Raw genomic sequence first — 144,179 nt, 5'->3', positions numbered from 1 at the left:
GTGGTATAGTGGTTAAGAGTGGTAGACTCTAGTGTGGAGAACTGGGTTTGTTTCCCCACTCCTTCACATGAAGCTTGCTGGGTGACCTTGGGCTAGTCACAGTTCTTTTCAAATTCTCTCAGCCTCCCCACCTCACAAAGTGCCTGTTGTGGGGGGAAGGAGGGAAGGCGATTGTAAGCTGCTTTGAGACTCCTTATGGTAGAGAAAAAGTGGGGTATAAAAACCAACTCTTCTTTTCTCCCAGTATATCCCCCAGAGAGAAGTACATTCTCAGGGAAACAACCTCCTGATGGCCCCTAAAAAGGTAAAGGTCCCCTGTGCAAGCACCGGGTCATTCCTGACCCATGGGGTGACGTCACATCCCGACGTTTCCAAGTCTTTAGTCCCAGAGTTATCCAGTTGTCCTCGGCCAGGGCTTTTTCAGCTGTGGCCCCGGCCTGGTGGAACTCTGTTTAGTGAGACCTGGGCCCTGCGGGCCCTGGCTCAGTTCCACAGGGCCTGTAAGATGGAGATGTTCTGCCAGGCCTATGGCTGAGGTCAACAAGGGTATTACATATTAGCTGACTTTCCTCCTTTCTTCCACTCCCCTGAGGCTTTCCACTTTTAAACCCCCACCACCACATCTGACTACAATCATTGGGGGTGCCAAAGAGATAATGGAATAGAATGTTTAAAATGGGAAGAGTTTTATCTATTAAGAAGAAATTTTATTATGAGTGTATGATGCCTGGTTTTGAATTTTATTATTACGTGATTGCTGTTGGAAGCCACCCTGAGCCTGACTTGTGCTGGGGGAGGGAGAGGTGTAAATTGAATAAATTAAAATTAAAAATAAATTATTCCTTCTTCTTCTTCTTGCAGGATAGGGTGTCGTTCGAAGAGGTGGCTGTGTATTTCACCCATGGGGAGTGGACGCTGCTGTCCCCAGCCCAAAGAGCTCTGTACAAGGAAGTCATGCTGGAGAATTTTGGGAATGTGGCCTCTCTGGGTGAGGATCCTTTTCCCCTGGGCTGTCTCCTTCATTCTTTGAGGGATGCCTGTAAGGAAGTCCCTGATGCCAGTTCTCAACTGGCATTCCAATATGATCTGGTGTCACAGATATGGCCAGGAGGACAAGGGAACACTTGCTGGACGGGACCAAAAAGGTCATGGAGGATGTTTTTGCCAGAAACCGAGCTGGCCTAGCCTCCATGCTAAACATGCCAGAAAGGGAGTCTAGCAACCCAGAATAGTAAAGCCAGGGGCAAGAAACAATGATTAACAAAAGAACACAGTCTCTTGTAGAACAGAAGATATCTAACCCATATCAATGGATATTATGTGTTGATGTCCAGGTGTAAAAGTAACTGAAAAGGACAGAATGTGTCCCTCTTCACAGAAATGGGTTCAATTCAAAGATGGGGTGCATTGGTTAAGGGCCAAAAGATACTCTCATGTATGAGAAACGTGTAATCACTATTGTAAAACAGACTTTCTTATATTGTCGAAGGCTTTCACGGTCAGAGTTCATCGGTTCTTGTAGGTTATCCGGGTTGTGTGACCGTGGTGTTGGTATTTTCTTTCCTGATTTTTCGCCCACAGCTGTGGCAGGCATCTTCAGAGGAGTAACACTGAAGGACAGTGTCTCTCAGTGTCAAGACTTTCTTATGATAAAAACTAGCAAGGATGAACTAGCAATTTTTCCATCCTTCAAGCATAGGAAACTTTGTGTGATGTTGGAAGTTATAAGATAATTAGACAAGAATGTGCACCTTTATCAAGTGGGAGAGCTAGCTCTTGTTAGGAGATAATTTTAAACACGTATAAATGCGGGAAGCTGAATTGACTGGGAGCTTCTTCAGAGCAGAGGCTCCTTGTTACTTGCTTACCTTTGGGTAAGATATTTTTATGGACTCATATTTATTTGTTTGTATCCCGCCTTTCTCTCCAATGGGGCCCCAAAGCAGCCAACACCATTCTCCCAGGTTCAATCCCCGGCATCGCCAGTTAAAGGGACCAGGCAAGTAGGTGATGCGAAAGCCCTCTGCCTGAGACCCTGGAGAGCCGCTGCCAGTCTGAGTAGACAATACTGACTTTGATGGACCAAGGGTCTGATTCAGTATAAGGCAGCTTCATGTGTGTTCATGTGTGTCCTCTTGTTTTCGGCCCTGGCCTGGTGGAACTCTTTTTCAAATGACACCAGGGCCCTGTGGCAATTAATGCAGTTCCTCAGGGCCTGCAACAGTGAGTTGTTCCTCCAGGCCTATTGTTGAGGACAGTGATGGTTTTCCATCTTGTCTGGCCTCCCCTTCCTTTTCTTTTCCATCTTCCTGCCTCTTTAGTTATTTTAACAGTCATGCCTTTCCTAACCTTGATCCCTTCCTTGTTGAGATCATTCTTACCACTACTCAGCTGGCACCTGCCACTGGAACAATTACGGGTTCCATGAGAAATTTTAAGATGTTTAAGAATTTTAACAGGACTGATATGTTTTAACTGGAATGATATGTTTATGTACCATGTTGTTGTGAGCTGCCCTGAGCCTGGTATTGCTCGGGAGGGGTAGGATATAAAATAAATAAATTTGTTTCAACCTCACAACAACCTTGTGAGGTAGTTTAGTCTGAGAGTGTGTGACTGGCCTAAGGTTACCTAGCAAACTTTCATGGCAGAGTGGGGATTCAAACGTAGACTTCCCAGAACCTAGTCCGACACTTTCACCACTTTAATTATCTATGCAGCTGTAATTGATGGTATAGTTATCTTTAAAGTTATGTCAAAGGTCTTGATGTTGCAATAAAGGATAAAATGGTGTTACTTAGGTACTATATACATAACAAAAAAGACGGGTAGTTAAGGTGTTCTTCTTGCCAGGAATTAAATGATCAGATACAGGAAAGCTAACTAGATCAGATACAGGAAGGCCTAGGGTTTCTTAACTGCATTCCTGTATCTGAATCAGGCTTCACCAGAGGCAACCAGAACACAGGGAAAGGAGCAGGCACAGAACTGCAAATGCCAGATGGATAATTCTAGGCCCCATGCTGTACTACATTCACACTTTCCTGTTGTGTATTTGTTGCTTGGAATTGTTAGATACCTGGCACACAGAAGAATTATGGTTTTCTGTTTTTTTTCCCCCTCTGACAAAAAGGATATCAGATTGACAAACCTGAGCTTATATCCTGGCTGGAGGAAGAGGAGGAACTGTTTGTCTGGGACTGTGATGAACTGGAAGAATTGACAGGTAGATGTTTAGATCTGTCACGGGAGTATGTGTTGCTTGTGCTTCCTTCAGGGGATTTCTGTGGTTTTGGTTATCCTTACGTTTTGAGCTTCTCCTCAAAAGACCTTGGCTGAATTGTGAATGCTGAAATGGTAGATCTTGAACATACGAAAACAGGCAACTTCCTTCTGCAAAGTTACATTATGTATTTCAAGCCGAGGCAAGTATTGTCCTTTCTGAGAGGGAGTGGCTCTCTGGAAAGGCTGTGTCCCAGCCCTGTTCCTCCGGAGATCACTTTAGGAGATGCTGGGCACTGATTCTGGAACCTTGAGCATGCAAAGCACAGCATGTGCTTTACCATAGAAGAATGAGTCAATAAAATTCCAGAAAGCATTTGCACAAACACATTTTATGTCCTTTCCCCCATTCACAGAGCCGTGTTATAATGGTACAGCATACCAATTCAGCACCTTGCAGAGGAAATCCTTGCTTCCCTGGTATAATTTAAACCTTAACCAGGATTTATGTCTTCCCACTAAAAGCGGATTTCCTGTTGTCTGCAGCACAGAATCAAGAAGCTGGTTTAGTACCCCAAGAAATGTGCAGAAGGAATCTTAGCAGAGAGAGGGCTCCCCAGCAAATCCTCAGGCAGTGAGAGAGAGAGGGAGCAATTGCTGGTGAAGTTGGAGGGGCAGCCAGGTTGGCCTAGAGCTCACTCTTGATATAGCAGATGCTGGGAGAATATCTGCCTTGTTCCTGCTGGTGGCGGAACTCGAGATGAATTGAAAGTGAAGCAGTTCTCTCGGCTGGGTTCTCTTTTTGAATGTACACCTGACCCTTTGTTTTTCTCCATTCCTACTTTCTTCCCATGTTTAATTGCTGGAAAAAAATGCTGATGAAAGTAAATTCTGTGGATCTAACCTGGCACCTTTAACACATAGGAAGGGTGGGGGGGATGTTGGATGTTTCCGAATTTTGGGGTGCCCTTATGAGGATAGGAGGACAGGTCATTCCAGTTACTGGGGGGCGCTTTTGTGGGTCAAACAACACAGGCAGAAAATCCACACTGCATCACTACATTTTCATCATCCCCCACTGACCTGGGAAGAGTAATATTTGCTTGCATTACTACCTGAGGACAAGGTCACTCATCTGTGGCTACATTTTGGGGCAGCTCTTCTGACTTGCAGTTTGGGTCAGAGAAGGATCTCTATGCCAGTGTGCCTCAGTAAAATGCTGTTCCCCATTTAACTGCCACAAACTACAGATTGGTCAATATCATCTAGGATGTCACAGACAAGATTCCCAACCAAGACTTTTGAAAGGATGCCTAGACACCATGGCTTGCTGCTCATGCATTTGGTGAAGCAGTTGATTTAGTTCATTCCCTTAAAGCAGGCTCTGATTTTCTTGTGTGTGTTCATGCCAGGTGTCTCTTTCTTTCAGCAGGAGGTGTGCGGGAGTCAGGGAATGAAACAAAGGTGCATCCGGTGATGGAGAAAGAAGATGCATATCCAGATGTGAAAGAGAATTATGAATATTGTGATGACCTGAGGAAAGTGGACAGAAAGCACCCACCTAAATGGAAGAGTAATTGCAGTCTTATAAATGGTGTTGACTCTCTTGAAATTCCACTCATTCCAAAAATATACGAAGGAGAGATTAGAAATGGGAGAACTGTAAGTGGGGAAAGATTTTCTGAAATATCAGACATCAGTATGCAATGGAATGCCTATCAAAGAGAGAAAATATTTACATGCCTTAAGTGTGGAAAAACATTTGGATGGAAGAACTGTTTTATTTCCCATCAAACAATTCACACAGGGGAGAAACCATATAAATGTCTGGAGTGTGGGAAACGGTTTGGGCGGAAGTATAGCCTTACTATCCATCAAAGAATCCACACAGGGGAGAAACCATATAAATGCCTGGAGTGTGGGAAAAGCTTCAGTCAGAATGGAAAACTTACTATCCATCAAAGGATTCACACAGGGGAGAAGCCATATACATGCCTGGAGTGTGGAAAAACTTTCTATCACAAAGGAAAGCTTACCTACCATCAAAGAATTCATACAGGGGAGAAGCCCTATAAATGCCTAGAGTGTGGAAAAACCTTCAATCACAGTGGAAGCCTTACTTACCATGAAAGAATTCACACAGGAGAGATGAAATATAAATGCCAGGAGTGTGGAAAAAGCTTCAATCACTGTGGAAGCCTTATTTCCCATCAAAGAATTCATACAGGGGAGAAACCATATAAATGCCTGGAGTGTGGAAAATGCTTCCGTAGGACTGGAAATCTTACTACCCATAAAAGAATTCACACAGGGAAGAAACCATATAAATGCCTGGAATGTGGAAAAAGCTTCACTCATAGTGGAAACCTTACTTCCCATCAAAGAATTCACACAGGGGAGAAAAAATACCAATGCCTAGAATGTGGGAAAAGGTTCAGTCAAAGTGGAAGCCTTACCTCCCATCAAAGAATTCACACAGGGGAGAAACCATATCAATGCCAGGATTGTGGGAAAACCTTTAGTAAGAGTGGAAACCTTACTTCCCATCTAAAAATCCATACAGGGGAGAAACCATATAAATGCCTGGAGTGTGGGAAGAACTTCAGTAAGAATGGAGACCTCAATCTACATCAAAAAGTACACACAAGGAAAAGAGCTGAAGCAGGAGACAGCCAGAGACAGGGCTTTTTCAGTGGTGGCATGTTGCCTAAGAAATGCCCTTCCCATTGAAGCTCACCAGTTGCCTATTCTACTTTCTTTTAGTTGACAGGCAATGTTCTTCTGTTTACCCAGACTTTTAAGGAAGGGGATGATCTTTTTTCATTTTATTATTTCATAATCAGAATGTCAGATAAATTTAACATAACCATATCCATACAGCGGGAAGAAATGTTTAACATATAAATAAGCAAAAAGCATATGAAACACTTGATGAATGAACCTTATTTGGAAAAAGAAAAGGCTGAACAGATCAGATCCTCAGACCCCAGAGGACATAATTTTATTTATTTCCCCAGAGATCATACTTTGCAAACAGAAACCGTATTTAACTTAAAGAGGGAAAGTCAACACCAATAAAGGTAAAATGTAAAGCTGTTGGTTTGTAACTGGTTCATGGTGTTTTCAAGGCACCTGATGAGCAGAGGTGGTTTGCCATTGCCTTCCTCTGCATAGCAGGCCCAGTTTTCCTTGGTAGTCTCCTATTCAAGTACTGACTGTGGCCAACCCTACTTAGCTCCCAAGCTCTGACGAGATTGGGCTGGGCTAATACAGCTGCTTCAACACCAACACAAGATAAACTTTCCCTTCATATATAAGATCACCAAAAAGTCACAATTCAGTACTATATCTACCCATAGTATATTTCACCATCGTTATTCTATATCTAGAAAAGAGCAAGAGTCCAGTAGCACCTTAAAGACTAACAAAAATATTTTCTGGCAGGGTATGAGCTTTCGTGAGCCACAGCTCACTTCTTCAGATACAGCTAGAATGTAATATTTTTGTTAGTCTTTAAGGTGCTACTGGACTCTTGCTCTTTTCTACTACTGCAGACAGACTAACACGGCTACCCACTGTGAATTATTCCATATCTACTCAGTCATTTTTTAAATCACTGGTATTTTATTCAGATTTTCTCTTCAGTCTGTGGATATAATGTCGAGAAGTCTTTTGGACCAAATCAAGTTCCAGCCTTCCACTGAGATCCCAAATCTCTGTTCCATTTATGCTGATAATTATATGATTCCTCCCAATGTCCTTTTGTAATAATTCCCACCAAAAACCATTCAACGTTAGATTTGTTCCTTAGATGATAGTATTTCCATCATAGCACATATACAAGACTCCTGATTTGAAAATACTGAAACCATCCATTTCCTCTGCTATTTTTGCATAGAACAGCATCTGATTATTATAATGTACATCATTAAAGGATGATAAAGAACCATGGCTCCAAAGTTCAATGTTCCCTGGGTGATCGACGTTATATCATTATTGTAGAGTATAGAAATCAGTGGAGAAACCCCAGGTGCTAATCTCTGCTACTTTTGGACAAAGAACATCTGGTTTGGACCAGACCACCTATTTATCATAGATGTTCAGTGCCACTACCAGATGCTTGATGGAGTTTGGACTATATTCTGTATGGCTCTGATTAGTAACAGTAACCTCTGACATCAGAGATGGGGCTTTGCATGCCATTCACTACATCGGCGGATCATTGTTAGAAGGCTAGCTTAGGTCCAATTCCATTGATAATAAATATCTGGACATTTGGGATATTCCTTTGTCTTCCATCTTCAGTGGAAACTGCATTCACATGAGGTTGGGTCAAGGTTAATGACTCCTGCAAAATCTTGTTACCACAAGGAACTTTCAACACGTTCTGAGGAACCTTCTACAGTCTAGGACAGGTAATGTGTATTTAGCTTAGTTAGTTTAACTGTGTTGCTTTTTATTTGTACATATCTGTGCTATTTTTGCCTTTTCCCCGAATTTTGTTTTTGCCCTATTCCTACTATTTTTAAAATCTAACCACCCTTTTCCTCCCCTCCCCTTTCTTTTATAATAAACCTCTTTATAGACTTTTTGGGCTTCATTTAGTACAGTTTATTTCTCTGGATCTCTACCGCACGTGCTAGAATGCACAAGTGCTACATCATTTGTTATAAGGTATTTTCTAGGGTTTCCACCCTGTCAATGTATCATTATGCTAGTACTCTGCTTAAAGGATATGGACTCAGTGGGTTAGTCTAGATGGTCTCAGGAGTTTTTGAGTGGTGGTGGCAGGTTACCAGGGTGTTTTCCAGGGAACCCTTGGTCTAAGGGAGTTTCCTAGCAAGAAAAGATACCATCCCCCCTTCCTACTATAACAGAACTAAGATATTGTACAGACACCAAATATACCCCTAATTGCAACTCCATCCCTTTTACATTGCTAAATTTGTTGCGCTGTAATACTGGCAAGTGTTTGGTACAGCAAGTCCCCTTTATTCCCTTCATTTATCCAATACTTTTACAGCTACCCTAGGGCATTTGTTATTCCATATCAAACCAGACTTATTTTTGTGGAGTGTCTAGTTGGGAACTGCTAATCACAAACACTAAGTTTATAACAAAATAGCGTTTTTGCTAATACCGGTATATCCCTCTTAATCGATGCAGTCCTCCGAAGAGGAGATCAGTCTTTTTAACAATAGCATGTCATCTCTGCCCCAAGCCACACATACCCATGCCCTAAAAATTGCCTGCCTCTGCATAGCAACCCTGGACTTTCTTGGTGGTCTCCCATCCAAATACTATCCAGAGCCAACCTTGCTTAGCTTCTGAGATCAGCCTGGCCTTAATATGATACACTATGACATCCTCTGTCATAGTAGATTCTGTCAAGGGATTAGTAGTTAATATCAGTCGGAGAGAAATAGCATTTCCCTGTTACATTGTCACTAGAGAGGCACTTCTCTAATATGAACTGGAAGTCATAATTACAGCCACAAGGTGTATAAGAAAGTGAGTGGGTAAAATAGATCAATTGATTAACCTACCAAGGACAGCCAAATCAGCCACAGCAGAACTATGGCAATCCTCAAAAGGATGCTCTTCCTGGGGGGGCTTCAACTCACGAAGCCTCCTGCTTTCCAAATATTCTTGGCCCTTCCTGTGCTTCCATCCTCACAGATTGCTGAAATAACCCACATCCTCTCCTTTCCCTTAAGATTAAGGAGCAGGGTATTTGGGTGGTGTGAGTGCCTCTCACTTTGGAAGATAAAACACGACTATCTAGGAATGTGGGATCTCTCAGTTTAACTCTAAACATCACCAGTAACTAAGGGGAGACATACTTCTTATGTTTGGCCTTGCATGAGAGAAAACAGCATGTGTCAAGATGTTTACAATTTAGATTCGCAGTATTGGGGGGGGGTGGGGGGGGACCAAACCTCAATTTTAAAAATTACCCATATTAGATGGCACAACAAATTCAAGTCTTTGGACAGACAAAAGAACATACTTCTCACACAAATGCTTAATTCACCTGTGGAACTCACTGCTACATGATACAATGAAGACTCTGTTCTGAGAAGCTTTGAAAAGGCCTTGGACAAATGAATGGAGGATAGGTCTATTATGCATGGTGGCGAAACAGAACCTCCATGTTCGGAGGCAGTACACTAGAACCAGGAGGGCCAATAACCATTGCTGGGGCTTAAGCCAGATGAAACAAAAAGTCTTCACCTGCTGGTAAAAGATACCAATAGAGGAAGAAAAGGCAAATCTCCCTGGGGAGGGAGTTCCAAAGTTTTGGTGCTACAATGGAGAAGGCCCTTTTTGAGGTTGTCACCTGTCTAGCATCTGATGGCAGGGGCAACCAAACCAAGGATGACCAGAGTAAGCGGATAGGTTTGTATGGGAGATGGTCCTTGAGGCATGTTGGTCCCAGGCCTTACCATAAATTGATCCCGGAAGCAAATTGGAAGCCAGTGTAGATGGAACAAGACTAGATAGATATGGACCCTACACCCCACTGGTGGTGACCTGGGAGAGTTTGGGACAAACCTCGGTCTAGTTTTTTTGGCCCAGGTTGCTCTCATTTTAAGTAGAAAGTAAAATGAGTGTGAGAGAGAGGCAGCATGGTGTAGTGGTTTAGACTAGAGCAGCAGACTCTAATCTGGAGAACTGGGTTCGATTCCCCACTTCTCCACATGAAGCCTGCTAGGTGCCCTTGGGCCTGGTGAATGACATCTGTTGCCTTGAAACCCCTACGGGGTTACCATAAGTCAGCTGTGACTTGATGGCACTTTACACACACAAAACGAGAGGGAGGGCAATGCATGGAATCCTCCCCCCGCCAATAAATTGTCCCACCATTTCAATTGAGAGAAGCTCTCTAAACCAACTGCCGTCCCCCTGTTCCACCAGTTCTGAACCCACCAGATCCTGAGCTAGTTCAATTGACATAGATTTCTGTTGTCAAAGGCTCAGCAGCCTTATCGGAAGAAAGGAAATGTGGGCATGCCTATTTTATTTATTTTATTATTTCCATTTGTTACCCCGCTCTTCCTGGCCAAAGCCAGGCTCAGAGCGGCTTACAGAATATAAAAGTCATATTAATCAATAAAAGCATTAAAACATTTTAAAATAGCCCTATAAAATCATAATCATTATACTAATTTACCTAGGCACTTCTAACATACGAGTCACAATACAACAACCCAGCTAGGTGAGCAAATGGAAAGCACCAGGTGGAATAGAAGGTGTTAACCACAATGGGAAGGTCAGGGAGGCCAGTCTTTATATACAGGAACCGTAGCTGGCCTCAACCATAAGCCTGGCAGAATAGCTCTGTTTTACAGGTCCTGTGGGACTCTTTGAGGTCCCGCAGAGCCCTGGTCTCGCTAGCGAGGCTATTCCACCAGGCAGGGGCCAGAGCAGAGAAAGCCCTGGCCTTGGTCCCCCTCGGGCTGGGGACCACCAAAAGATTGTTATTAGCTGATAAAAGAAAAATTTGGAGGATCAATGGAAATTTACTGAGAAGGAAAGAATGCAGAGAAAAAATACAATCAGCTATAAAGGAATATTTATTTAATAATTTAGAAAAAGGTACACCAGACACAGTGATCTGGGATGCTGGAAAGGCAGTAATAAGAGGGGTTCTGATTCAACAAAATTCGATATGGTATAAAAATAAGGAGAAGTGTAGAAAATCTATTCTAGAGGAGATAAGGCAGAAAGAAAAGCTCCTTGTAAGGAGCAAGGACAAAATTAGTAAACAAAATATACAAAATGAGCTAAGGGCATTACAAAAACAGTATGCACTTTTGATTACAACAGAGATAGAAAAAAAGATCCAGTTTAATAAACAGAGATACTTTGAACATGCTAACAAAACAGGCAAATTACTTGCCTGGCAAATTAAAAAAATAAATAAAAAGGAGTCTATTTTAAAAATTAAAAGAGGGGGGTGGTAACGACAGATCCTAAATATATTAAAAAAAACATTTATAGAACTTTATACCAGGTTATATGAAATAAAAATTATAGATGAGCAACAAATGGATACATATCTTAAAGAAAGAAATTCTACTGAGATTAATCAGACATTAAAGAATATGATGGAAGAGCCTATATCTCAGGAAGAATTAACTAAGGCAATTAATAAAAGTAAACTTAACAAATCACCTGGTCCAGATGGATTCACAGCAATATATTATAAATGTTTCAAAGATCTTCTTAGCCTTCTCCTATTGAAGGTCATGAATACGAGTTTGGAGACAGGAGAAATACCTCAAACCTGGAGGCAAGCTAATATCACCTTAATACCAAAACAAGATACAGACCATTTAGAAGTTAAAAATTATAGACATATCTCACGGTTGAATAATGATTATAAATTGTTTGCTGACATTCTAGCAGACAGGTTGAAGAAGGTACTTAATGAGATAATTCATGAGGACCAGGCAGGTTTTCTACCTGGAAGACAAATTAGTCATAATATCAGAGTGGTGCTGGATTAAACACCTGATTTGCAATTAGCTCTGTTTTTTCTAGATGCTGAAAAAGCGTTTGATAATGTCCACTGGAGCTTCATGAAGAAGGTATTGCAAAAGATGAATTTTGGACCCAATTTCAGAAGGGCTATAGATAGTATATACAATACTCAAGTAGCTACATTACTTATAAATGGGGAAGAGTCACGTAAGTTAGAGATTCAAAAGGGTACTAGACAGGGCTGTCCTCTTTCTCCACTTTTATTCATTTTAGTGTTAGAAATATTGAATTAAAAAATTAGAGATGATAGATCATTAGTAGGGGTTAGAGTAGGTAAATATGAATATAAGGTAAGAGCTTACGCAGATGATATGGTTTGTAATCTTACCGATCCTATAGAAAAGGCGGAAAAGTGGATGGAAACACTTAAGGTATATGGAAATTTTCAGATTTTACTCTAGAAGTCAGTCAGTCAGTCAGTCTTCATTATGGCCCACAAGCCACACTGAAGCAGAAAAACTAGTCATTGTATTCATTACCTACATAAAATCTCTACATACTGCATTCAACCTAGTATAACAGTTTAAGGGTTCGAAACTGAGTAATTATACACAGGATATACCAAGTTGTGCTCTTTTGGGGTAAAAGGAGAATCTGGCAGGCTCTGATTGTACACAAAATGTACTGCAAAATGTACTGAGGTAATTACCATTGTAAGAGAAAAACGGCCAAACCAACGCTTCGGGGTCAGCCAGCTGAGCATGCAAGGACTGAGTCCCTATAAAATAATATTATCAGTACAGTGAATTTGGGTTTGGCAAGTGACGCAAGCAGCTGTGAGCCTTGGGTATATTTATAAATCAGCTGGGATTGGGAGTGAAGGCTGAAGTAGCAAAGTTTGTGGGTGAAGTCCAATTGTTCAATACGGTGAAAATACCAAGGGGATTCTGAGGAGCTCCCAAACTGGTTGAATGGGCAACCAGAGGAGATGAAATCCACTGCCAGTAAATGCAAAGTGATGCATGTTGGGGTAGGACATCCAAATGAGCCAACTGTTAGGAGCGGTGGACTCTAATCTGGAGAACTGGGTTTGATTCCCCACTCCTTCACATGAGCAGTGGACTCTAATCAGGTAAACCAGGTTGGTTTCCCCACTCCTACCCTTGAATCCTGCTGGGTGACCTTGGGCTAGTCACAGTTCTCTATGAACTCTCTCAGCCTCACCTACCTCACAGGGTGTCTGTTAAGGAGATTGTAAGCCAGTTTGATTCTCCTCAAAAGGTAGAGAAAGTCAGCATATAAAAACCAACACTTCTTCAAGTGGATTCGGGTGGGCTGGCAGCCACCTCCCTCGCCTTGGGCAGGGGTCAGATGGGCCAAACAGGGTGCCACCTCCATTGCCTTGAGCAGGGTTCAGGGGGACTGATTCAGGCACCTCCATTGCCTTGCCTCACATGAGCCAGATGCCACTGCCTCCCCTGCCTTGCACGGACCAAGCTAAGCACACCAACCTCTTGCCTTGCCCTGGGCTCAGGCTGGCTGGGCCCTGCCTCAACCACCTCACCTCAGGTGAGCTGGGCACTGCCTTCGCCACCTAGCATGGGCCTCCCCGATGTCCAATCTTCTATATGAATTAAACTGTGTGCTCTGACTGAAGCGCTATTCACTCCCAGGCATTTATATTCTTTTCTCCTTTGTGTAAATTCTTTTATAGGAGGTGAGGATATTCTTCAGCACAAAATGTTCCCACTCTTCTGGCATTCCTGTTTCCTGTTTCACCTTGGCAAAACTAATAAGCAACAGCCCCACGAACAATTAACCTCAGGGAGATTTTTTAACATTTGCCTGTCAAATTCTGAGGGCACAAAATAGAAACGTTACCGTAAAAAAGTAACATGCCTATCATTACCGTGCCTATCATTACCACTCATCTGGCATTTCTATGGTATCTCTCTTGTGTGAATTCTTTGATGGATAGTAAGGCTTCCTCTGTAACTGTAGCTTTTCCCACATTCCATACATTTGTATGGCTGCTCCCATGTGTGAACTCTCTGATGAGTGTTAAGATGGGCACTCTGCCTGAAGCCTTTACCACATTCCCGGCATTTATATTTTCTCTCTCCTGTGTGGATTCTTTGATGGCGAACAAGACTTGCAGTGCAAATGAAGCTTTTACTGCACTCAAGACAATTATATGGTTTTTCCCCTGTGTGAGTTCTTTCATGGTAAGTGAGGCTTTCGCTGCGAGTGAAACTTTTTCCACACTCCAGGCATTTATATGGTTTATCTCCTGTATGAATTCTTTGGTGGGCAGTAAGGCTTGTCCTGTGACTGAAACTTTTCCCACAGTTCAGGCATTTATACACTTTCTCACCTGTGTGGACGCTTTGATGGGAGGTAAGGCTTGCTGCCTGACGAAAGCTTTTCCCACACTCCAGGCATTGATACAATTTCTCACCTGTGTGAATGCTGTGATGGGAATTAAGGCTTCCAGCCTGACGGAAGCTTTTTCCACACTCCTGGCATTTATATGGTTTCTCCCCAGTGTGAACCCTCTGATGGGAAGTGAGGTGTGAACTCCGACTGAAGTTTTTCCCACACTCCAGGCATTGATATATTTTCTTCCTTGTTAGGCATTTATATGGTTTCTTCCCTGCGTGAATTCTTTGGTGGGCAGTAAGGCTTGCCCTGTGACTGAAACTTTTCCCACAGTTCAGGCATTGATATAGTTTCTTGCCTGTGTGAATGCTTTCATGGGAGGTAAGGCTTGCTGCCAGACGGAAGCTTTTTCCACATTCCAGGCACTGATACAGTTTCTCACCTGTGTGAGTGCTTTGATGATAAGTAAGGCTTCCCAACTGACTGAAGCTTTTTCCACACTCCTGGCATTTATATGGTTTCTCCCCGGTGTGAATCCTCTGATGGGAAGTGAGGTGTGAACTGCGACTGAAGTTTTTTCCACACTCAAGGCATTGATATATTTTCTTCCTTGTTTTAATTACAGGATGAGAGGTGAGGTCATTTTTCTGTCCAAAGGTGTTTCCATACTTCAGGGATTTATATGTTTTTTCCCTGTTAGGTGTGTTGCAATGCATAGTCACATCTGACTTCTCAATTACATTTTCACAGGTTACAGTGAACTCATTCCTATTGTCTTCTGAATGGATTTTTTGATGTAGTGGAATTTCATGAGCATTATCGCCCTGTAAAAGATGAGAATGATTCCTCCCTTTATGTTTTCCCTTCTTCCTCAGGTTATCAATGTTCTCTTTCACATCTGGATACATATCTTCTTTGTCCAGTACTGGTTGCTCTTTTGTTTCATTCACTGACTCCCACATACCTCCTGCAGAAAAAGAGAAGCACAAAATTAGGAAATGAACTGAATTAAATGCAGTTGAAAATGAACTAAGTGAACTAAATTAAATGCAGTTGAAAATGCAAGAATTCAAAGGCTTGGTGCCTGGACAGGTTTTCAGAAGTCTTTGCTGGGAACCTCATCCATGACACGCTATTGTACTGACTGATCTGTAGTCTGTTTAAACAGAAAATAGCATTTTGCTGGAGCAGTTATTGGCTCAGAGATTCTTCTCTGACTTGAACAGCAAGCCAGAAGAGGTTCCCCAAAATGTAGCCACAAGCCACTGAGTCTGCACTTCAGGCAGTGACTCAAGCCAAAGTCTGTTTGATTATTTGCTCTTCCCAGGTTAGTAGGGGATGATGGAATTGGCACTGTTAAAAAGGTAGAGTTTTTTTGCCCTCAAGTCACAGCTGTCTTATGGTGACCCATAGGGTTCTTGAGGCAAGAGATGTTCAGAGGTGGTTGGCCATTGCCTGCCTCTGCGTCATGCCCTTGGTATTCCTTGGCGGTCTCCCATCCAAATACCTGCCAGGGTCGGGGCTGAAATTGTGTGACTGGCCTACGGTCACCCAGCAAATTTCCATGGCAGAGTGGGGATTCGAACCTGGGTTTCCCAGATCCTAGTCAGACACCTTAACCACTACACCATGCTGGCTCTCTGGAAAAAAATGGTAATAGGGTAGGGATTTTTTGGACTGTGGAATTCACCACTCCTCCACACGAAGCCTGCTGGGTGACCTTGGGCCAGTCACAGTTCTTTTAGAACTCTCTAAGCCTCACCTACTCCACAAGGCACCTTGTGGGCGGGGGGAAGGGGAGGCGATTGTAAGCCGCTTTGAGACTCCTTAAAGGTAGAGAAAAACAGGTTATAAAAACCAACTCTTCTTCTCGTTCAACATATTCAAGAAGGCCTTTCTGCACAGGTAAGAGGGCTGCACTGTACCAAACAGTTCACAAACTTACTGGGATAAACAATTAGGAACTGTAGTCTATACAGCTGTGTCTAGAATGGCGATTGCTGGGTCTCCTCCTCCACTGGGATATCCTGTTGTGCAGACCTTCTCTGCTAAAATCACTTTTGCACCTTGCTTGGGGTACTCATTCAGCTTCCGGCTGCTCCAATCAATTCTCTATAGTAACCAGATCACATGAAGTTTTACTCTGATCTGGTTAGACCTCACCTAGAGTATTGTGCTCAGTTTTGGGCATCTCAATTTAAGAAGGATGTAGGCAAGCTGGAACATGTCCAGAGGAGGGCAACCAAGATGGTGTGGGGTCTGGGGACCAAATCCTATGAGGAAAGGTTGAAGGAGCCTGGAGAGGAGAAGACTGAGAGGTGATATGATAATCATCTTCAAGTACTTGAAGGGCTGTCATATAGAGGATGGTGCTCAGAACATGCTGAGTTGTTTTCTATTGCGCCAGAAGGTTGGACCAGAACCAACGGGTTGAGAGCTGAGAGAACTGTGACCGGCTTCATGTGTAGGTGTGGGGAAACAAACCTGGTTCACCAGATTAGAGTTCATTGCTCATTTGGAGGAGTGGGAATCAAACCCAGTTCTCCAGATTAGAGTCCACTGCTCTTAACCTGTATGCCATGCTGGCTCTCTTCTGAGAAGCAACTGCAAAGATAAACTAGACAACACAGATCCATCAGCCCTCGGAAGGAAGCACAAGGAACACACCGTCCCATGACGGACCTAAGCAGCTCCCTGCCAATCCCTCCCCTTCCTCCAGCCAGGATATGGGATCAGGTTTGGCAATCTGGGGTCTTCTTTATCAGAAACACACTCAAAATCATAACTCTTTTGAGGGCACACAATTCAGCAGTTCCAAGCCAGGGTGACTGCCCCTCCAGAAATACACAATAGGCAACTAATGGGGTGGGGATGGAGTAGAGTATGGGGTCAAGAATCATCCATCTTCCCACGTCAGAGGAAGGATCATGGAGGGTGGCCGAGATCAGTCATCGGCCCAGGGCAGACAAGCCTGATCACAACCTTCCTCATTAAGGATCTCATTTCAGTCACACCTCAGTCCTCTCAGTCACAACATTGAGAAGCAAATTAAGAAAAAAGGATCCTCACCCAAAGAGACCACATTCCCTAAATTCTCCAGCATGACTTCCTTGCACAGAGCTCTTTGGGCTGGGTGCAGCAGGGTCCACTCCTCCTTGGTGAAATACACAGCCACCTCTTCAAAGGACACCTAACGAAGGAAGGAAGGAAGGAAGGAAGGAAGGAAGGAAGGAAGGAAGGAAGGAAGGAAGGAAGGAAGGAAGGAAGGAAGGAAGGAAGGAAGGAAGGAAGGAAGGAAGGAAGGAAGGAAGGAATTATTTTTATCAGTGGAAAAGTGATCCATTATGGGGGGAAATCCAAACATGGATATTAAAAAAATACTTGAATGCCAGCAGCCAGGCAAGGATCAGAACCTTGTGGTGATACCAGCATGTCCCCTCTCAATCATCCTTTGCAGCATATTGGGGCTGGCATAGCTGTCATTGGTAGCCAGTGCACACAGATTTGTGCTATTTACAGTACCATCAAATGTACAAGTCATCATAATATGAATGTGCTTTCTTTTCTTGATATGGAGGTGGTCAGAGGTAGTGATAATAAATTGTCCATCTGGGCGTATGCAAAGTCCACGGACAGAAATTCAATATTCAGATTCAAAGCCCCACAGATAGAAACTCATTTTAAACCACTTTATCCACCTCATTTACAACAATCTCCCATATGGACAACTCCTGGGATTAAAACATAGTTCCACAATTCAGCAAAGTTTCTATAACCAGTACTGCAAATATTTTCCGATAATTTTATACATTTTCTTACTATTGTCAGTTTTTTTGCCATTTACCTTTTGGCCACAATTTGTAATTCCTAAAATGTTTTCATCTGTTTGTCATCTGGCATTATGAGAACTATGGGGAAGGAACCAATCTTTTAAACCTTGCAATTTAGAAGGAAGCATGTCTGTATGCTGCTTGGCTTCCCCTACCTGAGCTGCCTGCACGGTGTCTCTTTTCCCTTCATCACAGGGAGGAGATGGCAGAGAAGGCATCAAGGGTGTATTTCCACTGCTGCCTGAGAGGGTAAGAAAGAACAAGGGTGAGAAATCAATTTTTTTGCTAGACACCTATGTTCTTTGCCAGAACCTGGAGTGAATCTCTCTCTGGATTTGCTTCAGGCCACAATTCAAGATTCTGGACGATCTAGGGAAGGCCACACCACCATATTCCTCCCTTCTTACAGAAACCAATACCTTCCTGGCTGCTCCACACAGCTAGGAGAATGTGCTGGGAATTAGTTTTAAACACAGACAAATAATCCTAAATGCAGTCTGAGTGACTTCATCTTCAGTCCACTTCTGGAAAAAGGTAGGGTAGAAGTGCCCTAAATAGAGCATCGGCTGCTGGGCCAGGACAGCCTGCGGCAACAGCAAACACCAGAAGCAGCTCCCGGGCTGCACTACTGCAGCAGATGCCTCAAGCTGCTCCAGGCTTTTAGGTAAGTGGTGGTGGTGGGGAGATGGGATTCCCCAGCCCTCCTCTCTCACCAGCTCGCGAGGGGGCGGGGGACGCCTAGAGCCACAATGAGGAAGGGGGAGATGGGATTCTCCCTGCATGGGTTTCGCGGGTCTCCACTTGAGAATATATTATTCTTGATACGCATTTTATATTTCAGCTTCTTGCTCTCCAAAATGAATATTGGCGACAGAAACTTCTGCTTTCAATGTACAAAGCCTTAAACTTTTGAAAAGAATCACCTTTCGAACAAACAAAGCTGCCCTATAAAGAATCAGACTGTTGGCCCACCAAAGTCACCATTGTCTACTCTGGCAGTGGCTTTCCAAGGTCTCAGGAGAAGAGTCTCCTCCTTGATCCTTTTAACTGAAGATGCTAGGGGGTGAACCAGAGACCTTCTGCATGAAAAGAGGATGCTTTGTCACCTAGTGATAGCCTATTCTGTGCTGTAACCAAGAAGCAGCATGGAGAAAGAATGTTTTCAAGAAGATGAATCACTGCCATGTGAAAACAGCACAGGTTTACTTAAGAGAAGGAGACCAAATGGAAACCTGCTTACCCAGAGAGGTAGCCCCTCCGTCATGTTCTTGTGTGATCCCCCAGATAAGCAATCTCTGCCTGGGGTCTAACGGAGCCTTCTCTGCCTGCGGGAATTCAGCAGCCCCTTCGGACAGCCCCTGAAACTGTAGAAGAAGAATGGGGAGATGGATTAAACCAACAGTTGTTAGGCAGTTGAAAAGGGGCAGGTTCAGGTTAGTCAATTTCTGCTCTTTGGAGGTCCCTGGATGAAACTCTCTCATCCGCTCATCCTTGTTTTTAGCATCTTCCTGGCTCAGGAGGAAGCCTTCTGCCAGGGCCACCGCCTGGGAACTGGTCTCTGGTCTGCATTCCCTGACCCAGCTCTGCATCTCCGGGGGCAGGACGGCCAGGAACTGCTCCAGGATCACCAGGTCCAGCATCTCTTTCTTGCTGTGCCTTTCTGGCTTCAGCCACTGATGGCAAAGATGGTGGAGTCGGCTGCAAACCTCTCTGGGGCCCTCGGCCTCCTGGTAGGGGAACTGCCTGAAGCGCTGGCACTCTGTATCTGAGCTGGATGTGTCCCCACTCAGGATCTTTGGGGCAGATCTTTCCCAGAATTCCTCATTCTTCCTAGTGTGAATGGTATGAGATTCTTCTCCTGCATTCAGGCCAGATGAGTTTTGCTTTTCCATGCCTGCTGCGTCCTTCAACCAGGCTGACGTATAACCTTAATCAGATTCCTCTCTATAGGCCAGGACTGGCAAAGTTGGCAGAGCTCCTAAGTCCTGCAAAGGAAATGTGGTCTTTGGTGAGCAAATGCGACACTCTCCAGAGAGAACAGCACAAACAAAGAAACAAGTGAACAACAAATGAAGCTGCTTTATATTGATCCTTAGTCCATCAAGGTCAATATTGTGTACCCAGACTGGCAGCTGTTTTCCAGGATCCCTGGTAGAGGTTTTCCCTATCCCCTATGTCAAGGAAAGAGATGGGGCTGGCCAGGGTTTGCCACAGACAGGACTCCCCTTCCAAAGATGCCTCCCTCCCCAAACACCCCTCCAGCCCTGGACCAGGCAAAAGCCCCAGTTGGCTTCCAACACTGGTTTTGGGGCTGAGGAGGGGTCAAAGCACCCTTCCTACCTCCCTCTGACAGCTTCCTCTTCAATCAAGGCATGCCCTGCTGTATGCCTGAATCTGAGGTGTGAGGGACTCAGAGAGGGTGAATGAGAAACAGTTTATTAAATACTGTAACTGTTAAGTCACTGCCTCCCTGGTCCAAATCCTGAAGAAGCCCAATGGCTTTTCTATTAATGCTTCCTGAGGATCGAATATTCAAGTTGCTGTCTCTGATGCAGGAGAGGGGAATCTGGTGGCAGAGGGGGCACTTTCCCCCCTCTGCTGACCCCTCCTATTTCTCTGCTTTGGGTCTTGCATCGCAACCCCTCCCCACACACACACACACACACACATCGCCCTGCTCCCCAGCTCCTTTGAGCTTACCAGATTCCTCCAACCACTCAAGAAGCAACCTGGAGGGGAGGGGAAAGGAAATGACTTTCCTGCATGCCCCCATCCACGTCTCGCTCTAGGAACAGGGACTTGCCCACTTTAACCCTTGGAGAAGGTCTCACACATTAAAAAGGGACCTGGGAGAGATAAATGAAAGGGAGCATCGGAAGAAACATCTGGGATAAGCAACGACTCCAGAGCCTCATTTGCAGCCTGAGGTGGGGAGCATGGAGAGGGAGGAGGTTGGGCCAGCTGATGGTTTGGCTTTTTGCAGTTCCGGGGGCTGGGGGGTGGGGAAGAGTGTTAGGCAGACCTGACCTGAAGGGTCGTTGTCCAGGTCCTACCTGCTTATTTAGGTGGGCACCCATGTGGTTATCGTCACAGAACCCACCCTCCAAAGCATCCCTTTCTCCAGGGGAGCTGATCTCTGTAGTCTGGATGAGCTGTAGTCTGGAGATGAGCTGTAATTCCAGGGGGTGCCCAGGTCCCACCTGGAGGATGGCATCCCTTATCATAGGAGCATCATTTGCTGCTGATGCCTGATTGGTGGGTGCTGCCAGGGCTCCTGCACACTACACCACATTCGCTATGCTGACTGTGGTTGTGGAAATGTGTGTGGTTATTTCCCCTGCAGAATGTCCATAGGGAATGGACCAGCTGCACCACTTGTTCGTCGGTGGCTGGCCCTCAGGATTGCACTACAAGTTAGACTACATTCTACATATCTGAGGATGAGCCCACATATTCACTCCTGCAGCACCAGGGATGCCGGAGAGTGAAAGAGGCCATTTATGCACGGGAGGCTTTGCCTTGGATTTGCCGCTCTCTAGATGCACATTTTCCCCAACCAAATTCTCAAAACTCAAAAATAAGCCCCCATGTAGAGTTTTGAGAATTTGGATGGGGAAAATGTGCATCTAGAGAGTAGCCAGCTCAAGGTTGACTCAGCCTTCCATCCTTCCGAGGTTGATAAAATGCGCACCCAGCTTGCTGGGGGTAGAAGATGACTGGGGAAGGCACTGGCAAACCACCCCACAAAGTCTGCCTAGTAAACGTCGGGATATGACGTCACCCCATGGGTCAGGAATGACCCGGTGCTTGCACAGGGGACCTTTACCTAGACAGCCCTTAAGGTATTGTGACCCCAGACTACATTGTGCTTTAAAGGTCAATTTGAATCGGGCCCAGAATCAAATTGTAAAGTTATACAATGTAGTTCTCCGGGGATTACAACTGATCTCCAGCCGACAGTGATCAGTTCACCTGGAGAAAATGGAAGGTGGATTCCATGGCATTATACCCTATTGAAGTCCCTCCCTGCAAACCTTGCCCTCCTCAGGCTCCAACCCTCCAGGAATTTCCCAACCCAGAGCTGGCAACCCTACTTCACATGCTCCTTCCTCCCCGCCTGCCCCTGACCACTCCAGAGGCTTCAGCTACTGCTGGCCACTTCCAGGATTCCCCAGACCTGACTTCCTCCCATGCATAGCTGGGGTGGGTGAAGCCCCAGCAAATCAAGGCAGAGGACCCAGCACAACGATAACAACAAAAGCCTCCTCTTGGGAGGAAGCAACACAGCTGATGCCTGGGAAAAACTCTACATCACTGGTTCCCAACCGGGGGTCCGTGGACCCCCAGGGGTCCACGAGAACTAAATTAAGGTCCGCGAAACAAAGTAATAAACCCATAATAAATTAATATTTTCAATTAAAAGTTCTCTATTATAAAAATATATATATTCAAATATTATTCTAAGTTTAATGTTTAACTAACAGTTATGATTAAAGTTTATTTTCGAATTCTCTGAATTTTTATTTTGACCCTTGGGGTCCCTGCACCGAACAAAAAAGTCCTAGCGGTCCCTGGTCAAAAAAAGGTTGGGAACCACTGCTCTTCATAGATGGCTCCAGCCAGTGAGCCTGGCCAGAAGCTTCTCCGCATCCTCAAGGCATTTCTTAAGGGTCACAGAATGGTATTTCCCAACGTATACAAAAGGATTCCTTTGCATCCAGTGATTTTGCATTGGCTGCTTCCCTCCCTCGCATTCTGGACTTCCATTATATCCCTCCTTAGAGTCTTGGCCTTAAGGGCTGCAATGAGCTTAACCTGGAATGAGGAAAGGGGGGGCTGAGCCTGTCTTCAGTTTGCAGTGCTTTTGCACCCTCTGGCAGGGCAAAGCAAAGAGTGGATCCTTTGGGCTCTCTGCAGCCCATCAGGGGTTAAATGGAAGGATGCTCAGATCCCAGAGAGGCTGCAACCGAGGAGAGCGCGTGACTTCCCACAGCCTTTTTCCAGTTCCAGTTTGTTGATAATGCCTTTGGGTAAAAGGAAGCAAGGTAGCGTTGGATAATTTTTTTTAAAAAATCGGTAAGCAGTGAATATTGTCTTTGCAAAATATCTCCCTGCTTTCCCACTGGGATAGTCCAGAGCGGCAGCAGCGTTTGGGTTATTCTCAAGATTTCTGCAGTCTTGACCCACCAAGAGTCTATAGTTCAGCAGTGGATCATTAACTTGGTTGACCAGAAGACTCAATTTTTAAAGTGCTTTCCCACTTGTTCCCTAGTCCGCTCCTCTTCCCTGGAGGTAGACCTGAGTTCTCCCTGTAACCTGGTATATGTGCATTCTGCTATTTTTCCTCCCGTGCATTCTGCCGCTGTCTGCAAACTCTCTCAAAATGGGGGTTTCAATAAGTATGGCATTACTGTTGTGCAGGCATGGTCCTAAAAGGCCTGGAAAAGGTTTCTTTTTCTTGCTGTTCTGGAAGAGCAAACTTGGTTTTTTTGGGGAGGATTCCCTTCTCCACTCTCCTGTGGCTTCCTGAAGAAACTATTCTGTCTACAGGCTAAGCACTACTTTTTCCTGCCAGCAAATCTGCTCTTTTCTGCATAACTTCTGCAGTTTGTCACACTTCAGTGGCCCCGGCTAATGTGAAGTCTTTTGTTTATCATAGGGTTGGAAGGGATCACCAGGATCATCTAGTCCAACCCCCTGCACAATGCAGGAAACTCACAACTACCTCCCCCGCACAACCCCAGTGAGCCTTACTCCATGCCCAGAAGATTGCCAAGATGCCCTCCCTCCCATGAACTGCCCAGGTCATAGAATCAGCATTGCTGACAGATGGCCATCTAGCCTCCGCTTAAAAACCTCCAGGGAAGGAGCACTTACCACCTCTCAAGGAAGTCTATTCCGCTGAGAAACCGCTCTAACTGTTAATTTTGTAATCAACAAAACAATAATAAAAAACATAGAATTATAGAGTTTGAAGGGGCCATACATGCCATCTAGTCCAACCTACTAAGTATAGGATCAAACTTTTTTTTTTCCTACTTAAGAGACACACACAGCCTCCTAAGATTTTTGGGATCTAGGTTTGTTTGGAACTATAAACCTTCCCTTCAGTTTTCAGGTGTTCTACAGGTATTGTGTATAGGCTTTGGGTTCGCAGCTGTGAAGTAAGTTTTGTGGTGCACAAAGAAGTTATTGAGATCACTGAGGATGGATTAATGTATAAACAACCAAGAAGATTTATTTATCGGTTGGTTTTAGAGGAACAAACCAGCAGCACAAGTCTCCACGTAGACAAAGTAGAAACCGGGCCAAGGCACAAAAATTTAAACTGGTTATGACTTCAGAGAGTAGGCATTTCTACAATGCGTTCAGGCACAAACAGGCTTTTATTGACCAGCCTCTAGGTTGGATCCTCTCTGGCTGTTACCGCACTAGGTATTCCCAGCGATGTATCAAGAGTTTGGAAATGTTATAAAAAACATCGCTTTAAAAGGGTTTCTGGATGCCACGGCTAAAAAATGGTTGGAAGACGTCTTCACAGCTAAAGGGGCCAAACAAAGTGCGAACAGTATTTTTATAACAGTTTCAAACTCTTAATACGTCGGTGGGAATACATAGAAAGTGCGAACAGTATTTTTTATAACAGTTTCAAACTCTTAATACATCGCTGGGAATACCTAGTGTGGTAACAGCCTCTCTCACACAGGATTCCTCCCACACCAGCCTGCCCTCTCCCCAGAGTCATGGTACACGGTCTGCTCATCACCAGAGACAGGCTTAACAATTGAGCACTCTCTTCCATCCCAGAGACAGAGCTAAACTGCTCTGCCACACTGTCAGGCAGAGCTACCCTTCATTCTGTCTGCTCTTTTTCCTGAGCCAGATCTGAGCTGTCACTGCTCTTCTCCTGTGTTCCCTCCAACATCTCATCCCCCTTCTCATTGGGTATGGGCTTATCTGAGTGGCTGATTTTCCCTTCAGAGGTGGGACAACCTTCTGTCTGTCGCGTGATCCCCTTTCGGAAACTCATTGCTCCGTCCACCTTCTTATTTACTTAGACCCGTGATTCCACCATGAGCTTTCATGAATCAGAGCTCACTCAATTAGATGCAGATGTGTGTATACATATACCCGCACACAAATGCATGGATATAAGTATATCAGTCCAAAAAATCAGGCTTAGATTTGCAGGAGGTCATAGATCTGGTACTTGCCTTTATAGAAGATTCTGGCAAAGGAGAAAGACGATCCACTGTTTGGAGAGGAAGAGGGGAGAGCCAGACTCATCTGTCTGAATCAAGAGAAGTCCTTGATGCCACTGATGCTAGAACCAGAATGGAGCTGTGGAAAGGAGCCGTGGAGAAGAGCCTGGGAGACAACATCCTCTCTTCAGATGTGTGGCGACACCAATTCAGGTGCTTCCACTACCAGGAGACTGAGGGCCCCCGAGAGGTCTGCAGCCGACTCCACAAACTTTGCAACCGCTGGCTGAAGCCAGAAAGACACAACAAGAAGGAGATGCTGGATCTGGTGATCCTGGAGCAGTTCCTGGCTGTCCTACCCCCGGAGATGGAGAACTGGGTCAGGGAATGCGGGCCGGAGACCAGTTCCCAGGCGGTGGCCCTGGCAGAAGGCTTCCTCTTGAGCCAGGCAGAGGACAACCATCAGGCCAAACAGGTGAGAGGGATTCATCTAGGTAGTGTCTGGGGTGCAGGGTGTGAATATGAGCACCCTAAAAATCCACAGGGATGGCCCCAATGTTTTAAGAACCTTCTATCCTGTGTCTGGTTTTGTTTCTTATCAGTCTCCCCTTTCTGGGGTCCCCATTTCTATTTCAGGTGCAGGAAGGGATTGCACTGAAGCATTACCCCGTGGCAGCTTTTCCAGGTAAGGCTGAAAGGGGTGCTGTTCCCACCGGAGTGTTCTTTGGCTGAAAATAGGCTTTTTTATCCCTCCTTCCCCCCAGCCCTGTGTGGGAAAGATGCTCCATCCCTGGTTCTTAGCATAGAAATCACCATTTCGGGAAGTGAAAACCTAGAATTGATTTAAAATTAGCACCAGATAATTGCAAGCATAGTGGCTTAGGCATTTCCCATCTACAATTATATCCTATGACTGCAAGGGTCACTTGGTTAACCGACTGGTTAACTGTGAGGCCCTACACATGGTAATATTGTATTTACTAAAAGTATGGGAGAAAATATTTATTTATACTTATTTTATTTGATTTATACCCTGCCCTTTCCCCGTAGAACCAGGCTCAGGGCGGCTCACTAGAACACACAATAATCAATAATTAGATTTGTTAATATGAGATTAAAATGCATGATTAAAACACATAATTAAAACTCTAAATCCTAGTCTAATGCAATACAAGATGGCGCCCTAAACTACGCTCCCCCTCATGCAGGGGAGTTGTCACTGACCTGGTGATGTTGGACCAAGAGATAACAATAAGGGGGAGACCACCTAGATTGGCGGAGATCTATCAGGTCCAGAAGGAAAGGAAGAAGAGAACAGAAGGCGAGGGAAAACAAGGAAGGAAGAAAAAAAGGGGAAGGGAAACCAACTAATATGTAAAACTGGTGGAGCATCTCCATCTTACAGGTCCTGCAGAACTGAGCCAGGTCTCTCAGGGCACGGGTCTCACTAGACAGAGAGTTCCACCAGGCTGGGGCCAGAGCTGAAAAGGCCCTGGTTGAGAACAGCTGGATGATTCTGGGGCCAGGGATCACCAAATATGACATTACATTTCTGCCTCACCTTACCTGCGGTGCCAGCAATAAGGGGATTTGCCTGCTAACTGAGATAATGATGATGAACCTCATTTATAGATTCTGGGGTTTGGTAACTATGGTTCTATTCCTTTGTTTAGAACTGCTTGTTCCATGCAGTTAAGAGTTCTTCCCTCTTAACACTCTGAATTCTGTACCATCAGACAAACAGGCCACAGTTTTTTTAAATGACCGCCATAGCAAAATTGGATTTGGCATACCTTTGGAAGCAAATAATAATCCGCAATAAGGACGCAAGGAGAGTTGTGACCATGAGCCAAGAGAGGGAGGATATTTTTCTCACACAAGGAACTGAAATGCTGAACATGTGGAAATGTATGACTATCTTCCAATTGTCTTTTCATCCTTCTCAGGCAGTGCTGTAAAACTGACAGTACATTCTTTGCCATCTCTTTGTGGCGGAAAGAAAGTGGCTTCCATGCAGCAGGATTGTGTAAGTGTGGAACTGCGGGTCACGCCCCTGGGTGCCTTCCCCCACCCCTCCCAAGGCCTGACAGAATCTCTCTCCCTTTCCCTTGCGATCTATGCTGCTCACTAGATAGAAAATGAAAATATCCCAAGGAGGTTTGACTTCTGAAAGCAAACATCTAATTATAGACCTTGTGGGTTGCCCTTAGAAGGGGAGAGATTCTTGCGTTATCTGTAAAGATAGTGGGATTTGTTCTCTTTTCAGGGCCAGGTGACCTTTGAGGAGGTGTCTGTTCATTTCACTGAAGAGGAATGGGCTCTGCTGGATCTGGACCAAAGAAGACTTCACAAGGAAGTCATGGAGGACAATTGTCAGACTGTGGCCTCTCTGGGTAAGGCTCTCCTTTCTCTTGATTCACCAATGCTGAAGGTAGAAATGGGTCTTTCTAAGGAGAACTCTTCATGTCATGGAAAGTGCCGTCAAGTCACAGATGACTTACGGTGACCCCATAGGGTTTTCAAGGCAAAAGATGTTTGGAGGTAGTTTGCCATCACCTGCGTCTGTGTGGGCTGATAGAGTTCTGAGAGACCTGTGACTGGCCCAAGGTCACCCAGAAGGCTTCATGTGGAGGAGTGCAGAAATTGAACCCGGTTCTTCAGATTAGAGTCCCATCGTTCTTAAACCCTACGCCACGCTGGCTGTCAAGGACTCCTGTAGGGCTCTTGAAATAGAAACTCTCAGTAGGGAGTGGGTCCACATGCAGGTAAGGGAGGAACGTCTGAATACATAGTTTGTAAGCTAAAATGTTAGCTTGTAAACTAAAAAGAATACAGCCCATCCCACAATTGCCTGTTGAGGATTGTAGGCTTATCATTCTTCGGAGGCACAAAATGTTTTTTTAGAATAATTTTTTTATTGATTTTTTAAAATGTGGGATACAAAAATTAAAGAAGCAATATTGGGGGGAGGCAAGAAAAAATCATAAATATAAGCAAGGTAAAACAACCACCTGAAGCATTATTATTAGAATCCCTGCTATATTTACCACTAGGATATTTTCTATCAATGTTTAAAATTATTACTAAACAAAAATATAAATTCCACCATTTTATACTAGTTACTGTATTAGTTTAAACTTTAGATACAATATCATGTTGTTGTTATTTTTTTTAACAGTTCTACCTTTCAGCATCAGTAAATTGATTGTTTCCAGTCTGAGGGCCATTGATTCCTACGTGGCAGAATTTGTCTCCCCTTCAAACGATTTCTGTTGAAGTGTTATCAAGAGCAGTTAATGGCTTTCTTTCATTGTTTCTGCTTTCTGTTTATTTCAGAGGATGATGTTCCCCAGAACATGTCTGAGGGAGAACCACAACGGCTTCCATTGGAAGGCAAAGAGCAGAGAAGAAACACTGGAAGAACAGACCTTATTGTCCACCAATAAATCCATACGGGGAGAAACCATATAAATGTTTTGAGTGTGGAAAGAGTTTTGTTCAGAAGTCACATCTTAAAGTACACCAAAAAATTCACACGGGGGAGAAACCATATAGATGCTTGGAGTGTGGGAAGAGCTTTGTTCGGAATGGACACCTTACTATACATCAACGAATCCACACAGGGGAGAAGCCATATAAATGCTTGGAGTGTGGCAAGAGCTTTGCTCAGAGTGGCACCCTTAGCGGTCATCAGCGTATCCATACCAGGGAGAAACCTTATAAATGCTTGGAGTGTGGGAAGAGCTTTGTTTCAAGTTCAGCCCTTACTGCCCATCGGCATATACACGCTGGGGAGAAACCTTATAAATGCTTGGAGTGTGGAAAGAACTTTATTCAGAAGGCACATTTTAATGTACACCAAAAAATTCACACAGGGCAGAAACCTCATAAATGTTTGCAGTGTGGGAAGAGCTTTGTTTGGAGATCGGGCCTTACTGTTCATCAACGAATCCACACTGGGGAGAAACCATATAGATGCTCAGATTGTGGGAAGAGCTTTGCTCAGAGTGGCACCCTTAGCGGTCATCAGCGTATCCATACCAGGGAGACACCTCATAAATTCTTGGAGTGTGGAAAGAGTTTTGCTCACAGTGGCACCCTTAGCATTCATCAATGAATCCACACAGGAGAAATCATATAAAGTTTGGAAAGAGCTTTTCTCAGAGTTGCAACTTTACTGCTCATCAACATATTCACACGGGAGAAAACATATAAATGCTAAGTGTGGAAAAAACTTTCATCCAAAAAGCACCCTGTTTCACATCAAAGAGTTCACATGGGAGAGAAACTTTAGTAATTCTTCAAGTGCGGGAAGAGCTTTGCTTGGCATTCAACCATTACTGCTCACTGAAAGTTAGTGTGGGAACACCAACCAACCGAAAAGGATCCATCCACTGTTGGAGAAAAACAGATAGGGGGAGACAGAAAAATCTTCCTGCGGAGAGAGTTCCAAAATTTGAGCACTTGATTTGCCACCTGTCTAGTCTCAGATGGTATGAGATACTCAGGTCCTTCAAAGATGCTTGGAGTTGTTGGGTAGTTCCATATGGGAATGTGTTTGTTAAGTGCTGTCAAGTAACTTCTGACTTATGGTGACTCTATGAATTAATGTCCAAAATATCATATCGCTAACAGCCTTGCTCAGGTCTTGCGGACTGAGGGCTGTGGCCTCCTTTACAGAGTCAATCCATCTCATGTTGGGTCTTCCTGCTGCTTTCAACTTTTCTGGGCATTTTTTCTTTTCCAGTGACTCTTGTCTTCTCATAATGTGACCAAAGTAATGTGACTTAAAATACAAATTTAAAAATAGTACACTTGATCTTAGCCAAAAGGCTGATAAATGAGGCAGAGTATTTAGCTTAGCTTTTAGCAGTACCCAATGCAGAGCACGTCAAGTTTGCTACACTGCCGCAATGGGACCCCCCCTGCCAGAAGTATATTTTAATCTTTTAACCTCCCAAAATCAAAGGCGTGGTTTTACTCTAGAGAGGCTGAATGCTTTTCCCACACAGGTGTTAAACGGTCGCTTTTTAGTGACTGCCTGTGTGACTGTGGAGCTAGAGAGAACTCACTGGATTTTACCCATTCTAGCCAAATATGATCTTCTCTTAGAACCTTGGATTATGCCCATAGGTTCTTGTAGGTTATCCGGGCTGTGTGACTGTGGCATTTTCTTTCCTGACGTTTCGCCAGCAGCTGTGGCCGGCATCTTCAGAGGAGTAACACTGAAGGACAGTGTCTCTCAGTGTCAAGTGTGTAGGAAGAGTAATATATAGTCAGAAGGGGTTGGGTTTGAGCTGAGTCATTGTCTGCAAAGTATTAAAGGTAATGGGCTAATCATTGTCCTGTAAGTATCAAGATAATGTGCTAATGAGGGTGTGGTATGTTAATGTGGAACCATTGTATCCTGAAGTGATCTGTTAACATGTGGAATCCAAAGCTAATCTGCATGGCTATTGTGGACTGTAGTCTTTGTTAGTCTGGAGGTTTTCAGGACAGGAAGACAAGCCTTATTCATTCTTAAACTCTCTTCTGTTAAAGTTGTGCTGATGTTTATGAATTTCAATGGCTTCTCTGTGCAATCTGACAAATTGGTAGAATTGTCCAGTCTTTCAGTGTTTTGGAATAAGACCCTGTGTCCTGTTTGTGTCAGTCCATGTTCAGCCACTGCTGATTTCTCAGGTTGGCCAAGTCTGCAGTATCTTTCGTGTTCTTTTATCCTTGTTTGTATGCTGCCTGTCTTTGTAAAACTGTTCTCCTTGTACAACGTAAATGCTTAAGACTATGTCAGTGAGCAATAAAGGTTGATGATGACATTTAAAAATATAGGCCTTGAATTTAGCCTTTAGATTGAAAACTGCTGTGCCAAATAGTCCTCAGTATACACTATACAATGCAAATGAAGTTGATAGTCCACAAACCCAGCCATAGCAAACAAGACCAAATGCCTTTGGGACCTATGGGCCTCTTTAAGTGTTCTCAAATACATACCTATACCCCAAGAAGTGTTGATATAATTAGCCAGTCCAGTTAACAACTGATTCCTGACAAATAAAAACACAGTTTAAAAAATCAAAAGAAGCAAAAGTTTTTTTTAAAAAAAACAAACTAGGAGGAAATGTAAATAATTACTCACTTGCAAATTTCATTCCATGTGGTCAAACACAGACATTATTAAGATAATGGCTCTTGTTCCATGATTCTCATGCTCAGGCGAAGCAAATGTTTAAATATTATATCTTTAAAAACCCAAAATATAGAATAGCAGCAATATTATTATGTGTACAAATATTTAGGTGGTATTATCAAAATGATCTTAATGAAAAATATAATGAATAAATTCTTACCAACTAATTTTGGCAGTTAATTTTCCTCATAGTGTGTATGTATACATCAGCCAGCAATCGGACAAAATACTAAAACTGATGAACCCAGACATAATATAGGGGTAAAAATGGTAGCTGCTACAATAACTGGTTTGCCAAATGTTTTTCTCAAATGGCAATGGTTCTTTTAGCATTTGGAAGCAATCAGGACCCAAAACAGGGTTTCTTGGAATCTAAAGGGTTTATTAACACTCCAGCTGACAGACATGCTGCTTTCACGACCTCGTGAGTGACAAAATTCTCTGATTTGCTTCCCTGGTTCTCTCTTCTCTAGCTCCCTAGGCTGAGGTGCTCTCAGACTTATATATAGGGTTGCCAACCTCCAGATGGCACCTGAAGATCTCCTGCTATTACGATTGGTCTCCAGGTGTCCTTGGAGAAAATGGCTGCTTTGTAAGGTGGACCCTATGGCATTATACCCTGCCAATCCAATCCTGCCCTTTTTCCTTCCCGCACATCTGCTGTGGGGAACAACCCCACAGACACCTCAGATGACTCAAAGAAGTGAGCCAAGTTGCAGATGTCTCAATACTAGGCTTGCCAACTCTGGCATGGGAAATTCTTGGACATTTGAGATGGTGGGGAGGGTGGATTTTAGGGGAAGGGAGGGAACCCAGAGGGAATACAGTCCATCATCCAAAGCTGCCATTTCTTCCAGAAGAACTGATCCCAATAGTCTGGAAATCAGTTGTAATTCCTGGAAAACTCCAGGCCCTGCGTGGGGCATGGCAACCGCACTCTAAAACACACACTTCAGAAATCAGGGGCAGGTTTGAGGTATAGTTTTCAAATTCCATACAGCATTATGTGTATTTCAGTGTATATATTTTTCTCATATTTAAGTCACCTCTCGAGAGAACTGCTGAAGCCAGCTCAGAACATTACAAAAACTTAACACCCATTAAAAACTAGCCAATTTTTCTCCAAGCCAGATTGGCCAGAGATCCTGGAGGGTTTGGGGGTTTTATTTATTTGTTTGTTTTGCCATCTTCTGGGCATGGAGTAGGGGTCACTGGGAGTGGGGGTGGGTAGTTCTGAACTTCCTGCATTGTGCAGGGGGTTGGACTAGATGGCCCTGGACGTCCCGTCCAACTCTGTGATTCTACGATTCAATAAAAACCAGAAGCAAAAAAAACAAAAAAAACAAATAAAAGCCCTAAAGCGTAAAACATCTGACAATATAGCTATTGCAGCTACAGGCTCACTCTTCTGATCTGATAATTCACAGTGGGTAGCCGTGTTCGTCTGTCTGCAGCAGTAGAAAAGGGCAAGAGTCCAGTAGCACCTTAAAGACTCACAAGAATATTTTCTGGCAGGGGATGAGCTTTCGTGAGCCACAGCTCACTTCTTCAGATACTGCTAGAATGTGAATCCATCTGTCTTTAATTCACAGTGGGTCGCCGTGTTAGTCTGTCTGCAGTAGTAGAAAAGGGCAAGAGTCCAGTAGCACCTTAAAGACTAACAAGAATATTTTCTGGCAGGGGATGAGCTTTCGTGAGCCACAGCTCACTTCTTCAGATACAGCTAGAATGGGAATCCATCTGTCTTTAATTCACAGTGGGTATCCGTGTTAGTCTGCAGCAGTAGAAAAGGGCAAGAGTCCAGTAGCACCTTAAAGACTAACAAAACTATTTTCTGGCAGGGTATGAGCTTTCGTGAGCCACAGCTCACTTCTTCAGATAGAGTATCTGAAGAAGTGAGCTGTGGCCCACGAAAGCTCCTACCCTACCAGAACATATTCTTGTGAGTCTTTAAGGTGCTACTGGACTCTGGCCCTTTTCTTCTTCTGATCTGAGCAATACGCGCACACACAAAGGATCTTTCCCCCCTTGAAATTCCTAGGCAAGGTGCATCATTTTTTATTATTATTTATTATTATCTAAAAGGCCCTCTGGAAAAAATCTGGCCGGAGCTGGAGGCGCAGCCTGCTGGGAAGTCCCGGGGTTCCAACGTTCCACCAGGTACCGGTGTGTATGAGCTCAGCAGCTCCTCTCCCCTAGGGGTTAATACGAAAGAGTCGGGCTTCCTAGAGGGGCATGGAGGAAACCGGAACTGAAGGGGGAAGTAGTTATTTGAAGGCGGAAGTAGTTATTTTGAAGGGGGGAGGGCGCTCTCTTTCCTGCCCCGCCCCCCTCCCGTGGGAAAGGAGCCCTTCTGTTGTTTTTTCTCACGTGCAGCAGCTGGTCTCTGGTGAGCTGGAGGCGCATTTTGGGTGAAGAGGGGGTAGACGGGGGATTTGGGGGCGGGGAAGGCAGGGACGGGGGGGGGGGTTGTGCTTGGATCCGCCTGCACGCGAGGAGGACTGGGGGAAGGCAAGGGGGTGCAATGACGGGGATGGGAACCACTGGAAGGCCCGTTGGGTAGAATGGGAACCAGAAACTCCCATTGGCTTGAATGGGCTCCATGGAGGCGTATTGGATTAGCACAGAGGGGCCGATAAAGCCAGGAACGGATCGAGAGAGATGAGGGGAGTGGATCAAGCAAAGTGTGCGGGTGGGGTGGGGGTTCCAACAAGTCACAGCTATGGCAACCCTGTAGGGTTTTAAAGGCAAGAGATGAGCAGAGGTGGTTTGCCACTGCCTGCTTCTGTGTCACCCTGGGCATCCTCCCATCCAAATACTAGCCATGGCCTTAGGGACTGGCATTGCAGACCTAAAGGACTTCCGTGAAGATAATTCACAGTGGGTCGCCGTGTTAGTCTGTTTGCAGTAGTCAAAAAGGGCCAGAGTCCAGTAGCACCTTAAAGACTAACAAAAATATTAATATTTTTGTTAGTCTTTAAGGTGCTACTGGACTCTTGCCCTTTTTGACTAAAGGACTTGTTCCGCTTCCAGGGCTGTCACTTCCAAACTCAGAGCGCTCATCCTCCATCCCGTGATGTGTGGGAGCCGCTCCTGGTTTTATTTGCACCTCTGCAGAATTGCAAGGGAGACCTCCCAAGTCAATCAGCGTTCCTGACTCCCCATTGTTTCCCAGTTGTCATTCTTTGTTTTCTTTTTTTTTTGCAGTAGGTTGGCAGTCTTATTTATAAATGTTTTGTTAGAATTTTCAAAATATCACAAACATGCAATTACATTTATCTTCACACACAGTTTATACTCCTTCGGAGAGTCTGATTCATCCTCGTCTCTGTAGAGCTTTTTGCTTGGCTAGATTGAATGCTAACCCTTCTATGGTAATGCAGGGCAGAATTCTGAATATACCATACTCAGATAGGATCCGCCCTTGCTCTTCTGGCTCTATTGACTCATTAGCCTTTTGGAAGGCCGCTTTTACGAGGAACTTCGATCGCACTATATTTCCCCCCTTTTAATATACAAATCCAATGCCTCTGTGACTGACATAATGCCTTTTTTACTAAGCGATAGGGACCCCAAGGCTACATTGTCAGTGGCAAGATTTGTTTCAATCCTTATATCCCTCCAACACTAGATATATGCTGCTCAAGATCAATTGATCAAGAAGCTTCTAAGGGATAAAAGGAAAGGATTCATCATACATCTCAAAAATCTCCTGCATTAACATTATAATCTAAATAATAAATTCCATCTGTTCTAACCGGTAAATTTATTTTGTATTTTAAATTTTGTTTCTAACAATCTGTCCCTTTTGTTTAACATAATCCAAATACCCTTCCCATTTTCGTTGAAATTCTTCAGTCGTCTTCTCTTTCATTAGATTAGTGAGTCTAGCCATCACTACAAATTCATCCAATTTCTGTTGCCACCTTTCTACCTCTGAAATGTCACCTTGTTTCCATAGCATTGCCAATACTTATTTGGCCACCGTTGTCATATAGCTAAATAGATCTCCCATATTTCTGTCCAAGTTGTCATTCTTAACGCACGTTTTATGACATCCCAGCACAGATAATATGCATTTGGAGGAGGGGGGTGGGAACAGGAATCGAACACGTGGGGGGACAAATGATTGGATTCCAGAGTGTAGATTAAAAAAGGCACATTTATTTATTTACTCTGTTCCTCCTTTTGATGAAAGGCAGGATTATTATTTTTATTTAGCTTAATTATAGCCTGCTTTTCTCACTGAGACTTGAGGTGGATTTCAGAGCACACAAAGGAGACAAAAGTCATACAGTATAAGACAGCCAATGAATAGTGCAACAACAACAACTATAATGTATTATTCTACTCTGTCCAAAGGAGTCAGGCTAAGATTGGCTTACAATGTTGTTGCGCAATTAAAACCAATACCATATATAAATTAAGCTAAAACCAATTAAAATCAACAATGCCCTTTGTTTATAACATCCCAGCAATATAGGAAGAAGAGGAGGAATGAAGAGAAGGGAGGGCCAGCAGGATAGAAACCCTTGCTGTCCTCAACCATACACCTGGTGGAACAATTCTGTTTTGCAGGCCATGCGGAGTTGATTTAAGTCCCGCAGGGCCCAGATCTCATTTGGGTGAGTGTTCCACCAGGCTTGGGCCAGAGCCAAAAAGGCCCTGGCCCTGACTGAGGCCAGCCGGACATCTTTTGGGCCAGGGATCCTATTCAGGCTAGGAATACAGAAATAATGATGATGTGAACAGCAAACTGCCCAGTTGGCATAGCGCTACAGCAGTTAAGAGGTACAAGGCAATGCAGTACCCACCGCCATATGAAGGCACCCTTCTGGACTGTTATGTCCCACTACAGTTCTAAGCCTGTTAACTCTGTAGGTCCTAGGCCAGGAGTGGGGAGCCTTTTTTCCACCAAGGGCCATTTGGATATTTATAACATCATTTGTGGGCCATACAAAATTATCAACTTAAAAATTAGCTGACCAAGCCCCAAGCAGGCAGCTGCCCCAGATGACCCCCCCCCCACGTGGGCAAGCAGGCAGGCATCCAACCAGTGGTGCACTCGCCCACCTGGTGGCACAGGATGGTCTGTTGCACCAGCCAGGCATAGCCATCCAGCCACATGCCAGAGTTGCTCCTGCTCCACATGGTTGGGGCCAGATTCTACAGCCGGCTCCTGCTACTTCCGCCTGCAGGGATGAAATGAGGACACACTGGCTAAAACCTCGCCCCCTCCCTGCACATTCTGGCCCTGCCCCCTTTAACCCCTCCATTGTCATCACTTCCGCCCCCAGCCCTCTTGTAGTTCAGAGGGAATACTTTTCTCCATGGCCTGGGTGGGAAATGGTTCACACCGTTTCTTGGGCTGTCCTAGCAGCTCCGTAGCTAAGGACTCTTCTGGAAGGTGGAAAAAAGGTTCATTTTCTCGGCATAACAAACTCACATCCACCTTGAATAGAGGCTATTCCTGTCCGCGGGAGAGGGCGGATCACCAATCTTAGATCCTTCTGAGCTAGAGATCTGCCAGGACCCATAAAGGGCCAATGATTTCGCGGGCCTTAAACGGCCCCCGGTCTGACGCTCCCCATCCCTGTCCTAGGCCATATAGGGCTTTGTAAGTTTGACCTGTATCTTGAATTGAGCCTGGTAAACTGATTAATAGCCAATCTAGCAAATACAGGATGGGTCTGATATGCATGTTCTGCCTCACATCCGCTAATAATCAGGCTGCCTAATTTCTGTACCAACTGGAGTTTCCGAGCTGACTTCAAGGGAAGACCTGTGAGCAGTGCATTACAGTAGTCTAGCCTTGAGGTAACCATGGCATGAATGCATGTGGCCAGATTGGCTGAGTCAAGATACGGGGCCAACTTCCATGCTAAATTAAACTCACAGAAAACGTATTTATTTAAAACATTTTGACTCCCTTTTGCAGAAAGGGTATGTCCTTGTGGGACTCCCACGTTTTAATCAACTGTCCCCTTATGCTAGAGGTCGTTTTCAATTAATAGACCCAATCTTCCCAGACAAAGAATGGCTACCTGTAAGCACTAAGGCCTCCATCCTTATGAACGCGCAAGATCCACTAATAATTGATGTGGTGGCAAGATTTTTACTGAGGGCAATTAAAGTGCATGAAAGCTTGTGCAACTCATGAGGTAATTTTAGGGCTGTGAAGTGAGTAACTTCTAATGTATCTAAACCTGTTTTAGTGTCAATTTTATGGAGATGATTCTAAATTGTTTTTATCACGTTTATATAGATGTTGTATAACTAATGCCAATAAAGGCTTCGTATTCGTAAAACATTTTGATGCTGCCTTTCCATCTATTTCAGGGTCCTGAAGGCTGTGAACATTAAAACATTTCAAACATTAAAATGGTGTTTAAAATACAATTATATTTTAATATATATAACATATATGTAAATATAAAATATATAAACACATGTAGGGAGGAGGGCTAATAGGAGTTACAATTCCATAACTACTAGGTAACAAACTGGCAGGCTTTTTAAATTATATTTTATTCTGGCATAGATTTGAATAGCCCTGACCTGGATGGCCCAGGCTAGCCTGATCTCGTCAGATCTCAGAAGCTAAGCAGGGTCAGCCCTGGTTAGTATTTGGATGGGAGACCACCAGGGAATACCAGGCTTGCTGTGCAGAGGAAGGCACTGGCAAACAACCCCTGTTAGTCTCTTGCCATGAAAACCCCAAAAGGGGTCGCCATAAGTTGGCTGCGACTTGACGGTACTTTACACACACACATAGATTTGAATGAGTTGGAATGCTTGCTGGCGCCAGGATCCCACACTGCAGCAAGTTATCAAATTTGTTTATTTCTGTTCCCTTGGTGAAGTGCTGATAGGGTTGCCAACTTCCTGGAGGAAAACAAAAATCCTGTCCGTTTAATAGAGACAGTTTCAGGAGGGTAGCTGTGTTGGTTTGCTGTAGAAGAGCAAGATTAGAGTCCGGTAACACCTCAGAGACGACCAAGTGTTGCGGAGTTGTCTTCTGTTGCCCCAGAAAGTCAAATAAGAACCAATGGGGTGAAATTAAATCAAAGGAGTTTTCAGCTAAACATTAGGAAGAACTTCCTGACAGAGCGGTTCTTCAGTAGAATAGGTTTCCTCAGGAGGTGGTGGGCTCTCCTTTGGAGGTTTTTAAGCAGAGGCTAGATGGCCATCTGACAGCAATGCAGATTCTGTGAACTTAGGCAGATCATGATATAAGGGCTCGCGTGTCTCCATTCCCACTTGTGTCTGACAAAGGGATAAGAGGAGCATGCCTATTATATTAGGTGCTTTGAAACACAAGCAGGATGGTGCTGCTGCAGTTGTCTTGTTTGTGAGCTTCCTAGAGACACCTGGTTGGCCACTATGTGTGAACAGACTGCTGGACTTGAACACATGAAGCTGCCTTATACTGAATCAGACCCTGGGTCCGTCAAAGTCAGTATTGTCTACTCAGACCAGCAGCGGTTCTCCAGGGTCTCAGGCAGAGGTCTTTCACATCACCTACATGCCTAGTCCCTTTTACTGGCGGTGCCGGGGTATGAATCTGGGACCTTCTGCATGCCAAGCGGATGCTCTACCACTGAGCCACAGCCCCTCTCTTGATGGACCTTGGTCTGATCCAGCATGGCTTTTCTTATGATCTTATGTTCTAATGAGAGATTCGACTGCCGAAAGTATATACCCCCCCCAAATCTTGTTGGTCTCCAAGGTGCTACTAGACTAGAATCTCTCTCCTTTAACAGAGATGTAATTTACCATGTGGTTTTATTTATCTCCATGCCCTGGAAAGCTTCATCTGCCCACATCCATACATGAAGTGTCTATTAAAGGGACAGAAAATTTTCTTCTCCAGTTCTCTGAGTAATTCCAAGAGCTACCCATTCAGACCACATTGGGATCTACATGTTGTGGTAAACAAGATTGTCTGCTGTACCTGGCAGATTCCTGTTTCTCTCTGGTCTGTGGACCAGTCTTGGGGGGTGGAGTTATAGGGCAACAGACAAGTTGGAGTGGAGCAGACACATCATGTAGTTCTCCAACAGGTGAAGATTGGGGCCCTCTGGGAAAGTAGCGCCTCCCCCCCCCAAGGGCCTTCTTACTTTTCCATAAATCTTAGCATTTGTCCTGTGTTTCCTTTGGATACAAGCCCCAGATGCTAGCTGAATTCATCCATCATGGCTTATAAAATGCCTGCCAGGCTTGAGAAGTAATAATTAGCATGTAACACAGTGTATTGGCTTTGCAGGACCTAGGAACACCTGGCCCACTGGGGCATTTCTGCCTTTAAGAAAGGAAGTGACTGGCTGAGCACGGGAGATTTTTTTTTTTGGCTTCATCTGAAAACTGCTGGAGCACCGATCGGACATGGAAGAGCAAGATTCAACTGAGCCTGGATCAGGAAGAGTTCCTGATGCCAGCACGGCAGGAAACAGTAGGGAATTCTGGGAGAGATGTGTAAAGAAGAACCTGGGTGGGGACTTCAGGGGGCCGGAATTGCAGCGCCAGCACTTCAGGCAGTTCCTCTACTGGGAAGCTGAAGGACCCCGCGAGGTTTGCAGCCTACTCCATGGTCTTTGTCGTCGGTGGCTGAAGCCAGAGAGGAACACCAAGAAGCAAATGCTGGACATGGTGATCCTGGAGCAGTTTCTGGCCATCCTGCCCCTGGAGATGGAGAGCTGGGTCAGGGAATGTGGGCCGGAGACCAGTTCCCAGGCGGTAGCCCTGGCAGAAGGCTTCCTCTTGAGTCAGGTGGAGAACATCAAGCAGGAAAAGCAGGTGAAATATGTCATCCTGGGAACTCCAAATGGGTTTGAGTATACACAGAATACTGGAGAATATGAGGGTGGGGTGTGGCTTGGTGGTAGAGCCTCTGTTTAGCATGCAGAGGGTCCCAAGTTCAGTCCCTGGCATGGGTGATGTCAAAGACGTGAGACCCTGGAGATCTGCTGCCAGTCTGAGTAACGAATACAGACACTGAGGGCCAATGGTGTAATTCAGTGTAAGCCAACTTCCTCATGTCCATGAACGGATATGCTTACCCCCCCACACACCCAAAATAGTCCAACTTATTCTTGACTCCCCAGACAGTGCTCCCCAGAGGAGACATCCAAACCATTGTGATTATTATCTTCCCTGTTCCTTTCCTAATCCTTCTCTCCATTCCTGCCTGTTATTCTTTTCTATGTTTCCAGGTGCAGGAGCTGTCAGAAGTGGCTGCTGCTTTCCCCAAGGTAAACAGAACTGGAAGGGACACCCAACTGAGCCCTGTTCTCGAGGGAATTGCCCGGGAGGCTTCTTCAGTGGGTAAGAATGAATGGGTTGCATTTCGAGTCACAAGTGTGCTCGGAGCCTGTGGGCTCGGCCCCCTTGAGCCTGTATGTTGGAGGCCCTATAGTCTCCAGCTATGGGGTTCAAACCAGATCTTTAATTTGTAGCGACTGAGCCCCTTAAAGACCTGCATATCACAGCCCAATGCAACTGAAGAGGTACATAGAGGAACAAGCAGGCAGACTCATTCTATATGGGTCACATTATTGTTATAGCTAGTACCCTCCCCTGATGAACCGGGCTCAGGCTAATGACATATCAAAATTCATAGTATAAGTACAGTTGAAACAATCTAAAAACAACCTAAGCATACTAATTACTAGATCCTCTACAGATGGCACCCAGACTACTCCATCCTAGGGAGGATGTTACAGAAGGCAACTCTGCCTTTGTGCCTTTCTTGATATCATTCAGCCTATGGGGGGGGAGGGGATAGAGACGGACAAACAAGTAGGAAAACACACTCAGGAAAAATGGCGGGAAAGTGGGTTAAAAGGGAGCAGAAAGAAGGGGACAGGAGGCCAGGCTCTGGAATGATATAACACTGTCGCTACCCTCAGCCATTAGCCTGGCGGAACATCTCTGTTTTACTGGCTCCGCAGAATTGGGCTAAATCTCATAGGGTCTCATTAGACAGAGAGTTCCACCAGGCTGGGGCCATGGCCAAAAAAGCCCCAGCTCTGGTTGAGGACAGCTGGTAGTTTTGGGGCCAGGGATCACCAGAAGTTTGCTTCCAACAGAGCGTTAATCCTCTTAGGTCTTGTTGTGCATCATATGACCACCTCAGCTGTGAAGAGAAAGCAGTCCTTTTCTGTGCTGGCTCCTTACTTCCGGCATGCCCTTCTTCCAGGGAGGATTGTGTTTCTCTTTTTTGCTTTCATTCACAGCCACAGAGTCCTCACTGTTGAAGACTATTGTCTCATTATCTCTTTTCCAGGACCAATTTTTCCTTGATTAAGGATGATTCCCTCTCTGACCTGCTAATCAGGATTAAAGTGAGGGTATCACTACTAGGGCGCCATTTTTAATTGTTAAGGTTGTTATTATTATAAATATTAATTATTATACGATATATTTTTATGCTGATGTTTTATTGTACTGTTGTTAGCTGCCCTGAGCCCAGCCCTGTCTGGGAAAGGGGGGGAATAGAAAATAAATAAATAAATAAATAAATAAAATAAGGCTTTTGATCTCCTGCTTGGACTAAGGTAGTTGGCTGTTCTGCTTCTTCCTGCTGTTAAAGTATCCGTGGCTGCTAGTTTGTGTTGATTTTTTCCTAGCCACAGTACATGGTTGGGGTCTTCACCGGATGACCTTGATGACTTAGGAAGGTACAGAAAAGAGTGAGCTTGCCCTGGAGTATGCCGGTTCCAGGCGGCTCAGGGCTTTTAAGAACTAGAGTCTTCCATTGGGCCAGGCAGCTAGCTTAATAACTCACATTCTCCTCTGCTTTGTCTCCCTTCCAGATGAGGGAATAACTCCAATGATTTATTCTGGACCTTCTCTTCTTTGCAGTGGAATGGAAGGAGCTTCTGTGCAGCCAGATCAGGTAGGAGAAGAACTGTGGGAAAGATGGCTGAGTACCCCTTTCCCATGCAGCACCTGCTTGACCTGAAAGAATCTGTCTATTCCCTTAGGCTTCTCTCCAAGATGACTATTAGGAAGGCCTTGAATGCCACGACCTACAAGGAGGGGCTGTGGCTGAGTGGAAGAGCTTGTGCTTTGCATGCAGAAGGTCCCAAGTTCTATCCCTGACATATCCAGTTAAAGGGATCAGATTGTAGGTGATGCAAAAGACCTCCACCTGAGACCCTGAAGAGCTGCTGCCAGTCTGGGTCGACAAGACCAACCTCGACGGACCAAGGGTTTGATTCAGTATAAGGTAGCTTTGTGTGTGTTCAAAATGTTTCCTTTTTTGTAATTTTCAGGATGTGGTGACCTTTGAGGACGTGGCTGTGGATTTCTCAGAGGAGGAGTGGGCTCTGCTGGATCCAGGCCAAAGAGCTCTGTACCAGGAAGTCACAGAGGAGAACTGCAGGAATCTGGCCTCTCTGGGTATGGCTTCCTGGCTTGGAACCACCAGAGCATTTCTGAGGATGGAAGGCTTTCTGCCCGTGGGGCACAACTTTCTCCCCTACCCCCTCGCATGATGCCCCACAAAATGTTGCTCTGGGGGAGAGCAGCATTCTGGAGCACAGAGTGGGAGGGCAGAGGCAAGAAAGTCACACTCTTCAGAGGGAAATCCATCCACAGGTGGATCCAATCCCCTCTTTCCTTTGGTTGATAGTTTTTGAAAGCAGGCATCAGTGCAGTATAGGGATGGTCACTGAGGCCACCCATAGCTAGCCCATGCTCATTTGGATGTGTGTGTGTGTTAAGTGCTATCAAGTCACTTCTGACTTATGGCAACCCTATAAATTAATGTCCTCCAAAACAGCCTGTCGTTAACAGCCTTGCTCAAGTCTTGCAAACTGAGGGCTGTGGCTTCCTTGATTGAGTCAATCCATTTCACAGAATCAGAGTTGGAAGGGGACATAAAGGCCATCTAGTTCAACCACTTGCTCAATGCAGGCTCAGCCTAGAGCATCCCCGACAAGTGCTTGTCCAGCCACTGCTTGAAGACTGCCAGAGAGGGGGAGCTCACCACCTCCCTAGGTAGCCAATTCCACTGTTGAACAACACTGTAAAAAAAAATCCCTGATGTCAAGCTAGTGCCTTTCTGCCCGTAATTTATATCTGTTATTGCGGGTCCTATCCTATGCTGCCAACAGGAACAGTTCCCTGCTCTCCTCTAAGTGACAGCCTTTCAAATTCTTAAAGAGACCAAACATCTCCCCCTCAAACTCCTCCAGACTGACTAAACATTCCCAACTCCCTCAGCCTTTCCTCATAGGGCTTAGTCTCCAGACCCTTGATCATCCTCATCACTCACCTCTGCACCCTCTCCATTCTGTCCACATCCTTATTGAAGTGAGGCCTCCAGAGCTGCACATAGTACTCCAGGTCCAGCCTGACCAAGGCAGTGTACGGCAGGCCTATGACATCTTGTGATTTGGATGTTATGCCTCTGTTGATACATCCCCAGATTACATTAGCATTTTTTGTTGCTGCAACACACTGGCTGCTCATATTTAACTTATGGTGCATGCATACCCCAAGAACTTGTTCACACATACTGCTACCCAAAAGTGAATCCCCCATTCAGTACATGTTCCTCATTTTTGTTACCCAGGTGTAGAACTCTGCAGTTATTTCATATTGGGTCTTCCTCTTTTCCTGCTGCCTTCAACTTTTCCTATCATTATTGTTTTTTTCCAGTGACTCTTGTCTTCTCATAGCCTCAGTTTAGTTATTTTAGCTTCTAGAGACAGTTTAGACTTGATTTGATCTATAACCCACTTATTTGTGTTTTTGGCAGTCCACGGTATCTTCCAACATACTTCCAAGCATAAACATAACAATAGCTTGGCCACATCTTCAGTAACTGTCTAAGTTGGTGGAAAGTGCTGTCAAGTCACAGCTGATTTATGGCAACCCTGTAGGGTTTTCAAGGCAAGAGATTTTCGGAGGTGGTTTGCCACTGCCTGCCTCCGCGATGGCTGAGAGAGTTCTGAGAGAACTGTGACTGGCCCAAGGTCGCCCAGCAGGCTTCATATGGAGGAGTGGGGAAATGAACCAGTTTCTCCAGATTGGAGTCCACCACTCTTAACCACTACATCATTCTGGCTCTCCACAGCACCAACAAATATTACACTTCCTTCTCCTTTCCATGGGTTTGGAGTGAAAGGACATTCTCAAGAGCCAGCGTGGTGTAGTGGTTAAGAGTGGCAGACTCTAATCTGGAGAACCAGGTTCGTTTCCCCACTCCAATCTCTCCTTGATTAAGAACGATTCCCTCTCTAATCTGCTAATCAGAATTAAAATGAAGGAATCACTATTAGGGTGCCTTTTAAAAAATTTTAATTGTTAAGGTTATTATCCTAAAAAATAATTATTATTCTAATCTGGAGAACCGAGTTTGATTCCCCACTCCTCCACATGAAGCCGCTGGGTGACCTTGGGACAGTTACAGTTCTCTTTGAACTCTCTCAGATTCATCTACCTCACAAGGTGCTTGTTGTGGGGTGGGGGAGGAGGCAATTGTAAGCCGCTCTGAGACTCCCTAAGGTAGAGAACAGCAAGATATAAAACCAACTCTTCTTCTTCAAAATGAAACACTTCCTTTGAGTCCCTTTCTTGTAGCCACACTACATTGTGTCATTAGGAAGTAGTAAGGTCTAAGAGGGAGATTCCTTTGCAGCAGAGCCTCCCTTCTGCTTTATGCTTCAGGCTCCTGCTCCACAACTGTTTGGCATGCAGAAGGCCCCAGGTTCAATACCTACTATCTCCAGTTAAAAGGACTGGAGCTTTGATGATGTGAAAGACCTCTGCCCGAGACTCCAGAAACCTATTGGTAGTCAGAATGGACAGCGCTCACCGTGACAGACCATGTTGTTATGTTGTTTCTCCACTGGGCCTGTGCTGTCTCTGTACCAGTTTATCTGATCATTCTCCGATGTGTATGGACTGCATGGTGGTGCACATTGTTTTTTATCTGTTTACTTCAAGGGTCCCCAACGTGGTGCCTGCGGGCACCATGACAACCACCAAGACCTTTTCTGGCACCTGTCAAGTGTTTTTAGGGAGTGGGTGGGGTCAGGTAGGGCTTTTGCCCAGCAAGGCTTCTGATTGACTATTGAAGATTTGATTGACTGCAGATTTTTAAAAATGTTGCTTTGGCGGTAGCTACCACCACAGCACAAGGATCAGCACTGTGTTCCTGAAGTTAAGCTGTAGCAATCATTTTATGGCTGGTTCTGCCTCCTGCAGCAGCCATTTTGTTGCTGCACCCACCATGCCGTGTCAGAATTCCAAATGTGCCTGGAGGCTCAAAAAGGTTGGGGACCCCTGGTTTATTCATTTAAAACATTTCTGTGCCTGCTTTCCACCCAAATAGGGTCCCCAAGGCAGCAAACATTAAAACATATCAACATTAAAACAGCATTTAAAATAAAAAAAATATATAAAATAGTTTTTTTAAAAAAATATTTTTTAAAAAAATATGAACACACAAACACATAAAAACACCAGAAGGGAGCAGACCAATAACAGTTACTGGGGGGTACGCCAAACAAAACAAAAAAGTTTTTGCCCATCAGCAGAAGACAATGACAGAGGGAGACAAACAAATCTCTGTGGAGAGGAAGTTCCAAATTTTTGGTGCCATGACCAAGAATGCCCTTTTTCAGGATTCCACCTGTCTAGCCTCAGATGGCTGGAGCACCTGAGCAGGGCTTTTTCTCCCTTTCTGGCAGTCTTCAAGCAGGACTGGATGGACACATCAGGGATGCTTCAGGCTGATCCTGCATTGAACAAGGGTTGGACTAGATGGCCTGTATGGCCCCTTCCAACTCTATGATTCTAAGATGAACTGAGTGGACAGGTAGGTTCTTACAGGACAAAACAGTCCTCAGAATGAAGTGACAAATGTTAGAGAAATGGGTGATGAATTAACTGGGGATGATACCTAATTGGATGCTCAGTTTCACGTTTTAGATTCCTAACATGATTTTCTCCTTTATTTTCCCTCGCAGCAAGCGATTGGCAAAGCAGAGAGAATTCCAAGGAACAGTACATGGTTTCATTGCCTAGAAACGAGCATTCAGTGTGGGAAGAGGCCCTTGCTGGAAATCATCTTGTCAGCCCAAGGAAGGAGGAACACCAGGTTAAGGAGAAACCATATAAATGTCTGGAGTGTGGAAAGTGCTTTTCCGTGAAATCAAGCCACAAGAGACATCAAGATGTTCATATCACAGACAAACCGCATAAATGTTCAGAGTGTGGAAAGAGCTTTAGAAAGAAGGACCAACTTACTTCCCATCAAAGAGTGCACACAGGAGAGAAACCACATAAATGTTTAGACTGTGGAAAAAGCTACAGTCGGAAGATAAGCCTTACTTTTCACAGAAGTATTCACACAGGGGAGAAACCATATGAGTGCTCCGAGTGTGGAAAAAGCTTTGGTCACAGCAGACAACTTACTTCCCATGAAAGAATCCACAAGGGGGAGAAACCATATAAATGCTTGGTGTGTGGAAAGTGCTTTACCGCAAGTTCAACCCTTAATTCCCATCAAAGAATCCACACAGGGGAGAGACCATATAAATGCGCTGAATGTGGCAAAAGCTTTAATCGGAAGGGAAACTTTGTGTGTCATCAGACAGTCCACACTGGGGAGAAACCATATAAATGCTCCGAGTGTGGAAAGGGTTTCAGTTACAGCAGAAGACTTATTACCCATCAAAGAATCCATACAGGGGAGAAACCTTTTAAATGCTCCGAGTGTGAAATGGGCTTCAGGAACTACTCGTGCCTTACTTACCATCAAAGAACCCACACAGGGGAGAAACCATATAAGTGCTTGGAGTGTGGAAAAGGCTTCAGTCGGAATTACTCTCTGGTTTTGCATAACACAGTCCACACAGGGGAGAAGCTGCACAAATGCTTCCAGTGTGGCAAGAGCTTCAGCCGCAAACCTGACCTTACCCGGCATCATGAAGTCCACACAGGCGAGCAACCTTGCTTCCCATCAAAGGAACCAGAAGATGGGGAAGCCGTAGAGATGTTCACTCAGTGGCTGGAGTTTTTGTACTAAACCAGGCCCCAATTATACTGCTGTTAAATTGGTTCTGGTTAAGACATATTCAGTTCTCAGATCAAACCATTCGAATTCAGTTTGTTATAAAATGTGGGTGACTTACCTCTTTTCCGTATGTTATGAAGGGGATTCTACACATTCATAGTGTGATTTGAAAGTGAAAATCTTGTAGTTCCGAGATTCATCCTCTCTTTGGCCAAATCATTCTCTCCTAGTATGTTTTCTCCACTTTCTTGGCACTCTGGACAGCCCTTAATATTATTATAGCCATGAGTTTAATTGACTTTACATGGGGATTAGGAGAATGCATGAAGGATTGCCATTGTGGCTAATAACCTTTGAAGAGCCTAGTGGAACCTCCATGTTCAGAGGCAGTAACTATCTAAATCTCTGTGCTTGGCTTTTAGGCATTCTGGGGGGAGGAATCTGGCTGTCTACTTTGTGAAACAGGATGCTGGACTGGATGGACCATGGGTCTGATCCTGTACAGCTGTTCTTCTGTTTTAGAAATATGTATCTAAATCAGGTAGGTAGTGAAGTTAGTCTGTAGTAGCAAATAAAGCAGCAGCCCAGTGGCATTTTGGAGCCTAACCAAAATTTATTCCAGGATGAAAATATATGGTGGAATAAATTCTGTTGGTTTCTTAATTCTCACTGGACTGCTATATATCTAACCCATTTTCTCCTTGTTATCAGAAGTCTTTTATTTTACTAAAGTGTTGACTTTTTTCTTTCCTGTGTTAGTGAAAACCTGTCAGTTTGCTTTCAAACTTGTGTACATTTTTTTTTTCTTTCTCCATTCCTGGGAGTTAAACCCCAATGAATAGACTAGAGTAGAATTCTGAGTAGACCTGGTTAGGATTGCTCTGTTTGTTGTTAAACTGTGTTATCAGGAAGTGCAATAGGATCCAGCATGACTTTAAATCATAGAAAACATTGCATATGATCTTGCATGATTTCAAATAAAAGTTACTGTGTACAAATTTGTTTTGGGTTGGCATCAAATATATGTGCCCAAGAGATCAGCTTAGCCAATTATTTCAATATTTTTCTGACTCTTCCCCTACTTCCAATCTGCTCCCCTCATCCCTTCTCTCTGTTCCTGCCCACAAGTTTCACTGTTCCACCTTTTCCTTCCATCGTCAATCTCCTGGCCTTCACTAATCACCTTACTCAGTCATACACTGATTTCCCCATGTTAGGAAATTATTCATCAGGTTACTTAGAGAATTTATGCTCCACTTGTCTGTCTCAAGTGAAAGCAGGATAGTATCCATCCCACCAGCAGAAGGGATGTGGCTCAGTGATAGATCACCTGCTGTGGACAGTGTGATGGGGCCACCATAACCTTCAGATAATCCATGTTTATTTTCAGGCAGCTGCTGTGCTTCAGGGCAGAACTCTGCAATGTCCTCCTGGATTGCTGTCAATATACACTGGGTGAGTGATTTCAATCCCAATAGACTCTCAGCTGATCCAGAAGGTTGCTGACCCTACTACAGAGCAAAGATGCCATGAACTTCACGTAAATACTTTCAGTAGCTATAAATGCCTTGCGACAGCTGTGATCCTCTATGAGCCGAAGATGGATACCATCGCTGCCCTCAATCATAGGACTAGCGGAAACATCTCTGTCTTGCAGGCCCTGTGTAACTGGGCCAAGTTCCGCAGGGCACGGGTCTTATTAGGCAGAGAGTTCCTTAACTTAAACACCAAATGGTAAGGCTTTCAACAAACAAGAGTGTTTACTTATAATCATTGCCTGATAGATACCCTCACTACTTACATTCAATGGTGTGTATCCTGATCTTCCTCAACCTCCTGCCCAGCCTACTAGGTTATGAGCCTCTGAGAAGCTGGGGGATCCATGCACAGGCAAGGGGTCTTGATCCTTCTTTTAGGAAAACCATAGATTCCCTGCACTTTTACACTGATTTCTTCCTGGATGGCCCAGGCTAGCCTGATGTCAAGCTAAGCAGGGTCGGCCATGGCTAGTATTTGGATGGGAGACCACCAAAGATGCCCAGGGTGACACAGAAGCAGGCAGTGACAAACCACCTCTGCTCATCTCTTGCCTTTAAAATCCTACAGGGTTGCCATAGCTGTGACTTGTTGGAACCCCCCCTCCCCAATTTCTGCCATGATTAAGACTGCATGCATCCCTTTCTCCCTTTCACTGGTCTGATTCACCAAAAATGGAGTGGGTGCATGCACAAGCATGAATGGTTGCTATTCCTCTAGCTTAGCCAGGTGTTCGATCTCTGTGTGGGTGAATGGCTAGGCCTGTGGAATGAGCAGTTCAGTCACAGCTGAGATATTTAAAGGAGGGGGAGAATATGTAAGCTAGAGAACATTCATCATATAAGAACACTAAAAAGGCAGAGCAAGGCTACAGCTGTTGGAGAGACTAAGAAAAGAGAGGCTGTGGCTCAGTGGTACAGCATCTGCTTGGCATGCAGAAGGTTCCAGGTTCATTCCCCAGCATTTCCAGTTAAAAGGGCCAGGCAGTAGTTTATGTGAAAGACCTCAGCCTGAGACCCTGGAGAGCAGCTGCCAGTCTGAGTAGGCAGTACTGGTCTCGATGGACCAAGGGTCTGATTCAGAATAAGGCAGCTTCAAAAGAACCAAAATCAAGCACAAACTAGAACTTTCTGGTCGCTGGTTTTTAGCTTGGCATTTCTCTCTGACAGATGGGTGCAAGACAGCTTGAAATTATAAAAACAATAGTCCTTTGTAGACTTACCTCAGCTTTTCCTGCTAGTTCCTGGAACCTCAGCTTGCATTACTAACACACAGAGGACTACTACACCTCTGCATGGTTACAGAATACCTGGTTTTCTATACCTACTATCTGGTAACTCCTGGGAGTTGTAAGTTTCTGTTGAAAAATATACAAGCTGCATGTGCTTCAAATTCAGAAAGGAAACCAATGGTAAAGATAAAAGCCTTTCATCTTCCTGAGGATTAAAAAAAAGATGTGGGCAGGGAAGAAAAGGACTTAGCCACCCCCCTTCTGTGCCACAGCAATCCTTAGAGGCAAGAGTAAGTATAACCAGAAATAGAGATGGGTGTAGAGCCCTCCCTTTGCTTCCCCACAGTTTGCAGTTACTCCAGAGTAATGAAACTAACATGACCCGTGCGGTACTAAAGACTTCAGCATGCATTCTCGTGGAGGGGGGAGCAAGGAACAGGTCCTTTTCGTTTCCTGGAGAGATTCCTTTCAAGGGTTAAATGGTATGGGGTAATTTTGAATGATGTATAAGTGCTCTTTTTGTATTGTTTATGTTATTGTTTTCTTTGTTTTTTATAATTAGTTTTGTTTTTTCTTATTATAAAAATAATTTAAAAAATTATAAATTAAAAAAAGGGTTAAATGGAAGGAGTCACCATTCCTAGAGAGGGCTCAAGAAAGAAGGCCATGTGACTTGATTTAGTCACTTCCTGTTGTGACTGATTCCCTGGGAAAAGTTAAGCCGTAGGGGGTGAGTTGCAAGTGTAATTTGCTGAAGGGGAGGAAAGGCAGCAACAGGGTAGTTGCAGAGGATTCCCCCCCCCCAAACACACACACACACACAAGCAATAATGAGATAATATTTCCCTTGTAAAAAATCTCCTTAATTTAACAGCCTTGCCTCTACAGGAGGTCCTAGATCCAGCACTGCCTTTACAGAAGATTTTGATAACAGAGGAAGCTCTTTGGAGAGAAAGGGGAGGATGAGGGGAGAGCCGGACTCAGCTGTCCCTGAATCAAGAAAAGGCCTCGATGCCACCGAGGAGGCTGGAAGCGGAAGGGAGCCGCGGGAAGGAACCGTGCAGAAGAGCCTGGCAGACAACGTCCTCTCTCCAGATGTGCATCTCCAGCAATTCAGGCACTTCTGCTATGAGGATGCCCAGGGGCCTCGAGAGGTCTGCAGCCGACTCCACCGTCTTTGCCACCAGTGGCTGAAGCCGGAAAGGCTCAGCAAGAAGGAGATGCTGGACCTGGTGATCCTGGAGCAGTTCCTGGCCGTCCTGCCCCCAGAGATGCAGAGCTGGGTCAAGAAATGTGGGCCAGAGACCAGTTCCCAGGCGGTGGCCCTGGCAGAAGGCTTCCTCCTGAGCCAGGCAGAGGATGAGCATCAGAACCAGCAGGTGAGAGGGATTCATCCAGGTAGTATGTCGGGTGCAGGCTATGATCAAAGATGCCCTCAAAATCCTTACGAGTTGCCCCAACTTTTTTAGACATCCCACCAGCCGATTTCCTGTTCCTTTTCTCATCATTCCCCCTTTGTGAGATCCTCAATTCTGTTTCATGTGCAGGAGGAGATCACGCAGGAGCATGACCCTGGAGCTACTTTTCCAGGTAAGATCAAAAGGGGTGTCATTCCGACTGGATGCCTTTTTTTCAGTGTGCTTGAAAACTATAGTCAGCTTCTGGGTTAAAACATTTGTTTGATAATGCCTCTCCACATCTGAATGGGCAATTTGAGCTATGATCGTCAGCCAATATAGGGACATTCTCCCCCCAACACACACATACTCATACAATAAAGAGACCAAAGAAGACTTCCAAAGGAAGAAATGGAGGACAGTTGTCAGAATGTGGCCTCTCTGGGTAACATCCCTTTTGCCTTAATTCACAGAAGCTGCAGGCAGAAATCTCTCCACACAATAGCCCCCTTGCCTACCATGAAGTGACTGGTCTGTTTCTTTCCCCCAAAGAAGGACATCTGGTACCCACATCTGATTCCATTTCCATGCTGCAAGGAAACAGAAGTTCATTTTTCTTAGACCCAGAAGAAAGAGAGATATCAGCAGGTAGGTGCATATTTGTGTTGTATGGACTTTTTCCTGGGGTATTTTTGGCTAACCTTCAGCCTCTGGAGAACAGAGAGATTTCTGAAGAAGAAACAGCTGAAAAAAGCTAGGAAAGCTTTCTAAAATGTGATAGGTTAGAATAGAGAAAAAATGCAGGCTTAATTTAAGAACACAAGAAAAGCCATGCTGGATCAGATCAAGGCCCAACGAGTGCAGCAGTCTGTTCACACAGTGGTGCCTCTAGGAAGGCCACAAACAAGACAACTGTAGCAGCACCATCCTGCCTGTGTTCCACAGTACCTAATCTTATAGGCATGCTCCTCTGATCCTGGAAAGAATAGGTATGCATCATGACTAGTATCCATTTTACTAGTAGCCATGAATAGCCCTCTGCTCCATGAACATGTCCACTCCCCTCTTAAAGCCTTCCAAGTTGGCAGCCATCACCACATCTTGGGGCAGGGAGTTCCACAATTTAACTATGCGTTGTGTGAAAAAATACTTCTTTTTATCAGTTTTGAATCTCTCACCAGCTTCAGCAGATGACCCTGCGTTTTAGTATTATGAGAGAGGGAGAAAAGCTTCTCCCTGTCCACTCTCTCCAAACCATGCATAATTTTATAGATCTCTATCACATCTCCTCTTAGCCACCTTCTTTCCAAGCTAAACAGCTCTAAGCATTTTAATCACTCATCATAGGGCAGTTGTTTTGGTCCCCTAATCACTTTGGTTGCTCTTTTCTGCGCCTTCTCAAGTTCTGTAATATCCTTTTTTAGGTGTGATGACCAGAACTGTACAGTGTTCCAAGTTTGGTCTCACCATAGATTTGTACAAGGGCAGTATGATATCAGCAGTTTAATACTCTATTCCTCGCCTAATTATGGCCTTCATAGAATTTGCCTTTTTTACAGCAGCCGCACACTGGGTTGACATCTTCGAGTGATCCACTACCACCCCAAGATCCCTTTCTTGGTCTGTTGCTGCCAGCACAGATCCCATCAGTGTATACGTGTTGGGATTTCCCCCCCAAATATGAATCACTTTACACTTGCAAATGAATCTCATTTGCCATTTTAATGTCCATTCTTCCAGTTTGTAGAGATCCTTTTGGAGCTCTTCACAGTGCGATTTTGTTTTAACCACCCTAAACTATTTGGTGTAATCTGCAAACTTGGCTACATCACTGTTCAACCCCAACTCCAGGTCACTGATTGAAGGTTGAAAAGCACCGGTCTCAACACAGATCCCTGAGGGACCCCACAGCTCACATCCCTCCATTGGGAGAACTGAACATTGATTTCTACTCTCTGCTTCCTATTTTTCAGCCAGCTCTCAATCCATAAGAGGACTTGTCCTCTTATCCCATGACTATGAAGTTTGCTTAGCAGTCTTTGATGGGGGACTTTGTCAAAAGCCTTTTGGAAATCCAAATACACCATGCCCACAGGCTCATTCCTGTCCACATGCTTATTGACGCTTTCAAAAAACTCAAATAGGTTAGTGAGACAGGACCTACCTTTACAGAAGCCATGTTGGGTTTTACTCAGCAGGCCTTGCCCTTCTATATGCTTGACAATTCTATCTTTAATAATGCTTTCCATCAATTTACCTGTAACAGACGTTAAGCTAACTGGCCTGTAATTTCCTGGGTCCCCCCTGGAACCTTTTTTTATAAATGGGTGTTACATTGGCCATTCTCCAGTCCTCTGGTACAGAGGCTGATCGAAGGGACATATTACATATCTTTGTTAGGAGTTCAGCAATTTCCCATTTGAGTTCTTGAAGAACTCTAGGATGAATACTGTCTGGTCCCTGTGACTTGTTAGTTTGCAGTTTGTCTAGAGCAGCGGTTCCCAAACCTTTCAGGCCGCCGCCCCCTGGGTTCCACAAACTCAACCCCAGCACCCCCTACCCTATCCTATAAAAATCTTTTGACTGCAGTACTGCAGCTTAACACTCTGCCCCACGGGGCTCTTACTAATAAAACCTTAAGGACTACATAAATTATCAATATTAAAATATAAACAAGCCAGGAGCATAAATGAGGGTAAAACAGCCACTGAGATTCTTCAAAAAAACATCCAGAGAACAGTTGTCAGCAGTTAATGGGCTTCTTTCCTTGAGTCCAATTTTGCTTTAAAATCTCAGTACTTTTTTCTGTTTATACCAGAGGCTGATGATACCCAGGGCAAGTCCAAGGGACAATCACAACAGCTGCCATTGGAAGGGAAACAACAGAAAAGAAACACTGGAACAAAAAGGAAAAGCAGGAACGAATCCCCTGTTTCTCAGGGTGTTGAATCCCAGGACATCCCCCGAAACCTACTAAAGATCAATTGCCCTGTGTGTGGAAAAACATTTATTAGTAAATCAGTGTTTGATACACACTGGAGAACTCACGCAGGGGAAAAATCATATATATGTTCAGAGTGTGGAAAGGCTTTTCCTAAGAGATATCTTCTGGAACACCAAAGAATTCATACAGGGGAGAAACCTTATAAATGCTGGGAGTGTGGAAAGAACTTTGTTCAGAATTCATCGCTCACAGTCCATCGACGAATCCACACAGGGGAGAAACCCCATAAATGCTTGGAGTGCGGAAAGAGCTTTGTTTGTCGCTCACAGCTTATTTCGCACCGACGAATCCATACTGGGGAGAAACCATATAAATGCTTGGAGTGTGGAAAGAGTTTTGCTCAGAGTTCAAGGCTTACTTCACATCGACGAATCCACACTGGGGAGAAACCATATAAATGCTTGGAGTGTGGAAAGAGCTTTTCTCATAATCATAACCTTATTTCACATCGCCGAATCCACACTGGGGAGAAACCATATAAATGCTTGGAATGTGGAAAGAGCTTTTCTACTAATCGTAACCTTATTGACCATCGACGTATTCACACAGGGGAGATGCCGTATAAATGCTTGCAGTGTGGAAAGAGTTTTGCTTGGAGCACACAGTTTAATTCACATCGGCGAATCCACACTGGGTAGAAACCATATACACGTCTGGAGTGTAGTAAGAGCTTTGCTCAGAGTTCAAATCTTACTTCACATTGACAAATCCACAATGGGGAGAAACCATATAAATGTCTGGAGTGTGGTGAGAGCTTTGCTCAGGGTTCAAATCTTACTTCACATCGATAAATCCACATGGGAGATACTGTATAAATGCTTGCAATGTGGAAAGAGTTTTGCTTGGAGTTTCCAGCTTACTACCCATCAATGAGGCCACACTGGGAAGAAATGATATAAATGCTGAAAGTGTGTTGGAAAATTTATGCCTAAAAAGTTGCCTTGTTTCATAACCAAGAGTTCACAGTAGAATTCCCATACAAATACTTTCAGTGTGGCAAGATCTTCAGGCACAAGCCTGGCCTTACCAGGTATTATGAAGTTCACTCAGGGGACCAACCATGAATCTTGTTAAATGAATTAGAAGAAGGGGAAGCCACAGTAGTGGTCGTTCAGCGTCTAGAGCTTTTGAGCCAAATCAGGCTTATAAAGTACAAATGTTGAAGTGGAGTTCGTTAAAGCATTTTTTATTCTTAGCTAAAATAAATGGAATATATTTTATTATAAAATGGAATTCATTTGTCCTTCGCTTTTACCACATGTTAAACCCCTTGTAGAGAGCAACCCTGGTTTAGTGGTTGGGAACTGTGAACTCTAATCTGGAGAACTTGGTTTGATTCCCCACTCCTCCACATGCAGCCTGCTGGGTGACCTTTGGCCAGTCCCAATTCTATCCGAACTCTCTCAGCCCATGCAGAAGCAGGCAATGGCAAACCACCTCCTAATGTCTGTTGCCTTAAAAACCCTATGGGGTTTCCATAAGTCAACTGTGACTTGACGGCACTTTCCACCATCACCACTAAACCCCTTGTTTCTGTGGGACCACCTCTCTGATACACCCTCCCCGCCCCTCCGCTTTATGTTGCCTTTCTCCCTCAAGATGAAACAGTGAGGCTTGTATTAAGAACATAAGAAAGGCCCTGCTGGATCAGACCAAGGCCCATCAAGTCCAGCAGTCTGTTAACACAGTGGCCAACCAGGTGCCTTTAGGAAGCCACAAACAAGACGACTGCAGCAGCAGCATCCTGCCTGTGTTCCACCGCACCCAAAATAATAGGCATGCTCCTCTGATACTAGAGAGAATAGGTATGCAGCATGACTAGTATCCATTCTAACTAATTGTATTGTTCTCTGAGGTCTCATTTCACCACCACAACAACCACCCTGTGAGCTACTTTAGGCTGAAAGCATATGCTCTCAACATCAGCTAGCAACCATCTAGGGCAGATTAGGGTTTGAACCTAGGATTCTTAGGTCCTAGTCAGACACTCTAACCACTACACATAACAGGCTCTGATAGGTCAGAGTAAAGGTAAGGGCACCCAAAACAGGGCCTCCAAGGATGGCTGGAGTGTTCAGGTAGGTTTATATGGGACGTGCTGTCCTTAAGCTTCCCAGATATCGCCACAGCATTTGCTTTCCAGTTGTACCCTCAAAATGACATGTCAAGAAGCAGTTGTGGCTAGGAAGAACTGGATCCACAATCCATGAAACCCAACATCCTCCCATGGATGTGGGGGGTTGGCAGGGCAAGCAGGATCACCTCCTCCCCTCATCCACAATCAGGCCACAGATACCAGAACAAAGTGTCTTCCATGGAAGGAGAAAGCACAGCCTACACACAGAAAATGTCCTACATGCCAATCCAGAATGTTCTCTGCATACTCAATGCAATTCTTAGGGCATAGTGTAGGGTATGTTTTGACATATAGAGAGGAGACCCACAAAGACTTCCTAAAAGACCCCACAGCCTCTTCCCTTTTTCTGCTTCCTTCTCACCTTTCCACTCATCTGCCAACCTCCCTGTATTACTCCTCCCTGGTCTTCAGTTTTCTCTTTTTCACTCCCCCCGCCCCCTGTTATCCTCTCTGGAAAAAGTCTGCCTGAGTTGTGCAGTGTTGGCCACTGGGCTGAGCCCGATTGTACAGTGGGGAACCATCAAGGGCTTGCGAGGGGCACCTTAGTTTCTCCTATATCCCTTTCCTCATACTATTTCCTTTTCCTGTCCTCCTGGGAGCCCCCATATCCTCACCTTTACCTGCTTCCTTCTCATCCGCCCACCAACCGACCTAGCATCCAACCTTCACCTGCCCCACATCACTAGGTACACATATTATTTATTTACTTCACATACACTTTATTTATTTATTTCATTTCAGTTCCTTGCATGAGGGGAAAAAAGAGAGATTCTCTTTCCCTTTGAGAGCCAGTATGGTGTAGTGGTTAAGAACGGAGGACCCTAATCTGGAGAACTGGATTTGATTCCCCATTCCTCCACATGAAGCCTGCTGGGCGACCTTGTGCCAATCACAGTTCTCTGCAAACTCAGCCCACCCGGAGGCAGGCAATGGCAAACCACCTCCAAACTTCTCTTGCCTTGAAAACCCTATGGGTTCACCATAAGTCAGCTATGACTTCATGGCAAAATCACTCACAGAAATGCCATTAGGCAGCCTTAGGTTATTTTTCAGTTTCAGTTCTCTAAATGTTTTTTGTTCTTATTGTAAGGTTCTAGTCTCTCCTCAACGTGAGAAGCGAGAGAGACCTAGACCTCCTTTATTTTGGGCCTGTAATTTCCCAATACTCAGGCTTTTCTCCTCCAGCCTGCAGGTTCGTTCTGGGCAGGGAAGAGCCAAGCAGGGACGAGCCTCACACTTTTGCTTAAGTGATTTAACAAAGTTTATTGGTTTCAGTGAGAGCAGAAAAGAAAATAAACTCTCACACTGTTACAGGCAATTTAAAAAGGAAAATAACAAACTCAAAGCAACTAGAGAGCTACGCTACTTACAAAGCAGAGCTGGTCTTATTCATTCTCACTACCAGTCACTGTAGTACAAACCAAGAATCCTAAATCAAACCCCTCCCTCTGGAGCAACCTCCCTTTTTCACTTAACAGCTGACCTTGGCTTCCTGCCTCCTCATTAGTTCACCTGTTCTCAAAACTATCCCAGCTGTGATTCCCTGGGGGGTGAAACTCTCAAGGCCGAGTTGCTCAATGGCGTCTTCCTTACACCCTCCCTGGCAGAGAGAGAGTGGTACCCCATCTCACTTTCTGCAAAACAAACCTATATTAGGATCTGCCTGTAACATTTTCAGCTCTAATAATAAAATATTATAAATAATATTTAATTTCTTAAAATCAAATCATTGTAAAATGTGTCCAATCCAAGATATGAACCCAAACTGACCCCTGTTCCTGCCCTCACTCCACTTCTGCAAACATCTTGAAAGGGAATCAGCCAAAACATTTTCCTTTCCTCTAATACGAACAATGTTGAATGACAGATCTTGAAGAGACAGAGCCCATCTTAGGATTCTATCATTCGAGTCTTTCATTCTATGAATGAAGACAAGTGGGCTATGATCGGTTTCCAGCTGAAAATGTACACCTCTTAGGTAGGTCTTCAGTTTGTTTAGACCCCAGACCACTCCCAGCGCTTCCTGTTCGATAACATTGTACCTTTGCTCTCTAGGAAGCAGTTTATGACTCAAGCATACCACCGGGTGGAGGCACTTATCATCCCCCTTTTGCAACAGGACCACTCCCAGTCCATAGCGGCTGGCATCGGTCTGTACAATATATTTTTGGGAATAATCAGGTGGTTTAAGTATAGGAGCCTGAGCAAATCTTTCCTTAAGTATTTCAAAGGCTTTCTGACACTCAGCTGTCCAGGGTACTCTCGCCGATGCATTTTTTTTTTACACAAATTGGTAAGAGGCGCGGCATGATGTGAAAATTAGGGATGAATCTTCTATAAAATCCACATGCTCCCAAACAACTTATTACCTGCTTCTTGGTAACTGGAGCTGGCCAATTAACAACGGCCTTGACCTTTACCGCCTGTGGTGAAATTTTTCCACCACCAATCTGATGTCCTAAATATACAACTGAGTTATTAGCATTGGTTCTTGTAGGTTATCCGGGCTGTGTGACCGTGGTCTTGGTATTTTCTTTCCTGACATTTCGCCAGCAGCTGTGGCAGGCATCTTCAGAGGAGTAACACTGAAGGACAGTGTCAAGTATCAAGTGTGTAGGAAGAGTAATATATAGTCAGAAAGGGGGGGGGGGTTGAGCTGAATCATTGTCCTGCAAAAAGTATCAAAGGTAATGTGCTAATCATTGTCCTGTAAGTATCAAGATAATGTGCTAATGAGGGTGTGGTATGTTAATATGGAACCATTGTATCCTGTTAATGGGTGAAATCCAAAGCTAATCTGCATGGCTATTGTGGACTGTAGTCTTTGTTAGTCTGGAGGTTTTCAGGACAGGAAGCCAAGCCTTATTCATTCTTAAACTCTCCGCTTTTCTGTTAAAGTTGTGCTGATGTTTATGAATTTCAATGGCTTCTCTGTGCAACCTGACAAAATAGTTGGTAGAATTGTCCAGTCTTTCAGTGTCTTGGAATAAGACCCTGTGTCCTGTTTGTGTCAGTCCATGTTCAGCCACTGCTGATTTCTCAGGTTGGCCAAGTCTGCAGTATCTTTCATGTTCTTTTATCCTTGTTTGTATGCTGCGTTTTGTGGTCCCGATGTAAACTTGTCCACAACTGCAAGGTATACGATATACTCCTGCAGAGGTGAGGGGGTCTCTTTTGTCTTTTGCTGATCATGGTATCTGTTGTATTTTCTTGGTGGGTTTAAACACCGTTTGTAGGTTATGTTTTTTCAAAAGTTTCTCCCATTATTAGCAATTTGGCATTTTGAAGGTTTGATCCTGCATCCTGAATTCTTTGCAGTACCACCTTTAGATGGTTCAGGTGCTGCAGCCATGATGAACTCATTACTGCAATGTCATCTTGATAGCTACCTGCGAAGTCTAACCCTTGCAATACTTTGTCCATTAACCTCTGGAACACCTTACTAGCTGAACTGATTCCAAAGGGGAGCACATTAAAGCGAAATTGTCCCATAAAGCAAGAAAAGGATGTTCTGTCTTTCTGTCAGAGGCACCTGCCAAACTCCAGATGTAAGATCTAAAGTCGTAATGTAACAAGCATTAGCCATTCTCTCTAAAACCTCCTCTATATTTGGTTATTGATATTGGTCAGTTTTGCACAATTGATTTAATTTTCTAAAATGCACACACAATCGATACGGTGGTGGATCTCCTTTATGCAGTGTCCTTTTGGGAACAATCACTAGGTTGCTGCTCCATTCCGATGTGCTGGGCTCAGTGTCACCCATCTCAAGCATTTTTTTGTATCTCCTATTTCACCACCTCTCGCATTGGCCCTCTTACTGGGTAAGGATTGCACCTGACTGGTGGATGCTCTCCAGTATCTAAATCATGAATAACTAACTCAGTTCTCCCTGGACAGTTAGTGAACACTTCTTCAAAATCTCGTAACATCTCCAACAGCTGTGCACGCTGTTTAGCTGTTGGGCGCTCGCTAATTGGCATTTCTGCCAGTCCTTCACGCTTCCCAGCCTCTGACAGTAAGTCAGGGATATCAAAATCTTGCTCAGGCCGCACCTCCACTGGCACTGACATTTGCTGGACTTCAGCAATATCCTTAGAGGCAAGAGTAAGCAGAACCAGGAACAGAAATGGGTGCAGAGCTTCCCCACAGTTTGCAGTTTGCATTACTCCAGAGTAATGAAACTAACATGACCCGTGCGGTGCTAAAGGCTTCAGCATGCATTCTCGGGGAGGGGGAAGCAAGGAACAGGTCCTTTTCGTTTCCTGGAGAGAGTCAGCTCAATGGTTAAATGGAAGGAGACACCATTCCCAGAGAGGCCTCCAGAAAGAAGGCCACGTGACTTGATTCAGTCACTTCCTATTGTGACTTCTTCCATGGGAAAGGTTAAGCTGTAGGGGGTGAGTTGCAAGTGTAATTTGGTGAAGGGGAGGCAAGGCAGCAACAGGGTAGTTGCAGAGGATTCCCCCCCCCAAAAAAAAACCACACATAAGCAATAATAAAATAATATTTCCCTTGTAAAATACCTCCTTGCTTTAACAGCCTTGCCTCTAGATCCAGCACTTCTCTTTACAGAAGATTTTGATAACAGAGGAAGCTCTTTGGAGAGGAAGGGGAGGATGAAGGGAGAGCCGGACTCATCTGTCCCTGAATCAAGAAAAGGCCTCGATGAGGCTGGGAGCGGAAGGGAGCTGCGGGAAGAAACCGTGCAGAAGAGCCTGGCAGACAACGTCCTCTCTCCAGATGTGCATCTCCAGCAATTCAGGCACTTCTGCTATGAGGATGCCCAGGGGCCTCGAGTGGTCTGCAGCCGACTCCACCGTCTTTGCCACCAGTGGCTGAAGCCGGAAAGGCACACCAAGAAGGAGATGCTGGACCTGGTGATCCTGGAGCAGTTCCTGGCCGTCCTGCCCCCGGAGATGCAGAGCTGGGTCAGGGAATGTGGGCCGGAGACCAGTTCCCAGGCGGTGGCTCTGGCAGAAGGCTTCCTCCTGAGCCAGGCAGAGGATGAGCATCAGGGCCAGCAGGTGAGAGGGATTCATCCAGGTAGTATGTCGGGTGCAGGCTTTGATCAAGGATGCCCTCGAAATCCTTACGAGTTGCGTCAACTTTTTTAGACATCCCACCAGCCGATTTCCTGTTCCTTTTCTCATCATTCCCCCTTTGTGAGATCCTCAATTCTGTTTCGTGTGCAGGAGGAGATCACACAGGAGCATGACCCTGGAGCAACCTTGCCAGGTAAGATCAAAAGGGGTGTCATTCCGACTGGATGCCTTTTTTCAGTGTGCTTGAAAACTGTAGTCCTATATGGGAAAGACACTTCGGCCTCTGGGTTTAAAAATTGGAACATGCCTCTCCACATCTGAATGAGCAACGTCAGCCAATCTAGGGACATTCCCCTCCCTCAACGCACACGCAAGGAACAGAAATGCTAAACACATGGTAAGTATAGAACACCTTCCAAATCTTTTAATCTTTCTCAGGCAGTGTTGTGAAACCAGGAACAAATCGTTTGCCATCTCTGTGGGGCAGAGAGAAAGGAACCATTGTGCAGCCAGTTCAGGTAAGTGTGGAAATGCAGATCATGCCCCTGCGTGCCTCCCCTCACTCCTCCAGCGTGGTTCAGTGGTTATGGGCGGCAGACTTTAATCCGGAGAACCAGATTGGATTCCCCACTCCTCCAGCATGTAGCCTGCTGGGTGACCTTGGGCTAGTCACAGTTCTCTCAGAACTCTCTCAGCCCCACCTATCTCACAAAGTGCCTGTTGAGGGGGGTGGGGGAGGAACAGTGATTGTAAGCCGCCTTGAGACTCCTTCCGGTAGAGTAAAGCGGAGTATAGAAACCAGTTCTTCTTCATCTTCCCAGACTGGTGAGAATCTCTCACTCTCTCTCTCTCTCCCTCCCCCTTAGCTGCTATCTGAAGTGCTCACTAGATAGAAAATGCAAATGTCTGATGGATCTTTGAATCCTAAAAGCAAACATTTCATTATAGTCCTTTTGGATTGCCCTTAGCAGGGGAAGAATTCTTCCCTGTGAAGATAGAGGGGTTCCTTTTTCACTTTCAGGATCTGGTGGCCTTTGAGGAGGTGTGTGTCCATTTCAATGAGGAGGAGTGGGCCCTGCTGGATCTGGAACAAAGAATCCTTCACAAGGAAGTCATGGAGGACAATTATCAGAATGTGGCCTCTCTGGGTAATGCTCACCTTTACCTTGATTCACAAATGATGTTCTTAAAGGACTCAGCTAGGGCTAATAGAGACTCTGAGAGCCAAACTAAACATGTTGGCATACTAGGAATTTTAAAATGCCACGAGGCCCCGATCCAGTGTGGGTCCGCAGCCAAAATGCTAGTGTCAAAATACTGATATTTATATTTATACCCAGTGCGCCTTTTGCAAAGCTCAAGAAGACATTCCCTTGCCTAGAGAACGTTACCATAAGGGGGATAACTGTTGTTGGAGGAGGGAAAGGGGGCAGAAGGGATGAATTGGGGTCATTCTTTAATTGGGGTGTTTATTCTACTTACACCATTGTAGGGTTAGGCATGGCTCAGTCAGATGTGGGAAAATGAGGTGGCAGAGCCCTGAAGAACCAACCATGAAAAACAGGATTGTAGTAGGTGAAGTTTCGGTCTATATCATGAAGAGCTCTGCCTGCTGAATTCCTGCCTGTCAGGCTGATATTAAAGTCAAAGATGAAAGTCCTGTCAGAAAGCTTCTAGGCTGTAAGAACATACTGTTTTGAGCCCCCTCAAGGAAGGGCAGGATAAAAAACGTCATAAAAAGAAGTATCAGATGTATAAGTGTTAAAAAGAATTTTCAGATTGTTAGTAGGAGTTCAAGGTGCACTGCATACCACCTCCAGCCAGGAGACAGGATCCAGGTTTTTGACTATAAATGCCAAACCAAACGGTAGAAAGCTGCCACCCCCCTCCTGCCCGCAGACCCCATTCCAGGCAAAGGCCAGGAGACAAATCCTTGACTCCTTGAGTGTTCACAGGAACTCTTATCCCTGCAAGACTAGCCTTTAATAAAACAGGACTTTCCCAACAATGTGCCAAAAGAGGTAGAACCTTTTTTTCCTTCACAAGGAACTGAAATGCTACATCCTGGGAGAATATAGATAGCCTTTTAGTTTCCTTTTTATCCTTCCAGGTGGTGTCTTGCAACCTGTGATACATTCTTTGCCACCTATTCGTGTCAGAGAGAAAGCAGCTTCCATGCAGCCCAATCATGTAAGTGTGGAACTGTGGATCATGCCCCTGGATACCTCCCCCTACCCTCCCTAGGCTGGGGGGAATGTCTCTCTTTCCCTTGGCTACCATCTGTGCTGCTCACTAAATGGAAAATGAAAACATCTGAGATAGGTTTGAATCCTGAAAGTAAACTTCTGTAAGGAGAGAGGGTATTTTTTTTTTCTCTTTTCAGGTTCTGGAGGCCTTTGAGGAGGTGTCTGTTTGTTTCACGGTAGAGGAATCGGCTCTGCTGGATCCGGACCAAAGAAGACTTCCAAAGGAAGAAATGGAGGACAGTTGCCAGAATGTAGCCTCTCTAGGTAACGTCCCTTTTGCCTTAATTCCCCATGCTGCAGGCAGAAATTGCTCCACGCAATAGCCCCGTTGCCTACCATGAAGTGACTGTTCTGTTTCTTTTCCCCAAAGAAGGACTTCTGGTACCCACATCTGATTCCATTTCCATGCTGCAAGGAAACAGAAATTCATTTTTCTTAGACCCAGAAGAAAGAGAGAGATCAGCAGGTAGGTGCATATTTGTGTGGTATGGACTTGTTCCTAGGTATTTTTTGGCTAAACTTCAGCCTCTGGAGAACAGTGGTGGTTAATGCACTAAGAATAAACAAACGTCTTATCTTTGTCTGATCGCACCCAGAGCCTCCCCCGTGTTCCTGGAAATGTGTTGAAAGCATCAAATGTCCGTGCTTTCAACAAATGTTTATAGCATGATGTTTCCATTTCCTCCGTTTCAGGGTCATTTTCTCCTGAGGAGTGTACTCCTTTAAAACGCTGCATATTTCTCTGCCCCTCTGTAGTCAGCTGTGTAGCCCATCTTTCCTCCCCCCTCTTTTCCTCTGGCAGCTATTTGCCTTGGTTTGTTATCATTATTTTTTAAATAAAAGCACTAGGATTATCAAAGGATTGCTGGAACGTTGGAGCATTGGGCAAGACAGATAGTGTGGCTTGATCTTTCTCCCAGAGGAAAAAAAAGTGAAGAAAAACAAATGTGGAAATTGAAGGGATTTTTTAAAATCATTTTTGGGTGCCTGGAGTTTGTTTTTATTAGCATGGGGATCCAAACTCTTGGATGTTTGACTTGATTCTCTCCACTGCCTCCCTCCTCTCCTCCCAACCCCCCCCCCAAGACAGGAGTAAAGGGAGTAAAAATTCCCACACTCCTCCAGAGCTTTCCCTGGAGTTAACCCTTCGTGCTCCAAACAGCCACAACAAACCCTGTTGTTTGGTCTGGGGAATTTCACCTTTTACCCACAAGCCTGAGCTCGAGAAGAGGCTGCCTTGGAGCCCATTGAAATTGGGAAGGACTTCCCTCCCCCAGCTCAGCTAGCAGAGCAAGAGAGAGAAATCCATGGGCAAAGGAAAGTATTCATACTCTGAAGCCGATCATGCTCCTGCCTCTCTCAAGAGAAGGGGGAAGGCGGGGGAATGTCACAGTTCGAGCACAGCGATAATTTGAGGTAAGTAAAAGGTGCGTTAACAGTCAGAGAGATTTCTGAAGAAGAAACAGATGAAAATAGCTAGGAAAGCTTTCTAAAATGTGATAGAGAGGTTAGAACAGAGAGGAAAATGCAGGATTAATCTTGGAGGACATTTCAATATGCTACCCAGTTGTATTCAGCCTTTATTGATTTATATATCTCTCCAGATACTTTTTGGACACTACTCACAAATATCTACAATGCCATAAAATGAATGTGTACCATCTAGTTGCAACCAACTTATGGTAACCACAGTCACACAAAAAACCAAGGGATCGGAGTAAAATACAAACCAGAAACACCATACACCAGGGAAAAAAACCACATTAGCAATTATTTTCTAAGCCAAATATTGAACATGTAACAGACATGTTTGTTTGCCACAAGTCATTCCAAGCAGGAGAGGAAAGGAGTAGTTTTACTATTGCCTTCCTCCATTAAAACCTTAAGGACTACATAAATTATTAATATTAAAATATAAACAAGCCAGGGGCATGAAAGAAGGGGTAAAACAGCCACTGAGAAAATATCCAGGGAACAGTTGTCAGCAGTTAATGGGCTTCTTTCCTTGAGTCCAATTTTGCTTCAAATGTCAGCACTTTTTTTTTGTTTATTCCAGAAGCTGATTGTCCCCAGGGCAAGTCCAAGGGACAATCACAACAGCTACCATTGGAAGGAGAACAAAAGAAAAGAAACACTGGAACAAAAAGGAAAAGCAGGAACGAATCCACTGTTTCTCAGGGTGTTGAATCCCAGGACATCCCCCAAAACCTACTAAAGATCAATTGCCCTGTATGTGGAAAAACATTCATTAGTAAATCAGCATTTGATACACACTGGAGAAGTCACAGAGGAGAGAAATCCTATATATGTTCAGAGTGTGGAAAGGCTTTTGCTAAGGGATATCTTCTAGAACACCAAAGAATTCATACAGGGGAAAAACCTTACAAGTGCTGGGAGTGTGGAAAGAGCTTTGTTCAGAATTCACAGCTCACTGTCCATCGACTAATCCACACAGGGGAGAAACCATATAGATGCTTGGAGTGTGGAAAGAGCTTTGCTCTTCATACACGGCTTACTTTACATCGCCGAATCCACACTGGGGAGAAACCATACAAATGTCTAGACTGTGGTAAGGGCTTTGCTCGTTGTTCACAGCTTATTTCACATCGCCGAATCCACACTGGGGAGAAACCATATAAATGCTTGGAGTGTGGAAAGAGCTTTTCTCATAGTTGTAATCTTATTGAACATCGACGAAGCCACACAGGGGAGAAACCATATGAATGCTTGGAGTGTGGTAAGAGCTTTGCTAGTCGTTCACATCAACGAATCCACCCTGGGGGAAAACTATATAAATGTCTGGTGTGTAGTAAGAGCTTTGCTCAGAGTTCACAGCTTACTTCACATCAACGAATCCACACTGGGGAGAAACCATATAAATGTTGAGTGTAGTAAGAGTTTTGCTCAGAGTTCATATCTTCCCATGAACGAATCCACACAGGTGAGAAACCATATAATTGCTTGGAGTGTGGAAAGAGCTTTTCTCATCATCGTAACCTGATTGATCATTGACGTATTCACACGGGAAAACCCATATAAATGCGGAGAATGTGGAAAGAGCTTTGGTTGGGCTAAAGATTTTATTGCCCATCGACGAATCCACACAGAGGAGATACTGTATAAATGCTTGCAGTGTGGAAAGAGTTTTGCTTGGAGTTCACAGCTTTCTACCCATCAGCAAGTCGACACTGGGAAGAAATAATATAAACGCTAAAAGTGTGTTGGAAAATTTATGTCTAAAAGTTGCCTTGTTCATATGCAAGAATTCACAGTGGAAGTGCCACACTGGAAGCATTTGTATGGGAAGATCTTCAGGCACAAGCCTGGCTTTACCAGGCATGATGAAGTTCACTCAGGGGACCAACCATGAATCTTGTTAAATGACTTAGAAGAAGGGGAAGTCATAGTAATGTTCATTCAATGTCTAGAGCTTTGGGGCCAGGTCAGGCCCATAAACTGCAAATGTTGAAGTGGAGTTGGTTAAAGCATTTTTGATTCTCAACTAAAATAAATGGAATATAGTTTATTAGTCACTTCAGAGATCAGCTTAAGCATGATTTCCATTTTGTGCACCCTCTTCTCCTAATTCTAGTCTCTCATACCTCTACGAGCTCTACCTTTTCTTTCCATCTGAGAATGTCTGGTCTCTTTTAGCCATCTGTAGTCATACTCCGATTTCCCTGTTCATCTGGAAATTATTTATCTCTTTAGCAATAGAATGTATAGGCCACCTCTCCAGAGGCAGAAGGGATGGTTCAGTGGTGGATCACCTGTTGTGCACAGTGTGATGGGGCCATCGTAACCTTCAGAGCATCCAGGTTTCAGGAAATCCAGCTGTGCTGCAGCTGCTGTGCTTCAGTCCACTGAGTGATCTCAATCCCAGTAGACTCTCACCAGAGCACATAAATTCATATAAAGAGTTTTGCTTGGAGTACACAGCTTACTTTACATCGACGAATTCACACTGGGGAGAAACCATATAAATGTCTTGTGTGGTAAAAGCTTTGCTCAGAGTTAACATCTTACTTCACATCAACGAATCCACACTGGGAAGAAACCATAAATTCTTGGAGTATCGAAAGAGCTTTTCTCATAATTGTAAACTTATTGAACATTGACATATTCAAACTGGGGAGTAGCCACATAAATGCTTGGAATGTGGAAAGAGCTTTTCTCATAATTGCAACTTATTGCCCATTGATGAATATACATGGGAGATACCATGTAAATGCTTGCAGTGTGGAAAGAGTTTTGTTTGGAGTTCATAGCTTACTACCCATCAACCAGGCCACATTGGGAAGAAATCATAGGAACACTAAAAGTGTGTTGGAAATTTTATGTCTAAAAAGTTGCTTTGTTTCATATCCAAGAATTCACAGAGGAATTCCCATACAAATGCTCCCAGTGTGGCAAGATTTTCAGGCACAAGCCTGACCTTACCAGGCATCATGAAGTTCAACCATGAATCTTGTTAAATGAGTTATAGGAAGGGGAAGCCATAGTAATGTTCATTCAGCTTCTAGAGCTTTTGGGCCAAATCAGGCCCATAAAATGCAAATATTTAAATGGAGTTTGTTAAAACATTTTTATTCTCAGCTAAAATAAATGGAATATAGTTTATTATAAAGTGGAATTCATTTTCCTACCCTTTTACCACATGTTAAACTCCTTGTAGAGAGCCAGCCTGTTGAGTAGTTAAGAGCTGCAGACACTAATCTAGAGAACTGGGTTCGATTCCCCACTCCACATGCAGCCTGCTCTGTGACCTTGGGCCAGTCACAACTCTATCCGAACTGTCTCAGACCATGCAATGGCAAACCACCTCCTAATTTCTGTTGCCTTAAAAACTCTATGGGGTTGCCATAAGTCAGCTGTGACTTGACAGCACTTTCCACCATCACCACCAAACCCCTTGTATCTGTGGGACCACCTCTCTGATACACCCCCACACTTTATGTTGTCTTTCTCCCTCAAGATGAAACAGTGAGGCTTGTATTGTTCTCTGAGGTCTCATTTCATCCCCACAACAACCACCCTGTGAGCTACTTGAGGCTGAAAGCATGTGCTCTCAACATCAGCTAGCAACCGTCTTGGGCAGATTAGGGTCTGAACCTAGGATTCTTAGGTCCTAGTCAGACGCTCTAACCCCTACACATAACAGGCTCTGACAGGTCAGTGTAAAGGTAAGGGCACTCAAAGCAGGGCCTCCAAGGATGGCTGGATTGTTCAGGTAGGTTCATATGGGAGGTGCTTGTCCTTACACTTCCCAAAGATCGCCACAGCATTTGCTTTCCAGTTGTACCCTCAAAATGACATGTCAAGAAGCAGTTGTGGCTAGGAAGAACTGTATCCACAATCCATGAAACCCAACACCCTCCCATGGACATGGGGGTTGGCAGGGCTGTCCCTCATCCACAAACCAGACCAGAGAAACCAGAACAGTGATTTCACACTAGCTTCCTCCCTTCCTTTCTGAATTTCAGGTTTCCTCCTTAAAGGCAAAAAAAGAGCATACAAGGATGGAAAGGCAGTAGGGTTGCCAACCACCAAGTGATACCTGGCGATCTCCCGCTATTGTAATTGATATCCAGATGCCCAAGATAATTTCCTCCTGGAGAAAATGGCTGCTTTGGAGGGTGGGCTCCATGCCATACTCAGCTGAGAATCCCCCCCTCCCAAGCCCCACCACCACCAAAAAAGATCTCCAGGTTTTTCCCAATCCAAAGCTGGCAACTGTAAAAGGAAGCCGAGCTCTGTCTTCTGTTGCAGGGAAATCGGAGTCTGGTTTGCAGCAGTGTAAATAGGTGTACCTTCTGGCAGGGCAAACCAAGGAGAGGGATCCCTTTTGCCTTCTGGAAAGAGCCAATCTATGGGTTAAACGGAAGGCGTCTCAGTTCCAAGTCTAGTAGCCGCTAGCAATTCCTAGAGAAGACTGCAGAAAGAAGGACCGCATGACCCAAAACAGCCGCTTCCTTCTCCAGTGTCCTGCGTTGAGTGGAGAGTTGCTTGCGGTGTTGGGGGTGAAGAGGAGAAGAGGCAGCACCGAAAGACTTTCAAAAAGTCAGTAAGCAATAAAAGAATATGCCCTTTGCAAAGTATCTCCCTGTTTTTAACAGTGGGGCCGTCCAGAGGGGTAGCCGCTTCAGAGGTGTCCCCAAGATTCCTCCAGGATTAATTAAACAAGAGTCCATAGTTGAGCATTGCTTTGTGAACATTATTGATCAGTAGTAGAAAAGGACCAGAGTCCAGTAGCACCTTAAAGACTAACAAAAATATTTTCTGGTAGGGTATGAGCTTTCGTGAGCCACAGCTCACTTCTTCAGATACAGCTAGAATGTGAATCCATCTGTCTTTAAGTAGAAGACAGATGGATTCACATTCTAGCTGTATCTGAAGAAGTGAGCTGTGGCTCACGAAAGCTCATCGCCAGAAAATATTTTTGTTAGTCTTTAAGGTGCTACTGGATTCTTGCCCTTTTTTACTACTGCAGACAGACTAACACGGCTACCCGCTGTGAATTATTGATCAGAGGACTCCGCTTTTCTGCTATCTCTGGGGTAGCTCCTCTGGGATCTTCCTGGAATGCCGCATACGCATTCTGATGTATGGTCTCTGCTTTCTGCTACTACTTGCAAACTCTAGCAAAAGTGCCTCTCTTTTTGGCGTTTCTTGTCATTCTTTCCTTAAGTGTGGTATTGTTGTGGTGCAGTCATGGTCCCAAAAAGCCTGCATGTTTTTGTTTTCTTGCTGTTCTGGAAGAGCAAACTTGGATTTTCGGAGGGTTCCCCTCTCCACTCTGGTTTGCTGAATATACAGTTCTGCCTACAGACTCAGCACAACTTTTTCCCTGCCAGCAACTCGGTTCTCTTCTTGCTGGTTTCTGCAGCTTTACACATTTCAGTTGCTTTTGCTAAAATCTTTGGTTTCTAGAAATCTGCCTCTTGTCTTGCAATCAGGGACACCTGGGTCGATCCATCTGGTTAAATGACAGGAAGCAAAGAGCAGGAATAAATGGGAGAGTTCTCACAATGGAGGGAAGTAATCAGAGGGATCCCACAAGGTTTGGCATTGGGGCAGGTACTATTTAATTTGTTAATAAATGATCTGGAATTAGGGGTGAGTAGTGTAGTGGCCAAGTTTTCAGAGGAGATAAAATTATTCAGGATGATGAAAACCAAGGATAACTGTGTAGAGCTTTAGGAGGATCTCCACAAATTGGGTGAGTGGGCAACAATATGGCAAAATAAATTAAATGTTGGTAAATATAAAGTGGTACACATTGGAAGAAAAAACCTGTAGCTTCACATTTATACTAATGGGGTCTGAACTTCCTGAGGCTGAGAAGGAATGAGTAGATAGCTCAGTAGATAGCGTCAACCCAGTATGTGGCAGCATTGAAAAAGACATACTTTGTGTTGGGGATTATTAGGAAAGGGATTAAAAATAAAACAGCCAATATTATGTTGCCTCTATAGCTCTATGGTGCAGCCTCATTTGGAATACTGTAGGCAGTTCTGATCACTATCTCAAAGGACATCACAGAGCTGGAAAAAGTATAGAAGAGGGCAACCAAGATGATTAGGGGGTTGGAGTACCCTCCCTATGAGGAAAGGTGGAAGAGTCTGGGACTTTTCAGTTTAGAAAAGAGATGTCTGATTAAGAGGGGACATGATAGAGGTTTAGCAGATCATGCACAGGGTGGAGAGAGATGACAAAGAGAACTTTTTCTCCCTCTCTGAAAATACTAGAACTTGTGGCCAGCCAATGAAGCTGTTGGGCGGTACATTCAGGATGGACAGAAGTAAATACTTCGTTACACAATGAGTGATTAAAATGTGGAATTAGCTGCAAGAGGATGTAGTAATGGCCACAGACACCTTTAAAAGGAGATTAGATAGACCTAATCCTCAATGAATCTATAAGTGGCTACTGGCCATGGTGACTGAAGTGAGACTCCACATTCAGAGGCAGTCAACCTCTGAATCCCTGTACCAGGAGGCAACATCAAGGGAAGGTCTTGGCCTATGTGGCCTGTTGTTGTTCCTCCAGAGTAACTGGTTGGCCACTGTGTGAGATGGGATGATGGACTAGATGGACCTCTGGTCTGCTCCAGCAGAACTTTTCTTGTGTTCCATTATGAGTCAGCAAGCTCTCCAGAGTCTCAGATCAGCCACAAAACTCTGAAAGATCTCTGCTGTGCTTTGCTTTCCTGTACAGCGAAGATAATTATTTGTTTAATTGGTTCTTTCGACAATAATTGGTTCTTTCGACGAAAGCCTTCGACAATATTTGTTTAATGTTTATGCTTCCTCTCCAGGGAACTTTCCTGAGCAAATTGTTATAAAAACATACAACATTAAGAATTATTAAGATCCACCCTAAAACACCCAGCCAGTACATTAAAACTCAGATTCTTTCCAGACTAAAAACACCCATTAAAGGTAGTCTTTAAAAAGCCAATGCGTTGACAGCTCTTCAAATACTTAAAAGAGAGCAATCATGCTCCCCCTCACTGACAGCCCTTCAAATACTTAAAGAGAGCAATCATGCTCACCCTCAACCTCGTCTTCTCCAGACTGAACATTCCCAGGTCTCTCAGCCTTTCCTCACAGGACTTGATCATCCAGGCCCCTGATCATCCTTGTCGCTCTCCTCTGCACCCGCTTGATTCTGTCCACATCTTTTTTTACATTAGGCCTCCAGAACTGCTTTCAGAACTCCAGGTGCAGCCTGACCAATGCGGTGTACAGAGGGACATCTTGTGATTTGGTTGTTATGCCCCTGTTAATACACCCCAAGACCGCATTTGCCTTTTTTGCCGCTGCATCACACTGACTGCTCATATTCAGCTTACAGTCCACCCATACACCTAGATCTTGTTTACACACAGTGTTACGCAAAAGTGTATCCCCCATTCAGTATGCACGTTGCTTATTTTTGTTACCCAGATGTAGAACATTGCAGTTGTCCTTGTTGAACTTCATCTTGTTCACATCCTCCCACTTTTCCATTATATTTGCTGCTCTTCCCAATTTGGTGTCATCTGCAAATTTAATGAGTAGTCCCTCCACTCCCTCATCCAGATCATTTGTAAAAATATTGAAAAATTTCTGGCCCAGAACCGAGCCCTGGGGTGCCCTACTCGTCACCTCATAGATATCAGTCCAAAAAACCAGTCTTGGCTTTTCAAGAGGTCATAGATCTGGATCTTTCCTATACAGAAGAAACTGGCTGAGGAGAAGGTGATCCACTGGTCCAGCTGGAGGATGAGGGGAGAGTCAGACTCAGCTGCTCTTGAAGCAAGAAAAGGTCCTGATGCCACCAAGTCCGGGAGCAGGGTGGAACTGCGGGAAGGATCATCCATGCAAAAGAGACTGAGAGACAACATCCTCCCTCTAGACACGCATCGCCAGCAATTGAGGCAGGTCTGCCACCAGGAGCCCAAAGGGCCCCGAGAGGTCTGCAGCCAACTCCACCATCTTTGCAGTTAGTGGCTGAAGCCGGAAAGGCACAGCAAGAAGGAGATGCTGGACCTGGTGATCCTGGAGCAGTTCCTGGCTGTCCTGCCCCCGGAGTTGCAGAGCTGGGTCAGGGAATGTGAGCCAGAGACCAGTTCCCAGGCGGTGGCCCTGGCAGAAGGCTTCCTCCTGAGCCAGGCAGAGGATGAGCATCAGGACCAGCAGGTGAGAAGGATTCATCCAGGTAGTGTATGGGGCACTGGCTATGATGAAGGATACCCATGAAATCCGCACAGATTGCCCCAACTTTTTTTTAGAACTCCTACTATCCTGTTTCCTGCTCCTTTTCTCATCAGTCTCCCCTTTCTGGGATCTTCACTTCTGTTTCAGGTGCAGGATCGGATAGCGCAGCAACATAACCATGGAGCAGCTTTTCTGGGTAAGATCAAAAGGGGTGTCATTCCCACTGGATGTCCTTCTTGAGTGTAGGGGGGCTGCACTGATGCGCTCCTAGTCCTGTGTGGGAAAGATGCTCCACTCCAGCTTCTCAACTGAGACATTTCCATTTGGGGAATTAAAAAAATGAGAACCAATTTAAAGTCAGAGCAAAGTAATTGGAAGAATAGTGGCTTACATCTCCAGTTCCATTGTATGAGGGCTGGGATGACTTCGGTAACTATGAAGACTTAGTAAAAATGCCAGAATATTTGTGGTTGTGGGTTTATAGATTGCACGTGATAATATTGTAAGTGGGAATCTACTAAATGCATGGGAGAAAAAACTGTAAACTGTCCATCTCACTTCTGGCTCCAGCAGTAAGAGAGTTGAGGACATAGCTGCTTCTGAACTCAAAGAATGGTGATTAATGTCAATGTCAAAAATTGGGAAGTATTGCATTGTCTTTAATTTTTCTCCCTTTTTTATTTCCTTCAATAAACAAACCCATAAAACAAAGAAAAAAACATTTAAAAGATATACATAAAGACAAAAATGTAACAATGGCGATGGCAGTTCCACACATAAATTTCTCTAAACAATTTCCAAATGTCTAAAAATAAGTCCAGTGCATTGGCCCAATAAAAAGAGGGAAACTGTTTTCAGCTTTGAGATCTTGTGCAGTTGTAACCAAATCACAATCTTCCAATACTTGTAAGTCAAATGTTTTTCACTATCCAGTTCACGACAGGGCAAAGGATTGTCAGAGGTGACAAACCTCAAAAGGTGGCTAGTGGAAGGTGGCACATTTTGATTGGCAAAACTGTGTTCTGTGTGACTGGATATAAAGTGCCAGTATTCAAAAAGGTTTGCCAAAAAACAGTCTTTAGTCATCCTGTAAATACTCATGTTTGGCAGCATGACATCAGTGGGCTCATAATGTTCTAGCAATACGACTTTCTGTGACTACAATTAATATTGTTTTTAAATTATTTATGTATTTATTTATTATTGCTGCCATTTGTAGTCTGCCTTTCTTGAAAGCCAGCATGGAGTAGTGGTTAAGAGCAGTGGACTCGAATCTGGAGAGCTGGGTTTGATTCCCCATTCCTCTACATCAGTGGTTCCCGAAGTGGGCAGTATCAGCCCCTGGGGGACGGTGGGATTACCTAGGGGGGCAGTAAGAGGCAAGAGAGCAGCAGGGGGTGCTAGAGGTGGGCCCCTTCGACTGTGTTTTGGATAGGGTAGGGGGTGCTGGGGTTGCGTTTGTGGAACCGAGGGGGCTGTGGCCCCAAATGTTTGGGAACCACTGCTCAACATGAAGCCTACTGGGTGACCTTGGGCCAGTCACAGTTCTCTCTGAACTCTCTCAGCCCACATCTACTTAATGTGTCTGTTGTGGGGAAAGGAAGGTGATTATAAGCCTGTTTGAGACGCCTTAAAAGGTAGAGAAAATTGGGATGTAGAAACCAATTCTTCTTCTGGGACTCAAGACAGATAAGTATGATAAAAATTGTTTCCAGTGAATCAATAAGCAGATTACAACATAGCATTAGCCTATCAGCACATTACAAGATGCAATAACAATATTTGAATCCAACAGCCAAGATTCCTAGTAAGACAAAATAATACATTAGGGTTGGGATTGTAGTACAGGGAGATCCAGAACAAGGCATGCCAATATAATAAAGATGATGTTCACCATGTCACCTAGCTAGGATGTCAAGATGTTACCTGAACTGGACCCGGGGTGGGGATGGGAATCGCATGTCATTGGGTCTCCAGCCAGATTAACAAGGGATCTTTTGCCCATGTATCCGGAGGTTTTATTCCTGTACAATATTCCAAGAGAAACAGCAGCTGATTCAAAGTAAATGGAATGATTATTTAGTAGCACTCAGACACACAACTAAAGGTAGACAAAAATTAGAGGCAAACTTTAAGACCATGAATACAACTACACATGTAAAACCCAGAATAAAACCACCCTCTCCCTCCCAATAAAACACACGCACACACAGAAAAAACAGAATGGGTGGGGGGAGGGATAAGGGGCAGGAAGAGGCAAGGTAGGGAAGGAGAGTGTGTAATATAAGAACATAAGAAAGGCCATGCTGGATCAGACCAAGGTCCATAAAGTCCAGCAGTCTGTTCACACAGTGGCCAACCAGGTTCCTCTAAGAAGCCCACAAACAAGATGATTGCAGAAGCCTTCTCCTGCCTGTGTTCCAAAACACCTAACAGAATAGGCATGCTCCTGTGATCCTGGAGAGAATAGAGTATCCATTTATATACTATCATTCATTTACTATCCATTAATATACTACCTGATCCAAGGTGGGTGAGGAGCTGAGAATTGCAGGGAGTCCATAAGGCAGAAATCCAATAGAGAGGATCCTGTAAACCTGTCACAGGGGTTTTCAGATGATGGAAGACTCCTGGCACACATTTTCACAGGCCTGGGCTACTCCTTTAATGGGGGAAAATGCCATAGTTTAGCATGGGATCAGTCTTTCCCAGATTTAAGATTGGTACATGTCATGGAGTTGGGGGGGGGCATGTAAATGCCTCATCCTGCCTTGTTGATGGATTGTGCTCTGGACATGGCAGCCAGATGGACTTTCTGAACTTATGCCAAGAAATCCCCATTGCACCTTTAGGTCCTCCAAAAGGGGGGGTATACTTAGGAACAACAAAGAGGAGATTGGGGATCAAAATTGGGGTGTCTCAACTGAGAAGAGGATAGGGGTCTTACAAAGAGGGTAACTGTTGGTCCTTCACCACTAGCAATGTTGCCTCTTTCCATATGTTCTGGCCTTGCCCACATGCAAAGGAGTTATGGGATTTGGTAGCTGTGGTTCTGTCAGCTGGTTTAGAATTGTCTGTTTCTTGCATTCCAGAGTTCTTCCCTCTGAGACCCGGGAGAGCCGCTGCCGGTCAGAATAGACAATACTGATTTTGATGGACCAAGGGTCTGATTCAGTATAAGGCAGCTTCATGTGTTCATGTGTCCCTCTTAATTTTGTACCATCAGACAAACGAGCCGTAATTTTGCATATGTAGAAATATTGGATTCCGCAAAAGTGCGGACACAAAAATTATCCAAAGTAAGGATGCAAGGATGCTTGTGACCATTAGGGAGAATCTTTTTCTCATGCAAGGAACTGAAATGCTAAATAGTGGGAAAGTATAGAATGCCTTCTAATTGCCTTTTCATCCTTCGCAGGCAGTGCTATGAAACCAACAATACATTCTTTGCTATCTCTTTGGGGCAGAGAGAAAGCATCTTCTGTGCAGCCAGACCATGTAAGTGTAGTAGAACTACAGATCATGCCCCCCACATGCCTCCCCCCAACCCCTCCCAAGGCATAGTACAACCTCTATTTTTCCCTTTGCTGCTATCACTGCTGCTCACTATCATAGTCCTTTTGGATTGCTCTTAGAAGGGGAAGAATTCTTACATTATCCGTGAGGAAAGAGGGGGTTTATTCTTTTCTCATTTCAGGGTCTGGTGACCTTTGAGGAAGTGTCTGTTCATTTCACTGAGGAGGAGTGGGCCCTCCTGGATCCAGACCAAAGAAGGCTTTACAAGGAAGTCATGGAGGACAATTGGCAGAATGTGGCCTCTTTGGGTACGGCTCTCCTTTCCCTTGATACACCGAAGCTGAAGGCAGAAATCACTCCTTCTAAGACGGATTCTCATAGGGCTCTTCCAATGGTGACTCTCAGCATGGGAGTGGAGTGGATCCACATACCGGCAAGGGAGGGGCTTCTGTATCTGTAGTGGCCTCTCCAGGTATTAGTTTGTTGGCTAAAATGTTGCTTTATAAACTAAAAGGGCCACTGCCCACTGAGGACTGAGCAGGCTCATTCCTCTTCAGAGGCAGACGTCGTTTAGTGCAGGTGAAAATGCATTGAAAGTTGCTTGGGGAAATGTGTGATTGGCCTTCATAACCATTCATAGGATGTCTCCTGGAAATGTCAGTCAAACGGTAGGGAACCAAGGAGGAGGCTTTTTCATCAGGCCTCCTTCTGTGCCTTTCAGAGCAGCCATGGAAACAAACACTTAAAGGCACAGAGAGCAGGATTTAGTGCAGGGGAAGGGCCGTGGTAGAGCATCTGCTTGGTATGCAGAAGGTCCCAGGTTCAAGCCCCAGCAAGGGACCAGGCAAGTAGGTGATGTGAAAGACTGAGACCCTGGAGAACTGCTGCCAGTCTGAGTAGACAATACTGACTTTGATGGACCAAGCATCATATTCAGTATAAGGCAGCTTCATGTGTTCATGTGTTTAGGGCAGGATGTAACTTAATGGGGGCAGGATGGTATTGCAAAAGCCGGACCCTTAATCTGGCCTCATTTAGGTCCTTAAAAATAAGATCCACCACCACTGAACCTGCTCCAGTTGGTCCATCTGTACCTGTAACGTCTCTTTTGATTGGCAGTGGTTCTTTGGAAAGAGGTGATTGTACCTTGGATGTGAAGAGTCCAGGGGCAAGATTTGTGTTGGCAGGGGGCAACAGGTGCTCCCTTTATTTCTTGTCCTCTGTGACTTCTCTCTTGTCCTGCCCTTTGTTCAAGGAATGCAAGCAGCGTTTTTTGAGGTCATTCCATTTACCTGCACAGCAACCTTGTAAGGCAGAAAATGCTGGGAAAGACTGATTGTCCCAAGACCAGCTTGCTGTATAAGTGGGGAGCTCAGATTGGGTCTCTGTAGTGCCAGTGTAAAGATCTGCTCCAAACTGGTGGTTTAGTGAATGCAGGTCAGTTCTGTGTTCAAATGAAGGAAGAGATTTGACAGAGGCCATCTGGTTCAGCCTCCTGTTTCCCACAGTGGCCAGCTGGAATTCACAAGCAGAACAGCAGAGCCAAATCCTCCCTCTGTGATTGCTGACAACCAGCCTTCGGAGAGGTTTCACTGAGTCACCTTGTCTCTGATGGAATTAATCTCCAAGGGAGAATCAAAAACTAATTAATATGGGGCAGGGTTTGTCTCCCCTTCAAGTGATTTCTGTTCTGTCGTTAAAGAGCAGTTAATGCATTTCTTTCACTGATAGACTTTTCACTTTATTCCAGAGGCTGATGGTCCCCAGAACAAGTCCAAGGGGGAAGCACAATCACTCTCATTGGAAAGCAATAAGCAAAGAGGAAACACAAAAACAAAATGGAAGAGGGGAAATGAATCCCACTACATCCTGCCATACCATGGAAGAATCAGTTGTCCTGTGTGTGGAAAAATATTCCTTTATCAATCAGCATTTGATACACACTGGAGAATCCACACTGGGGAGAAACCACATAAATGTTTGGAGTGTGGAAAGACCTTTGTTCAGAAGGCACATCTTATACTACACCAAAAAATTCACACAGGGGACAAATCTCATAAATGCTTGCAGTGTGAGAAGACTTTTGCTCGGAGTGACAACCTTACTGCTCATCAACGAATCCACACTGGGGAGAAACCATATAAATGTTTAGCGTGTGAAAAGAGCTTTGCTCGAGGAACAGCCCTAACTGACCATCGGCGAATCCACACAGGGGAGAAACCATATAAATGTTCAGAGTGTGGAAAGAGTTTTGCTCAGAGAGGTAATCTTACTGCCCATCGACGTATCCACACTGCAGAGAAACCATATAAATGCTTGGAGTGTGGAAAGAGCTTTGCTCGGAATACAGAGCTTACTGCCCATCGACTTGTCCACCAAGCGGAGAAACCATATAAATGCTTGGAGTCTGGAAAGATCTTTGTTGGGAGTCCAAACCTTATTATCCATCAACGAATATACCCAGAAGAAAAATTGTATAAATGCTCTGAGTGTGGAAAGAGGTTTGCCCGGAGTTCAGGCCTTATTGTCCATCGACGAATTCACACTGGGGAGAAACCATATAAATGCCTGGAATGTGGAAAGACCTTTGTTGCAAGTCCGGGCCTTATTGTCCATCGGCGAATCCACACAGGGGAGAAGCCATATAAATGCTCGGAATGTGGGAAGTCCTTTGCTGGAAGTCCAGGCCTTATTGTTCATCAACGAATCCACACAGGAGAGAAACCATATAAAAATATGGAAAAAACTCACATCTAAAATTCATTTTCTTACACATCAAAGAATTCACATTAACGAGAAAATCCATTTGCTATTTGATGTGGAAACAATGGTACCAGGAGGTTTTAATTCCCCTCATTTTTGGCACTGCAGCTCCCGCTATTGTGCTGTAACTGGTAGCCAACTTTGAATCTTTGTCTTCCTTCTGGAAGCTTCAGTGTTTCTCCTTTTCCTTCCATGGGAGATATTCTGCAAGCCTCTGTTAATCATCTGTAGTTGTACTCTAATTTCCCCATTTGTTAGGAAATAGATTCATTTATTTAGAGAATTTATATGCCACTTCTTTATTCCTGGTGAAAGCAGGATATTATCCACTCCACAAGCAATAGGGCCATAGCTCAGGGATAGCTCACTCGCTTTGCACAGCATGACGGGGCCATCATAACTTCCAGATCACTAATATTGACATTTGAACAGTACAGCTGTGGCATTTTAGGGTTCTTGAAAACTCGGACTCTTCCTAAGTATCCAAAAATTCTTTTTAATGCCTCTAATTCTGTTCTGGCTGACTCTAGTCAGGCTTGATTCAGATATACCGGTAGACATCATCTTAAGAAGCTCTCAGCATTTAATTAACTTTCCTCTGTCCCAGGGCCCCACAACCTTTTTCAGCTTGCAGGCACATTGGAATTCTGACAGGGCATGGTGGGGGCAGCAACAAAATGGCTGCCACAGTAGGTGGAGCTAGCCACAAAACGATTGCCACAGCTTGACTTGAGTAACACAGTGTAGATCCTTCTGCTGTGATTGCAGCTGCTGCCAAAGCAACATTGAAATACATCCACACAGCCAATTGGGCAAAAGTCCTACCTGACCTCACCCACTTCCTAAAAACACTTGGTGGGTGCAATAAAAAGTGTCGGGGGTACCATGGTCCTGATGGGCACTTAGTCAGGAACCCCTGCTCTGTTCATGATCATCTCAATGGTTTTGTTTTTAGTATAATACAGAAATAAAAATATTACTAGAGAACCTTGCCTGACAGCTGTGTCCTCGCATTGAGTGAGCCTCTTAGTGATGAACTGTTATCTTCAGCATTTGATTGGTGGCTTGATGCAAGAAAGAAAAAAGTACATTTCATACTTGAATAAAAGAATAACATTTACGTTTCAGAAGAAGGCAACTTGAAACATCCTGGTGGGTGTGGGTGTGGAAAAGGCTATCAAATCGTAGCCGATTTATGGAGACCCCAGTAAGGGGCTTTCAAGGCAACTGAAAAGCAGAGGTAGTTTTCCATTGCCCTCCTCTATAGAGGCTTCTTTGTGGTTGCCCTTCCAAGTACTGACCCTGCTTAGCTTCCAAGATCTGACAAGATTGGGCTATAACATGCTGCCTTCCCCCACCCCCACCCCCCAACATCCTGCTAGCAGCCATAATATGTTTGGCTTGTTTGGCTTCCAGATTTTTCATCTCCGGTTGACTTTCAATGATGTTATTCAGTTCTTCTTGTGTAATTTTTCTGATTCATATTTTCTTGAGAGTAGACATAGACATTTCTTGTATCTTGATGTATATTATAGAATCATAGAGTTGGAAGGGACCACCAGGGTCATCTAGTCCAACCCCCTGCACAATGCAGGACATTCACAACTACCTCCCCCTCACGCCCCCAGTGACCCCTACTCCATACCCAGAAGATGGCAAAACAAAAAACCAATCCACCGTCCAGGATCCCTGGCCAATCTGGTCTGGAGGAAAATTGCTTCCTGACCCTGAAGTGGGTATATTTTTTCTATGTAACTATGTTCCAAATAGATTTTTCATATTTTTTTCCCTTGTTATTGGATAGTTGTAGTGGTTTCCTCCCTCCTTTTGTGCCTTTGCACTTTTATAAGATATCATTTTATGAAAACGTAATTGTTTACACTTTTGACATAAGACTCATGATAATGTCATCCATTTATTTGACACAGGTAATTTAAAGGAGAGCAATTATTTAAGACCATTAATATAGTTTAACAAAATTAATCTAGTTACAGGCAAGGAGTATGTTTAAAGATGATGCTCCAGATCAATTCTGTTTCCTCACGTTTGTCAGTTTTCAAAAATATTCCAACAATAGCTAGCTATCCTACCTGATAGGCCTCACAGTCTTAGAATCATAGAATAGAATCATAGAGTTGGAAGGGACCACCAGGGTCATGTAGTCCAACCCCTTGCACAATGCAAGAATTTCACAACTACCTCCCCCACATACACCCAGTGACCCCTACTCCATGCCCAGAAGATGGCCAAGATGCCCTCCCTCTCATGAACTGCCTCGTGAACTGCCTAAGGTCATAGAATCAGCATTGCTGACAGATGGCCATCTAGTCTCTGCTTAAAAACCTCCAGGGAAGGAGCACTTACCACCTCCCGAAGAAACCTGTTCCACTGAGGAACTGCTCTAACTGCTAGAAATTTCTTCATAATGTCAGATGGAAACTCTTGATTTAATTTCAATCCGTTGATTCTGGTCTGACCTTCTGGGGCAACAGAAAACAACTCGGTGCCATCCTCTATATGACAGCCTTTCAAGTACTTGGAGATGGTTATCATGTCCCCTCTGTCTTCTCCTCCTCAGGCAAAACATACCAAGCTCCTTCAACCTTTCCTCATAGGACTTGGTCTCCAGACCCCTCACCATCTTTGTTGCATTCCTCTGAACATGTCCCAGCTTATCTACCTCTTTCTGAAATTGTGGTGCCCAAAACTGAACACAGTACTCTAGGTGAGGTCTAACCAGAGCAGAGTAAAGCAACACCATCACTTCACGTGATCTGGACACTATACTTCTGTTGATGCAGCCCAAGATTGCATTTGCCTTTTTAGCTACCGCATCACACAGCTAACTCATGTTCAGTGCTTGGTCTACTAAGTCCCCAAGATTCTTTTCACACACACTACTGCTGAGACAAGTCTCCCCCATTCTATAATTATGCATTTGATTTTCCTACCTAAATGCAGAACTTTACATTTATCTCTGTTGAAATGCATTTTATTGGTTTTAGCCCAATTCTCTGCACTTGGTAAGCAGCAGACCTCTCAAGACAACAAGTCTGGTCAGCATTTAGACTCTACCCCTCTCAGTAGGGAATCCCCAATTACCAGAACACGCCTCTTCCTAAATTGTGGAGTGGAAGATCGAGTCCTCTTATGCGCAGGAACCTGAGAAATTTTTTTCATGCTTTTGGGGGGTAGCCCTTGTTCCAGTGGTCCAGAATCAGTATCTATGGGGAGATCCTGGAACCGATTGCTGAGCAACAGAGGATCAGAATGAGTCCTGATTTTCCTGCTCCTGTGGGTCACATTCTTCCATGCACCCTCCTCCTGTGTTGCTTGTGCCTCCATTTGTTCAGATTCCTTACTCTCCTCCTCCTGTTGCTCGCTAAAGAGTGATTCATGAGTTCTGTCCTGCAAACTCTCAGCCCAGGTGCCTCAGGTTCTGTCTCTGGCAAGAGGAGCCTTCTAATGTTTTAGTATTGACTAACTGATCAATATTTCTGATTTTCAATGTGGCCAAAACTGGGTACTGAGACTGGTGCCATGAACAGGGAACACAGATTGGTACAGTCATGAGAAAAGCCCCGGGTTTCCTAAAAAATATATAAACTATAAAAAATAAAACGGGTGTGGGGGTGGGGTTGGCCTTTGAAAATGACTTATTGGGACCAGACCGAGCAGGGACCAGGTAAACTGTTACCACAAGACTGTCATGACTCACCCAGACTTAGATGCTTGTTACTGTTCAACAACAGCCATCCTACAAAAGCCAGGGTGGTGTGGTTAGAGTTTCAGACTATGACCTGGGAGATCCAGGTTCAAATCCCCACTATGCCATGGAAGCTTGCTGGGTGAACATGGGCCAGCATATGTGAGTGTGTTAAGTGCCATCAAGTCGCTTCTGACTTATGGGGACCCTATGTCTCTCCAGTATCAGAGGAACATGCCTATTATATTAGGTACTGTGGAACATAGGCAAGATGCTTGCCTGTTTGTGGGCTTCCTAGAGGCACCTGGTTGGCCACTGTGTGAACAGACTGCTGGACCTGATAGACCTTGGTCTGATTCAGTGTGGCTTCTCTTATAGTCTTATGAACATGTTACATAGTAAAGCTGGTAATTAAGGCATGAGGTCAATTGATCAAATCATGGTTCTGAGCAACATCGTATCAGGGAGCAAAGATGATGGAGGGAAAGGTAAGCCAACTTCTGGATGCTCAAACTTTAAGGAAAAGCTAGCCAAGAGCAGGTGCCACTTGGTATCCAATCACCGGGGTGTCTGGCTGGAACTTTCTGGGTGCAAGTGCGCCTGCCCATCTCCTTAAGACGTTTGTCATGCGCTAATTAGATTGGTTCTGGGAATGGAACGTAGAACAAGCCTACAGATAACACCTGCAACTAGTTACAAAGCGCTAAGCTTGCTGATGTAAAAGTACATGTTGACCAGCTATAGAGAACAAAATGGATGTTAAAGAGCCAAGATGGCTTTTGGTCTTGACAGGGCTGTCGCTTCCTTTATATCAGGGGTGGGGAACGTCAGGCCCGGGGGCCATATAAGGCCCGCGAAACCATTTGGTCAGGCCCTTCGTGGGTCCTGGCAGATCTCTAGCTCAGAAGGATCTAAGACTGATGATCTGCCCCCTCCCGCTGACAGGAACAGCCTCTATTCAAGGCGGATGTGAGTTTGTTTTGCCGAGAAAAGAAACCTTTTTCTCCCCTTGCAGAAGAGTCGTTCACTATGGAACTGCTAGGACCGCCCAAGAAACTGTGCTAACCCTTTCCGACCTGGGCCATGGAGAAATTATTCCCTCTGTACTACAAGAGGGCTGGGACGGAATTGGTGACAATGGAGGGGTTAAAGGAGGCAGGGCCAGAATGGGGTGAGTTTTTAGCCAGTGTGTCCTCATTTCACCCCTGCAGGCAGAGGTAGCAGGAGCCTGCTGTAGAATCCGGCCCCAACCATGCAGAGCAGGAACAACTCTGGCGTGCGGCTGGATGGCTATGCCTGGCAGGTGCAACAGACCATCCTGTGCCACCAGGTGGGCGAGTCCACCACCGGTTGGACTCCTCCCTGCTTGCCCATGCCAGGGGGGGTCATCTGGGGCAGCTGCCTGCTTGGGGCTTGGTTGGCTAATTTTTAAGTTGATAATTTTGTGTGGCCCGTGCATGATGTTATAAATATCCAAATGGCCCTTGGCTGAAAAAAGGTTCCCCACCCGTGCTTTATATGGTCAATCCATCTCCGGTTGGGTCTTCCTCTTTTCCTGCTGCCTTCAACTTTTCCTAGCATTATTGTCTTTTCCAGTGACTCTTACCTTCTCAAAGTGACCAAAGAACGATATCCTCATTTTAGTTTCCAGGGACAGTTCAGGCTTGAGGTGATCTAGAACTCTTAATATCTAGAATTTTTTTAAAATTGCACCCTTCCTTGAAAAAGCCCAAACAGCATTTTCTTCCATCCTAAAATGAACTCCTTTTGGATAGCACTTGTTTCTCTTATATTAAGAGAGCACGAAATATTAGTATTGTTATGTTTTTATTATTATTTGCAATCCTAGTTCCTGTTGCTGCTTTGTCAAAATGACTTCTCCTTGGCGGTCTCCCCTGGGCCCTTGATTTCGAGGAGACATCTCATAAATTGTTCTGGAGTCCCTATGCCCTTCCCTGCATTCAATGGACTTTCACCTGCACTCAGCATCATGTGCCTCTGAAGAACAATGAGCCCACTCAGTCCTCAGTGGGTCGGGGGAGATATGCTTCTTTTGAGCAATCCAAATGGATTATGACTTTCAGGATTCAAATCTCCATCAGAAGTCTTCACTATCCTAGAACAGTCTGATCCTTCATGTATGTTTTAGAAATCTTTAAATAGAATACAATGTACTCCAAGTAGCATTTGAGAGACAAACTAAGTATTCTTGTAGGATTAAAACGCTAAATTATTTGTTTATTAATTTTTTAGTTGCCACTCATCCAAGGGGTCTTGTGGTGACTTACAACATTAAAATGGTATAAGTCAGTTAAAACAACATAAAAGCAGCTAACAAACATAAAACATTAACATTAAAACGTTTTAACTATTAACATAGCTTTCACCATTCCACTAATAAAACACCCCGAATTGTGGAACTCCCTGCCCCAGGATGTGGTGATGGCTGCCAACCTACCTGAACAATCAAGCCATCCTTAGAGGCCCTGCTTTGAGTGCCCTTACCTTTACACTGACCTATCAGAGCCTGTTATGTGTAGTGGTTAGAGTGTCTGACTAGGACCTAAGAATCCTAGATACAAACTCTAATCTGTCCCAGACAGTTGCTGGCTGACGTTGACAGCACATGCTCTCAGCCTCAAGTAGCTCACAGTGTGGTTGTTGTGGTGATGAAATGAGACATCAGAGAACAATACAAAGTGTGGGGGATGTATCAGAGAGGTGGTCCCACAGATACAAGGGTGGTGATAGTGGAAAGTGCTGTCAAGTCACAGCTGACTTATGGCAACCCCATAGGGTGTTTAAGGCAACAGACATTAGGAGGTGGTTTGCCATTGCCTGCTTCTGCATGGGCTGAGAGAGTTCAGATAGAATTGGGACTGGCCCAAGGTCACCCATCAGGCTGCATGTGGAGGAATGGGGAATCAAACCCAGTTCTCCAGATTAGAGTCTGCAGCTCTTAACCACTAAACCAGGCTGGCTCTCTAAAAGGGGTTTAACATGTGGTAAAAGGGTAGGACAAATGAATTCCACTTTATAATAAACTATATTCCATTTATTTTAGCTGAAAATAAAAGATGCATTTGGCCCAAAAGCTCTAGACGCCGAATGAACATTACTATGGCTTCCCCTTCTTCTAACTCATTTAACAAGATTCATGGTTGGTCCCCTGAGTGAACTTCATGACGCCCGGTAAGGCCAGGCTTGTGCCTGAAGATCTTGCCACACTGGAAGCATTTGTATGGGAATTCCACTGTGAATTATTGGATATGAAACAAGGTAACTTTTTAGACATAAATTTTTCCAATACACTTTTAGCGTTTATATGATTTCTTCCCAGTGCGGACTTGTTGATGGGTAGCAGTAAGCTGTGTACTCCAAGCAAAACTCTTTCCACACTGCAAGCATTTATACAGTATCTCCCCTCCATGGTTTCATCGATGGGCAATACAATTTTCAGCCCGACCAAAGCTCTTTCCACATTCCCCGCATTTATATGGTTTTTCCCGTGTAAATATGTCGATGTTCAAAGAGGTTACAATCATGAGAAAAGCTCTTTCCATACTCCAAGCATTAACATGGTTTCTCCCCAGTGTGAATACGTCGATGTTCAGTAAGATTACAATTATGAGAAAAGCTCTTTCCACACTCCAAGCATTTATATGGTTTCTCCCCAGTGTGGATTCGCTGATGTGAAGTAAGATGTGAACGACGAACAAAGCTCTTACCACACTCCAGACATTGATATGGTTTCTCCCCAGTGTGGATTCGTCGATGGGTAGTAAGCAGTGAATGCTGAGCAAAGCTCTTTCCACAGTCCAAGCATCTATATGGTTTCTCCCCTGTGTGGATTCGTCGATGGACAGTGAGCGGTGAATTCTGAGCAAAGCTCTTTCCACACTCCCAGCACTTATAAGGTTTTTCCCCTGTATGAATTCTTTGGTGTTCCAGAAGATATCTCTTAGGAAAAGCCTTTCCACACTCTGAACATATATACGATTTCTCCCCTGCGTGGGTTCTCCAGTGTGTATCAAACATTGATTTACAAGTGAATGTTTTTCCACACACAGGGCAATTGATGTTTAGTAGGTTTTGGGGGATGTCCTGGGATTCAACATCCTGCGAAACAGGGGATTCGTTGCTGTTTTTCCTTTCCGTTTCAGTGTTTCTTTTCTGTTGTTCTCCTTCCAATCGTAGCTGTTGTGATTGTCCCTTGGACTTGCCCTGGGGACCATCAACTTCTGAAATAAACAGAAAAAAGTGCTGAGATTTTAAAGCAAAAGTGGACTAGTGGAAAAAAGATTCTCAGTGGCTGTTTTACCCTCATTTCATGCCCCTGGCTTGTTTATATTATAATATTGATAATTTATGTAGTCCTTAAGGTTTTATTGGAGGAAGGCAACAGTAAAACTACTCCTTTCCTCTCCTGCTTGGAATGTCTTGTGGCAAACAAACATCTGTTTGTTACATGGTCAATATTTGGCTTAATAAATAATGGCTAATGTGTTTTTTTCATGGTGTATGGTGTTTCTGGTTTGTATTCGACTCTGATCCCATAGTTTTTGTGTGACTGTGGTTGCCATAAGTCGGTTGCAACTGGATGGTACATTTTTCTTATTCTCAAAATTTTATGGCATTGTAGATATTTGTGAGTAGTGTCCAAAAAGTATCTGGAGAGGCATATAAATCAATAAAGTTTGACTACAACTGGGTAGCATATTGAAATGTTCTCCAAGATGGAGCTTGCATTTTTCTCTGTTGTAACCTCTCTATCACATTTTGGAAAGCTTTCCTACCTGTTTTTCAGCTGTCTCTTCTTCAGAAATCTCTCTGCTCTTTAGAGGCTGAAGGTTAGGCAAAAAATGCCCCAGGAAAAAGGCCATACCACACAAATATGCACCTACCTGCTGATCTCTCTTTTTCTTCTGGGTCTGGGGAAAACGAATTTCTGTTTCCTTGCAGAATGGAAATGGAATCAGATGTGGGAACCAGAAGTTCTTCTTTGGGGGAAAGAAACAGACCAGTCACTTCATGGGAGGCAAGGGGGCTATTTCGTGGAGCGATTTCTGCCTGCAGCATCTGTGAATTAAGGCAAAAGGGACGTTACCCAGAGAGGCTACATTCTGACAACTGTCCTCCATTTCTTCCTTTGGAAATCTTCTTTGGTCCGGATCCAGCAGAGCTGATTCCTCTGCCGTGAAATAAACAGACACCTCCTCAAAGACCTCCAGACCCTGAAGAAAAAAAACTACCCTCTCTCCTCACAGATGTTTACTTTCAGGATTCAAACCTATCTCAGATGTTTTCATTTTCCATTTAGTGAGCAGCACAGATGGTAGCCAAGGAAAAGAGAGACATTCTCCCCAGCCTAGGGAGGGTGGGGAGAGGTATCCAGGGGCATGATACGCAGTTCCCCACTTACATGATCTGGCTGTATGGAAGCTGCTTCCTCTCTGACACAAATAGATGGCAAAGAATGTTTCCCTGGTTTCAGGACACCACCTGGAAGGATAAAAAGGAAACTGAAAGGCCATCTATATTCTCCGGAACTGTGTAGGGAAAAAAAGGCTCTGCTTCTTTCAGCTCATGGTCTCAACTACCCTTGCATCCTTCTTTCAAATCATTTTTTGCTTCTATACATTTGCCAAATTACAGAAGACAACAAACAAAGGAACACAACAAACCAATCTCAGAATTTCAGGTCAGAGTGATAAGCTGCAGTACTGCAGTCCAAGCTCTGCTCACGACCTAAGTTCCATCCCGATGGAAGTTGGTTTCAGGTAGCCGGCTCAAGGTTGACTCAGCCTTCCATCCTTCCGAGGTTGGTAAAATGGGTCAGGAATGACCCAGTGCTTGAACAGGGGACCTTTACCTTTTACCTTTTTCAATTATATAGTTGAAAATTAAGAATAAAATAAAATTAAAATAGAAGAAGAAAGATCGAGACAATACATGTTTTACAATAAATATGTTCTTAGATATGAAGATATATTGACAACATAGAGTAATGTAACTCAAAAGACCTGAACTACTAAAAGGTAAATTTAAAAAGTAAGGTTCACATAAATTGTAATACAGGTTGAGTATCCCTTATCCAAAATGCTTGGGACCAGAAGTGTTCCGTATCTCAGATTTTTCTATATTTTGGAATATTTGCATATACATAATGGGATATGTTGGGGATGGGTCCCAAGTCTATACATGAAATTCATTTATGTTTTTGATACACCTTATACACATAGCCTGAGGGTATTTTTATACAATAGCTGTAATAATTTTGTGCATGTGGGACATCGTGGGGAACTTGCCATTGGTACGACTGGCCTGCATATGTACCACTTTATTACCCTTTGTGGCTCTCAAAACGTTTTGGATTTTGGAGCCTTTTGGATATCAGAATTCCAGGTCAACTTATAATATGGTTGTTTATGTTCATATGTTTCTTTGGGTATTGAAATAAAACTTTTAAATTGCTTAAAAAAATAAAGGGATGATGTGTTGTCTCCTAAGAGATCTCCTGCCCTGGTTTCATCAGCCGCTCCGAGCCCGGTTTTGGCCGGAGAGAGCGGGGTACTGAATTTAAATAATAAATAAATAAATCACATTCCAGGCGCATCCCCTCTCTCCAAAGTACCACTGCCAATTACAAGAGACATTACAGGTACAGATGGACAAACTGAGGCAGCTTTAGTGATAGTGGTCCCTACTTTTAAGGCCCTAAATGGGGCCAGATTGAGGGCTCACCTTCCTGCCTCCCATTACCACCACCCCCAAGTTTTGTGCCTCTATGTACAGAGGGAGGTGGTCACAAGAGATGGGGCATTTTCATATGATGGATTTTTGTTTATGGAATGCCTTAGGGCAATCCTGTAATGGTTAAATATACTCCCATAATTAATACTAATAAGCAATGGTTCTAACTTAGTAAAGTGTAGAAGAATAAATAGTAGAGTGTAGCAGAACAAATAAGGTTAGAAGAGATTAAAACTTTGACATTGTTATAAATCATATTTCCATGCTGTGAAAACTGTACTGATGTGTCTCGATCATACAGCACGAAACGTTTGTGTACATATACAATCTCTTCCCCCCTTGAATTGTTCTATTTTTGATTGTTTTCCCCCTACCCCCTTCCCCTTCTTATTAAAAATAAATTAAAAAGTTAATTAAATAAAGAGGTCTATCTAGACACACCAGAAAAGATCTGCAACACACAAATAGGTACATACCAGCTGATTTTTCTTTTTCTTCTACATCCTGGAAAAATGGATTTCTATTTCCTTGCGGGGTGGAAGTAGAATCAGGCCTGGGAACCATAAGTCCTTCTGTGGAGGAAAGAAACAGACCAGTTACTTGATAGAAGGCTAGATGGCTCTTGCTTGGATCCAGAAGTATCCATCTGCTGATCCTGCTGGTGGCCCAAGTTAAAGAAAAAGGGAGCAGGGAACTTCTGCACAGGGAAGGGAAGGAGAGGGAAGGCCCAGCCCAGAAAGAGCCACCAGGATGCAGTATCCTATCTCTTCTAAAGGCAAGCAGGATCTGACATCCCAATCTGACACCATCTAATGTGGCTCTGACGAAGGGCCACTGTCTAAGGGCTCTTCTCCCTTTGAAGAGACTCCCCCCCAATCCTCCCAGGATGAGAAAAGGCCATGATAGAGCCAGAAAACCTTGTGTAAAGAATTAATGTTTAATTCTTTTGTTTTAATAACCATGAATTGCCGTTTAGGATTTTGGGTCCTTTTAGGAATTTTGTGCCTTATTGGGTGGGTGTGCTAACTGATTAACTAATTGAGGTTGTTAACTGCTTTGCTTGGGTGATGCCTAGCTGCAGATAGATATCCCCTGGAGTAGATTGGAGTGACATTTTTGGATGGTGTTTGATTTTAGCAGTGGGTAGTTAACTACTGAAGTTATTTTTGCTTCCTAATCAGGCTTCCTAATCCTGATGCGGTGTTGGAGGAGAGTGTTACGGATACCGTGGACTGCCAAAAAAACCAAATCAGTGGGTTATAAAACAAATCAAGCCTGAACTGACCCTAGAAGCAAAAATGACTAAACTGAGGCTGTCGTATTTTGGTTACATTATGAGAAGGCAAGAGTCACTAGAAAAGACAATCATGCTAGGAAAAGGTGAGGGCAGCAGAAAAAGAGGAAGACCCAACAAGAGATGGATTGACTCTATAAAGGAAGCCACAGCCCTCTATTTGCAAGACTTGAGCAAGGCTGTCAAAGATAGGACATTCTGGAGGACGTTGATTCATAGGGATGCCATGAGTCAGAAGCGACTTGACGACACTTAACACCCACAATCAGGTACTGGATACACCTGATGGAAATTAAGTGTATAAGATCTGCTTTTCCATTCTAGAAATCAGCAGCCCCTTTTGGGTGGTCTGAAGAGGGGCTCTGCTCAGTTTTGTATGTTTCTTGTAGGAGGAATATTGAAGCCAGAATTTTGTTTTGCAACCTGAACCTATGGTCTTTGTTAACAGATCTCTAGATTTTGTAAAACCTTGCCAATGTCTCTTTGGTTAAATGTATGAGTTCGCCTTTTGACTAGCTTTCCTTGTTTTGTGAATCTCTCCACTTTGCCAAGGTATTATTTTTTGCCTTTGTTAAGACTCCAAGCCTGGATCCGAGGTGCCTTCCCTTGGCCTGCTACTTACCCAATTAATTAGTATTTTGACACTAGTATTTTGGTTGTGGGCCCACACTGGATCGGGGCCTCGTGGCATTTTAAAATTGCTAATATACCAACATGTTTACTTTGGCTCTGAGAGTCTGTATTAGAAGAGCTCTAGCTGAGTCCTTTTAGAACAAGTGGTTTCTGCCTTCATCATCTGTGAATCGAGGTAAAGGTGAGCGTTACCCAGAGAGGCCACATTCTGACGACTGTCCTCCATGACTTCCTTGTGAAGGATTCTTTGGTCCAGATCCAGCAGAGCCCACTCCTCCTCAGTGAAATGGACAGACACCTCCTCAAAGGCCAACAGATCCTGAAAAGTGAAAAAGGAACCCCTCTATCATCACAGGCAATGGAAGAATTCTTCCCCTGCTAAGGGCAATCCAAAAGGACTAAAATGAGATTTTTGCTGTTAAGATTCAAAGATACATCAGACATTTGCATTTTCTATCTAGTGAGCACCACATATAGCAGCTGTGGGGGAGGGGGAGATTCTCACCAGTCTAGGATGAAGAAAAGCTGGTTTCTATACTCTGCTTTACTCTACCGGAAGGAGTCTCAAGGCGGTTTACAATCACCTTTCCTCCCCCCCTCTCCACAACAGGCACCTTGTGAGGTAGGTGGGGCTGAGAGAGTTCTGAGAAACCTGTGACTAGCCCAAGGACACCCAGCAGGCTACATGTTGGAGGAGTGGGGAATCCAATCCGGTTCTCCAGATTAAAGTATGCCGCCCATAACCACTACACCGCCCTGGAGCAGAGAGGGGAGGCATGCAGGGGCATGATCTGCATTCCCACACTTACCTGAACTGGCTGCACAAAAGTTCCTTTCTCTCTGTCCCAAAGAGATGGCAAAGAATTTGTTGATGGGTTCACAGCACTACCTGTGAAAGATGAACAGATATTTGGAAGGTATTTTTTACTTCCCATGTGTTTAGCATTTCTGTTCCTTGTGTGTGTGTTTGGGGGGGGTGTCCCTGTATTGGTTGACGATCGTCGCTCAAGTTCCTCATTCAGATGGGGAGAGGCACGTTCAAACAAATGTTTAAACCGAGAGGCCGAAGTGTCTTTCCCACCCAGGACTATAGTTTTCAAGCTCGCTGAAAAAAGGCATCCAGTCGGAATGACACCCCTTTTTGATCTTACCTGGCAAGGTTGCTCCAGGGTCATGCTCCTGCGCGATCTCCTCCTGCACACAAAACAGAATTGAGGATATCACAAAGGGATGAATGATGAGAAAAGCAACAGGAAACAAGGTTGGGGGGGTGTCTAAAAAAGTTGGGGCAACTCGCAAGGATTTCGAGGGCACCCTTGATCCTATCCTGCACCCGACATACTACCTGGATGAATCCCTCTCACCGGCTGGTCCTGATGCTCATCCTCTGCCTGTCTCAGGAGGAAGGCAAATATAATCTTATTATTGCTTATGTGTTTTTGTGTTTTTTTTTGGGGGGGGGGGAATCCTCTGCAACTACCCTGTTGCTGCCTTGCCTCCCCTTCAGCAAATTGCACTCGCAACTCACCCCTTGCAGCTTAACTTCTCCCACGGAAGCAGTCACAATAGGAAGTGACTGTATCAAGTCACGTGGCCTTCTTTCTGGAGGCCTCCCTGGGAATGGTGACTCCTCCCATTTAACCCTTGAAAGGAATCCCTCCAGGAAACAAGGAGGACCTGCTCCTTGCTCCCCCCTCCTCGAGGATGCATGCTAAAGCCTATGCATAAACTAACAGGCTATGTTAGTTTAATTAATGAATTAAGGGGTGCTGGTTATTATGGAGTAAATGCTGCATCTAATAGTAAATGCCCTCTGGAAATGTACCATATACTCTGCCTTAAGAATTGCATGGAGGTTATGAAGAAGCTTCTGGCTTTGGCTGTCCGGCTTCAGCAATAGGAGTTGCCAACCTCCAGGTGGTATTCAAAAATCACAGATGTAGGCTAACCATTCACTTATATCAATGTTTATAAATATAATTTCCTCAGATTGCATTATTGCTTCATAGTGCCTTTTCAAACAACAAAATTAAATGTACAGAAATTAGCAATTGACTTGTGGTGGCTTTCTTTCTTGAGTTATGTACATACCTCAAGAAAGAAAGACGCCCCAAGTCAATTGCTAATTTCTGTTGAATTTTATTTCTTATGAATTTTGCCTTGTTGTATATATAATACTGTACATTTAATTTTGTTGTTTGAAAAGGCGCTATGAAGCAATAGTGCAATCTGAGGAAATTATATTTATAAACATTGATATAAGTGAATTGTTAGCCTACATCTGTGATTTTTGAATACTACCAATTTACAGTTGAATTTACATTTTTTTGAATAAAACCTCCAGGTGGTGGCTGGAGATCTCTCGCTGTTATGACTGACCTCTAGGTGACAGAGATCAGTTCACCTGGAGAAAGTGGCTGCTTTGGAAGGTGGACTCCCCCGCATCCTCAAAGCAATTCTTAGGGCAGATGCCTGGGAAACACTGTAGGTAGCTCAAGGCAGTGTGCCGGCCAGAAGCTTCCCCACCACACCCCCAAGGGGATTCGAAGGCTACAGAAGATGGTATTATTTTCTGACATATATACAGGAATTTACTCTGCCTTCAATGACTCCACGTTAGTTTTGACTCCTTCCAGGCTTTGCCCCGGCAGAGTGTGCATATGCTTATCCGGCCGGTGTCACTTCGATTTAACTGCAAACTACCATTTACTCACAGGAGGTTTTGCCTTGGATTTGCCACTCTTTAGATGCACATTTTTTCCCATCTACATTCTCAAAAACTCAAAAATAATAAGCCCCCCCATGCAGAGTTCTGAGAATAAGGATGGGGAAAAGGTGCATCTAGAGAGCGGCAAATCCAAGGCCAAACCTCCCATGCGTAGTTTGCAGTTAAATCGAAGTGACACCGGCTGGATAAGCATATGCACACTTCGCTGGGGCAAAGCCTGGAAGGAGTCAAATTAAGGAGGGTTAAGTAGAAGGGGTCTGCTCCTAGAGAGGCATCGACAAAGAGGGAAACGTGACTTCCTACAGTGACCCCCGTGCATGATGAGCTGCCAGCTGTGTTGGAGGAAAGGAAGAGGGGCCTGTGCTGGAGGGTTGCTTAAAAAATAGGTAAGCAATAAAAGGAGAGGTCCTTTGCAAAATCTCCCTGCTTACCACGGTGAGTAGTCCATAGGGGTGGCCGAGCTTGGGTTACTCTCAAGAGTCCTGCAGTATTCACCAGCCAGACCTTATCGTTTAGAGCAATACTTCGTTAACGTTAGTAGTAGAAAAGGGCAAGAGTCCAGTAGCACCTTAAAGACTAACAAAAATATTTTCTGGCAGGGGATGAGCTTTCGTGAGCCACAGCTCCCTTCTTCAGATACAGCTAGAATGTGAATCCATCGGTCTTCTACTTAAAGACAGATGGATTCACAGTCTAGCTGTATCTGAAGAAGTGAGCTGTGGCTCACGAAAGCTCATCCCCTGCCAGAAAATATTTTTGTTAGTCTTTAAGGTGCTACTGGACTCTTGCTCTTTTCTACTACTGCAGACAGACTAACACGGCTACCCACTGTGAATTATCTTCGTTAACGTTGTTAACCAGCGGACTCCATTTTCAGAAGAGGTTCCCCGCTTGACTTCTGGAAGATCGTTTTCACTGGAAGCAGAGCTGAGCTCTTCCTGGAATCCTGTATTTGCACATTCTGCTGTTTGTTTCTGGCCATTTAGTTGCTGTCTGCAAACTCGCAAAACCCATTCTCTTTTGGCCTTTGCTTTTGTTGGGATCCTTCCCAGAAGCCTGGCATTGTTGTGGTGCAGCTGTGACCCCGAAAGACTTGTAAGTCCCCCGTCTCCCCACACACACACCCTGTTCAGGGGCCTTCACTAACCTAAGTTTCTAGAAATCTGCCTCTTTTCCTTTAATACAGGGTGCCTGGGACAATCTAATTCCCCCTTAACATGTTTTTATATCCTTACAATAGGGACTTCAGTGGGGTATAATGCCATAGAGTTCACCTTCCAAAGTGATCAGTTGTAATCCCAAGAGATCTCTAGCTGCTACCTGGAGTCTGGCAACCCTAGCTTAAAGCAAGCACAAAAGATAAAAAAATAACAGTTAAGAGATTGGGGGAAGGAGGGTAGATCACTGAGGGAATTGCAAGCAAAAAAAAAAATACATCCACTGGCAGAAGACCACAACAGATGAATCTCCCTAAGGAGAAAGTTCTAGAGTTTTAGCATCACTATTGAGAAGGCCCACACAGGATGCCACCCACCTAATTTCAGAAAGTAGGGGTACCCCAAAGCTGGGCCTCCAAAAATGATTGCAGTGCGTATGTTCTTAAGGGCATAGGCAGTCCTTCAAGTATGTTGGTCCCAAATCATAAAGGGCTTTGTAGGTCAAGACTGGCACCTTGAATGATGCCTGAAACAAATTGGGAGCCAGTGTAAATGGAACAAGATATTGATATGGTCCCTATGTCCAGTCAACATCCTGGCTGCAGCATTCTGCACCAACTGAAGTTTTCAAACACTTTTCAAGGGCAGCCCCACACAGCGCACACTGCAGTAAGGTAATCTAGAAGTAACCAGGGCATGTACCACAGTGGCCATAACTCTCCATTTCCCATATCCTAGTCTGAAATCCCAACCACTCCACCATACTGGCTTTCTTGTGGTGGCTGCTGTTGAGCAGTAACAAGCAGCTGGGCCTGGGTGAGTTATGGAAGTCATATGGTATCAGGTTTCCCAGTGGTTGCTGCCTCCCTCAAAAGCCCAACCAGCCCTGAAAAGGGCCCTACTCCCTTCCTGTCTTTTCCTGATAGACTCTAAGGCTACAACTGGTAATAATGTTGTAGTTGCCTAGCTATGTCCACAGACAGCATTTGTTTCTACAGGTGCTGCTTTTATTATTTGGGTGTGTTAACCCCCCTGTGGGTTCCCCCCAATTTCATATCATTCTGCAAATCTGGGGCTTTTCCAGGTTTGTATAAAGATCTGTCTTGCCTGTTCATGGCTCCAATCCCCAGATTTAAGTATCCACAAATTGAGTCACAAATTGAAGGGCTTATTATTAAAGTGAGGTGAGGAGGGGGAACTAGGATTCCCATAAAGTAGTGTAAAATGCATATGTGTGACATAATATTGATGTATCAAGGGCTTTCAATGCCAAATGTTAACAGCAGTTTACTTCGAATAGCTGGATGATTGATTTCCTCACTGTTAATTTATACTGAATGAGGGAGGTGACATGTGAATGACCTTATACTGAGTCAGAGCCTTGCTCTATTAAGGTGGGTATTGTCTGCTCAGACTTGCAGCAGCCTTCTGCTCCATACAGACCTAGGATTCCCAGGTCTCCCAACTAGCCACTGAACAGAGATAGACCTTCTTAGCTTCCCTAAGATTTATTATGTCAGGCTTTCAGTTATACCTTTAGAACAACATGCCAAGAAGAAGGTGTGGGCAGGGAAGAACCGGATCCACAAACCATGAAGCCCGACTCTCTCATGCACTTTGGGGGTGGGGGAAGGGACACCACCTCCCCTACCCAAAACCAAGTCATTCCACCCAGAACAAAGTCTCCTCTTGGGAAGGAGCAGCACGGCTAATGCATAGGAAATACTCTACATTGCTCAAGCAAGCGAGCCAAATCATAAACCTCTCCACATCCTCTGTGCGATTATTAGGGGAGAGCATTGGGTATATTTCAACTTAGATAGAGCAGTAGGGCCCCACACCAGCTCATTCCAATTGTCAACCCCATAGCTTGTTTTGCTTGCAATATTATTTTATAAGTCCTATGTTCTCCTCAGGGTAACCCCAAAAGCAGCATTGTGCCATATTTTTCTTCTATAACGATAAGTATTTTCAGTACTTTTTGTTTGACAAAAAATATTTCGTAAAAGAGTTCAGTGAGAGCATCAGAATTTCAAAACATACTGGATTTGGATTTTAGTTAATTTCATTCAGAAGTTTAAACAAATAGCTCAGCGGGGTGGGGGGGGGATATAGTGCCCTAGAGACCACCCTCCGAACCAGCCATTTTCCCAAGAAGAACTGATCAGGGTCACCTGGAGATCAGATGTAATATCAGGAGATCTCCAGGTGCCACCCGGAGGTTGGCAATCCTGCATTTTGTTGCTGTGCCCACCATTCTGTGTCAGAGTTTCAAACGTGCCCACAAGCTCAAAAAAAGTTGGGGACCCCCTGGGCTAGAAACTGGTTTGGGAGCTGTCAGCATGGGCTATGGCAACAGACGCAAGACCCTCCACCAATTCGTCTCCACGTTGTGGTCCTCTTTGAATTGGTGGGGAGGCTTGGGCATTCAGAGGTCAGGTTTTGGACCGAAGGGAAGAAAAGGGCTCTCTTGCAGACTGCATGTCAGCTAGCTGTCCAATCTCACTTCCTCCGCCCAAAGACTTGCATTCATTCACTTATTCGAAACATTTATTGGCTCCCTTTCTTCCTGATGGAACTCAAGCTGGCTGCATGAAATCGGCGTGAGGCTTGCTGAAGCCTGACACTTGCCGGGTCAACAGAGGCACGCTCTGGCAAGGCCAAAAACAAGGAGCCCCCCTCCCTCCCCTGCCACTTTTTTTCCTTTTGGAGTGTCAATCTAAGGATGTGTAAGGATGTGTCACTGGCCACCAAGACTAGATTAATTCATGCCATTATATTCTCTTTTACCATGTAGGGGTGTGAAAGCTGGACAGTGATGAAAGCTGATAGGAAGAAAATAGATTACTTTGAAATGTGGTGTTGGAGGAGAGGGTTATGGATACCCTGGACTGCCAAAAAAAAAAACACAACAACAACAACCAAATCAGTGGGTTCTAGATCAAATCAAGCCTGAACTGACCCTAGAAGCTAAAATGACTAAACTGAGGCTGTCTTACTTTGGACACATTATGAGTCCCTGGAAAAGACAATCATGCTAGGAAAAGTGGAGGGCAGCAGGAAAAGAGGAAGACCCAACAAGAGATGGGTTGACTCAATGAAGGAAGCCACAGCCTTCAATTTGCAAGATCTGAGCAAGGCTGTCAAAGACAGGACACTTTGGAAGACTTTCATTCATAGGGTCGCCCTGAGCCGGAAGCGACTTGACGGCCCTGAACACACACACACGCGCACTCTAAGGGTTAAACAGAAAGAGCCACCGTTCCTAGAGAGGCATCGACCAAGAGGGCCTCGTGACTTGCCAGAGGCCCTTCCGGTTCCACTGTCCCACGTGGGTCGTGGTTTGTGACGCTGTTGGGGGAGCGAGAGGCGGGGTAGGCCGGCGGAATTTTTTTTGGTTTTTTTAAAGAAACACGTAAGCAATAAAATAATATTTCCTTTGCAAAATACCACCTTGGCTTTGAGAGTGGAGTAGTCGGGGGTGGGTGGGGGTGGCGTTAGGGGTGCTGCAGAGATTCCTGCAGAATTCACCCCCAGACTCCATTGTGCAGCAATAATATTGCTGAGCAGAGAACTCAATTTTCCAAAGAGTTTTCCTTCTTGCTCTCTGGCCGCTCCTCTTCCCTGGAGGCAGAGCTGAGCCCTTCCTGGGATCCGGTCTCTGCACCTTCTGCTGTTTGTTCCTGTGCTTTCGGCTGCTGCCTGTGTGACAGCAGGTAGACTTCCCCTGACTATGGAAGATCCACTGGTTTAGCAATTTGTAATAATCTCTTTTCCTTTCTGTAAAATGTATTAGGGCAACCAGGGAATAGCTTGTTGCTGGGCAGAATCTCCCTGTGTGTCTGTGAGCTAGTAACTGGGGTAAGAGTCATGGAGGGTTACAGTAAACCATAACAAGAACTGGGTGAAACTATTACTCCACTGCCGCCTCGATGTCTGGAGTGTTATCAGCCTACCCTGAATGTGGATGGGTTGTCATATCTTGAATTTGGATAAATATCCCTTCCTCAGTATGATCGGGGCTCAGAGATTTTTACTCGGTAGAGTGCTCTGGGTCGCAGCTGCCAGAATAAACTGTTTTCTTGAATATCGATCTGCAGGTCTCTCTCTCCCCCCACGAACCCCCGTTTTGCCGTATCACCTGCAAACTCCAGCTGAATCGAGTCTCTTGTGGCATTTTGTTGTATGTAATCTTTCCTGTCAGCCTGGCATTGCTGTGGACAAACAATGTGTCAACTGGTACCCAACTTTTGGCATGAAATTATATTCAAGACTCACAATTATATTCAAGACTTTGTATATATGACTATCAATTCAGTAGTAACAAAGGTACATATTACATTTGTAATGCAAGTCTTACAAATTAACGCCTTTTAATACAGACAAAATACAAAATAAATGGAGGCTATGTTGCTTTTTCTTTCCTTCATACAACACTTCTTGATGTATTATGTGCAGCGAGTTGCCTCCTTTGCGTAGCAGGTTAATTCTGTGTTAAGCTCCTGGGCGTCACTTGTTTCATAGAGGTTAACTTCCTCAGAACATTCTTCTTTCTAGCAAAATTACAGAAAATCAATCAAATTGCTTTTTCTTTCCTTTATACAACACTTCTTCATGTATTATGTGCAGCGAGTTGCCTCCTTCGCGTAGCAGGTTAATTCTGTGTTAAGCTCCTGGGTTTCACTTGTTTCATAGAGGTTAACTTCCTCAGAACATTCTTCTTTCTAGCAAAATTACAGAAAACCAATCAAATTGCTTTTTCTTTCCTTTATACAACACTTCTTCATGTATTATGTGCAGCAAGTTGCCTCCTTCGCGTAGCAGGTTAATTCTGTGTTAAGCTCCTGGGTGTCACTTGTTTCATAGAGGTTAACTTCCTCAGAACATTCTTCTTTCTAGCAAAATTACAGAAAACCAATCAAATTCTTTTAAAACAGATTTTAAAAGGCACTCCAAATTTTTCGAAACTGTATATACCTCTGAATGATGTATTACAGTATTGTACCTGAATTGGATCTTAATGGGATATATTGGTACACGTATAGAGTTTCCTCAGATCCTTATATAATGCTTCCATCTGAAAATGCAACAATTAAGACATTATATTTCAAATTACATTTTATAAAAATATTTTGCAAAGACAAAGTTTAGAATTATCTTTACCTTAGGCTATGCTGCATTGTTTTCTTTATGATTTGCCAGTGCGGAATCACCTTCCATAGACCTTTGTTTGCATCTCCAAACAGGAGTATTCTAATAGACTTACAAAGCGCTCAGATGGGACCCATTTGCAAATCAAAATACTTTAGAAGGAATTGGATTGTCCCATGTGTCCTGGATTGTAACAGAGGCAGCTTTTTAGCAACAAAAGATCTCGCATTAGCTAAGGCCACTGAAGTGTGCCAAGCTACAGAACTCACCCAGAAAACCACAGATTTGCTGGCAAATTCCTTCCAGTTTCTTCTTAAGGAGTCGGCAAGCTCTCCAAACTCAGGCTCCTTAAATCATCCACAAAGCTCTGAAGGATTGCTGCTTTGCTTTCTTGTATAAAAAGACTAATCATTTATCTCATTATCATAATTAAACAGATAAACAGTGTGGGACCCTGCCAGGTTCAAAATTAGTTCTTCCTTCCTCTTCTCTGCCTCCTCCACAGCTCCGCTGGTTTCCATGAACAACTACAGCTGCTACTTGGATCATCACCAGTTGTCTACGGCAGGAATTGGGCCATCCAGTGCCTCTGGGACTCTGTCATGCTTCTTGTCTCTCTTTCCATCTTCATAACTGCTTTGTAAATTAGCACCCCACTCCTGGTCACATTCAGTGTTCTCTGGTTGGTGAATGCTTCTGAATCTTTCATTTATAGTTCGGCAATACTTTTATTAACCAGAATAGAGCCTTTCTGCTTACTGTCTTGAATAGTGCAAATTCATGCTGTACTGAAGCTCCGATTTACTTGCTCCATCTGGCTTTTTATGTCCTAACAACCTTGATTCGTGTGTGAGCTTTTGTGAGCCGGAACTCACTCCTTCAGATGCAGATGTCATATGTCTGTGTGTAAGTCCAAAAAACAGTCTTGGCTTTGCAGGAGGTCATAGATCTTGCATTTGCCTTTATAGAAGAATCTGGCAGACAAGGAAGGCGATTCGCAGGTCCAGGTGGAGGCTGTTCAGAGAGGAAGGGAGGATGAGGGGGGAGCCGGATTCCGCTGGTGCATGCAAAGGCCCTGATGCCACTGAGGCTGGGAGCAGAAGCAAAATGTGGGAAGGAACCCTGCAGAAGAGCCTGGGAGATATCCTCTCTCCAGTTGTTCAGCGCCAGCAATTCAGGCAGTTCCACTACCAGGAGGACAAGGGGCCCCAAGAGGCCTACAGCCAACTCCACCTTCTTTGCAGTCAGTGGCTGAAGCCCGAAAGGCACAGCAAGAAGGAGATGCTGGACCTGGTGATCCTGGAGCAGTTCCTGGCCATCCTGCCCCCGGAGATGCTGAGCTGGGTCAGGGAATGTGAGCCAGAGACCAGTTCCCAGGCGGTGGCCATGGCAGAAGGCTTCCTCTTTCGCCAGACAGAGGGTGCAAGTCAGGACCCACAGGTGAGAGGAGCACATGATATGATCAAGGATATGCTGAAAATCCACACAGATTGCCCCAACATTTTAGAACACCCCCCAGCCTGTTTCCTGTTCCTTTTCTCATCAGTCTCCCCTTTCTGGGATCCCACTTCTATTTCAGGTACAGGAGAAAATCACACAGGAGCATTTCCATGGAGCAGCCTTACCGGGTAAGATCAAAAGGGGTGTCATTCCCACTGGATGGCATCCTTGAATGTAGGGGGGCTGCTTTTATGTCCCCTTAACTTGCATGGGAAAGATGCTCCAGCTTCTCAGTTCAGACATATCAGTTTGGGGAAATAGAAACCTAGAATTTATTTAAAATCAGCCCAAGATAATTTAATTAACAGTGCCTTATGTTTACCCCGTCTCCAAGTTCGTTTTAGGACTCACGAGTAACATCGTTAACCATTTAAGTAACTATGAGGCCTTTGTAAAAATGCCAACAGTTTGTGATTGTGGATGAAGAAAACTGATAGGGATTTATAGTTTATTAGTATTGATATTGAAAGTGAGAATCTTCTAAATGTATAGGAACATCTGGCACTAGCAGTGGAGGAGTTGAAGATAGCCTCTGAACTCAAATAATGCCGATTAATGTCAAAAGTTTGGAAGTGCATTGGGCCAGTAAGGAGAGAAGCAAAGGACGCTTGGAGCTGATAAAGCTCAAAAGGTGGCTACTGGAAGTTGGCAGTCATTCGTTGTCAAAACCATGTCCTGTCTGAGTGGATATTAATTGCCCTATGAATCAATGTCCTCCATGAGACAGCATGGGTACAATTTTTTTTTTCCAAATGATGGTCTTCTGACATCCCATAAATACCCATGTTTGTCAGAGTGACATCAGTTGGGTCATCATTCCCTATCAATACAATAGTCTGTGACTATCATCATCATAATTAATAATCTTTTTTTTTTTGCCTTCAAGTCACAGCTGATTTATGGCCAAACTATAGGGTTTTCAAGGCAAGAGATGTTTGGAGGTGGTTTGCCATTGCCTGCCTCCGCATCATGCCCTTGGTATTCCTTGGAGGTCTCCCATCAAAATATATGCGAGGGCTGCTGCTGAGAGTGTATGAGTTACCCAGCAAGTTTCCATGGCAGAGTTTGGATTCGAACCTGGGTTTCCCAGATCCTAGTCTGACACTTTAACCACTACACCATACTGGCTTTCAATAATCATATTAGTATTATCAAATAATTTCATTTATAGTCTGCTTTTCTCACTGTGATGCAAGGCAGATTATACATTTAATTTTTAAAAAACTGTTCAGATGGATTACAAGGTACAATAGTAGTATTTGAATCTAACAGTGAAGATTCCTTGTAAAACACAATAATACAGGGATTGCAGAATAGGGATAATCCAGAATGCATGTCAATATAATAAAGATGACTCATGCAAATAAATATACATGATGTGGCAATGCCACACCGTTGCAGGTCCGTTGCCTAGCTAGAATGTCAAGAAGGTAAGTGCTATGAACTCCCTGTTCTTTGCGTTTCAGTGCTTTCCTTAATTCTGTGAGTTCTGTACTGTCGGACTAACAAACCATAGCAAGGTCAGATTTGGCAAATGTATGGAAACAAAAAAATGATTTGGAAGAAGGATGCAAGGGTAGTTGAGACCATGAGCTAAAAGAGGCAGAACCTTTTTTTTCCTACACAAGGAACTGAAAAGCTACGTACTGGGAGAGTATAGATTGCCTTTCAGTTTTCTTTCTATCCTTCCAGGTGGTGTCTTGAAACCAGTGGTACATTCTTTGCCACCTATTTGTGTCAGAGAGAAAGCATCTTCCATGCAGCCAGATCATGTAAGTTTGGAACTGCAGATCATGCTCCTGAATACCTCCCTCTACCCTCCCTAGGCTGGGGAAAATATCTCTCTTTTCCTTGGCTACCATCTGTGCTGCTCACTAAATGGAAAATGAAAACATATGAGATAGTTTTGTATCCTGGAAGTGAACTTCTGTGAGGAGAGAGGGTATTGTTTTTCTCTTTTCAGGGTCTGGAAGCCTTTGAGGAGGTGTCTGTTTATTTCACGGCAGAGGAATCAGCTCTGCTGGATCCGGACCAAAGAAGACTTCCAAAGGAAGAAATGGAGGACAGTTGTCAGAATGTGGCCTCTCTGGGTAAGTTCCCTTTTGCCTTAATTCACAGATGCTGCAGGCAGAAATCACTCCACACAATAGCCCCCTTGCCTCCCATGAAGTGACTGGTCTGTTTCTTTCCCCCAAAGAAGGACTTCTGGTTCCCACTTCTGATTCCATTTCCATGTTGCAAGGAAACAGAAATTCATTTTTCCCGGACCCAGAAGAAAAAGAGAGATCAGCAGGTAGGTGCATATTTGTGTGGTATGGATTTTTTCCTGGGGTATTTTTTGGTTAACCTTCAGCCTCTGGAGAACAGAGAGATTTCTGAAGAAGAATCAGCTGAAAATAGCTCAGAAAGCTTCCTAAAATGTGATAGAGAGGTTAGAACAGAGAAAAAATGCAGGCTTAATCTTGGAGGACATTTCTATATGCTACCCATTTGTAGTCAAACTTTATTGATTTATATGCCTCTCCAGATACTTTTTGGACACTACTCACAAATATCTACAATGCCATAAAATTTTGAGAATAAGAAAAATGTACCATCCAGTTGCAACCGACTTATAGCAACCCCAGTCACACAAAAAACGAGGGATTGGAGTAAAATACAAACCAGAAACAACATACACCAAGGGGGGAAAAACACCTTAGCAATTATTTATTAAGCCAGATATGGAACATGTAACAAACAGATGTTTGTTTGCCACAAGACATTCCGAGCAGGAGAGGAACGGAGTAGCTTTACCATTGCCTTCCTCCAATAAAACTTTAAGGACTACATAAATTATCAATATTAAAATATAAACAAGCTAGGGGCATGAAAGAAGGGTAAAACAGCCACTGAGAAACTTCAAAAATATCCAGAGAACAGTTGTCAGCAGTTAATAGGCTTCTTTCCTTGAGTCTACTTTTTCTTTAAAATCTTAGCACTTTTTTCCGTTTATTCCAGAGGCTGATGGTCCCCAGGGCAAGTCCAAGGGACAGTCACAACAGCTGCCATTGGAAAGGAAACAACAGAAAAGAAACACTGGAACAAAAAGGAAAAGCAGGGACGAATCCCCTGTTTTTCAGGGTGTTGAATCCCAGGACATCCCCCGAATCCTACTAAACATCAATTGCCCTGTGTGCGGAAAAACATTCATTAGTAAATCAGTGTTTGATACACACTGGAGAAATCACACAGGGGAGAAATCATATATATGTTCAGAGTGTGGAAGGGCTTTTGCTAAGGGATATCTTCTGGAACACCAAAGAATTCATACAGGGGAGAAACCTTATAAGTGCTGGGAGTGTGGAAAGAGCTTTGCTCAGAATTCACAGCTCACTGTCCATCGACGAATCCACACAGGGGAGAAACCATATAGATGCTTGGAGTGTGGAAAGAGCTTTGCTCAGCATTCACTGCTTACTACCCATCGACGAATCCACACTGGGGAGAAACCATATAAATGTCTGGAGTGTGGTAAGGGCTTTGCTCAGAGTTCACACCTTATTTCACATCGCCGAATCCACACTGGGGAGAAACCATATAAATGCTTGGAGTGTGGAAAGAGCTTTTCTCATAATTGTAACCTTATTGAACATCGACGTATTCACACAGGGGAAAAACCATATCAATGCGGGGAATGTGGAAAGAGTTTTGGTCGAGCTAAAGATGTTATTGCCCATCGACGAAACCATGCAGGGGAGAGACCATATAAATGCTTGGATTGTGGAAAGAGTTTTCCTTGGAGATCACAGCTTACTACCCATCGACGAGGCCACACTGGGAAGAAGTCATATAAACACTAAAAATGTGGGAGAAATTTTACGTCTAAAAAGTCGCCTTGTTTCATATTCAAACATTCACAGTGGAATTCCCATACAAATTCTTCCAGTGTGGCAAGACCTTCAGGCACACCAGGCATCATGAAGTTTACTCAGGAGCAAAGATGAATCTTGTTAAATGAGTCAGAAGAAGGGGAAGCCACAGTAATGGTCATTCAGCGTCTAGCTTTTTTAGGCCAAATCAGGCCCATAAACTGCAAATGTTGAAGTGGAATTAGTTAAGGCATTTTTGATTCTCAGCTAAAATAAGTGGAATATAGTTTATTATATATGGAATCAATTTGTCCTCCCCTTTTACCACGTGTTAAACCCCTTGTAGAGAGCCAGTGTAGTTTAGTGGTTAAGAGTGGCAGACTCTAATCTGGAGAACTGGGTTAAATTCCCTACTCCTCCACATGCAGCCTGCTGGGTGATCTTGGGCCAGTCACAATTCTCTCTGAACTTTCTCATCCCACACAGAGGCAGGCAATGGTAAACCACCTCCTAATGTCTGTTGCTGTGCTGGACCTGCCAGCTGCTGGGGAGTGTCAGGTTAGAGAGGCTGGATGTAGTCACTAGGAACTTCAATGAAGCAGAACAGGAGCTGGGCAAGAGGCTACTGGGAGCTGAAGACAGGAGCTGAAGTCATCAAGCTGGGTCAAGGTCAGTCACGCCAGTATGAGGATCAGAAATCCATAGGGTCGTTTCAGAGAAGTGTCATCATCAAAAGTCTCAGGCTGTTTTGCAAAGTTGTGTCCGCAAGGCTGGTTTATCCAAGCCAGCCTTTTAAGCTGTCTTCCTTTTTTTAGTCTTCTCCGAAGACTCACAGTTCTCCATGCGATGCCTCTGAGCTTCCAATCTGGCAGTCCGCCTTTTAAAGTGTAATGCTACTCTGCAATACTGTCTGTGTTGCTGAACTAGTTCAGATGAGCTGGGTGGGCTGTTAATATGAGGAACTGCAGCTGGGGGTATCAGAGGAGTGAGGTGTTTCTGCTGCACCATGTTCTTTCCCTGATGTGGGTTGGATTGCATTGGGCTCTCAGCCACCTGAGGTTCAGGGAAGGCTGGTTCTTCCAGGCATGGCTTTCCCCCTGAAGATACCTTGCTTGCTGGGATCTGAGCCACAACAGTTGCCTTAAAAACCCTATGGGGTTGCCATACATCAGCTGTGACTTGATGGCACTTTCCACCATCACCACCCTTCTATCTGTAGGGCCACCTCTCCTGATACCCCCCCCCCGATACAACCCCTGTTTTATGTTGTCTTTCTCCCTCAAGATGGAACAGTGAGGCTTGTATTGTTCCCCAATGGCTCATTTCATCACCACAACAATCACCCTGTGAGCTAGGCAGCCTTAGATTATTTTTCAGTTTCAGTCAGAGTTCTGTAAATGTTTTTTGTTTTTCCTTTCCTGGGAGTAAGTCATGTTGAATAGACCTGAGTCAGTTTTTTAGTAGACCTGCTTAGGATTGCCCTCTTTGTTGTTATAGTGTGTTATCAGGAAACACAATAGGATCCACCATGTGTATAAATCATACTGAGCAGACCATATGATCTTGCATGCTTTCAAATAAAATATGTAAGTTGCCACCTCAGATATTCACTTCAGTCTTCAGAGATAAAATTGGACATGATTTCCATTTGGGCACCCTCTTCCCCTAATTCCAGTCTCTGATACCTCTGCGATCCTTCCTGAAGCTTCACTCCTCTATCTTTTCCTTCCATCTGTGAGAATGTCCTGAATCTCTTCTAGCCACCTGTAGTCATGCTCCGATTTTCCTGTTCATCTGGAATTTATTTATATCTTTATTAAGAGAATTTATAGGTCATCTCTCCAGAGGCCGACTCAAGGCAGCTCAGAACCAAACCAAAGAGCAATTTAAAAAAATGAAAACCCTGGAGATAAAAACATCATAAAGTAAACTGGAATGACCTGAAGAATATCCATAAACAGTCGTTAGACCGGGAACAAACCATAAACAAACAAATGGAGCCCCTTAGTTAAAAGTCTGGTTCAAAAGAAACCTCTTTCTTAAAGGCACTGGAAGGCCCAGAGAAAAAGAGAGCGTGGCCTTTAGTCTGGAGTCCTTAATCTAGAGTGAGACTTTGAGTCTTTGGAAACAGAGTTGGGAGGAACCTTACAAGCTATCTAGTCTGGCCCTCTGATCAATGCAGGAATAGGCAGCTACAGAGCATGCTCGGGAGGGCTCCCAGCCAGACTCTGACCTCCTTAGCTTCCCCAGGGGTTGCTACATCAGCTATAGTGGTTAAGAGCAGTGGTTTGGAGCGGTGGAGTCTGATCTGGAGCACCGGGTTTGATTTCCCACTCCTCCACATGAGCAGCGGATGCTAATCTGGTGAACCGGCTTGGTTTCCCCACTCCTACACATGAAGCCAGCTGAGTGACCTTGGGCAAGTTACAGGTTAGAGCTCTCTCAGCCTCACCTACTTCACAGGGTGTCTGTTGTGGGGAGGAGAAGGGATGGTGATTGTAAGCTGGTTTGAGTCTCCCTTAAGTAGTAGAGAAAGTTGGCATATAACAACCAACTCTTCTTCTTCTTTTCACACGTACCCTTGGAACAACCTGCCAGAAAACAGTTGAAGGAAGTGAACAAAAAGATCCACAGACCATAAAGCCCGAGAGTCTCCCATGTACATGGGGGGGAAGGGGGAACACCTACCCGACAGATCAAGCCACACGACGCAGAACATAGTCTCTTCTTGGGAGGGAGCAGCACAGCCGATGCCTGGGAGATGCTCTAAGTGGCTCAAGCCAGTGAGCCCGGCCAGAAGCTTCTCCACATCCTCCAGACTGTGCAGTTCTTACAGATTACCAGGTGGTAATATAATATAATAACAATATATAGTATATAATAATAATATATAAAAAGGATTGCTCTCCATTCCGAGACGCTTCCTCCCTCCGGGGCCATAGAACAAACATCAGCTGGGAAGGAAAAGAGGGTTCAAAACCGGATTTCCCTTTGCCACAGTTTCCAGGGAAATCAGAGTGAGTCTCTCTCGGTTAACTGGTGCATCCTATGAAAGGGCAAAGAGAAGGTCCTTTTCCCCTTTGCAGAGAGTCAATCTAAGGGTTCAATGGAAGGAGTCACCATTCCTAGAGAAGCATCAACCAAGAAGGCCTCAAGACTTTCCAGACCCACTTCCGGCTCCAATGTCCCACATGCCTGGTGGTTTGCTAATACTGTTGGGTACAGGAGAGATCGGGTGGCACCGGCGGATTTTTAAAAAAAATAAGTAAGTGATAAAAGAAGATTTATTTGGCAAAGTATCTCCCTGATTTTGAGAGTGGAATAGTCGGGGGGGGGGCGGGAATGACGCATTAGGGGTGTTGCAGAGATTCCTACACAATTCACCACCCAGACTCCGAAAACGTTATCCCAGGTATGTCTGATAAAGGATAACGCACTGGAGATCAGGAGTTAGATTTACAGCTATGCCGTTTAATGGTACCAAGTTTTAAACAGTACACGCTGGGATAAAATCTCTCCAGCCCAAAAGCAAAAGAAAGAATCACACTGCAGAAAGAATCACATTGCCGTTCAGTATTCTTCCACCTTTATAAATTTTCTCAATAATGATACATTTCTGTTTTTCTCATGCTGTCATCCTTAACAAATAATTCTGCATTAAGCCGGTTCTTTAGCTGAACGTGAAGTTCCCGTTACCAAGATAATAAGCTAGCGAAGCACAGGAAAGCCAGCACTGTTTGGGATGTTTGCAACTTTGAGGAATGTTGTGCTTTATGCAAACTAAGTTTGAAGAGAGAGAAACAGGAGGAAGGGGGGGTGATTCTTGACACGCGTTTATCTACACGGGTGTTCTGTCTAAAAGGGAGGACTCCTGCACCTGTTTATGTACACAGGGGCAGTTCATAGTGCCACAGGTAAAATACCTTTATTGCAGGCACTTCAACACAGTGATCAACTAGAGGTACTGAAAGGTTCACAAGAAGACGAACAGATCCAAAGCATTCCTCTTCTGAGAGAGACTGCCTTTAAATGTGGAGGTTCCACTGAACCACTTTGTCTCTGATGGAACTACCTTCCAAAGAAGGCTTAACTGCTGATTAATACAGGGCGGGATTTGTCTCCCCTTCAAGTGATTTCTGTTATGTCATTGTCAATAGCAGTTGATGGCCTTCTGTTCTTGATTCTGCTTTTGCTTGAACTGTTAACAGTTAAGGGTTAAATGGAAGGAGCCTCCATTCCTAGACGGGTAGGTGTCAAGGAGGCCACGTGACTTTGCCACAGTCGTTTCCTGATGTGCATCCCCTGGTGCTTGGAAATCTGCTCATGAGTAGTTGTTGTTGTTTTTTAAAAAAAGAAACAGGTAAGCGATACAAGAATTTTTTCTTTGCAAAATGCCTACCTGGTTTTGAGAGTGGACTCTCCAGACTCCATAGGGAAGCAATAATATTCCCTTAAGATTATTAACAGCGGGTTGCATTTTCCGAAGAGCTTTCCCACTTGCTCTCTGGAAGCTCCTCTGGAAGCTGAGCTCTGCCTGCATAGGCCCCTTTGTGCTGTTTTCCGTGCACTCGGCTGCTGTTTGCAAACTCTAGCAAAATCGATGCTCTTTGGGCATTTGGTTGCAATCCTTCCCACCAGCCTGGCTTTGTTGTGGTGCTGGCGGGTTTCCAGAAGGCCTGCAGGGATCTTATCCTTGCTGTTCTGTGAGAGGCAACGTGGATTTTTGGAGGGCCCTCCTCTCCACTCTTCTGTGGCTTACTGAAGATGATGCAATTCTGTCTTTTCACTCCTAAGAACGTCAGAAAGGCCCTGCTGGATCAGACCCAGGCCCATCAAGTCCAGCAGTCTGTTCACACAGGGGCCAACCGGGTGCCTCTAGGAAGCCACCGACGAGTGCAGCAGCACCATCCTGCCTGTGTTCCACCGCACCCAAGATAATAGGCATGCTCCTCTGATACTAGAGAGAATAGGTATGCAGCATGACTAGCATCCATTCTAACTAACAGCCATGAATACCCCTCTCCTCCATGAATATGTCCACTCCCCTCTTAAAGCCCTCCAAGCTGGCAGCCATCACCACATCCCGGGGCAGGGAGTTCCACCGTTTAACTATGCGCTGTGTGAAAAAATACTTCCTTTTATCTGTTTTGAATCTCTCGCCCTCCAGCTTGAGCAGATGACCCCGTGTTCTAGTATTATTTACCAGCAAACGTTTATTTTCTGGAGTGCTTTGTGTGGATTGGCACACTTTGGTGGTGTCTGCCAATGCAAGATTTTCATTGCTAGAAATCTGCCTCTCCTCTTCCTGTCACGGATACCTAGGACAATCCAGTCTCATCTTGACGTGTCACCAAGTTGTCGAAAGTCAGCCTTGGGTTTCTCAAATCAGCCACAAACTCTGAAAGAGGTCTGCCTAGTTTTTCTTTCTTGTATGACAAACAGACAGATTTACGAGTGGAAACCGGCAAGGACATGCAGGAGGCACCTCATTGCTCCCTCCCTCACTGTATTCCCTTTCCTGAAAACCCCCATAGCTTCTCCCCCTTTTCTGCTTCCTTCCTTGGTTGCCAATAACTAGGTGAGGCCTTGAGATCTTCTGGCATCATAACAGCTCTTCCAAATATCGTTTCTCCTCAGGGTTGGCACCGCCAAGTTGGGAAATGCCTGGAAATTTGGGGGTGAAGCCTTGGAAGGGCAAGGTTTGGGGAAGGAAGAGACCTCAGCAGGGTACAATGCCTTTGAGTCCACCCTCCAAAAGAGCCATCTTCTCCAAGGGAACTGATCTCTGACATCTGCAGAGCAGTAGTAACGCCCTGTGATCTCCACCCACCTGGAGGTTGGCAATGCTAGTTCCCCTGGAGGGAATGGCTGCTTTGGAGAGTAAAAGTTGAGGCTTCTCCCCTCCTGAAACCCTTCCCTCCTGAGAGTCCACCCCAAAATCTCCAGGCATTTCCCAACCTGGAGCTGGCAACCCTAGCCAGGACAGGCCCCAAAGTGCCCTCCTCAAAGGCCAAGATAGACCAGGACAGGGCTCTGCCCCTGCCCCTTGCTTTTACTGATAGAACCTAGCCTTGGAGCGCTGTGGTGGCCAAGCAACAGCCACTGAGGGAATCCATTGTTTAAGGCTACAGGCACTCCTTTTATCATTTTTGAGTTTTGAACATACACACCTGTATTATTTTTCTTTAGTTTTCAAAATTTTCTGCAAACCTGGGACCTTTTTCAGGTTTGTAGAAAGATCTGTGTTGCCCATTCACTGCTTCCGTCACGATTTAAGTATCTTGAGATTTGGCCAACTTCACAATTAGTATATTGGTTTATGTAGAGAATTTTTATGCTACCTTGCCAGGGAATCTGCCTGAGGTGGCTTAAAAAGCAAAATATAATAAAAACCCAACAGATTCATGGTTATTAATTAAACTCCAGCACACCCCTCCCCTACCACAGATTAAGAACGTAGGTCCTTGAGCAGCTTAAAATGATTAACAGTTTCCAGACTAAAAGCACACTGTAAAGATCATCTCCTGAATTAAAACAGGCCCTTCAAAAAGCTTGCTTTTACTCAATTCTCTTTAGACTTGTTGCCATATTTAGATTTGTAATCTGCACAGCTGGTGAAAATATATGAAACTAATCAGGGGATCGGGGCCCTTCAAGTTCAAAATCAGGGCTTCCTTTCTCTTTTCTGGCTCCTCCACAGCTCCGCTGATTTCCATGATCCAGTCCAGCTGCTGTTTGGATCTTCTGCAGTTGTCTTCGGCAGGATTGGGACCATCCAGTTCCCCTTGGACTCTAAGCAGCTCCATCCCCCTTCTTATTCCCAATTTCCAATTTCCCAACTGTTGTGTAAATTGGCATCCTGCTTCTATGTGGGGTTTTCTGGTTGGTGAAAACCGCAGGAATCTATAGTTTACCAACACTTTTATTAAGCAGTGGATGACCTTTTTAGGAAGCCTTTCTGCTTGGTCTCTGGAAGGTAGAAGGTAAAAAAAAAAAAAAAGGAAACCTACTAATGTGTGCTCTATAGGCTGCTGCTGCTCTTTTAAGCCTGGTCTGCATTTAAATCTCATATATACCCCACTTTCCCCCCAGTGGGGTCCAGCATGGCATGCCACAATCTCCCCTTGCCCACTTTATCTTCACAAGAACCCTGTAAGCTAAGTCTGCCTGAGAGTGGGTGACTGGCCTAAGGTTACCCACCAAGCTTCCATGGCAAGGTGGGGATTCGAACCGGCTTCTCCCAGATCCAATTTGACATTCTAACAGGACATTACTTTCTCCCTTCTGCTAATTATCCACTCATTCCAGTACTTGTTTATCATAGCAAAATAAACCAGAAGTCCAGAAGGCCAACACACCTGATTCTGTTATGAGCTTTTGTGAATTAGAACTCAGCTCTTCAGATGCAGATCTCATCTCTCTGTGTGTGTGTGTGTGTGTGTGTGTAAATGTATATGTACACATACACAAACAAATAAAATCTCAATCCCCAAATCACTTTCTTTTGTAGAAGAATCTGGCAGTGAAGGAAAGCAAGGGAGGATGAGGGGAGAGTGGAACTCAGCTGTCCCTGAAACAAGAGAAGACTCTGACTCCACCAAGGCTGGAAGCAGATTGGAGCTATGGGAAGGAACCATACAGAAGAGCCTGGAAGACAGTAATGTCCTCCCTCTGGATGTACAGCGCCAGCAATTCAGGCACTTCCACTACCAGGAGACTGAAGGGCCCCGCGAGGTCTGTAGCCAACTCCACTATCTTTGCCTCCAGTGGCTGAAGCCAGAAAGGCACAGCAAGAAGGAGATGCTGGATCTGGTGATCCTGGAGCAGTTCTTGGCTGTCCTGCCCCCAGAGATGCAGAGCTGGGTCAGGGAATGCGGGCCGGAGACCAGTTCCCAGGCGGTGGCCCTGGCAGAAGGCTTCCTCCTGAGCCAGGCAGAGGACGAGAATCAGGACCAGCAGGTGAGAGAGATTCATCTAAGCAATGTTGGGTGGCACAGGATATGATCAAGTACCCTCGAAATCCACAGTTTTCTATTCCCCCTCCCATCTGTTTCCTCTTCCTTTTCTCATCAGTCTCCCCTTTCTGGTGTCTCAGCTTCTTTTTCAGGTGCAAGAGAGGATCGCGCAGGAGCATTTCCACGGACCAACTTCTCTGGGTAAGATTAAAAATCACTGCAGGAGAATTGGACGAATACGGTAAAGGAGTTGAGGACAAAGCTTCCAAACTCAAATGACTGATGGTTAATGTAAAAAATTGGGAAAATGGTTCTTTGGGCCAATAGAAAGAGTTACAAAACCATAAACATTCAGAAGCTCTTATCCTGTAGTAACTTCCAATAGCTTTTTGCTACCCAGTTTGCAACAGGGCAAGGAGCATCCAGAGTTGACAGACCTCAAAGGATGGTGGTGGAAGGTGGTAGTCAGTTCTTTCAAAACTATGTTGTATCCGACTGGGTGTTAAGTGCCAGGGAATGAAAAGTTTTGTCCAAAAAATGGTCCTGTAAATACTCATGTTTGGTACTATGACATCACTGGGCTCATCATTCACCATGAATATGATATTATGTTATTCTTATCATCAATCACAACTATTATATCTTTGTTATTAGTAATAGTAACATATTTTCATTTCTACTCTGTCTTTCTAACTAGGACTCCGGGCAGAACATATGTATAATAAAAGAGACAATCAGTAAGCAGATTAGATGAGAACATCTGGCAACCAGTGGATGACAGGATAGGATAACAGTATTAGACAGGATAAGAATATTTGAATTTAACAACAAAGATTCCTAGAAAGACAAAATAATGCAGTTGGTCTGGGATTGTGGAACAAGGGAAAATCTAGAAGAAGGCATGCAAATACAATAAAGATGATGTCTCAGTGGCATCTGTCACCATGTTGCCTAGCTCGGGTATCAAGAGCTTAACTGTTGTTCCTTCACCAATAGCAAGGCTGCCTTTTCCATATGTTCCGGTCTTGCCCACATGCCATGAGATTCTGGGATTGAGTAGCTGCATTTCTGTCTTAGGTTTAGGACTGCCTGTTCCTTCCACTTCAGAGTTCTTCCTTCTGAGTTCTGTGAATTCTGGACAAACAGACAACCCGTTTGTATATGAGAACTGTATACACATTGGATTTGTCAAAATGTGGAAGCAAAACATTTTCTTAAATCAGGATGCAAGGATAGTTGAAACCATGAAACAAGCAGAGGAGAATCTTATTTCCCCTCATGGAACAAAGTATTCAGAAAATATAGAATGCCATTTACCTTTTTATCTTTGCAGGTGGTGCCATGAAACCAATCGTACCTTCCTTGCCATCTCTTTCTGGCAGAGAGAAAGCAGCTTCTGTGCAGCCAGATCGAGTAAGTGTGGAACTCTGGATCATGCCCCTGGGTGCCTCTCCCCACCTCCTTAGGCCAGGGAGAATCTCTCTTTCTATCTCTTTCCTTTGACTGCTATCTGTGCTGCTCACTGGATAGAAAACGAAAACATCTGATGGAGGTTCAAATCCTGAATGTCAAAAGTTTATTATATAAGGCCCATCAAGCCCAGCAGTCTGTTCACCCAGTGGTCAACAAGGTGCCTCTAGGAAGCCCACAGACAAGGTGACTCCAGCAGCATCCTGCCTGAGTTTCATAGCACCTAATATAATAGGCTTGCTCCTCTGATACTGGAGAGAGTAGGTAGGCATCATGACTAGCATTCATTTTTACTAGTAGCCATGAATAGCCCTATCCTCCTTGAACATGTCCACTCCTCTCTTGAAGCCTTCCAAGTTGGCAGCCATCACCACATCCTGGGGCAGGAAGTTCCACAATTTAACTATGTGTTGTGTGAAAAAATACTTCCTTTTATCTGTTTTTATCACCCCCAGCTTCAGCGGATGACCCTGCTTTCTAGTATGTTCAGACTCAACTCCAGGTCATTGATGAACAGGTTGAAAAGCACCGGTCCCAACGCAGATCCCTGAGGGACCCCACTGCTCACGTCCCTCCATTGGGAGAACTGACCATTGATTCCTACTCTCTGCTTTCTATTTTTCAGCCAGCTCTCAGTCTGTAAGAGGACTTGTCCTCTTATCCCATGACTATGAAGTCTGCTTAGCTGTCTTTGGTGTGGGACTTTGTCAAAAGCCTTTTGGAAATCCAAATACACAATGTCCACAGGCTCATTCCTGTCCACATGCTTATTGACTCTCAAAAATCTCTAAAAGGTTTGTGAGACAGGACCTACCTTTACAGAAGCCATGTTAGGTTTTGCTCAGCAGGACTTGCCCTTCTATGCTGTTAACAATTCTGTCTTTAATAATACTTTCCATCAGTTTTTCTGGAACAGACATTAAGCTAACTGGCCTGTAATTTCTTGGGTCTGCACTAAGTCGCTGGCAGCACCACAGAGTATTAAGTCCACTAACGCTTCCCCTCTGGTTGGGTCCATGACCATCTGTTCAAGGGCACAGTCCTTGAGGGTGTCTAGAAATTTTATCTCTTTGGCTTGACTGGAGCATGCATTTATCCAGTCAATATGAGGGTAGTTAAAGTATCCCATTATTACTAATTCATCACCTTTTCATGCTTCCCTGATTTCATTGTCTGTCTTTTGGTCAGGGGGATGATAGAATGTCCCCAGTACTAAATTACCTTTGGGGCACTGAATCGTCACCCACAAGGATTCTGTGGACGTCTGCCCTTTTTATGGTTTCTGGTTTATTAGACACTATGCCTTCCTTGATGTATGTAGCAACACCCCCTCTAATACGGCCTTCCCTGTCATTTCTGTAGAATTTGTAACCAGGGATGACTGTATCCCATTGGCTCTCTCCCCTCCACCAGGTTTCTGTAATGCTTACTATATCTGTGTTTTCCCTTAAAATCATGCACTCTGCCCCATTTTAGCTTGGAGGCTTCTAGCATCACCATAAGAACACCTCCACACTGTCTCTCTCTTTCTACTTGCCTGGCATGTGCCCTTGGGCATCCTTAAGTGGCTATCCCACTTTATTTATCATCGCTTTTCATGTCTATGCCATTCCCATGTGGGCAATTAGAAGCAATTTCCCCTTTGTCCATTTGCATTAAGTTTGCCCGAACTGGATGCTTCTCAGCTCCTGTCAGCGTTCCCCCCAAGTTCAGTTTAAAAGCTGCTCTGCCGCCGTTTTTATGTTAGGCGCCAGCAGTCTGGTACCATCCTGGTTCAAGTGGAGCCCATCTCTTTTGTATAAGCCTGGCTTGTCCCAAAATGTTGCCCAGTTCCTAACAAACCTAAAGCCCTCCTCCTTACACCACCATCTCATCCACACATTGAGACTCCCCAACTGTGCCTGCCTAGCTGGTCCTGCGCATGGAACAGGTAGAATTTCTGAGAAAGCTACCTTGGAGTTCCTGGCTTTTAGTCTCCAGCCCATCAGCCTAAATTTGGATTCCAAGACCTCTGGACTACACTTCCCCACATTGATGCACCACGACCACTGGCTCCTCCCCAGCACTATCTACCAGACTACCTAAATGATGGGTAATGTTCGCAACCTTTGCACCAGGCAGGCAAGTCACCATGCAGTCCATGCACCCACCAGAAACCCATCTGTTTACATTTCTAAGGATTGAATTTCCTACTACCTTCTAAGGTACCACATTGCTTTACCTCAGAGAGATGACCTCCTTCACCAAGGGCTCCATCATCCATAACTAGCATGAAGCCGTCACCCTGGGACTGGGATGCAACTATTTTATCCCTGGAGTCCTTACCCCTTCTCTGCCTATCTCAGCTCCTCTAGTTGAGCTATCTTTGTCTCAAGGAAATGAACTCGCTCCCTGAGAACCAGGAGCTCCCTGCACCAAGCACACACCCATGACTTCTGTCCAGCAGGCAATCATATATGTGACACTCCATGCAGCACACTGGATAGCCCCCTGACCCCTGCTGGCTTTCTGTCTTCATAACTGATATTTTAATTTTTAATTTTTGCTTTTTTAACCCTGGAAATGAAAGTGTCCTGCCCTCTATACCTTGCGCCCTTCCTGTACTGAATAAGGACCTAGTGCCCTGGCTTCCTTGCCCTGCTGCTAACGCACACCGATGCTTAACTCACTTGATATTCCTGCAGGGCACACAAATCTACTCTTTTCCCTTTGGATTCACCTTAGAATGGGAAGAATTCTTACATTACCTGTGAATATAGAGGGTTTTTTCCCTTTCTCTTTCTAGGGTCTGGTGACCTTTGAGGAGGTGTCTGTTCATTTCACCGAGGATGAGTGGGCTCTGCTGGATCCGGACCAAAGAAGACTTCACAAGGAAGTCATGGAGGACAATTGTCAGAATGTGGCTTCTCTGGGTAAGGCTGCCTTCTCCTTTGATTCACAGATACTGAATACAGAAGTCCTTCCTTCTTAGAAGGACCTCAGCTGTGATTGAGATGGACCAGGTTAGCCCGATCTCATCAGCTCTCAGAAACTAATCATAGAGTTGGACCACCGGGGTCATCTAGTCCAACCCCCTGCACAATGCAAGAAACTCACAACTACCTCCCCAGTGACCCCCGTTCCATGTCCAGAAGATGGCCAAGATGCCCTCCCTCTCATCATCTGCTTAAGGTTATAGAATCAGCATTGCTGACAGATGGCTGTCCAACCTCTTCTTAAAAACCTCCAGAGAAGAAGCGCTCACCACCTCCCGAGGAAGCCTGTTCCACTGAGGAACTGCTCTAATGGTTAGAAAATTCTTCCTAATGTCTAGACGGAAACTCTTTTGATTTAATTTCAACCCATTGGTTCTGGTCTGACATTCTGGGGCAACAGAAAACAACTCAGCCCCCTCCTCTATATGACAGCCCTTCAAGTACTTGAAGATGGTTGTCATATCCCCTCTCAGCCTTCTCCTCTTCAGGCTAAACGTACCCAGCTCCTTCAACCTTTCCTCATAGGACTTGGTCTCTAGACCCCTCACCATCTTTGTTGCCCTCCTTTGGATACGTTCCAGCTATTCTACATCCTCCTTAAATTGGGGTGCCCAAAACTGAACGCAGTACTCTAGGTGAGGTCTAACCAGAGAAGAGTAAAGCGATATCATCACTTCGTCTGATCTGGACACTATACTTCTGTTGATACAGCCCAGGATTCCATTTGCCTTTTTAGCTACAGCATCACACTGCTGACTCATGTTCAGTGTTTGGTCTACTAAGACCCCAAGATCCTTTTTGCACACACTACTGCTGAGACAAGTCTCCCCCATCCCATAATTATGCCTTTGATTTTTCCTACCTAGATGTAGAACTTTACATTTATCTCTGTTGAAATGCATTTTATTGGTTTTAGCCCAATTCTCCAGCCTGTCAAGATAAGAACATACGAAAAACCAGACCAAGGCCCATCAAGTACAGCAGTCTGTTCACATAGTGGCCAACTAGGTGCCTCTAGGAAGCCCACAGATGACTGCAACAGCATCCTGCCTGAGTTCCACAGCACCTAATATAATAGGCATGCTCCTCTGATACTAGAGATAATAGGCAGGCATCTGACCAGCGTTCATTTTGACTGGTAGCCATGGATGGCTATCCTTCATGAACATGTCCACTCCCCTCTTGAAGCCTTCCATTAGCATAAAATCCTAACTACAACCTAAATGATCAATTAAAAAAGCCAGGAGCACAAGAATAGCATAAAACAGCCATTGAATTACCTCAAACCTCTTCCAAGAACAGTCCTCAGGTTAGAAGACCATAAAAGAGCTAAATTGATAACCCCCTAAGTTAAAACCTGGTTGGAAAGAAATGTTTTGGCCCAGCTCTGAAAAGATAGGAAGGTAAGCTCCAGGCGCTCTTTGAAGGAGATATTCTCCAGATGAGGGCCCACCTCTGAAAAAGCCCAGTTTCTAGTCACCACCTACCTCAGCTGTACAGGCAGGGCGACAACATAGGGCTTGAGAAGCCGAACATATCTGGGGGTGGAGAGTACAGTGAGTTTTCTAAGTTTGGAGCTCAGGTGGGGTTTCTATAGTTGAGGTGTATAGTTGTGCCCCAAACTCACTCTCCGATGAATGCAGTCAGGTCTGTGTTTGAATACAGGAGATTTGCCAGTGATCCCTCTAGGCCAGCCTTCTGTTTCCCACAGTGGCCACTAATAGCCCCTGGAAGGTCCACAAGAAGAGGAGCAGATCCAAAGCATCCCTCTATGGAAAGATACTGTCTCTAAACATGGAGGTGCCACCGGACTACCTTGTCTGATGGAACTACTCTCCAAGGAAGCATTAACTACTGATTAATACATGGCAGGATTTGTTTCTTCTTCAAATGATTCTAGTTCTGTCATTATGAATTACAGTTTTCTCTTTATTCCAGAGGGGGATGGTCCCCAGGATAAGCCTAATGGAGAACCACATCATGTCGTATTCGATAAAAAACAGCAGAAAGGAAACTCTGGAACAAAACGTAAGAAGGGGAATGAATGCTGTATTTCTCAGGGTATTGAATACCAGGTGCTTGATACAGACGAAAGAATTAACACAAGCAAGAAACCTGATAAATTCTTCACCAGTGGAACAAACTTTGGTTGGAAGGGAGACCTTCCTGCCAATCAGCACATCCACACAAAGGAGACACATAAGTGCCTGGCGTGTGGAAAGAGCTTTGCTCAAAGTTTACAACTTACTGTCCACCAGCGAATCCACACTGGGGAAAAACCATATAAATGCTTGGAGTGTGGAAAGAGCTTTCTTCGGAGTCAAGAGCATAGGGTCCATCAACGTATCCACACTGGAGAGAAACCATATAAATGCTTGGATTGTGGAAAGGGCTTTGCTTGGAGTGACAACCTAGCTGCTCATCGACGAATCCACACTGGGGAGAAACCATATAAATGCTTGAATTGTGGAAAGTGCTTTGCTCAGCATTCACAGCGACTTGCCCATCAACGTATCCACACTGGGGAGAAAACTTATAAATGCTTGGAGTGTGGAAAGAGCTTTCTTCGAAATCAAGAGCTTAGGGCCCATCAACCTATCCACTCTGGAGAGAAACCATATAAATGCTTGGAGTGTGGAAAGAGCTTTCTTCGGAGTCACGGGCTTAGGGTCCATCGGCGTATCCACACTGGAGAGAAACCATTTAAATGCTTGGAGTGTGGAAAGAACTTTCTTCGGAGTCGAGACCTCAGGGCCCATCAACCTATCCATACTGGAGAGAAACCATATAAATGCTTGGAGTGTGGAAAGAGCTTTCTTTGGAGTCAAGACCTTAGGGTCCATCAGCGTATCCACACTGGAGAGAAACCATATAAATGCTTGGAGTGTGGAAAGAGCTTTCTTCGGAGTCAAGCACTTAGGGCCCATCAACGTATCCACACTGGAGAGAAACCATATAAATGCTTGGAGTGTGGAAAGAGCTTTCTTCGGAGTCAAGAGCTTAGGGCCCATCAACGTATCCACACTGGAGAGAAACCGTATAAATGCTTGGAGTGTGGAAAGAGCTTTGCTTGCAGTGACAACCTAGCTGCTCATCGACGAATCCACACTGGGGAGAAACCATATAAATGCTTGGAGTGTGGAAAGAGCTTTCTTCGGAGTCAAGAGCTTAGGGCCCATCAACGTATCCACGCTGGAGAGAAACCGTATAAATGCTTGGAGTGTGCAATGAGTTTTGCTTAGAATACCAAGCTAAAAGCCCATCAATGAATCCATACGGTGGGGTGTGATAATAACTACGTAAATGCTTGAACTGGGGAAACAGCTTTGCTCACTAGGTGTATCTTAAGATGGTTGTTGTTCTCCTCTCCTCCATTTTATCCTAACAATGTAAGCCCTTTTGGGGAATCTAGATGAGGTATGATGTTTGTTAGAAATAAAATGTTGGATACAGTTTGGCAAAAAGGATGGTTGCCCTGGCCATTTGTTCATCCAGTATAGTTGCCACTGTCTAGGCAGGAGGCAAAACTGCTCATTCACTAATCAAACTATCATTAAATATGGTGAAAGGAGAAACTGAGGTAGACAACCAGGTCCTAAAGAAGATAATCTATTAACCCCAAAGGTCTGTGACATCCTTGCATAAGATGTCTTCACATGGTATGACAAACAAATCACATTTTATAATAAATTGTACAAAAACTCTAAATGACAATGCCTGGCAGGCAGGCTATCCTCAGAATGAGTGAGTGGCCCAGAGTCAGCCAGGAAATTGCATTGTTAGAGGTCGGATTCAAACCTGGATGTCCTAAAGCCTAGTCAGACCCTCTGGCCACTGCACTACACTGTCTCTGATACCTCAGAGAGGTTCTTAAATCCCCATTGTTTTGTGAAGGAGATGATATAATCCATCTTCCCTGTTTGTATTGCCTTTCTCCCCAGTGTGGACTGATAGCATTTGACTTTGTTCTCCTGTGTTCTCCTTTATAATCACAACAATCCTGTTAGGTGGTCTGACTGTGACTGAGCCAAGGTACGCCAGCAACCTTCTTTGGCAGAGTGGGTGTTTGAGCCTAGTCAGCCATTCTGATGGCTACGTATAACGAAGAGGCACATACAAATTAACTTGCCAACTTTCCAGATGTGGAAAGGTGGCGACAGAAAATGGAAGAATTTGCTGTGTTGGCTAAGCTGACTAATATGATAAAAGAGAGGTCAACTGATGAATTTTTACAAAAATGGGAAGGCTATTTTGATTATGTTCAACAATGGGGATAGATCTGTAGGAATAATATTTAGATTTATATCATCTCATAATTAGCTTAGAAGGAAATTATTTTGTGAACTATAAGGGCAATGAAAAATTATTGAGATGTAAGATGAACAGACTCTGAAGGAGTATAAACTGTATGAATGTATGTGTGATTATATGTTTGTTTGAAAAAAATTAATAAAATATGTTTAAAAAAATTAACTTGCCAACTTAATTAGCTATTTTACTGTAAACTATACCATTTATAATAATTAACAAGATTTTCTCCGAAGTAATTGTTATGGATTCCAAAATAACAGATACAAAATGCCTTATAAACTTAACAATCTTGTCCTGAATAATATAGCTATGTGCAGTTGTTGTAATTCCCAAAGTTCCTGCCTTGTTACCACTATTTGCCCCAGTTCTTCATTCTCCCTTCCCAAAACCTCTGTTCAGGAGAAGGAATCTGCCCTAAATCTTCAACAGTGAAGACAAATTAGATGTGTACGATTTCTTGAGTGCCTGCCTAGCTATGAATCGGGCCTGACAAGACCCATCCAGAACACTACACAGCCCTCCACAGACTCCCTCCTCCCCTGCCTTGCTAAGGCTGAAGAGTACCGCCTAGAGCATCTGGGATCTGGGACCCCTAAAGGATGAGCTCTTCACTTCCATTCCACATTGGACCATCCCAACCTTGCCACAGTGATCCATGCAACAGTCACCTCTAGGCTGGACTACTGGAACTCGTTCTACATAGGGCTGCTCTTGAAACTGATCTGGAAACTGCAAATGGTCCAGAATTCAGTGGCATGGGTCCTGACCGGGGACCCCTTGATGAGCACATATTCAACCAGTGCTTTGCCAGCTGCACTGGCTCCAGATTGAATTCTGGACCAAGTTCAAGGTATTGATGTTAACCTTCAGAGCCCTTTTAATGGTCTGGGACCATTGTATCTGCGGGACTGTTTCTCCATATGTCCCCCTCTAAGAGCATTATGATCTGCTGAGAAAAATCTGTTGGTGATCCCTTGGCCCTAAGAACATCCAGCTGTCCTCAACCAGGTCAGGGCCTTCTCAGCCATGGCCCCAGCCTGGTAGAATTCTGCCTAATGAGTCGTGCCCTTGAGGGATTTAGCACAGTTCTGCAGGGTGTGTAAGAGGGAGATGTTCCACAGACCTATGGTTAAGGGCAGCAACGGTTACATCAGCAGCTGGCCTTCCTCTCCCCCTCCTTGTCCCTTCCCTTCCCCTATTCTTTCCATCCTCCTCTCCCTCTACCCTCTCCATTTTTATTTACCTTCTCCTCCCCTCTCTCTATTCCCCTTCCTGGTCCATCTCCCTCTTCTTCCTGAAGCATGACATCAGATAAGATGATTGAATGACAGCTGCTGGAACAACATCACTCCTTATAGGGATAAACGGTGCCATCAAGATAGTTTAGAACTATTTTTTATTCAGCATATTTTAATTTTATGCAATAGTTTTAAATCTATGTCATTATGTATTGTCTTATATGCCTTGTTATTGTTGTATACTCCATGATGTTTGCCTCGCTGAACATGGTTTTTGCTACAGGAGGGCAGGATAGAAATAAAATGTATTATTAATCCCTTTTGGACAAAGGATGATCCTCTTTGGACCATTACCAGGTGCTTGATGGAGGTGGGACTATACTGTATATGGCTCCAACTGCTAAAAGTAGCCTCTGACATCAGAGATAAGGATTCGCATGGGATTGGAGAAATCCACTTGTCATTCTCAGAATGGAAGCTGGCTTAGGTCCAGGTTCACTTAGCATAAATAGTGGGACATTTGGGATTTCCACTTGTCTTCAATTTTCAGTCTTCAGTGGGGGCTAGGTCCATAGGGAGTGGGGCTTAAGGACTTTGACTTTTTGTTACTGCAAGGAACTCTGCACATGTTCTGAGGATCCATTTATAGCATAGGTAACATGTTTGGCTTAGTTAGTGCAACTGTATTGCTTTCATTTGAATATTGTTGAAGCTGGGTGCTTGTCTCTGTATATTATTTTGGCATTTTTCACCACCCCTCTATTGAATCCAACCACCCTTTCCTTCCCCCTCTCTTTTACAGTAAACATTTTTATAAAGACTTTTTTTTTTGCTTTGCTTAGTACAACCTATTTCTCTGGGATATTTCTCTTAATCTCATCCCCATGTGCTAGACTGCACAGGTACTACCAGGTTGGTTATAAGTTATTCCATAACAGCTTTAGTACGGATCTGGAAGATGAACTTTTCAGTGGGTCAGTCTAGATGTTCTCAGGAGGTCCTGAACAATGGTGGCAGGTTACCAGGGTACATTCCAGGAAACCTTTGGCCTAATGGAATTTCCCAGCAAGGAAAAGCACCATTTCTCCATTTCTACCTTCAGTTGTAGCCAAACAATTTTTAAATTAACCCCACTTGCAAACTGGAAAAATGTTTGAACGGGGGCAATGTTCCCATAACAGGGCTACATGAATTTCAGCTGTTTCACTGGTCCCTGCTCTACTATTCGGTCTTTCTGGGGCTCTGACACCCTCCTTGGGACAGCCTTGTATTAATTCTCCAGAAGAGCCATTGGCCTACCTTTCCTCTTCAATTGCACCAGGCATGATCCCAGGGCTTGGAAGAATATCTGGGAACCTAGGGGGGTGGGGTTTGGGGAGGGACCAAGGAAAGATATAATGCCATAAAGTCCATCCTCCAAAGTAGCCATTTCCTCTGGGGGGGCCACGGCTCAGTGGCAGATCAACCGCTTTGCAAGGCTATGAAAATCTAAATCCCAGAAGACTCACAGTTGATCCAGGAGGGTTGGCAACCCTGTAATAAATAGGCCAGGAACTTCACGGCAAACTCGCTGCCTTGTTTGACAGCTGCCACAACCTGTCAGCCGAATACTTGATCTGTTTCTCTGCCAGAGTCTCAGGCTGATTCTTTCATGTCACCCACTTCGAAATGAGCCCAGAATCAGAGTTGCCGGGGGATTGAGCCTGGGACCTTCTGCATGCCAAGCAGAAACTCAGAGAGCCGGCGGTGTGGTGTAGTGGTTAAGAACGGTGGTTTGGAGCGGTGGAGTCGATCTGGAGAACTGGGTTTGATTCCCCACTCCTCCACATGAGCGGCGGAGGCTAATCTGGTGAGCTGGATTTGTTTCCCCACTCCTCCACACGGAGCCAGGTGGGTGACATTGGACTAGTCACACTCTCTCAGCCCCACCTACCTCGCAGGGTGTCTGTTGTGGGGAAGGGAAGGTGATTGTAAGCCGGTTTGATTCTCCATTAAGTGGCAGAGAAAGCCGGCATATAAAAACCAACTCTTCTTCTGCCACTGAGCCACAGACCAGACTTGTAAAAGAGGGGGGAATGTGGGACTACCAGCGCCATGACCATGTGCATGTGTGAGCTGGCTCCATTCGCTGTGCCCCATCCTTGAAATGTAAACTAACAAGCAGGCTCTAGCTGTCCCCTGACAGTGAAATAATGGACGGAGAATCGGCTTCCTCTTTGCAGTTGGATGCTCATTGCAATGGATGTTCACTGCAAAGGGACAGACGTGTTAGTTTGTCCTTTAGAAAATAAAACAATAATCCAGCGGTATGGCTGTCAAAGACAGGACATTTTGGAGGACTTTCATTCATAGGGTCACCATGAGTCGGAAGCGACTTGACGGCACTGAACACACACACTGCTGACATTCATGGTGATCCCAAAGGAGCAGTTGGAGCTACACCACTGTGGTATGACTGAGCCATGCATTATGTCACCATATAGACATAACCCTCTCTCACACTAACACACCAAGAGCACTGTTTGTGTTGCACCAGATTTGAATTTCTGGTTCCACCGCAAGTGGACCAAGCTCCTGAGTAGGGGATTTTTCAGTCAAGGGCAGGGCTGGAAACAGAGCGTTGGAAGGGACCTCAGAGGACATGTAGTCGAGCCCCGCGGTCAGTGAAGGATGGGGCAGCTCAGGTAGGAAGGTCGCCAGCCAGACTCTGAGCGGACATAGACCTGCTTTGCTGCATCGTCAGCCTTCCAGACATACCACAAAAAAGTTGTGGTCAGAGAAGAATTGGATCCCCAGACCTTAAAGCCATGCACATCTCTCTTCCATGCACATCATGGGGATGGGGGGGGGGTGAGAAACAGCTCTCCCGCCAAATCAGTCCAGAAGAAAGTCTTCTCTTATGAGAAAGTTCCCTTATTTCATGAAATTGTACTTTGTTACTTCATGATTTTGTATATAGCCACTATTTTTATCTTTATTGTTGGTGTATTAATTGTATGGACATTGGTTCTCGTAGGTTCATTTCATTTCATTTCATTAACCTTTATTGGCATACCAAAGACAGAGATAGAAAAAACAACAACAAAATACCTCCAAAGGGCAATACATATAAGTTAAAGTCAGGTTAATAAAACTTTTCTTGTTCTTTAAGAACTCCTGTAAGAAATTCAGCCACGGTAGCAGTAATTTTGGGATCATGGTCACTCAAAAGAAATTTGCATTTCACTTCATTACTCCTGTATGTCTTGTACTGGAGCAAAGTAGATAGCAGTTTATCCCGCAGAGTCACATAGAAGGGGCAATCTAAAAGGATGTGGTCAATTGTATCTAACAAGTTTAAACCGCATGTGCATAGGCGTTCATGTCTAGGGATCTGGAGGTATCGGCCTAAGAGCATCCTATATGGGAATGCATTAACCCTAGCTAATAGAAAAGCGCGGCGTTGAGAAGGTATCTCTAGGTTATCTAGATACCTAGCCATTTTACCCGATCCATTATTAAGGCCTAGGGCCGCCGGAGAGCAGATGGGGGGAAGAGCTGGGTTAAAATTCTGCAATTCTACATCAAGGAGACGTTGCTTGATTCTTTTAAAGATGTAAGATTCATTGGCCAGAGCAAGATTATCTAAATCAATTCCAATTTGACAGAGTCTAGATCTAATCAATATGTCCCATGAGAAATAATGAAGTTCACTTTTCAAGAAATATAAAAGGGAACTTGGCTCAGTTTGAAAATATAATTTGAGCCAATATCTTATTGTTTGAATCCAGGCTTTGGTGGCAATCAAGTTTTGCCCAGTTTCATAACAAATTGTGAAATATGAGACACATTTAGGTATCCCCAATATTTGTCTAAGAAATATGGCTTGGATGTTCTCCACTTCTTGATTAAGAGTTCCAAGCCATAAGGGAACTCCAAACAGAAGTTGGGGGAATATTTTCAAATTCAGGATTTTTATCACTGCAGGAACACACTGATTCCCCTTCGCGTAGAAAAACTGCTTGAGTTGATTTAAGGAAATCCTGGTGGCTTTAATAGTATTTTGTCGATGTATAGACCAATTGAGATTATAGTTATAAGTAATTCCCAAATACTTATAGCTTTTAACTTGTTCAATTGAATCCTTCCCAATGTGCCATTTGTATGAGGACCATTTTTTGGAAAATACCACTACTTTTGATTTGGAGGAGTTAATAGAAAGTAAATTAAAATGGCAATAAATATTAAAAGCATCTAAATATCGTTGGAGGCCTACTTTAGTGAAAGAAAGAATGACGGTGTCATCCGCATAAAGAAGTAGAGGTAAAGACTGGGACCCTAATTTAGGTGGATGACCATTAACTGAACCCAATGACTGCGCTAGATCAGAAAGAAAAATATTAAAAAGTAGGGGAGCTAAAACACACCCTTGTTTAACGCCTCTTTGAAAAGATTTTCTTAGTCAGTCCACCATTAGGTGAGTATTTAACTTGGCAGGTGGTATTTAAGTGTAATTTCTTTAAAAGTATTAGCAGCCTGGGGTCAATTCCTAGATTTGACAATTTGTCCCACAGTTTCTCTCTAGGAATAGAGTCAAAAGCACTTTTTAGGTCTATGAAAGCTGCAAACAGTTTCCCCCCACCTATCTTCATGTATTTTTCCACAAGAAAGGATAAAACGATACAGTGATCTAAAGATGATTTGTTCTTAGTGAATCCTATTTGCTCTGGGCCAATAATGGATTTAGCTTGAGACCACTCCGAAAGGCGGGTCTCAAGGTGTCTAGCATATAACTTGCCCAGTACTGATAGCAAGCTAATAGGACGATAATTTCCCGGTAGATTGGGGTCTCCCTTTTTATAGATTGGCATTAATATTGAGTTCAGCCATGAATCAGGAAGGATACCATAATGATCAATTGATGTAAAAAGACTGGCTAGTAGTGGAGCCCACCAGTCAGCATATTTCTTAAAAAGTTCGACAGGGAGCCCATCAGGACCTGGTGCTCGACCGCTTTTTAGTTTAGAAATTAGGGTCATAATTTCTTCCCTACTTACTGCATGCCATGGAGGGATATTTGCGGGAATAATTTCGTCATTATCAAATGGAGGGACCACAGCATGGCCAAAGACGTTAGAAAAATAATCAACCCATACTTGAGGCATAATACCTGAGTCAGGAGAGGGTTTGTTGTTTAATAGACAAGAAATTGTTCTCCAAAAGATTTTACTGTCACTTGATTTCAGAGATAAAAAGAGCTGGTCCCATCTTTTTTGATAATAGGCTTTCTTTTTATTAACCACTAATTCCTGATAAGCTTTTTTGGACGATAAATATTGCTCCATATCGATTGTTTGGCCTAATTTCCTAGATTTCCCAAAAACCGATCGCAAATTCCTTTTTTGAGTTAAACATTCATGATCAAACCAGGTCGATGTTTCAAAAGTAATTTTACGTATCGGTTTGGCTATAGAGCTACATTGCTCTATAACTTGAGAAAAGGCTATTAGCACCTCCTCATGAGAGGAAGAGCCAATTATGGACATCTTTAATTTGGACAATAAGTCAGATTGGAGGATATTGAACAATTCAATTTCTGTAGATTCTGACCATTTAATCCTTGTCAGGATTAGAATCTTATTCTCATCAGGGGAGGGATTTAAAAAATTGAAGGTCTTTATTGGCACGGGCTGTGTAACCGTGGTATTGGTATTTTCTTTCCTGACGTTTCGCCAGCAGCTGTGGCCGGCATCTTCAGAGGAGTGACACTGAAGGACAGTGTCTCTCAGTGTCAAGTGTGTAGGAAGAGTAATATATAGTCAAAAAAGGGGTTGGGTTTGAGCTGAATCATTGTCCTGCAAAAAGTAACAAAGGTAATGTGCTAACCACTGTCCTGTAAGTATCAAGATAATGTGCTAATGAGGGTGTGGTATGTTGATATGGACCCACTGTATCCTGAAGTGATCTGTTAACATGTGAAATCCAAAGCTAATCTGCATGGCTATTGTTGACTGTAGTCTTTGTTAGTCTGGAGGTTTTCAAGACAGGAAGCCAAGCCTTATTCATTCTTAAACTCTCTCCTTTTCTGTTAAAGTTGTGCTGATGTTTATGGCTTCTCTGTGCAATCTGACAAAATAGCTGGTAGAATTGTCCAGTCTTTCAGGGTCTTGGAATAAGACCCTGTGTCCTGTTTGGGTCAGTCCATGTTCAGCCACTGCTGATTTCTCAGGTTGGCCCAGTCTGCGGAGCCAATGACCTCTGACCGTGAAAGCCTTCGACAATTGTATGGACACTTTGTGAACCTGGGAATTTTTGCAGCACTTAAAGTTTGTCCTTTTGCACCACGTTGTACGTTTCGCTCCTGTACTAAGTTCCTTATCCTTTGATAGCGGTACAGCGGTGCCTTTTTTTTCCTCCCCTCTTCTCTTGGGGTGGAGCAGCCTGGGAAATGCTCTGCGTGGCTCAAGCCAGTGAGCCCGGCCAGAAGCTTCTCCATGACATTTTTGGAGAGCAAGCTTTTTTGCCCTTAGTCAGTCTAAGGGTTAAAGGGAAGGAGTCAGCATTCCTAGAGCGGCGTCAACCAGGAAGACCACCTGATTCGCCACAGTCACTTCCTGATCCCCTGTCCCAGGTGCCTGGTTGTTGGCTAATGCAGTTCTGCGAAGGAGAGACGGGGCAGGACCGGAGGATTTTATTATTATTATTATTTTTAAAAAGAGGTGAGCAGTAAAAGAAGATTTCCTTTGGAAAATACCTCCCTGCTTTTCACAGTGGAATAGTCCGGGAGGGGCGATCATTTGGGGTGTTGCAGAGAGGATTTACCCCCCCCACACACACACACACTTTATAGAAAAGCAATAATATTCCCTTGTGATTATTAACCAGAGGGCTTCATTTTCCAAAGAGTTTTCCCTCTTGCTCTCTGGAAGCGCCTCTTCTTGGAGACTGAGCTCAGCCCTTCACATTCTGCTTTTTGTTTCTGGGCAGTCGGCTGCTGTCTCCCAAACCCTACAAAATCGAGCATGAGAACATTAGAAAGGCCCTGCTGGATCAGACCCAGGCCCATCAAGTCCAGCAGCCTGTTCACACAGGGGCCAACCAGGTGCCTCTAGGAAGTCCCCCAACAAGACGACTGCAGCAGCACCGTCCTGCCTGTTTTCCACCGCCCCCAAAATAATAGGCATGCTCCTCTGATCCTGGAGAGAATAGGGATGCATCACACAGCGGCCAACCAGGTGCCTCTAGAGGCCCAATATTGCTGCATCCTTTGATATGGAATAGTGTAATGATTTGATGTGAAGGGACTTTTCTCACCTGCCTTTTCCTCTTTCTTTCTCATAAGAATGTAAGATAAGCCATGCTGGATCAGACCAAGGCCCATCAAGTCCAGCAGTCTGTTCACACAGTGGCCAACCAGGTGCCTCTAGGAAGCCCTCCAACAAGACGACTGCAGCAGCACCGTCCTGCCTGTGTTCCACCGCACCCAAGGTAATAGGCATGCTCCTCTGATCCTGGAGAGAATAGGGATGCATCACACAGCGGCCAACCAGGTGCCTCTAGAGGCCCAATATTGCTGCATCCTTTGATATGGAATAGGGTAATGATTTGATGTGAAGGGACTTTTCTCGCCTGCCTTTTCCTCTTTCTTTCTTTCTCATAAGAACATCAGAAAGGCCCTGCTGGATCAGACCAGGGCCCATCAAGTCCAGCAGTCTGTTCACACAGTGGCCAACCAGGTGCCTCTAGGAAGCCCCCAAGCAAGACGACTGCAGCAGCACCATCCTGCCTGTGTTCCACCGCCCCCAAAATAATAGGCATGCTCCTCTGATCCTGGAGAGAATAGGGATGCATCACACAGCGGCCAACCAGGTGCCTCTAGAGGCCCAATATTGCTGCATCCTTTCATATGGAATAGTGTAATGATTTGATGTGAAGGGACTTTTCTCGCCTGCCTTTTCCTCTTACTTTCTCATAAGGAAAGCCATGCTGGATCAGACCCAGGCCCATCAAGTCCAGCAGTCTGTTCACACAGCGGCCAACCAGGTGCCTCTAGAGGCCCAATATTGCTGCATCCTTTGATATGGAATAGTCAGTGTAATGATTTGAAGTGAAGGGATTTTTCTCACCTGCCTTTTCCTCTTACTTTCTCATAAGAACGTAAGAAAAGCCATGCTGGATCAGACCAAGGCCCATCAAGTCCATCAGCCTGTTCACACAGCGGCCAACCAGGTGCCTCTAGGAAGCCCCCAAACAAGACGACTGCCGCAGCACCATCCTGCCTGTGTTCCACCGCACCCAATATAATAGGCATGCTCCTCTGATACTGGAGAGAATAGGTGTGCATCAGTGAAGTGGGTTTTCTCCAGGCTGAGTCTAATTTTATTTAAGAATGGATTCAGAGAAACCCTAAATTCTAGAGAAACAGCTTTTCATAAAGAATCTAATGCATATCCAGGAAAATAACATAACAAGACACAACAGTTAGACATATAACATCTGTAATGGGAGAGAGGTCTAAAACAGGTCTCCCTCAATAAGATGATAAGCAACTGGGTATTTTATACTATTCAGTAAACAACGTTCCGTCTGTTACATTTCATCCGTTTATACTATTTCTTATTAGGAATGGCTAGCAGCCTGAATGTCAAGTTGACCTCTTGGCAGGCCCTGGCTCCAGTCCTAGCTACAACTACTGCCAAATACATTTCCCAGAAATACACTTATTTGTTCCAACAGGAATATTGTAACAGAATAAGAATACGTTGTACAGTTCATGCAAAGCGTTCTGGATATGTCTAGGCCTCAATGTCAGAATGGTTATGACTAAATTCTAGATTATGGATATATATTAGACCTTAATATCAGACATTCCCTTCATCAGAACTAGTATTCATTTTGACTAGTAGCCATGGATAGCCCTATCCTCCATAAATGTGTCCCCTCCCCTCTTAAAGACTTCCAAGTTGGTAGCCATCACCACATCTTGGGGCAGGGAGTTCCACAGTTTGACAATGCGTTGTGTGAAGAAATACTTCCTTTGATCTGTTTTGACTCTGTCACCCTCCAGCTTCAGCAGATGACTCCATGTTTTAGTATTATGAGAGAGGGAGAGAGACCAGACCTCTATCATGCCTCCCCTTATCTGCCTTCTTTCCAAGCTAAACAACCCTCAGTGTTTTAACTGCTCCTCATAGGGCAGTTGCTCTAGCCCCCTGATCATTTTGCTTGCTCTTTTTTGCACCTTCTCAAGCTTTGCAGTATTTTAAGTGTGGTGACCAGAACTGTTCACAGTATTCCAAGCGTGGTCTCATCATAGATTTGTACAAGGGTAGTATGTTAGCAACAATTTTATTCTATATTCCCTGTCTAATTGTGGCCAGCATGGAATTTGCCTTTTTTACAGCCGCCACACACTGGGTTGACATCTTCATGGAGCTATCCACTACCACCCCAAGATCCTTTTCTTGGTCTGTCGCTGCCAGCACAGATCCTCTTTTGGTATTTTTTGGTTATCCTTCCCATCAGCTTGGTGAAGAGTCAGCATGGTGTACTGGTTAAGAGCAGTGGTTAGGGGTGGCAGACTCTAATCTGGTGAACACACACACACATAACATCTCAATCCATATGTCATTTTTGGCACTGCAGGAAGCCTGCGTGGAGCAGAAGGGAGGATGAGAGGAGAGCCGGGCTCAGCTGTCCCTGAATCAAGAAAAGCCCTTGATACCACCGAGGCTGGGAGCAGAAGGGAACTGTGGGAAGTCACCATGCAGAAGAGACTGGTAGAGGATGACGTCTTCCCTCCAAATGTGCATTGCCAGCAATTCAGGCACTTCTGCTACCAGCAAGCCGAGGGCCCCCGAGAGGTCTGCGGCCGACTCCACCGTCTTTGCCGCCAGTGGCTGAAGCCGGAAAGGCTCAGCAAGAAGGAGATGCTGGACCTAGTAATCCTGGAGCAATTCCTGGCTGTCCTGCCCCTGGAGATGCAGAGCTGGGTCAGGGAATGTGGGCCGGAAACCTGTTCCCAGGCGGTGTCCCTGGCAGAAGGCTTCCTCTTGAGCCAGGCAGAGGAGAAGAATCAGGATCAGCAGGTGAGAAGGATTCATCAGCAGGCGACGGGGTGGGGGTGGGTACAGGATATGATCAAGGATACCCTCAAAATCCTTAGTTTTCTAGACACCCCCCACCCCTTGTGTCTCCTTTCCCTTTTCTCATCAGATTCCCCTCCCCCCCAGTGGCGCAGGGTAGTAAGCTGCAGTACTGCAGTCAAAAGCTCTGCTCACGACCTGAGTTCAATCCTGATGGGGTAAAGTGTAGATGACTGGGGAAGGCAGAGCCTAACTATCCTGTAAACATAGTCTGCCTAGTAAACATCAGGATGTGACATCACCTCATGGGTCAGGAATGACTTGGTGATTACACAGATACCTTTACCTTTTTTACCTCCCCTTTCTGGGAACCCTACTTCTCTTTCAGGTGAAGGATAAGATTGCACAGAAGAGTTACTACGGAGCAGTTTTGTCAGGTAAGATCGAAAGGGGTGTCATTCTCACTGGATGTTCTCCTTGAATGTAGGTGGGCTGCTCTGATCCCCCCCCCCCCAGTTCTGAGTGGGAAAGATGCTCCACTCCATCTTCTCAGTTTAGACATTCTCTTTGGGGAAGTAGAAACCTAGAATATACTTAAAATCTGCAGGATAATTGGACAAATACAGTAAGGGAACTGAAGACAAAACTTCCAAACTCAAATGATGGTTAATGTCAAAAATTGGAAAAATAGTGAATTGGGCCAATAAAAAGAGTTACAAAATCATAACCATTCATGCAATCTTATGCCACAGTAACTGAATCAGGCTTCCCATGTTTGTAAATCAAGAGCTTTTTGCTACCCAGTTTTCAACAGGGCAGGGAATGTCCGCTGTTGCCAAATCTCGAAAGGATGATGATGGAAGGGGGCATTTGGGGGCTTTCAAAACTATCTTCTGTCTGACGAGGTATTAAGTGCCAGGGGACGAAAAATGGTCCAGTGAATACCCATGTTCGGCAGTATGACAACACTGAGCTTATCATTTCCTAGGAATATGATAGCCGGTGACTATTATTATCATTAATAATTATATATTTAATATATTAACAATTAATTATAATAATAGTAATAATATTTTCATTTACAATCTGCCTGCCTAACTTAGACTCAAGGCAGAATATTTGAATGATTAAAAAGACACGTCAGTCAATCAGTAAGCTGATTAGAAGATATAGTAACGTCAGGCAGCAGTATTTCAATTTAACAACAAAGATTGCTAGTGAGACGAAATAATGCATTTGGGCTGGGATTACAGGTGAAAAATCCCAAAGAAGGCATGCAAACATAAGCAAAATGATGTATCAGTGGCATCTCCCACTGTGTTGCTGGCATATCAAGAGGGTAACAGTTGGTACTTTGCCGATAGGAAGGCTGCCTTTTTCATATGTTCTGGTCTTGCCCACATGCAAAGAAATTCTGGGATTTGGTGGCTGCAGTTCTGTCAGTTGATTTAGCACTGCCTCTTCTTTGCATTGCAGAATTCTTCCTTCTTAAATCTGTGAATCCTGCACATTGGAAAGCCAGGCCATACTTTCGTATCCAATAACCGTACCACTATTGGATTTGTCAAAAGCATAGAAGCAAAAAATTATCTGAAATAAGGATGCAAGGATAATTGCAATCCTGAGCCAAGACAGGGAGAACCTTATTCCCTTCTCCCTTAAGGAACTGAAATGCAAAGTACTTGGAAAGTATAGAATGCCTTCAATTTACCTTCATATCATTCCAGATGATGTCATATATTCTTCACCCTCTCTTTGTGACAGAGAAAAAGCAGCTTCCATGCAGCCTGATCGGGTAAGTGTGGAAATCTGGATCGTGCCGCTGGGTGCCTCCACCCATCTTCCCTAGGCCAGGGAGAATCTCTCTCTATCGCTTTCCCCAAAAATGTCTGATGGAGGTTTGAATCCTGAATGTCAACATCATGTTATAGTCCTTTTGGATTGCCTCAGAAGGGGAAGATTTCTCACATAATCTGTGACAGTAGAGGAATATTTTTTCTCTTTTCAGGGTCTGGTGACCTTTGAGGAGGTGTCTGTTCATTTCACTGAGGAGGAGTGGGCTCTGCTGGATCCGGACCAAAGAAAACTTCACAAGGAAGTCATGGAGGAGAATCATCAGAATGTGGCCTCTCTGGGTAAGGTCCCCTTTCCCTTGATTCACAGACACTGAAGGCGGAAGTCATTCCTACAAAGAAGGATCCCAGCTCTGACCTGGAAGGCCCAGGCTAGCCCAATCTCATCAGCTCTTGGAAGTTAAACAGAGTTGGATCGGTTGGGAACTGGGATGGGAGCCCAGCAAGGAAGTCCAGGGTTGCTGTGCTAAGGCAGAGAATGGCAAATGACCTCTGTCCATCTCTTGCCTTGAAAACCCTACAGGGTAGCCATACGTCGGCTGCGACTTGACAGCACTTTCCACTACCACCAATAAGGAATGTCCAGAGGAGGGCAACAAAGATGGTGAGGGGTCTGGAGACCAAGTCCTATGAGGAAAGGTTGAAGGAGCTGGGTACGTTTCACTTGAAGTGAAGAATACTGAGAGGTGATAATGATAACCATCTTCAAGTATTTGAAGGGCTGTCATATAGAGGATGGTGCCAAGTTGTTTTCTTTTGCTCCAGAAGGTCAGACCAGAACCAATGGGTTGAAATTAAATCAAAAGAGACATTAGGAAGAATCTAATCTAGACATTAGGAAGAATTTTCTAACAGAGCGGTTCCTCAGTGGGACAGGCTTCCTTGGGAGGTGGTAAGCTCTCCTTCCCTGGAGGTTTTTAAGCAGAGGCCAGATGGCCATCTAGCCCTGACCTGGATGGCCCAGGCTAGCCTGATCTTGTCAGATCTCAGAAGCTAAGCAGGGTCAGCCCTGGTTAGTATTTGGATGGGAGACCACCAAGGAATACCAGGGTTGCTGTGCAGAGGAAGGCGCTGGCAAACCACCTCTGTTAGTCTCTTGCCATGAAAACCCCAAAAGGGGTCACCATAAGTTGGCTGCGACTTGAAGGCACTTTACACACAGAGAGAGATGGCCATCTAGAGAGCCCCATGGCGCAGAGTGGTAAGCTGCAGTACTGCAGTCCAAGCTCTGCTCACGACCTGAGTTTAATCCCAGCGGAAGTTGGTTTCAGGTAGCCGGCTCAAGGTTGACTCAGTCTTCCATCCTTCCGAGGTCAGTCAAATGAGTACCCAGCTTGCTGGGGGTAAAGGGAAGATGACTGGGGAAGGCACTGGCAAACCACCCCGCAAACAAAGTCTGCCTAGTAAACGTCGGGATGTGACGTCACCCCATGGGTCAGGAATGACCAGGTGCTTACACAGGGGACCTTTATCTTAGATGGCCATCTGTCAGCAATGCTGATTCTATGACCTTAGGCAGATCATGTGAGGGAGGGCATCTTCTGGGCATGGAGTATGGGTCATTGGGGGTGTGGGGGGGTAGGTAGTTTGGAATTTCCTGCATTATGTAGGGGGTTGGACTAGATGACCCCAGTGGTCCCTTCCAACTCTGTGATTCTAAGGACCCTGGTAGGGCTTTTCCAATGGAGACTCTGAATAGGGGAATATAGAAGGTTGAAATGCAGGCAAAGGAGGGGGTTCTGCAAACTTACATGACCCCATTAGTATTTGTGTATAACCTAAAATATTGGTTTGTAAACAAAAAGGAACATGGGCTACTTAACAGTTTATGGGATATCAGCAAGGCCTCCTCTTGTTTTTAACTGTTCCCATTTTTTTGTATTTTTGCTGTATTTGCTGGTCATGGACTGTAATTAATACCTTTGACTTTGAAGGCCTCCTCTTGGTCCTTTCAGAGCAGCCATGGAAATGAGCATTTTAAATAATAGCAATAAATATAATAATAAACAGAAAAATACCAATAACTTTTGTATTGGTATACAGCCCTCAGTATGCATTTTCCAAAGTTCAAAAAGACCTTTGCTTGCCCCCAAACATTACAGCCTCCCATGAGACTTGAAGAGCAGATGTATGTAGTGGAGATGGCAGAAGGGATGTCTTCATTCTGCTTACACTTTCTCCACATTAGGCTGCTATCAGGATCAGCAGATGGATCCTTCTGGATCCAAGCAGGCGCCCCCTCTCTTCCTATCACATATATCATTCAGGAGTTTTTAAAAGTAGGCATTCCTTCTTTTTGAGAGCCAGCATGGTGTAGTGGTTAAGAGCGGTGATTTGTAGCATTGGACTCTGATCTGGAGAACCGGGTTTGATTCTCCACTCCTCCACATGAGCGACGGACACTAATCTAGTGAACCAGGTTGGTTTCCCCACTCCTACACGTGAAGCCAGCTGGGTGACCTTGGGCCAGTCACAGCTGCCTTAGAGCTCTCTCAGCCCCACTGACCTCACAGGGTGTCTGTTGTGGGGAGGGGAAGGGAAGGTGATTGTAAGCTGGTTTGATTCCTCCTTAAGTGGCAGAGAAAGTTGGCATATAAAAAACAATTCTTCTTCTTCCTCCTCTTCTTCTTCACCACCATTATGAATAGCTGGGGTTCAGATAGCCTGGTTTAAAAATCTGAACATTTCTTAGAGCTGGAATGTCTGGAAATAACTGGTCTGTTTCTTTTCCCCAAAGAAGGAGTTCTGGTTCCCAAACCTAATTCCCAAAAGACAAAGAGAGATCAGCAGGTATCTGCTTACTTCTGTGGTGGAAGTGGGTAGGGCTTCTCTTGAGCTAACTTTCAGCAGCTGGAGAACAGAGGGATTTCTCAAGAGGCAACAGCCCAAGAATGGGCAGGAAATCTTAAGTGTGAAAGAGAAGTTAAAATACAGAATAAAATGCTGGCTAGTTTGTACCTAAGTTGGGACAGGGGGATGTTTATACAGTGCTTGGCTTGAGTAAACATAGAATTATTAAGATATTGTCTCTCCACAGACTTCAAGTTCGCTCAAAAATCAAAATGTCCGCATAAAATCCTAAATACAGCCTAAATGCTCAATTTAAAAAGCCAGGTGCACAAGAAGAGAATAAGACAGCCATTGGCTTGCCCCAGAAATCTCCTGAGAACAGTCCTCAGCTGAGAAGAAGACCATGAAAGAGCCAAATTGATTACCCTCTAAGTTAAAACCTGGATGGAAAGAAATGTTTTGGCCTGTCTCTGAATAGATAGGAAGGTAATTTCCAGGCAGTTTTTGGGGGAGACATTCTCCAGATGAGGAGCCACCACTGAAAAAACCTGGTCTCAAGTCACTACCTGCCTCAGTTCTACAGGCAGGGCCACAGAACACAGGGATTGGGAGGCTGAACATACCTGGAGATGGAGAGTACAGTGAGCTTTATAAGTTTGGAGTTCAGGTTGGGTCTCCGTAGTTGAGGTATATAGTTGTGCTCTGAACTCGCCATCAGTTCTATGTTCAAATACAGGAAGATATTTGCCAGTGATCCTTCTACTCCAGCCTCCCGTTTCCCACAGTGGAAAAGGAGCAGATCCAAAGCATCCCTCTTCGGTGTGATACCTCCTCTAAACATGGAGGTTCCATTGGGGTACCTTGTTTCTGATGGAACTACCCTCCAAGGAAGCACCAACCTGATTAATACATGGCAGGATTTGTCTCCCTTTCAAATGATTCTGGTTATGTTGTTATGAAGAACACTTAACGGCATTCTTTAACTTGACTCTACTTTTGCTCAAAGGTCTTACCAGGCTTTTCTCTTTATTCCAGAGGCTGGTGGTCCCCAGGATAAGCCTAATGGAGAACCACAACACCTCCTATTTGATGAAAAACAGCAGAAAAGAAACACTGGAACAGAAAATAACAGGGGGAATGAATGCTGTACTTTTCAGGGTGCTGAATCCCATGTGTGCAATACAGGCGGAAGAAATAACTCAGGTGAGAAATATGATAAATCCTTTGAGTGTGGAACAAACTTTGGTTGGAAGGGAGACCTTCCTGACAATCAGCACTTCCACACAGGGGAGGCACATAAATGCCTGGTATGTGGAAAGAGCTTTGCTCAGAGTTCACAACTTACTGTCCATCAACAAATCCATAATGGGGAGAAACCATATAAATGCTTGCAGTGCAGAAAGAGCTTTGCTCAGAGTTCAGAGCTTACTAAACATCAACATATCCATACTGGTGAGAAACCATATAAATGCCTTGATTGTGGAAAGAGCTTTCTTCGGAGTCAAGAGCTTAGTGCCCATCGACGTCTCCACACCGGGGAGAAACCATATAAATGTTTGGAGTGTGAAAAGAGCTTTGCTCGGAGTACAGATCTTAGGTCCCATCAACGTATCCATACTGGAGAGAAACCATATAAATGCTTGGAGTGTGGGAAGAGCTTTGCCCGAAGTGACAGCCTAACTATTCATCGTCGAATCCACTCAGGTGAGAAACCACATAATTGTCTGGATTGTGGAAAGGGCTTTGCTCGGAGTGACAACCTAGCTGCTCATCGCCGAATCCATACTGGGGAGAAACCATATAAATGCTTGGATTGTGGAAAGTGCTTTGCTCAGCGTTCACAGCGTCTTGTCCATCGACGTATCCACACTGGGGAGAAACCATATAAATGCCTAGAATGTGGAATTAGCTTTGCTCGGATTGGCAACCTAAGTGCTCATCGACGAATCCACACTGGGGAGAAACCATATAAATGCTTGGAGTGTGGAAAGAGCTTTGCCCATAATACACACCTTACTGGTCATCAGCGTATCCACACTGGGGATAAACCACATAAATGCTTAGAGTGTGGGAAAAGCTTTGCTTGGAGTAGAGATCTTAGTGCCCATCAACGTTTCCACACTGGGGAGAAACCATACAAATGCTTGCACTGTGGAAAGAGTTTTTCACAGAGTTCACAACTTGTTATCCATCAACGTATCCACACTGGGGAGAAACCATATAAATGCTTGGAGTGTGGAAAAAGCTTTGGTCGTCATTCACAGTATATTCTCCATCAACGTATCCATACTGGGGAAAAACCCTATAAATGCCCGGAATGTGGAATGAGTTTTGCTTGGAGTGGCAACCTAGGTGCTCATCGACGAATCCACACAGGGGAGAAACCATATAAATGTTTGGAGTGTGGAAAGAGCTTTGCTCATAAAACATACCTTATTGCTCATCAGCATATCCACACTGGGGATGAACCACATAAATGCTTGGAGTGTGGAAAGAGATTTGCTTGGAGTAGAGATCTTAGGGCCCATCAACATATCCACACTGGGGAGAAACCATACAAATGCTTGCAATGTGGAAAGAGTTTTGCTCATAGTACAGAGCTTCTTGTCCATCATGGTATCCACACTGGGGAGAGACCCTATAAATGCCTGGAATGTGGAAAGGGCTTTGCTCGGAGTGGCAACCTAGCTGCTCATCGACGAATCCACACTGGGGAGAAACCCTATAGATGCCTGGAATGTGGAAAGAGTTTTGCTCGGAGTTCGAACCTAACTGTTCATCTACGAATCCACGCTGGGTGAAACCATATTAATGTTTGAGCTTTGCTCATATTTCATTGTTATTATCCATCAACGTATACACAGTGGAGAGAAGCCCTATAAATCCTGGCAATGTGGAAAATGGTATACTCGGATTACAGAGCTTAGGGCCCATCAACAAATTCACAAGAGCTGTGGTCATAATACATACCTTACTGCCCATCAACGTATCCACACTGGAGATAAACCACATAGAATCATACAGTTGGAGGGGACCACCGGGGTCATCTAGTCCAACTCCCTACACAACTCTCCCCTTACCCTGTCTTCCTCACCAAACAGCCTCCAGCTGGACCAGTGGATCGCCTTCCTCCTCAGGCAGTTTCTTCTGTATAGGAAAGATCCAGATCTATGACCTCTTAAAAAGCCAAGACCTGAGTTTGATCCCGACGGAAGTCGGTTTCAGGTAGCCGGCTCAAGGTTGACTCAGCCTTCCATCCTTCCGAGGTCAGTCAAATGAGTACACAGCTTGCTGGGGGTAAAGGGAAGATGACTGGGGAAGGCACTGGCAAACCACCCCGTAAACAAAGTCTGCCTAGTAAACGGGATGTGACGTCACCCTATGGGTCAGGAATGACTCGGTGCTTGCACAGGGGACCTTTACCTTTATCTATTAGGTGAAGAGTGGGGCACCACAGGGCTTGGTTCTGGCTCTCTCGGGGCTTCTCCATGCTGCTAGCGCGGCCCGGTTAGTGCGTGGGGTGGGGGAAGGCGTGTGTGCGTGCGTGGGGAGGGGGGAAGGCTCCTTCCCTTCCTTTCATTCCTTCCCTCTCTCCCTCCTTTGCATAGCCTCTCCTAGGGTTGCCAGGCTGGAGACCTGGCAACCCTAGCCTGCCTTCCTAGCCTTCCTTTCCTTCCTTCCCTCCTCTGCATAACCTTTCCTAGGGTTGCCACCCTCCAGTTGGTGGCTGGAGACCTGGCAACCCTAGCCTTCCTTCCCTCCCTCCCTCCTCTGCATAGCCTCTCCTAGGGTTCCCAACCTCCAGGTGGTGGCTGGAGACCTGGCAACCCTAGCCTTCCCCCCCCCCATCGGGGGATCTACAGCTGGTGTGGCCCTCGAAAGATGTTATAACTGTGCAAATGGCCCTTGGCAGGAAAAAGGTTATAAAGTAATGAGTTAGCTGAAAATGTGTGTCCTGATCAAGCTAACTGTTGATCGGAACCAATGTTAAAAACCGCCAGGAGCCTGGGTGTGATCCTGGATGCCTTCTTATCTATGGAGGCCCAGGTTGCAGCCGTGGTCAAGCCGTGGTTTTTCCATCACTGCCGGGCCCGGCAGCTGGTGCCTTACCTCTCCCACCCCGATCTAGCCACAGTGATCCATGTGACTGTCACCTCTAGGCTAGACTACTGTATCTCGCTCTACGCAGGGCTGCCCTTGGGACTGATCAGGAGGCTCTAGCTGGTGCGAAATGCGGCGGCGAGGCTCCTTTCTGGGGCCTTGCTGCGAGAGCACATAACTCCAGTGCTGAAACAACTGCACTGGCTCCAGCTGGAGCATCGGATCAGGTTCAAGATGCTGATTTTAATCTTTAAAGCCTTATATGGTCTGGGACCATTGTACCTTCGGGACCGCCTCTCCTGGCACATCCCCCCAAGAGCCTTGTGCTCAAGGAACAACAACTTGCTGGTGGTCCCGGCCCGCGGAGTGTGCTGCTGTCCTCAGCAAGGGTGGAACAGTTTACCAAATAACATCAGGGCCCTGCGGGACCTAAATGAGTTCCGCAGGGCCTGTTCTGCCAGGCCTACACCTGAGGGCAGCCACAAGCCTTTCCAATATATAAATTGCTGGCATCCCCATCCTCCCCCAACTGGTTATGGGGTTTACTGGCTGGCCAGGACTGTCCAGCATCTGAAATATGTGGTACGGATTTTAAGGTATGTTTTAATATAGATTTTTAATTGATGTTTTATATTGCATTGTGAACTGCCCTGAGCCTGGCTTGCTGGGAATGAGGGCGGGATATAAATGTAAATAATAAATAAATAAATAAATAAATAAATAAATAAGAGAAACT

General features: G+C 44.6%; 4 protein-coding genes, 1 long non-coding RNA gene and 1 pseudogene across 5 annotated transcripts; all 6 read left to right on the top strand.

Annotated features, from left to right (window-relative positions):
* Window positions 1-882: 882 nt before the first annotated feature.
* LOC130480180 (uncharacterized) lies at window positions 883-4,753 on the top strand. The gene is made up of 3 exons (XR_008933405.1): window positions 883-988; window positions 3,134-3,226; window positions 4,652-4,753. It is a non-coding gene; the product is annotated as an uncharacterized LOC130480180 (long non-coding RNA).
* Window positions 4,754-4,866: 113 nt separating this feature from the next.
* LOC130478963 (zinc finger protein 501-like) lies at window positions 4,867-5,952 on the top strand. Its single transcript, XM_056851264.1, has one exon. The coding sequence runs from the start codon at window positions 4,924-4,926 to the stop codon at window positions 5,950-5,952; it is 1,029 nt and encodes a 342-aa protein (XP_056707242.1). The 5' UTR covers window positions 4,867-4,923.
* A 33,740-nt stretch (window positions 5,953-39,692) lies between these two features.
* Window positions 39,693-47,374, top strand: LOC130478867 (zinc finger protein 485-like). Its single transcript, XM_056851147.1, has 5 exons — window positions 39,693-40,007; window positions 40,520-40,631; window positions 42,122-42,204; window positions 42,584-42,710; window positions 46,289-47,374. The coding sequence occupies exons 1-5, from the start codon at window positions 39,693-39,695 to the stop codon at window positions 47,347-47,349; spliced, it is 1,698 nt and encodes a 565-aa protein (XP_056707125.1). The 3' UTR covers window positions 47,350-47,374.
* Window positions 47,375-51,066: 3,692 nt separating this feature from the next.
* Window positions 51,067-55,296, top strand: LOC130478777 (zinc finger protein 501-like; annotated as a pseudogene).
* Window positions 55,297-61,261: 5,965 nt separating this feature from the next.
* LOC130478699 (zinc finger protein 501-like) lies at window positions 61,262-107,542 on the top strand. The gene is made up of 6 exons (XM_056850911.1): window positions 61,262-61,522; window positions 62,709-62,798; window positions 64,071-64,197; window positions 79,414-79,882; window positions 106,086-106,453; window positions 107,502-107,542. The coding sequence occupies exons 1-6, from the start codon at window positions 61,262-61,264 to the stop codon at window positions 107,540-107,542; spliced, it is 1,356 nt and encodes a 451-aa protein (XP_056706889.1).
* A 32,937-nt stretch (window positions 107,543-140,479) lies between these two features.
* LOC130490861 (zinc finger protein 420-like) lies at window positions 140,480-142,143 on the top strand. Its single transcript, XM_056864668.1, has 2 exons — window positions 140,480-140,545; window positions 140,596-142,143. The coding sequence occupies exons 1-2, from the start codon at window positions 140,480-140,482 to the stop codon at window positions 142,141-142,143; spliced, it is 1,614 nt and encodes a 537-aa protein (XP_056720646.1).
* Window positions 142,144-144,179: the final 2,036 nt, after the last annotated feature.

Source organism: Euleptes europaea, chromosome 1, assembly GCF_029931775.1.
Source record: "Euleptes europaea isolate rEulEur1 chromosome 1, rEulEur1.hap1, whole genome shotgun sequence".
NCBI classification, from domain to species: Eukaryota; Metazoa; Chordata; class Lepidosauria; order Squamata; family Sphaerodactylidae; genus Euleptes; species Euleptes europaea.
The sequence above is the reverse complement of the archived record's forward strand: the minus strand, read 5'-3'. Positions and strand labels throughout refer to the sequence as shown.

Coding starts and splice junctions, on each gene's coding strand:
- LOC130478963 (XM_056851264.1), top strand. CDS start 4,924: ATGCAATGGAATGCCTATCAAAGAGAGAAAATATTTACATGCCTTAAG.
- LOC130478867 (XM_056851147.1), top strand. CDS start 39,693: ATGGAAGAGCAAGATTCAACTGAGCCTGGATCAGGAAGAGTTCCTGAT. Junction 40,008..40,519: donor CCCTGGAGATGGAGAGCTGG/GTCAGGGAATGT, acceptor CTATGTTTCCAG/GTGCAGGAGCTGTCAGAAGT. Junction 42,205..42,583: donor CTTCTGTGCAGCCAGATCAG/GTAGGAGAAGAA, acceptor TGTAATTTTCAG/GATGTGGTGACCTTTGAGGA.
- LOC130478699 (XM_056850911.1), top strand. CDS start 61,262: ATGAAGGGAGAGCCGGACTCATCTGTCCCTGAATCAAGAAAAGGCCTC. Junction 61,523..62,708: donor AGAAGGAGATGCTGGACCTG/GTGATCCTGGAG, acceptor TTTCACTTTCAG/GATCTGGTGGCCTTTGAGGA. Junction 79,883..106,085: donor ACAGGAGAGAAACCATATAA/AAATATGGAAAA, acceptor GAAATCATATAT/ATGTTCAGAGTGTGGAAGGG.
- LOC130490861 (XM_056864668.1), top strand. CDS start 140,480: ATGAATGCTGTACTTTTCAGGGTGCTGAATCCCATGTGTGCAATACAG. Junction 140,546..140,595: donor AGGCGGAAGAAATAACTCAG/GTGAGAAATATG, acceptor TTTGGTTGGAAG/GGAGACCTTCCTGACAATCA.